The 144,179-nt window shown below is 35.2% G+C and overlaps 3 protein-coding genes, 1 long non-coding RNA gene and 2 pseudogenes across 4 annotated transcripts; 5 read left to right on the forward strand and 1 right to left on the reverse strand.

Annotated features, from left to right (window-relative positions):
- Window positions 1-26,726: 26,726 nt before the first annotated feature.
- Window positions 26,727-27,787, reverse strand: LOC150034148 (uncharacterized; annotated as a pseudogene).
- A 1,952-nt stretch (window positions 27,788-29,739) lies between these two features.
- On the forward strand, window positions 29,740-33,527 carry LOC120085912 ((S)-coclaurine N-methyltransferase-like). Its single transcript, XM_039042224.2, has 8 exons — window positions 29,740-30,324; window positions 30,413-30,521; window positions 31,070-31,294; window positions 31,439-31,538; window positions 31,622-31,732; window positions 31,922-32,005; window positions 32,939-32,997; window positions 33,164-33,527. Exons 1-8 carry the CDS (start codon window positions 30,138-30,140, stop codon window positions 33,354-33,356), a joined length of 1,068 nt encoding a protein of 355 aa, XP_038898152.1. The 5' UTR covers window positions 29,740-30,137; the 3' UTR covers window positions 33,357-33,527.
- An 8,177-nt stretch (window positions 33,528-41,704) lies between these two features.
- Window positions 41,705-45,353, forward strand: LOC120084925 ((S)-coclaurine N-methyltransferase-like). The gene is made up of 8 exons (XM_090317891.1): window positions 41,705-42,014; window positions 42,199-42,307; window positions 42,801-43,025; window positions 43,339-43,436; window positions 43,520-43,632; window positions 43,822-43,905; window positions 44,579-44,637; window positions 45,161-45,353. Exons 1-8 carry the CDS (start codon window positions 41,825-41,827, stop codon window positions 45,351-45,353), a joined length of 1,071 nt encoding a protein of 356 aa, XP_090174017.1. The 5' UTR covers window positions 41,705-41,824.
- A 463-nt stretch (window positions 45,354-45,816) lies between these two features.
- On the forward strand, window positions 45,817-49,320 carry LOC120085913 ((S)-coclaurine N-methyltransferase-like). The gene is made up of 8 exons (XM_039042225.2): window positions 45,817-46,003; window positions 46,092-46,200; window positions 46,749-46,973; window positions 47,118-47,217; window positions 47,301-47,411; window positions 47,601-47,684; window positions 48,618-48,676; window positions 48,843-49,320. The coding sequence occupies exons 1-8, from the start codon at window positions 45,817-45,819 to the stop codon at window positions 49,033-49,035; spliced, it is 1,068 nt and encodes a 355-aa protein (XP_038898153.2). The 3' UTR covers window positions 49,036-49,320.
- A 20,316-nt stretch (window positions 49,321-69,636) lies between these two features.
- Window positions 69,637-70,288, forward strand: LOC150034149 (uncharacterized; annotated as a pseudogene).
- Window positions 70,289-112,996: 42,708 nt separating this feature from the next.
- Window positions 112,997-114,441, forward strand: LOC120086286 (uncharacterized). Its single transcript, XR_005484182.2, has 2 exons — window positions 112,997-114,060; window positions 114,164-114,441. It is a non-coding gene; the product is annotated as an uncharacterized LOC120086286 (long non-coding RNA).
- Window positions 114,442-144,179: the final 29,738 nt, after the last annotated feature.

Here is a 144,179-nt window from a genome sequence, read left to right on the forward strand (position 1 = left end):
ATCGTATAGATATGTGTTTATCGTTTAGAAGAATCTACACGATCGTGTAAGTTTTACTAAGCGACCGTTTAGTAAATGGAGGACGATCGTTTAAAAAACGTGGCACACTATGCGATCGTTTAAGAAAGCTAAGCGATTGTTTAAACGCTGGTGTGCGATCGTTTAGGCGATGAACGACTATCATATAGGCTCTCAAGCTATGTGATCGTAACGTTTTCACACTGATTGCCAATTTTTTCGAACTTTTACAAAATGAAACAAATTTCCATTTTATTCTTTGGTTACAATAACCAATTTCAGATTCTCCCACTAACGCATGTCCGAGAGAAGTTTTAGGCCAATTATCATATAATTAACCAATTTAATAATTAATGAATATAATCATACTATATTCTTACCCTATAGTTTGATATCACATATCTACTATAGTAATTTCTTCTCCATATGATATAAATCATATTTATATCTAATTTCCTCCAAAGTAATGTATCTCATAAATTTAGTCAATTATATCATATATATAATCAACCAATTCAATTATATCATATATAATCGAACTCCCTCTAGTCAATTTGAATATTTCAAATTGACCCAAACATTGATTATCGACTTTATCCAAACTACCTAGGGGACCTAATGGACCTGTGGCTCGAAGCTCCAACGGTCCGTGAATAGCTGACTAAACTCTTTAACCACGAGATCTACCATCCGTTAACTGTCAGACATTTTACTAAAGACCAACAGTTGAACTCTTCTTACCACAGATATATTTCTATGTCTATCGGATATAACCAATCATGAGTATGATGAACTTTCATAGATGTTCGTAAGTACAACTAGGTCAATTTACCATTTTGCCCCTATAGTTATATCTCACTCCTTAAGTACCATTGCTTCCTCTAATGAACAATATAACATAGTTCAACTATGTGTGAACACCTTTCGGGCCAAGAGAAGGTGTGTGACGCCACATTGTTCAAGCTCTGGAATCAGCCCCTAAGGGAGCTATCTATCTACTTGTCCTTACTTCAGGAAAAAAGTGAATTTCATCATGTGTAACTGAGTTCCCAGCTCCCAAATCAGACGAATCCCCAAAATGGTAGGTTTGAATCAGCGACCTAGTTACTTGCACTCATACAAATCAAAGGACCGCCCTCAATGGCAGGAGTTCCCAACTCACTCAGGATTGAGGTCATGTTACCTATGGTCATCCTAGTGAAGTAGAGTCTCTGTCATGAATGGTGTTATATAACGAGACGTTAACACTTCGTGGTCAGGTCTTATACAAACTCTTTGTATAGTACGCCCCCGCTCACATGTCCCCTACACGAATGATCAAGATCAGACCATCTGTGTTAAGTCACAACATTTGTGACCATTCTACAAAGCGGGCCGCATCCGTAGTGTTACCAGGATAAGGTTTCCCTCCTATACCCATATACTACAGACCATTTTAGTTATCACTCAAGATATGATCCACTTGTATGTCACCACATACATGCTTAAGTTACATACAGATAACTAGGGATTTTATGTTTATTGGTTTGTGGTAAAGCAAATAAAACATACAACTGAGTAAAAAACAAGATGTGAAGTAAATATCATATATTATACAATACAAGCGTTCGTACAAACTGTTTACAAACTACAGGGCACGAGACTTTAGGGCATCAACCCCAACATATTCCACTTCCCAAACTAAGCAACATGAGATTCTTAAAATGCCTTTTTTTTTTCTTCATTTCACTTAAAATTTTCACCAACAAACTTTTTTCTTAAATCAATCCAAATGGACCCTAAGTAATTAATAAGTAATTAATTGACAGAAGAATCTTAAAGACTATTGGAAGAAAACTTACCAAGTAAAAGTTGATAGAGATGAAATTCAGAGGTTGAACAGTCATGTTGACTTGGATATTTTGGCAATTTTCATTTGCAAAGATGATTACACTGAAAATGATAAAGATGATGACGATTAACATGATATTGGGGATGATCATCAAATGGTGAATGTTCCAAATGGAAAAAAGTTGAGAAATGATGAGTCTAGAAATGTTAAGAATATGGAAGAATCTTGAAATCTTTTTGGTCGAGGCTATTTAGCAGCCCTGCTAGAGACAATGAGTGTAATATGTTGGAATGCTCGGAGCTTGGGAAATCCTAGAGCATTTAGAACTTTATGCAATTTTGCCCGTGCAAGAAATCCTTTGATTTTTTTCCTACTAGAGACAAAGTGTTCAAAAGAGATGGTGAATAGAGTGAAGCGTTCTTGTAATTTCTATGGATGTTTGATTGTTCGAAGTGTAGGTGCAAAAAGAGGTTTATTGATTCTTGGGTGTAGTAGAATAGAAAGACATGGTGATTCATAGGTGTATACGACTATTTGAAAACTCACTAAGGGGGTTTTTGATACGTAATAAAAAACAGAGAGTTGAGTTGAGTTGAGTTGGTAATTATTATCTGGAGAGTTACATTGTTTGTGTTTGGTGTGCAGAGTTGAGTTGGTAATTATTATATGTATATGGATGCAGAGTTAAGTTGAGTTGAGTTGGGGTATCTGGTGCTGTTTTTTGTAAATGAAATTGATTTTTTTTTTTTTTTTTTGCTATACATTTTAATTTTCAACTATACACATATTTTTCTAACTTTTTTAGGATATAAACAAAAAAACTTCCAATTTTTTTCCGTTCTCAAAACATAATAAATTATCTACAAAGTATTCATATACAGAACACAAAATTTTGAATTCAATTTTTTAAACACTTAAATAGAAGTGATTATTCCATTCAAAAACCACTTAATCATTAATTACGGTAAAAATTAAAAGGAACTGAAATGATTAGTGCCATCAAATGAAACTATTGACGTTGTTTAAATACAATGGATGACACTTAAATGTTAATTTTTTAAAAAAAATCCAAAATCTTACAATTTAAATCATAAAACCAACTAATAGCCTTTTTTTGACCAATTCGTGGAATATGGATTTACCTTTTTCTAAAACTAGAGAAATGGTTTTAGAAATATTGATATCTATTTTTTCTACTATTATGTTGCATCAATGTACAAACTATCGTTTTTTTTTTAAAAAAAACTTAAGCCATAATTTTAAATTCCACTATTTCATTAGAATTATGTAATATTTGAAAACATAAAGGGATAGGTTGTTTAAAACATATCGTTGAACTTTTATTTAGTGAAACAATAATAGGACGTCATATGTAATATTTTTTAGATCTAAGAAAAAAATGAAATAGAAGAAGAATAATTAGATCTTAAAAAACAGCCATAGAAAGAAAATAAAAAAAAAGAAAGGAGGAGTTGAGAAGGAAAAAGGAAAATAAAGCCCATACGAACTAGACGGAGAAAAAAATTTAAAATGTTACCTTCGTTAATTATTTGTCACAAGAAGCTTATTGAAAATGACCAATTATTGATGTGACAAACACTAAAATTTTTAGTTGATGTTTATTTATCTAAAAAATAGAGAAATTATTTCAAATGGTAAAACTGTTGAAAATATTTAAAAAATATAGCAAAATTTTAGAATTATCAATGATAGACGTTGATAGACACTGATAGACTTCTATCAGTGCCTATCAGTGATATTGATAGACACTGATAGAAGTCTATCAATGTTTATTACGTCTATCATTGATAGTTCTAAAATTTTGAACTTGTAAATATTTTAGTTTATTTTTTTTATATTTAAAAGTAGCCCTAAAAAATATGTCAACTTATAAAAATGATTTGAAAAAAAAAAAATTCTGCCACCAAGACATAATAATACCGAAACTTACGTGCAATTTTTGTAGCCACACACGGGCTGTTGTGCCACATTTTATTTTGACTGTTTAAAAAATGTTAAAAAGCGATCTAACATTTTAGAGACCGTTGTTTTTTTTGGAATGTAGATAACTAGAATCTTAGAAATTTGGAATTATATAGATTAGGAATTATAGATTTCCGAAATCTTTATATACCATGTTTGTTTTGTAGGAATATTTTTATATATGAGAATATTTTAATAACTGTTTTTGTTTCGTGAGATTTCTACTTGGAAATGTTTTAAATTTACATAAAGTTCTAAAAAAACCATCACGACTATTTATTATTTTATAATTAATTTGATATAGTTTGAACTTATATAACATATTTATTTTATCAATTTGAATTTCTTTTAAAATTAATACAATTTATATTATTTTTACATGTTAATTTTCTCAACAAAATCATATATCATAATTTAAGATTTTTTATAAAATAAATATTAATTTAAAGTTAAATTTGAATATATGGTGAAAAATAATAACAATTGGGGAAATTCTTATTAATAGAAAAATCCAAAAAATATTTACACTTTATAGCAAAAAAATTTCAAATGTGTTTTACTTTTTACTTTTGAAACTTTTTGTTATAAAGTGTAAATATTTTTAAATATTTTTTTATATTTAAAAAGACCTCTAAGAATTGTGATATAACTAAAAATATATGATATACATGGTTGAGAATATTTATTTTAATTATATAATGCAAGTGAAGATTAATATATATGTAACAACCCCACCTCCTAGGACTACTAAAAAGGGGATCGCTACGCATGCATAAATATTCTCATTAAGGAAAGATAAAATAAATTAAAATAGAATAATCACGATTTTGAACTACTTTAGGTATGTAAGAAAATGTTCTGACATCATCTCAAAATCTCAAATCATTCAACCCGAGCATCCTTTTTAACAATAAACAAATTATATATAAAAAAAATAAATTAAATTATAATAAAACCATGAATGAAATAAAAAAAAAAAAACAAAACGTGCGAAAATATAAAAGGGTCAAATGTGGAAGCGACTTCTGGTTCCTTTGGCACTGTCACGGATTTCTCTTGTCAGTCGCTCGAGTGTCCTTGCCCTTACCTGAAAAAAAAAATAAAGATAAAGGTTGAGTATAAAATACTCAGTAAGTGATCTTACTACCGAGATCAGACTATGCATCCACGAGCAAAGAAAGATAGTATGTGGCTCATACAGCTACATCGATTTTTGATGATGAAAGGAAAACCAAAAGACGTACTATCTTGCATTAACATGCATGTCTAGCGACCCGTAGGCACACCGTCAAACATGATAATAACATGAACATGAACCCGTCGACCCACGCATGTCTAGCGGCCCGTAGGCACACCGTCAAACTTGATAATAACATGAACGTGAACCCATCGACTCACGCATGTCTAGCGGCCTGTAGGCACATCGTCAAGCATGATAATAACATGAACGTAAACCTGTCGGTTCACGCATGTCTAGCGGCCCGTAGGCTCGCCGTCAAAACATGAAACATGAAAATAAAAGTAACATGAACGTAAACCTGTCGGCTCACGCATGTCTAGCGGCCCGTAGGCACACCGTCAAACATGATAATAACATGAACGTAAACCTGTCGGTTCACGCATGTCTAGCGGCTCGTAGGCACACCGTCAAACATAATAATAATATCGTCAAGGCGAGACAATAAACCGCTTTACTGGTCTATTCATGCATCACATACATAATATCAGTACTGATTAGAAATTTTAACATGCTCATAATACTTGTAACTGCTATGCAACTAGCAAAACATAATGACAAACAAAATCATGCTCCAGAGTTCACCAAGTAACTTTATAGGTCTAATCTAGGTCACCTGGCATGAAGGCACCGATAATAATATCACTTACCTCAACTTGGTCTCAAAAGTCTGCACAAATAACTCCTTTATAGCCATTGGATAAAACTCAAATCAACCCTAAGACATTAACTACAAGTTTAGTTTAGCAAAAAGTGAGTAAAAAATTAAGTAAATCCTCGGAGTCCAAGTCCGAAGGATAACCAACCAACTTACACAAAACTTACTTAAACTAAAACGCTATGATGAAAAGAATGGTCTCTTCTTTGATAGCAATGCCCCAGAATCTTCAAAAAAAAAAAAAAAAATCCAAATCCTGAAAGTCGACACAATGGGTAATAACTAAAATTGTTTCCAACACCAAGTTACACTCCAAAAAGACTCAAACACCAACCCTTGCCCAAAATAATCCAACTCTTATGCAATCTAAAAAAGGCAGTGGCGGGCGAACGACGTCGACTTGGCTGGGCACGGCGGCAGAAGCAAAACTGGACGGAGGGGCTGACGTCGGCGAGGCGAGCGGCGGACTACTGGCGCGGCGGTGAAACAGCGGTGCTGGCGCTGGCGGCGCTGCTTGCGGCGGCTAGGGTTGGAAAGAACGGAAGAAGAAGAAGGAGAGAAAAGGGAGGGTTGCGTGCGTGGGGAGAGAGAAAGAAAAAAGAAAACTTACTTTTTTTTTTCTTTTTCCTTTTCTCTTTTCTTTAACCTTTCCATAAATATATATAATAAAACTAAACTCCTTCCTTTTCCCTTTTAAAAACAAATTCCTTAATAAATTCCCAATATATATATATATATATATATATTCTTTTAGAAACCAATAAACACATTTAATTATCTCCATAGATAATCAAATCTCCCAAATACAAGCCAAAATAAAACTCAATTAATTCCAAATAATCAAATCATATTTTAGCTTAGCCAAAAACATAAATCTCATATAATTTATCCAAGTAGCCAACATAAAAAAAAAACTTAATTACAAAATAAATCAGGATATTACATTCTACCCCCTTAAGAAACTTTCGTCCTCGAAAGTTCTAACCCTGAAAAAGCTCGGGATAATGCATCCTCATGTCGTCCTCGCGCTCCCACGTTGCTTCCTCAAACTGGTGATTCTGCCAAACAACCTTTACTAAAGCTATCTCCTTGTGACGCAAAACTTTCACTCCCCTGGCGAGGATTTGAATGGGCTCTTCTTTGTAGCTCAGGTTATCATTTAAATGCAAAGACTCATAATCCACAACATGAGATGAGTCTACCACGTATTTCCTCAACGTGGAAACATGAAAAACATTGTGAACTGCAGAAAGAGATGGGGGCAAGGCCAGCCGGTAGGCTACAGGGCCAACCCGCTCCAAGATCTCAAATGGCCCGATGAAACGAGGGTTCAACTTACCCCTCTTTCCAAACCTCAACACTCCCTTCATAGGTGCCACTTTCAGAAACACCTTTCCACCTACCTCAAACTCCAGATCCTTACATTTAACATCAGCGTAACTCTTCTGCCTACTTTGAGCCGTCAACATTCGGGCCCTAATCTTCTGTATTGCCTCGTTCGTAGTTTGTAGTCCTAGTAATTTCCGCTCACCAACCTCATCCCAGCATAAAGGTGACCTACAAATCTTCCCATGAAGGGCCTTAAACGGTGACATGCCAATGGTTACCTGATAACTATTATTATAGGCAAACTCTATCAAATGCAGGTGAGAGTCCCAACTCCCTGTAAACTCTAGCGCACAAGCATGTAACATATCCTCCAGTATCTGGTTTAAACATTCAGTTTGACTGTCAGTTTGTGGGTGAAAAGCCGTACTGAAATCCAAACGTGTACCTAATGCTTCCTGAAGGCTCTTCCAAAAGCTGGAGGTAAATCGAGGGTCCCTATCAGACACGATGGACACTGGTACCCCGTGCAATCTTACCACTTCTTTCATATACAACTGGGCCCACCTACTCACTGAATATGTAGACTTCCCTGGAATAAAATGTGCCAGCTTGGTAAGTCTGTCCACTATAACCCAAATCACTGTAAAACCCTTCGCAATTCGCGACAAACCTACAATGAAGTCCATCGAGAAATGCTCCCGCTTCCATTCTGGTATGCTCAAAGGTTGCAACTGTTGGATTTTATGTTCTAAAACTCGTAGTTCGTAAATTAATAAACATATTCTGTTTTGTTTTTCGATAAAGTTGTTATTGAAATAGTAATCTTGAATCCAATAAACTAAGGTCCTGAGGCTATTTAATGTAGTTTGAACTTTATGTAGTGACATAAATGTGGATCAAGTTCAAATATATAGCCAAAATGGTCTATAGTATATGAATAAGGTTTGGCGCCTTATTCTGGGGACACTATGGATGCGGCCCACTTTGTAGTTAGTACAAACGATGTGATCCTGAATCGTTCATATAGAGATATGTGAGTGGAGGCATCCTATGCAATGAGTTTGCATAAGACTGAACTATGAAATAATCACTTTTTACGTTCTAAATGCCGTTTTATGTATAAAACTGACTATTTCGTTAATTGATGACCTAGGTAACTTAATCTTAATCCTGAGCTAACTATGAACTCCTGTTCACTCGAATTATCCTTAGATCTGCATAGGTGAGGGCAGCTCATCATCGCTGGCCCAATAAGCCTCCCATTTCAGGGGTAAGATCGGGTGGATAGCTGGGAACATAGGGTGCAAGACGGAATTCACTCCTACCCATTATAACGATAGTAGATAGGTTGTTTCCTTTAGTACTGAATTCAGGTCTTGAACAAGAGGCCCCACCCTCTCCTTGGCCCGAGAGGGTTCGGTTTATAGGTTGGACCTTAAACCAATTTTTCATTAGAGGATCAGTGGAACTTAAGGAACAAGATGTAGTCTTGGGGATAAAACGGTTTTTATGACCCAGCCGAGATTACGAACAACTTGTGAAAGATTAGCTTACTGATCATGGTTATATCAAATGGATAGAAATATATCTACAGTGAGGGGAGTGCAACTACGGGACTTTAGTGGAATGACCCGTTAGTTAACAAATGTTGATTAATTAGGTTAAAGAGTTTTACCGGTTAATATTGGATTGTTGGAGCCCATGATCTGTAGGTCCATTAGGTTCCTCTACTAGCTCATTTGGAATAAACTTAGAACAATATGGTAGAATAATTCGAATTGTTCGAATTAGGTGAAAAGAGAGAAATCGACAAGTATATGTGATATAGTGGTCGGGTTTTTCAGTTTAGAGATATAGCTTTAATATTTAAATGTGATATCAAGAATATGAATACGTTCATATTCGGAAGCTCAGAAATAATGGAAATGGTCAAAGATGTAAAAAGTCAAAGAGTTGATTTTTGACTTTGAAAAGTCAAACTTTGACCGACCTGATATTCAAATGTGATTTAAATTTCGAGAAAATGAATGCGGATTCATGCTCGGGAGGTCAAAATTAGTCAACACTGAAAAATCATAAAATGTCAAAATGTTGACTTTTTGGTCAAAGTTTGACTTTGACCAAATGACTATTTTGCCCTTTAACTATAGTTAGTGGGAAAATCCAAACTTTTATTGGATAATTCCACTAACAAAATAGTGGGCTAGGTGTTGGCTTATAGTGGAGACATTAAGCCTACTAAGATAGTGGATTATAGGTGTTGGGTTTTTATGGATTTGGTTCATGCAATTGTTACATCGCTTTTTTCTATAAATTGGGTTTTTCAATTTGGTTGAAAAGGTTTTGCCAATTTTGCCAAATTGTTTTCTAAAATTGGGTTGAAAGAAAAAACCCAAACCCTACCCAAATTCCATCTTCTTTTCCATCTCTTTCTCTTTCTCGTTTTCTTCATCGACTGGGTCCCGCAATCCGGTTCTGAGTCCAGAGGATAGTAGGTCAACTCTAGTGGTGGTCCAGAAGAGTTGGGGTCGAGATTCAGCGAGAAAAAGCAGTTTTCGGGAGCTACAAAGGTTGTATCTTATCCTATTAATTTACTGTTTTTCCCTTGTTTTGCATGCTAGTTTCCTTTTAATTAAAAGCAATTAGAGTGTAATTAGATCCTAATTCCGTTGCATATGTCTCGTGTTCCATCATGTGGTATCAGAGCATGCTTTAATTACGCACAATTGCTTTTGGTGAGTGTTTTTTTCTTTACTATTCAAGTGTTGAATGAAATATGGACTAAAGTGGATTTATTATGAATTTGGCATTGTTTTTCTTTAAATTTCTTGGTGAAATGTTTAATAGCTCACATGTTTAAGAGCATTAATGTGTGAAAAAGGGTCTGTAAATTTGGAGTCATTAGAGTTGAAATTAGGCTGTAATTGCTTGATTCCGGGAGAGAGAACAACAGCAAAAATGAAGGAAAATTGCTCACAGACCCAGATTTAGCCTCCAGACTCGATCCCAGACCCGAGATCCGACTTGGTTCAGAGTAGTCCCGCGCGCACCAGTCGTCGATGAAGTGTCCGGCCTGTTCCACGACCCTACCCGGTTTCGCCGCCCGCTTCGTCCGACTCGGTTCGTAGTTGCCTCAGGTGTTTGTCCGCTGCTCGCGACCCGCCTCGCGGCTGTTCGTGACCTGCGCGTTTCGTGGATCTGACCCGCCGTCTGTGCGCCTCCCGCCTGCTCGTGACCCGCGTTTTCCATTCGCCCGACCCGTTCGCACTTCCGTTGACCGCGCCAGCGAATGTTGATGAGCCAGTCCAGACGGTCTAGACTGGTCTGTTTGACCTGGATGAGCCGGTTTGACCGGTTCGACTTGGTTTTTGGTGTTTTTGGGCTGGTTTGAGTGGTTTCTGAGCGGTTCCAAATGGTTCAAAGTGTTTGAAGCCTGTTCCGGGAAGCTGGTTGCTATTTTTTGTAATAAATTAGTTATTTGTTTATTTTTAATGCCAAAATCGGTCCACTTTAATGTTGTTTACCTATTATGCATGTGATGTATAATGTTGTTTGATTATGTGTACATATAGTATGCCATATAGTTTTAAAACCTATCATAGGAAAAGCATGTGACATGCTTTGTTATATCTTATAAGTAATATAAAATATATACTATGCATGCTTAGTTTTAATATAAGTGTTATATTAAAGCATGTTTGATTGAAGGAAGCTTGTTATAGATGGATGCTCTAGGGTTATAATTGTTATAAAATAACCTAGACTTTTAAAATCTATAACAAAGATAAGATGCATGCTCATTTAGGGTTAACCATCGAGCAATCCCAATTTTCATAGAAAATAGGTCGATATCTTGTAAAACTGAAGTTATAAGAAAGCTCACCAGGCAAGATCTTGGCAAAAATTCAGATAAGATGACTAAGGTTAAAGGTTTTTAAGTTGACGGTTCACGGAACACCTACTACCTGGAGATCGAGTCGGCGTCTGAGTTAGATTAAACCAATTTTATGAGCATGCGTGAGCAGTGTGACGTAATAAAATTTGTTTATCACCTAGACATCGTAGGTTAAAAATCCAGTATAAACGTTCTATTCGGTTGAATCACCTAGACTTAGGATATGTTTAGTTAGCCAAAATGTATCACTAAGTATTTTATTCCCTAACCGTCTAGAACACTTTAGCTGAAGAGAAGTAATGTACTTTCAGCTCTAGCGTCCCTAAGAGTTCACACCGTGAGATTCATGCTTGGCTTTGGGCCGCCCTGGGAGCGGATCCATTCGAAGAGTGTTTGCATGAGTCAATACCAAGGTGAATAGGGGAAGTTGTTTATAGTAAGTGGGAGAAGAAAGTGTGTCAACACATCCTACGGTTTCTTCCATTAGGTCGCACCATGAGATTTCTATAATGCGCCTGCATGTCTGCCCTGGAGCGACCTTACCAATCGGAGGGCTGTATTATAGGATTCGGAACTCCGCGAACTCTAGAAATTGATAGGGTCTCTCAGGTCCGTTTTCATTTTTGTCTTTCCAACTTCGGGAGAATAATGATTCTGATCTTTGAGTTCTGAAAATGGAGGGTCACACTTACAAGAATTACTAAGTGTTAGTAAATTCTTGACCAAAGTAGCGATAACTGAGTTACTATAGGAATAAGAGTTATTCTGGTGATAGTATCTAGTCAAGATAGTCTTGGTTCAACAGAGGAATAGTCGATCACCCCTCGGTGGATGTTATTCTAAACCGTTGAAATATCGTTGCAAAATATAATAATGATGGGTACATTATTAGATTTTTTGCTAAACTTTATTGGATCTAAAAGATTAATGTTTTTACTAAAAAGGATATGTTTTTCTTTTCAGCATGACTAGCTCTTTAGATCTACTCTTAGCTTCCGAGAAACTAAACGGCGATAATTACTCAACATGGAAAAACAATCTGAATTCAACACTAGTAATAGATGACCTGAGATTTGTCTTAACTGAGGAATGTCCTCAGGCCCCTGCCTCGAAAGAAGCACAAGGTAAATATTATTTACTAGGTATTGAAACATGTTTAGTGGAGTATGATACCTCAACCTGGATATTGGATTCAGGAGCCACTAATCATATTTGCTTCTCTTTTCAGGAAACTAGTTCCTGGAAAAAGTTTGAAGAAGGCGAGATCACCCTCAAGGTTGGAACAGGAGAGGTTGTCTCGGTCAAAGCAGTGGGAGACTTGAAGTTATTTTTCGAAGATAGATATCTAGTACTTAAAAATGTTTTGTATGCACCTCTTATGAAGAGGAATTTAATATCTATCGCTTGTATTATGGAACAAATGTATAAAATATCTTTTGAAGTTAATGAAGCGTTCATTTCCAGAAAATGTATTCAAATTTGATCTGCTATACTTGAAAACAACTTATATAAGTTAAGACCAATGAAAGCAAAATTTGTCTTAAATACTGAGATGTTTAGAACAACCGAAACTCAGAATAAAAGACAAAAAGCTTTTTTTAATGCCTATCTATGGCACCTAAGAATTGGCCACATAAATCTCAAAAGGATTGAGAGATTGGTTAAGAATGGACTCCTAAATCAGTTAGAAGACAATTCTTTACCTCCATGTGAATCTTGTCTTGAAGGAAAAATGACTAAGAGATCTTTTACTGGAAAAGGTTTCAGAGCCACAATACCCTTAGAGCTCGTACATTCGGACCTTTGTGGACCGATGAATGTCAAAGCTTGAGGTGGGCATGAATATTTCATCAGTTTTATTGATGATTATTCAAAGTATGGTCATATTTATCTAATGGATCACAAGTCTGATTCTTTTGAAAAGTTTAAAGAATATAAGGTTGAGGTTGAGAACCAGTTAGGTAAAACAATTAAGACACTACGATCAGATCGAGGTAGAGAGTACATGGACTTAAGATTCCAAGACTATATGATTGAACACGGAATCAAGTCACAACTCTTTGCACCTAATATGCCTCAGCAGAACGATATATCTGAAAGAAGAAACAGAACCTTGTTGGACATGGTTCGCTCAATGATGAGCTTTACTGAGTTACCTGATTCCTTTTGGGGACATGCATTAGAGACTGTTGTCTATATTTTGAATAACGTTCCCTCTAAAAGTGTTTCAGAAACACCTTATGAGCTATGAAAAGGGCGTAAAGGCAGTTTACGTCACTTTAGAATTTGAAGATGCCCGACACACGTGTTGGTGCAAAATCCTAAAAAATTAGAACGTCGTTTAAAACTATGCCTATTTGTAGGTTATCCAAAAGAAACAAATGGTGGTCGATTTTATGATCCTCAAGAGAATAAGGTATTTATATCGACAAATGCCACATTCTTAGAAAAAGACCACATAAGAAGTCATCAACCTCGCAGTAGACTAGTATTGAATGAAATTTCCAAAGACGCTACAGATAGAACTAGTTCATCTACTAGAGTAGTAGATAAAACTAGTACATCTGGTCAGTCACATCCTTCTCAAAAGTTGAGAATGCCTCGATGTAGTGGGAGGGTTGTTCATCAGCTCGATCGTTACTTAGGTTTAACAGAAACACAAGTCATCATACCTGATGACGACATAGAGGATCCATTGACCTATAAACAGGCGATAAAAGATGTGGATCATGATCAGTGGGTCAAAGCCATGGACCTCGAAATGGAGTCTATATACTTCAATTCTGTCTGGAAACTTGTAGATCAACCAAATGATGTAAAACCAATTGGTTGTAAGTGGATCTACAAGAGAAAACGAGACCAAGCCAGTAAAGTACAGACTTTTAAGGCTCGACTTGTGACAAAAGGTTATACCTAGAGAGAGGGAGTGGACTATGAAGAAACTTTCTCTCCCGTTGCCATGCTTAAGTCGATTAGAATACTCTTATCTATTGCCACCTTTTATGACTATGAAATTTGGCAGATGGATGTCAAGATAGCCTTTTAAACGGCAGTCTTGAGGAAAGTATCTATATGACTCAACCAGAGGGATTTGTTGCATAGGATCAAGAAAAAAAGGTTTGTAAGCTTCAAAAATCCATTTATGGGTTGAAACAACAAGCTTCTAGATCTTGAAATATAAGATTTGATACTGCGATCAATTCTTATGGCTTTGAACAGAATGTTGTCGAGCCTTGTGTTTACAAGAAGATCGTCAATTCTACTATAGCATTCTTAATTTTATATGTTGACGATATTCTACTCATTGGGAATGAAGTAGGTTACCTAACTGACATCAAGAAATGGCTAGTAATGCAGTTTCAAATGAAAGATTTAAGAAATGTGCAGTATGTTCTCGGGATTCAGATTATTCGGAACCGTAAGAATAGAACACTAGCCATGTCTCAAGCAACTTATATAGACAAAATGTTGTCTAGGTATAAGATACAGAATTCCAAAAGAGGTCTGTTACCTTACAGATATGGAATTCATTTGTCAAAGGATCAATGTCCTAAGACACCTCAAGAGGTTGAGGATATGAGACGCATTCCCTATGCTTCCACAGTAGGGAGCCTGATGTATGCAATGTTATGTACTAGACCTGACATATGCTACGCAGTAGAGATAGTCAGTAGGTATCAACCCAATCCTAGATATGATCATTGGACTGTCGTTAAGAATATCCTCAAGTATCTTAGGAGAACAAGGAACTACATGCTCGTGTATGGTACTAAGGATTTGATCCTTACTGGATACATCGACTCTGATTTTTAAACTGATAAGGATGCAAGAAAATCTACATCGAGATCAGTGTTCATTCTGAATGGAGGAGCAGTAATGTGGAGAAGTGTGAAGCAAAACTGTATTGCGGACTCCACAATGGAATCTGAATACGTAGCTGCTTGCGAAACAGCAAAGGAAGCAGTATGGTTGAGGAAATTCTTGACAGATTTGAAAGTCATTCCAAATATGCTTTTGCCTATCACCCTATATTGTGATAATAATGGTGCAGCTGCAAATTCAAGAGAACCAAGAAGCCACAAGCGCGACAAGCATATTGAGCGCAAATACCATCTGATCCGAGAGATTGTACATCGTGGAGACGTTGTAGTAACCCAGATATCTTCTGAGTAAAACATTGCTGATCCTTTTACAAAGGCCCTCACGGATAAAGTGTGTGAAGGTCACCTACAGAGTCTAAGTCTACGAAGTTTGTAAACTAGGACAAGTGGGAGAACTTTTGGGTATATACCCTAGTTTATTGTATTCATATGTTTATTGTACTCATATGTTTCTCACTTAAATTCAACATTGTGATACTCCACAAGGAGTTTTAGTAAGACCATTATCTGCTGACAAGGAGAACTTACCACCCCGTCCTGTCTTCACCTATTGTGTTACTTCAACTAAGTAAGGATCACTGTGTTGAGCAACAATGATCCTCTGCCTTAAACTTGTTGTATCGACAATTGTGTTATCTGCGCAGAGACCTCTCCTACCACCACTGCTATCTCGGCCCACTCAAGGTCCTTACATAAACGACTCTGTCTGGTGATAAGGGCTGCTGAATGGGCTACCTTTCTACTTAGAGCATCTGCCGCTACATTTTCCTTTCCTGGGTGGTATAGAATATCGCAATCATAATCTTTCACTAGCTCCAACTACCTACGCTGCCTCATGTTTAACTCCTTCTGAGTGAAGAAGTATTTTAAACTATTGTGGTCGATGAAAATCTGTAACTTCTCGCCATACAAGTAGTGCCTCCAGATTTTTAAAGCAAAAACAACAGCTGCCAACTCCAAATCATGTGTGGGATAGTTCAGTTCATGGTTCTTTAGCTGGCGAGAGGCATAAGCAACTACCTTACCTTGCTACATTAACACGCACCCCAACCCTCTCTTGGAGGGGTCACTGTAAATAACAAAACCACCCGTTCCATCTGGTACGGTGAGAACTGGAGCAGTAATCAACCTTTTCTTGAGATCTTGGAAATTATCCTCACAAGCCTTACTCTAAATAAAGGAAGCTTCTTTTCTGGTCAATTGGGTCAGAGGGGTGGCTATACGGGAAAAGTCCTTCACAAAACGACGATAATAGCCCGCCAACCCCAAGAAACTACGTACCTCTCCGACTGTGGTAGGACGAGACCAACTCATGACTGTCTTGATCTTTACAGGATCAACAGATATACCTTCCTTGGACACCACATGCCCTAGAAAGGACACCTGCTTTAACCAGAACTCGCACTTGGAAAACTTAGCATATAATTGTTGCGCCTTCAAGGTCTCTAGAATCTTTTGTAAATGTTCCTCGTGCTCCGCCTCTGTCTTGGAGTAAACCAAAATGTCATCTATGAAGACTATCACGAAGGTGTCAAGAAATTCCTTAAACACCCTATTCATCAGGTCCATGAATACTGCAGAAGCATTCGTCAACCCAAATGACATCACGACGAACTCATAATGCCCATACCTCGAACGAAAAGCTGTCTTGGGAATATCACTGTCCTTTATCCTCAACTGATGATACCCCGACCGAAGATCAATCTTAGAAAACAATGTAGCTCCCTACAACTGGTCAAACAAGTCATCAATCCTGGGAAGCGGATACTTGTTTTTTATAGTCACTTTGTTTAGTCCCCTATAGTCAATGTAGAGTCGTAATGACCCATCTTTCTTTTTCACAAACAGCACTGGTGCACCCCAAGGGGACACACTAGGACGTATGAAACCCTTATCCAACAACTCTTGCAACTGAACCTTAAGTTCCTTAAGTTCTGCTGGGGCCATTCTGTACGGAGCTTTCGAGATAGGAGTTGTGCCTGGCTCCAACTTGATAGCAAAGTCTATCTTCCGATGCAGCAGCAGACCTGGGAGTTCCTCTGGAAAGACATCTGGGTAGTCATGTACCACTAGCTCTGAAGTCAAGGAGACCTCAGGCTCTCTAGTGTCGACGACACTAGTCAAGATACTCTAGGTACCTTGGTTAAGTAACCTCTGGGCTTTCATGGCAGAAATCACTTTGGGCAGGACCACGGTCCCCACCCCTTTAAATTTAAAGCTGGCTCCCGTAGGAGGGTTAAAGATCACCTCCTTGCGAGAGCAGTCTATACTAGCATGGTTAGTAGTTAGCAAATCCATGCCCAAAATCACATCAAAATCCTGCATGTTCAAGACTATTAAAGTCACATCGAGGGTATGACTCGCTACTTCAATCTGACATGCTTTTATCTTCTCCTTTGCTAACATAATTTCTCCAGACGGAGTAAAAACCGACAACACATAGTGCAAAGGCTCTAGTTCTAACATGGCATGCTTAACAAACAACAATGATATAAACGAATGGGATGAACCTGAATCAAACAATACTAGCGCAAAGTGTCCCAAGATTAGGAGCATACCTGTCACAACAGTGCCTGTTTTCTCGGTCTCCTAACGGATGGTAGAGTAAATACAACCTTGCTGATGCTGAGGCCTACCAAACTTCTCTATTCATGGCCTATAAACTGGTTCCCGTAACCGAACGTGCTTCTAGCAAGACATCTATTTATCAAGTGCCCCTCCTGCTTGCAATGAAAACAAACACCGGTGCCTGCCAAACATCGACCCCAGTGACGTCTTCCACACAAGTTACACACCGGTCGCATTCTTTTCACCATACCTGCCTCGACATCCTGGTGCCTAAAATGTCGAGGTGGTCTGTCTAAACCTTAAACCTTCTAATGGGGGTGAGGCTCGAAAACCTTCTGATCTGCCTTCCTCTTTTAACCTGAGGAAGGTCCCGCCTCAAATGCTCGTGAAAACTCATATCCTGACTGTGGGTCCACCTCGGCTGCCAAGCGAAGTGCCTCAGCATGAGTGGTTGCTTTGAATGCTCGCACGATACCTCGTATATTGTCTTTTCGGCCTTGAACGAACCTTTCTGCCCTCATAGCATCTGTGGTGACCAACTCCGGGGCAAAACGGGATGAGGTGTGAAACTTGTAGTCATACTCCTCTACTGACCTGTGTCCCTGCCTCATCTTCAAGAACTACCTCTACTTATTGTACCTCAGGTTGGCAGAGAAGTACTTCGTGTAAAAGCACTCCTTGAACTACTCCCATGTCACTGGATCCCCTCTTACACCCAACATCCTTTCTGCCGACTGCCACCAGATCTGAGATTTATCGGTAAGCATAAAAACGACACACTGCACCTTCTGATCTTTTGGCATTTCATATAACGAAAGATCGTTTCAATCGTGGATATCCATAATTCAGCATTGGTAGGGTCCTTTAGTGACCCATTGAAGGTGCTGGGGTTGTACTTCCTGAAATCTCGCAAATGCTTGGCCTCCACCAAAAGGCCTAACAAGCTTTGGTTCTGAATCATGTTCTGAGTCTAGACTTGCGGCCCCTGATCCTGTGGTGGTGGTGTCTGATGGAACTGGGCAAACTGGGCCAGTCGTTCATCCAACATGTCCTTCACCTTACCCAACACAGTTGATGTAACTGCTTTTCCAATAGTGGCTGCCCAATCGGTAACCTCTACTGGAGCGACGGGGGTTGTCTACGTCTGTGGTGGCGTGGCCATATGCTAGGCTCTACTTCGTGTCTGGGTTCGCTGCCACCCTGACCCTGAGGGGTCCCTAGGCGGCAAGAAATCCTCTGGTACCGGAGGGTCCTGAACTTGTGCATCTTGAACTTGTGGATCCTCATCATGAGGATCTTGATCCTGAACTGACGGATTTTGCACTTCAAGAACACGCCCCTTCCGGTAACCCTAAGACTGCCTTTTCCCCTAACACGAACCATTTTCCTGACAGTTATTCGCAACCACCCCTTAGCTACTTTTCTTACTAGCATAAAGTACATCAACTGCAATCATAAATGCTACTAACTCGGGTGCATATTATTCTAAATACTTTTCATAAAGAACATACCTGGCGACGACGAAGAATCCGTTTTGCCAAAGGAACAACCTGGACTTACATAATAAGTCAGTCTACAAAATCCTAAAACACGCGTTTTGATACCAACTGTAACAACCCCACCTCCAAGGACTACTAAAAAGGGGATCGCTACTGCATGCATGCATAAATATTCTCATTGAGGAAAGATAAAATAAATTAAAATAGAATAATCACGATTTTGAACTGCTTTAGGTATGTAAGAAAATGCTCTGACATCATCTCAAAATCTCAAATCGTTCAACCCGGGCGTCCTTTTAACAAGAAATAAATTATATAAATAAATAAATAAATTATAATAAAACCATGAATGAAATAAAAAAAACAAAACATGCGAAAATATAAAGGGTCAAATGCGGAAGAGAATTCTGGTTCCTTTGGCACTTTTATGGATTCCTCTTATCAGTCGCCCGAGTGTCCTTGCCCTTACCTGAAAAAAAAATAAAGATAAAGGTTGAGTATAAAATACTCAGTAAGTGATCCCACTATCGGGATCAGACTATGCATCCACGAGCAAAGAAAGATAGCCTGTGGCTCATACAGCTACATCGGTTTTTGATGATGAAATGAAAACCAAAAGACGTACTATCTTGCCTTGAAATGCATGTCTAGCGGCCCGTAGGCACACCGTCAAACATGATAATAACATGAATGCGAACCCGTCGACCCACGCATGTCTAGCAGCCCGTAGGCACACCGTCAAACATGATAATAACATGAACGTAAACCTGTCGATTCACGCATATCTAACGGCCCGTAGGCTCGCCGCCAAAACATGAAACATGAAAATAAAAGTAACATGAACGTAAACCTGTCGGCTCACATATGTCTAGCAGCCCGTAGGCACACCGTCAAACATGATAATAACATGAACGTAAACCTGTTGATTCACGCATGTCTAGCGGCCCATAGGCATACTGTCAAACATAATAATAACATGCGTCAAAGCGAGACAATAATCCGCTCTACTGGTCTATTCATGCATCACATACATAATATCAGTACTGATTAGAAATTTTAACATGCTCATAATACTTGTAACTGCTATGCAACTAGCAAAACATAATGACAAACAAAATCATGGTCCAGAGTTCACCAAGTAACTTTATAGGTCTAATCTCGGTCGCCTGGCACGAAGGCACCGGTAATAGTATCACTTACCTCAACTTGGTCTCAAAAGTCTGCACAAATAACTCCTTAATAGCCCTTGGATAAAACTCAAATCAACCTTAAGACATTAACCACAAGTTTAGTTTAGCAACTATGGCCTAGGAAGTGAGTCAAAAATTAAGTAAATCCTCGGGATCCAAGTCCGAAGGATAACCAACCAACTTACACAAAACTTACCCAAACTAAAACTCTCCAATGAAAAGAATAGTCTCTTCTTTGATAGCAATGCCCCAGAATCTTCAAAAAAAAAAAAAAAAAAATCTAAATCCTGAAAGTCAACACAATGGGTAATAAATAAAATTGTTTCTAACACCAAGTGACACATCAAAAAGACTCAAACACCAACCATTGCCCAAAATAATCCAAATCTTACCCAATCTCAAAAAGGCAGAAGCGAAACTGGACGGCGGGGCTGACATCGACGAGGCGAGTGGTGGACGACTGGCGCGGCAGCGAGGCAGCGGTGCTGGCGCTGGCGCGTTGCTTGCAGCAGCGACGGAACGGCGAGGCGCTGACGGCGCTGCTTGCGGTGGCTAGGGTTGGAAGGAACAGAAGAAGAAGAATGAGAGAAAATGGGGGGTTGCGTGTGTGGGGAGAGAGAGAAAAAAGAAAACTTACTTTTTTTTTCTTTTTCCTTTTCTCTTTTCTTTAACTTTCCATAAATATATATAACAAAACTAAACTCCTTCCTTTTCCCTTTTAAAAACAAATTCCTTAATAAATTCCCAATATATATATATATATATATACTTATATATATTTTCTTTTAAAAAACCAATAAACACATTTAATTATCTCCATAGATAATCAAATTTCCCAAATACAAGCCAAAATAAAACTCAATTAATTCCAAATAATTAAATCATATTTTAGCTTAGCCAAAAACATAAATCTCATATAATTTATCCAAGTAGCCAACATAAAAAAAAACTTAATTACAAAATAAATCAGGATGTTGCAATATATATGTAAAATAAAAAAAAAAGAGAAAGGATAAAAAAGTAAGATGGGGATGCCCTCAACTCGGGAATCTAAAAAATCCATGTTTTAGGAGGGCATTCAAAACTCTCAAGATGCCCTCCGTCTAGGCATCGTAGGATATCCGAAAATCTTCATATGTCAGGATATCTCACAATACCGCAAAACAAACACGATAATCCAGATGTCCACTCCATGTGAATCTAGAATGCCCATAAAACAAACAACCTCTTATAGAATTTAGGTCTTGGTAATGGATCATTCCTTGTAATTTGAAATGTGTAAAAATTTAGTTAATAAAATATCTCTTTGAAAAATGGTCAATTTTTATTATGTAAACCATTTATTTTTATAAAATTATAAAATTATATGTATACAAAATCTCATTAAATCTTTATAATATTTAGTTTTCAAATAAAGAAAAATGAGTCGACTTATTTATAAATATAACAATATTTTACTATGATAAATCTCACAGGCTATTATGGTCTATCACCGATAGACAATGACATTTTACTATGAAAATATTTTCAACAATTTTACCATTTAAAATAATTATCCTATTTTTTTTTTAATATCGTTACAATGTGTAAACAATTAATTTGTTACTTATTAAAGTTTAAAATAGAGATGTCCATTTAACTCGGGCCTCAACCCCAAATAGTGTGGGGAATCATGGGGGAGGGAGTGAAGAGAGTCTTTTCTAAATGGGGACAGAGACATGAATTACATTTCCCACCCTCAACCCAAATTGAAATTAGAACATGTTATTGTAATATTTAAAAATTATAAAAATTAATTATTTTAATATGTTTTTGTCACGTATGAGTGAGGAATTTAACTATTTGATTAAAACTTTTCCTTATTAAGTCAATTGTTTTTTTAAAAATCAAACGAGGAAAAATTTTCTGCAGAAAACACGATTCGCGCAAATTCCTCATAGAGAATCCTCGTCCCGATTTTGTGGGGGATTTTTGCGAGGTTGAGGAATGAAATGGGGGACGAGGATGGAGATTTAGCCATCCCGGATTCAATCTCACCCCCTAGATATCTCTAGTTTAAAGACTAAGGAGACTTTTGAGGTAAGGAGTTGACTATTATATTCCTAGGTTATTATAGTTGGATTTTAATAGTTTGTGTTTGGGGTGTAGATTATTTTAGATTGAGTTACAATAATATATATTTGAGGTGTAAACTATTTAGTTTGAGAAGGAAAAAATAAATATTGTAGCAAAGAATAAGAAAATGATGACGGTAAAATAATAAAAATTGTCGCAAATAGTAAATACTAGCAAATATGAGTTTTGAAATAGTGTTGACGGTAGCTAATTGAGAACTACAAAATAATATTTATTTTAACAAGAGATGATTATTATAATCTTAGGATGATTTTCGCCTCAAATGCCCCTTAAATTGTTATAGTTTTTAAAAATATTTATAATAAATTATTACAATTTAGAGACTGAAATTGTTTCTTTGCCTAAAAATATTTTCTAACAAAAAAAAAGAAAAAAAAAAGAGAAAGAAAACCTGGGAAAATTAAAAGGATATTGTCATTTTAGAAACTATTTAGGAAAATAAGGTTGTTTTCAAACTATTTGTAAATTTTTTTTTTAATAACTCGAGGGTTCAAACCCTCGACCTTGCCCTTTTTTTTTTCTTTTTTAATTATTATACATTTCACCTTATTCTTTCTTTCTTCCTTTCTTTTTTTTTTTTTTTAAATTTTCCATTTTATAAAAATATTTTATTATTTTATTTAAACTCTAAAAAGAATAAATTAAAAAAAATAATATCTCATAAAAATAAAAAAATGTAAATTAAATATCTCATTTATATAAAAATAATTACAAAAATCAATGTGTCTCACAAGGCGGACGTCGTCGATTTCGAGCTGGTTGTCGTCGTCTACTTCGAACTTGAGGTTGCTCGGGTTATTTTTTATGTTGCTCTGGTACCTCTACAGGCGCTTCATAATATAAATATTCATTATGCTCTCCACGACCCCGACCATGTCCATGAAGTATGTAGAAGAAGGACCAGCATCTGAGTCATAATGTCCTGAACTAAATGCTGGCATCATCATTATCGGACTAACATAATCATTTTGACTCTGTGTCTGCATCATAAGGGGCAACTCTTCCACATTATGTGTAACCTCATCAAACTCATCCTCTTCCCGAACAGGTCCTCTACGTCTAGGAGCTGGTGGAGGAACAATAGGTATATCGTACATATAATGAATTTCCTCCATATAGCTTTGGTTGTCACTACATATAGCAAGAACCTGGTTCAGATCATTCGCAACCTCATGGAGTCTATTGTTGTTCGATCTTTGTGAATTATAATATAATTAGACAATATTTAAAATAAATTTAAATTAAAAATAATTAGATAATATTCATTCATTTACCAGATGACCCACAGCTGCTCCCTGACGAGTGACGTAGCACCTTGTGATATTATTATACCAATGAATATATTCTGGAGTGACATCTGTGTCAAACTGTTCAAGAGAAACCCCCACTGCAATAAACCTTGCACGATAGTGCCATTGCACTACCAAATGTGCAACTTTTTCGGACCAATCTCCAGTCCTTAGGTCAATATCATGCAGTACGGGTTCAGTATTACAAGGCGATGGGACATCCTGCTGAAAACCGAATTGTCTCATCACCCTGTCAGGAAGATGCCACTCACCAATGTGAAAACATATGAGAGGACTCATCGTCCGCCATATGTTTTGACCATTCGTACAAAAATTAGGCAAAGTATGCATAATAATTTTGTATGGCTCCCAAATAACCTGAAACACAAAATATTATATTAGAGAATATTAAAGACAAATACAATAAAAATGTGTATAAAATAATCAATTAGGTTCAGTGTAATGTACCTGTTCAGGTTGAAGCAGATCAAACATGTATCTATACTGGCTGACTACATGTGTGGCTGTCCTAGTCACACAAAATTTGTCTCTCCACCTAAATTTTTAAATTGATAATTTAGAATTTAAATTAACTAGATCAGTGATATAAAAATTAAATTGAATTAAAACAACATACCGAGAACCGTAGGCTCGTCCAACTAACTGAGCGTCATTAACATGATGTAGCTGTGGAGCCATTGTTGGAAATCGCTCCCAAGCCCATAGTTGCAAAAGTATGAGAGGCCCAACTATCTCTCGAACCTCAGGTCTTGTTGCTTTGCATAGTTGTCTATACAACCATGCCAAGCATGCTCCACCCCACGAATACCGCCCCGCATCATGGAGGTTAGCTAACAGTGGCAGGAACATCAAGTGAACAAAATGACTTGATTTATCTGAAAACAGACTTCCACCCATCATTTGTAGTATATATGCTCGCGCATATCTTATGACGGTTTCCTCGTCTGCATCATCTGTGAGCTCACGAAATTGTGTTCCTAACCATATTAAACTTAACCTCGATCCTTTAATCTTGTCGGCAGGTGGGGTCGCACCGAGGCACAGTTGACAAACTTCTAACCAGTCATCGTACATCACTCCGGTGACTGGCTCACCGTCAACAGGTAACCCCAACAACACTTCTATGTCTTGTAGAGTGATAGTGCACTCTCCAACAGACATATGGAATGTATGCATCTCGGGCCTCCATCTCTCACCAAGGCTGTGATCAGATGCCAGTCCAACTAAATAAATCCTAATCTGGCAACCCCATAGAATCCAGATGTGCGCAGTAGCGGTAGTATTCGAGGGTGGAGCGGGATAGTGCGCTGGAGAACTGCCTCTCGACGCTGCAAGATATTTCTCCAGTAGTACGATCTCGCCATACAACAGATGATCGATGAATGGACTGGTCGTACAAAACATCGGGATCAACAGGTCCTGGGTTTAAAGCTATGATCTGAAAAAAAAATATTTATTTCTCAATTAAAAAAATATTTGTTTCTCAATTAGAAGAATAATGTACAACTTAATTAAAAGAATAATGTACAACTTAATTAGAAGAATAATATACAACTTAATTAAAAGAATAATGTACAACTTAATTTAAAGAATAATGTACAAGTTAATTAAAAGAATAATGTACAGCTTTATAATAAAAAAAATTGAATATACAATAAAAGTATCTACACTTAATTAAATAAACATGATAAAAGAAGTATTTATTTCTCAATTAAAAGAATAATGTAAAACTCTATTGATTACAATAAAAAAATTGAATATACAATAAATTATTATAAAAAAATTGAATATACAATAAATTATAATAAAAATAATTGAATATACAATAAATTATAATAAAAAAATTGAATATATAATAAAATGAATATATAATTAAAAAATTATTTATTTTTCAATCTCTAACTATCTGGAGCCCATCTTAGTAGCGAAGTACACTTCCTTCGATTATATCCTAACTGATTACAAAATCCACATCGTTGTCGAGTGGCTGGTTCTGTCCAATCCATCTCGTTGTGATAACGTGAACTTTTCGGTCTACCAGGTTTTCTCAACAACGATGGATCAGGATGTAAGACGGGCATATTAGGGTGCGTGATCCAGTAATCTTCATGCGGTACAGGTTGAAATTGAGGAGAGTAACATTCAGCATATGTTGACAATTTGTAGTAGTCCTCAATAAAATCTTCGTAGTTCATGTTAAAATGTGAGCAAACGGCCATAAAATGCGAGCATGGAATGCCGAATGCTTGCCACTTGTTACATGAACAGTACCACTCGGACCTGTTTAGCCTCAATATTTGAACGTTTTCTCCTTTGGCATTGAGACTATGACGTCCGGTCTTCACATGAAACACACCTTCATACCGATCGTATGATTGTACTTCATGTTTACTAGATCGTGCAGCCCATTTATTTATTTTGTCGTGTGCATACCTGGATTTTTACTCCACTTAGTATTATAAAATATGTTTGAAATAAATTATTAATAATATATATATATATATAAATAATATTACCGGGTGTATTTATCTTGACGCTCCAATGCATCCCTTATTTCTTCTCTTCTTTTCTCGAAATAGTTCACGCATTTGAAGAATGTTATCTGAGCAAGAGCATTTATAGGCAACATTCGAGCTCCTTTGAGGACTCCATTTATGCACTCTGATAGATTTGTCGTCATCCACCCATATCTGAATCCTCCATCATGTGCTTGAGTCCATTGCTCTAAACTAATGTTGTCAAAAAAACTCAGACAGCTCCGATTTATTCCTTTGATATCTTCAATTGCTTTGTTGAACTTTCGAATTTGAAACTGACACCCGGCACAATAAACATAATTTTTCAATGAATTAAATTTATACTTTTTATTGAAGTTGCTGACGATATGTCATAAGTAGAAACGATGGTGACATTTCGGTCCCGTCCAACCATTTGCTAGGTTGTTCACTCTGCAATTATACCAGCATGTCGATCTGAAATTAAACACACCTCTTCGTGTGTTACAATTTCTCTCAGGTGTTTCAGGAACCATCCCCATGAGTCTGTGGACTCTTCATCAGCAACGGCAAACGCAAGTGGAAGTAGATGGTCGTTCGAGTCAACTGATGTAGCAATCAACAGTTTTCCTCTATATTTGCTATACAAGTGTGTACCATCTATCTGAATGATCGGCCGACATTTATTAAAAGCTTCTATACAAGGACCAAATGCCCAAAATACAGAAGTTAGGATAACATGGCCTTCAGTAAGCGTTTCTTTAACTCTCCACTCTACTCGTGTTCCGGGATTGGTCTGCTTAACCATATATAACCACCTAGGCAACAATTTGTAAGACTCATCCCAATCACCGAATACTTTAGCCAACGCTTTTCTTTTTCCCTCCCATACCCTATGGTAAGGAACATGATATCCAAACTTTGATTTAATGTCGGACTGCAGTTGTGCCACACTGATAGATGGTTTTTCTCTTACGGCGTCACAGAACTCCAGTGCAATCATTGATGAATCCAATTGCACGTGACTTTGACTTAGTTCTGAATAAAAACATGTATGCTGCTCATCATACTTAGTGATCTCGAACAAGCCATGCGATTTTTTCTTTATTGCACGAAGTCTCCACTTGCAACCTTCCTCCCACTTCTTACACCGAATTGTCCAAATCATCGGTGTAGATTCAACAACCTCGTATGGTGCGTGACACTTATATAGCAAAACATTTGACCACGTGTTGTAGCATTTCCTTGTCTTGACAAATCATTCCTTTATACAATTGCATATTGTCAACGTCCACAGGAGCTACAATTGGGTCATGTTCCCGAATGCTATCCAATACATTCATATCCAAATCATTGAATGTATCTGAAAGCATCTCATGTTCACGACCATCGAAATCTAACTCTTCAAATTCGTCATCCGTTTCTGTTCTGAAGTCTCTGTACAGGTTGTTAGCCGCCATATCTTCATTATCACATGGCGATGCAACTGACTCCGGATCAGGATCGATACATTGAGTTGGATCTTCAAACTGGTTAAATGATGTATCAGGATCCACCCCTATCATATTTACATTTACATACAAATGCACTACATTTGGCACTGGCATTGCCATTGAGAACATCAAGTTCATAGCTTGTGCATTCGAAATAGGGAATGACATATATCTTATTGATCCTGATGGTTCTAGATTAGGATGTCTATATATTATTTCTATCTGATTTGCTCCCATATCTACACTAAGTAACATCCCAATCATTTGAATGAATTGTTTAAATACAATTCCACTGTTCACATTTATGGTAAAACTCCCACTTGGTGGTTGGTCATACTCAACTCCATCAATACCATCAATCATATTACCATTTGTAAACAACAAAAATCCCAAGCATTTGCCTGCCATTTTCTAAAAAAAAAAAAAAAAAGACAAACATCAATTTTTTGTATTATACTTTTTATAAGAAGTATATTAAAAAATATTAAATTTTTTAGTTTATAAACATAAACTTTTTAAGTTTTATGAACATCAACTTTTTAAACATAACAATAAATTAAACTTTTTATAACTATTTTTAAACATAGCAATAAATTAAACTTTTTATAACTATTTTTAAAAATAACAACAAATTAAACTTTTCAAATTAAAATGAGGTAAACTTTTTAAAACTATTTTTTCAAATTTAATACAAAATAAAAAATTAAATTAAATTAAACTTTTTCAAACTATTTTAAACTATATTTTCAAAGTTAATACTAGAAAATATCAACTTATCACAATAAACATAACAACAATAATTTTCATATGAATAAACTAAAATTTTCAAACTATATTAAACTTTTGAAACTATACTAAACTTGTTAACTATCACAATAATTTTGTATTAAACTATAAATATCAACTTCTTAAACATAACAATAAACTAAACATTTTAACACTATAAACATCAAAGTTAATACTAAATAAATCAAATATCATAAGAATAAACTAAACTTTTCAAATATCATAAGTTCAACTCACAGATTCGACGGTAGTTCTTTTTTTTCCTTCAAAGTGACAACGTTCACCATTTTTCCTGTTATTTGTTATCTGACAATAACTACAAAAAATTAAAAAAAAATAGAATCTATAAAAAAATAATAATATAAGAACAAAAATAAAATGTATAATTATTCTTAAAAAATAAAAATTTAGTAGAGTAACGAACCAATATAGTTGTGTGAGAATAATTTGTATTAAACGAAATACAAGAAGAGAAATGGAAAAGGAAATAGGAGGAGAGGAAGATGATTTCAAAGGCTTATTTTCGAAGGCAGTGAGGGGGCAGTGAGCAAATCAAGGGGAGAGGAATGAGCAAAATCAAGGGCAGTGAGCCATCGAGGGAGTGAGTGAGCAAAAATGAAGAGGGAGCAAAAATTATCGAAGGAGTGAGTGAGCAAAATTGAAGAGGATGAGGTTTAAAAGGATGTAGGTCGAGTGTTCAACACTCGACCCACGAGTTTGGGGTGGTTAAAGAAGCATTAAGGCTATGGCAGAAGGGCATGCATGCGTCAATGCATGTAGGGAATCGGAGCAGGGGAATCGGATCAGTGGCGGGCAGAGGGAGCATGCATGCAGTCGGTCAATGCATGTAGAAATCACGCAAGAGAATCGGAGCAGGGGCAACATGGTGATAGGACCTCAAACTGCATGTCGTGAGTGAATTTACCCTCATGAGCGAGATCCACCTCATGAACGAGATCCTCATGAGCGAGATCAAGCATTTCTTTAACAAACTGTCTTCCTAGCAATGCTCACCTTACCAGCGAGATTCAGCCCACATTTCTAGCGAGATTCCCTTCTAGAGCGAGATTCTCATCACAAAATTAGCGGGATTTCCTTCTAGAGCGAGATCCTCATAAAAAAAATTAGCGTTCCTTGTCGAAGGTTAACCCTAAAATAAATATTGTTTCCAAGTTTTTCTTTGTTTGTTGAGTTCTCAACATTCGACCTCTACATTAATCAAATCCTCAACCCTCGACTTCTAGTCTCATCTCCCAAAATAACAATATTTCTCTAATAATTTTAAAAATAACCTTATTTCCCTAATAAGTTTTAAAAACAACCATATTAATATAAAAGGTCCGAGAAAACCCTAGGTATTTGCTTCTGTTTTGCTGGTTTCATAATTATTTACTTTTTCTTTTAACTTCGTAATTTGCGTGAACTGAAACGCCATAACTCGTAACTCAAGAACCGCCTCAGCCCAACAGAAATAGAGATTAACGAACTATAAACTGACGGACGCCGGTGGAACAGACGAAACAACCGGTTAAACGCTGGTAATGACGCCGATGGGATGATGGAGAAGACGCCATGACTGGGATCGTGAAGGTTACGTTTCTGTAAATTCACGAAGTTTCGAGAAAGAAGCAAATCGGTTGATTTTTTTTTTTTGTTAAAAAAATTAAATAAAACGTGGAACAATGTTATTGGCCACGTTGCTGCTTCAAAACAGCCCAGCCTGCCTTAAGTTTTCCTCACACAGGACAAGATAAAACGGTGGTTTATAGAACGGCGAGCAAAGAATTTAAGGGTAGAATTTTTGGCGTAATATTGGAGCCACACAGAAATGGCGGAGCTTATTCAGATGCCCTACGACGTCACTGTCCGTCTTGCATTGGCTTCTCTCGAACGGAATTTGTTGCCGGACGCTGTCGTAAGAAGGTTCACCCGCTTGTTACTCGCCTCTCGTCTTCGCTCCGGTTACAAGCCTTCCTCTCAACTTCAACTCTCCGAATTGCTCCATTTCGTACACTGTGACTCCTCATCTCGTTCTCTCTCTGTAATTTATGTAGAGATACTAATTATGTCGTTCATGGCGATTGATTCTGCCTCGTTCTGCAGCTTTAAAGGAAATGCCCATAGCAATCAAGACTGATAAGCCAAAAGCTCAACACTATGAAGTACCGACCTCCTTCTTCAAGTTGGTTTTGGGTAAAAATCTCAAGTACAGGTAGTGAAATACTTGGAAATTCTTACAAACCTATTAGAATAATCTACTTTCTATTTCACGCCACTGATAGTCTCATACATCTCATACATCTTTTCATTTGATTTAATATGGACATGAATTTTTGAATTAATTATTTGTCTGATGTATAGATGTACTGTAGTTGTAGCGGTACATGTTTATTATGTCATGTATGTCTTACAATAGATGTTATATCGTAGATTGATTTGAAATCTGATCTTGTAGTTATGTATATGAGCAGAGGATGAATGTTATTGTGATTTGTGAAGTCTTGCCCTCTTAAAAGTAGGCATTTAGAGAGCGCCGCCATAGTTGACTTAGCTTGATTGGGGCCTCTTGTAGGCGCTTTCGAATTCTTTAATCTTTTCATTGAAACGCTTGGTTTTTCCATTGGAAAAACCTCTAGTTCATGTTATAGATAGAGCTTTGCAGGTCATTCCAAGCCAGAACTGCAGAGAAACAAGAAAAATAGCTTCAAATTCTCTTAATATAAACAACGTAATAGCCCCTTGCATGATCTATTGCTGCAGTTGTTGCTATTTCAATGACAAGTCAAGTACTTTGGAGGATGCTGAGGATGCAATGCTACAAATGTATTGCGAAAGGTCACAACTGAAGGATGGTCACACAGTTCTTGATGTTGGATGTGGCTGGGGGTCACTCTCATTGTACATTGCCCAAAAGTATAAGAATTGCAGGGTAACAGGAATTTGCAATTCAACCACGCAGAAAGCTTATATTGAGGATCAGTGCCAGTAATTAGCTTTCCTCCATGTGCTTTGAATTTGATTTCAGATTTGTTAATTACTCAACATGAAGTTGGGTACAGTATCTTTTAAGTTCTTTTCCATATTAGATGCAGCATAAATTAACAGCTAATAATTAATATATGGTTTCAGGGATCTTCAACTGCATAATGTCAACATCATAGTTGCAGACATTAGCACATTTGAAATGGAAGCTGAATATGACAGAATATTTTCCATTGAAATGTTTGAAGTAACTAATTTCCTGTAGTAGTTTCATTTTTCTTACCTGAATTGCAACGTAGTATAAAACTTTATCAATTTTTACCCGAGCAGCATATGAAGAACTACAAGGATCTTCTCAAGAAAATATCAGTTTGGATGAAACAGGATAGTCTCCTTTTTGTTCATCATTTTTGCCATAAGGTTTTTGCCTACCACTTTGAGGTAGGCTTGATTCAGCTTTATATGTGTGTGTGTGTATATATATATATATATATGAGGTCTCATATTTCTATATGGCTAGAGTCCTTCATTACTGGCAGGATTCAATGCTGCTCACGTTTTATATGGTAGGCTTCTTGATAAACAGAAAATATTATGTATTGCTAACCATTTTATGGCCCAATTATTCAGGATGTAAATGAAGATGATTGGATTACTAGATACTTCTTCGAAGGTGGTACAATGCCTTCCGCAAATGTACTTCTCTATTTCCAGGTGATAGGCCTCCTTCCATTAGAACTATAATCTCTTATTTACAGTCCCTGTTAGATGAATTTTTTCCCCTCCTCCTCCTGGTGGTGGTTGTTGAAGAAACCACACTTTCATGGATTAAAGTAAAAGAACATAGGTTAAAAAACATTTTTGCTTTCTAAATTTTTATGAAAACAACAATTTAGTCCTTGAACTCTAGTTTTTTACTATTTAGTTCTTGTATTTTCAATTTTGTAATAATTTAGTTCTTGAACTTTAGTATCTAACAATTTAGTCCCCAATATAAAAAATCATCAAAATTAGACGTCAGTTTTTATTGTTTTATGATGTACATTTTGTATTTTGTAAAAATATTGAGTCTCCGTTAGTTTATTAGTTTATTTATGCAATAAATTTCATTAAACTTTAACACTAGTTTCTATAATAAGGACTAAATCATTACAAATTTCAAAGTATAAAGACTAAATTATTATATAATAAAATTTATGAGCTCAATTGTTACAAAATAAAAAATACAGTAATAGAAAAGTCTTTACAAATCAAAGTTATGGAACTTAAAAATGCGCATGTGATGTACCTAAGATGTTGGCAAAGATTGTTGTAGAGAGATTGTGCATGTGGGTCCCATAAAATGAAATAAAGTCTATTTTATGAGAAGTTAATGTAGAACTCTCTCTTTTTAGTGTGTTATACTACAACGCTATTGCTAAGTACTCATACATCTCAAGTTATAACTGCCTAACTATCATGTAAGGATGGCCAAAGTGTACAAATAGATCATCTGTGTAAGAATCTATACTCACTTTTGCTATTATTACTGAGAACTATTTCATCATTTTTTACACTCCAACTTGATGATTATGACCAACTAAGAACTTTATGGTAAAACCACAAGAAACTTGACTTGAGTTGTATAATTTTGCTTGTTACACACAGGATGATGTTTCGATTGTAGACCATTGGCTTGTGAATGGCAAACACTATTCTCAAACAAGGTAATGCTGAACTATTTTAACGATTCTAATGTATGTACTATGTAATCGTGCACACATTTAAAGAACAAAATATCTTTTAAACTAAATGTTGAAGTCTCCATGCCAGATTTGTTTTTATATTTTAGAAATGTGAGATAAAAACAATATTTAACACATTCCGTTGCAGTGAAGAGTGGCTCAAAAGAATGGACAAGAATGCGGATTCAATAAAACCAATCATGGCAGCTACTTATGGCAAGGACTCGGCTGTAAAGTGGACTGTTTATTGGAGAACATTCTTTATTGCAGTGGCTGAGTTGTTTGGGTACAACAATGGAGAAGAATGGATGGTTAGCCATTTCCTGTTCAAGAAGAAATGATAGCAAGCAACAAATAGCTCCTATAATCTAAGCGTCCATAGAAGAAAACTAAATGTATATCACAATAAATGATATGTTTAATTCATTTGACTTTGTTGTTCAAAATGGTTATCGATATTATTGCATACATTGAAGATTCTAAGTTAATTTAGGACCGTTTTGATTTTCTTATTTATTTATTTATTTTTTATTTTTTGAAAACCATACATATAAACACTATTTATCCTTTTATTATCTACTTTTTATCAACTGTTTAAAGAAAAAAAATCAAAATTTGAAAATTAAAAAAATAATTTTTAAAGTCATGTTTTTCGTTGAAATTTGGTTAAGAACTTAATCATTCTACTTAAGCCATGTCCACGTAATTGTAAGAAATGGAGAGGGGGAATAGACTTCATTTTTAAAAGCAAAAAATGAAATAGTTACTAAACGGATCCTTAAGTATTTACATAAAAAGATAAAAATCAAAAGTGAATCATGTTCGTGAAAATGTAGTTTTTTTATCCAAAAAATTTAGTCATATTTAAATTATAATTTTGATCTATATATTCTAGGATAGGTTTTATTTTAGTCTATGCCGTCTTTAGTAATTTAAATGTAGTTATCGTAATTTCAACCATCAATCAAAATTAGTTTTGATTAAAATAGTAATGATGTTTTTCGTGAATAAAAATATTGTGGGTATATTTTTTTTAAATTACTAAGGGAGTGCTTGTAAAAATCTAATTTAGAAAAAACAACTAAGCAAGAGCATCAACTATTTTTAAGATTTATCTAAAGTATGTATTTAAAAGTATAAGGATTAAATTTGAATTTTAACCAAATTTTTAAGAACATGTTTAAAATGTCATTGGAGTACTTATTTTATTATCTTAAATAACTATATGACCTTTTGATTTAGAAGAAATAAGTTTAAAAACAATTTTAGAGAGAATTTATAATTTTTTAAAATTATTTTTACAATTCAAAATATTAAAAAAATAAAAAAATAATTAGGTGCATATGGGGATGTAGTAATTTTTGTGTGTTTCATCAAGATGCTCAATTATAAGTCATCACGTGGTATTTTTTTTTTCTTTTGTGATCGAAGGAGATGCATAGACATTTATGAATGTAGTCTAGGCTACACCTAAGCATTAAAATAAACTACATCAATTATTGAACATATTTTTAAAAAATAAAAGATTAAAAAAGTAAAATTTGAAAATTCAGGACCTATTTGATAATGTTTTCGTTTCCCGTTTCTCATTTTCTGTTTCTAGTTTCTCGTTTTTTATTTTCTAAGAACAAGAAATATGAATATATTTAGCAACTATTTATATTTCTTGTTTCTTGGAAAAAAATAAAATAAAAATAGAAACTTGTTTGACAATCGTTTCTTGTTTTTCGTTACTTATATTTTTTTCAATTACATTTTCTCTTATCTTATAGTTTAAATATTAGTTAAGTAAGTAAAATAAAAGATATATAACATGTATTAAAATATAAAAAAAAATTATTAAATATGTACATTATCAAATATACACAAATCTCAATACAAAATTAATAATAATATTACAACTCTTTTTACGATTCATATGTTGCTAAAATTTAAGTTGCAATGTTATTTGTTACTCAAGTTATTGTTTAAAATGATGTCGACTCAAATCCAACTAAATTATATTCTTATATAACTATCATAATTATAAAATATTAAAGTGAACCTAAATGAATTTTTTACTAAACAAAATTTATATATCATAAAATTCTAAACGGTTTTATATGTACTAAAAATAAAGAGTTTAAGTTTAAAATAATATATAAACAAACATATTGCAAAATTTAAAACTGAAAATTAAAAAATATTTAAATATGCAAACTTTGAATTTTGAAAATCGAAATAGTATATAAATCTATTGGAAAATTCAAAATCAAATTAACATATAAATATAAAAAAATTAATAAAGAAAATAAATAAAAATAAAAGAAAGAAATAAAGAAGAAAATATAGTAAAATTAATATAGATGATAAAGAAATATAAAAACTCAAAAAAAAAAAAAAAAAAAAAAAGAGAGTAAGATCGTTCAGCCTGGGATTTTAACCCAAGATACTGCTGTCATTTGATACTCGGGCGTGTCTACTCACCATCTTACCAAGACTAGTTTTTGAATCATATGAGGTAATAAAATAGAAATAAAACAAGGTTGTAGTTTTTCAAATATTGTCTAATATATTTATAAACGTTTTTCAAATTTTAGAAATAAGAAACAAAAACGGTTATCAAGCAAGTCAATTTCTTAAAAAATGAGAAATATAAATAAGAAACGATAACATTTTCAAACGGGCCCTCAGAGACTAAAGTACACATTCTTAACAACTAAAAAAGTTAAATCTTGAAAACTCATGACCAAATGCACATGTTCATGAAAACTTAAGACTAAAAGATAATTTCTCCATCTTTTTTATTTGATATTTTTTCCTAACAAGTAACAAATACACATGTATAGTTTTGATTTTGATAGACCGAAGAAAATGGGGAAAATTATAAGACCCAGTTGCAACCATGTAAAAAAAGTTACTAAAATTAGGTCCATAGTCTCAATCATATGGATTTTCCAAAAATGACAAAATGTATAAGTCCAACACAATTTCACTAATGGATTAATAAGCAAAAGTCGAAAATACTCCCACGATTGAAAATCTCTTTGCGCCTAGCTTCCTTCGCCCTCACAAAACATTAGGGTTTGCTGTAACCGATTCCTTCTTCTTCAACAGATTCTTCTTCGATTTCTTTTTCGTTCTCCTACGATTACTTCTTCATTCGCCTCCGGTTTCTTCCTCTTCCAATTTTCTTGCTTAGGGTCATTGTTCTTGCTTCAAGTTGCAAAGATGAATGAGGTGCGATTTTTAGATTTTTAAATTTCTACCATAAACTTCATTCTTCTCCTTTCTTACATGCATTTAAATTGTATTAGCTGGAAATGAAATTAAATTAAGATATATGTTTTTTTCCAAATAGTCCTTCGATTTCCTACATGCATTGTCGACAATGAATTGTTTTTCCTTCCTTCGTAGTTATCTTACTTGTAATTGAGTTAATTTAAGATATATATTTGTATTAAGTTTGAATGGAGTTGGATGTGATTATACTATGCGACTGTCTTCTTTTCCCTTAATTATTTTCTTTTCCCTTAATTATTTTTAATCCACAAACTGATGGGACTAAAAATATAGAAAAATAAAATGGTTCAAAGGAAGTTGAAATGATTTTGACTCTAAACAAATATACTCTCCCATTTACATGTATTTATTCTTTGATGAGTGAAACATGAGAATCGGTACCCCATTATATTATTTGATTGTAATGAATTGATGCCTAATTGAATTCATTTTTGTTTATTTTGAACAAACTGGGGTTGAGTTTGAAATAAAGTGAGCAAGTATTGTTGTTTTAGTTTTCCTTGTACATGGTGGAACCAGTGTTATATAGACTCAAATATATATCTAATTTAAATTGTAAATTCTATCTCCATGATTTGGTGAAAGTTAGAAACTAGTCTCTAATTTATAATTAGAATTTAGTACCCATGGTTTGGTAAAATATTAACAAAGGCTTATCTAGAGGAGGCTCATCTTGTTTACCTGTTTTGTGGTTGAATGATGTTGAGTCCCTTGATTGTCTACTGATTGCTTATATATTGTACATGATTTTGCAATCGTGAAAACATTTTTTATTATAGAATCTTTGAATGAAAGCTTTATATTGTTCCAGAGATGTTCCATGCAAATACAACACTGAATCAATGGAAACACATTTAAAACAATTTTCGAAATGCTTATATGCTTATCAAAAACAATAATTAATCTCTCTCGATCTCCGAAAAAAACTTTTAACTTCTCAAAAAACCACATCCAAGAGGCATCATTTTCTGAATCTACTATACTGAAAGCAAGAAATAAAATATTACTATCATCGTCCATCGTTGAGATAGTCAATAACGTTTCGACAAATTAATGTCCCATCAACATAAATATTCGGTCTACAATATTCCAATATTCAACTAATGACCCCATAGCCACGAAGCAATATTTAAAAGGGCCATCTGAATCTAATTCATATTCAGTAAATTACTCTACAAAAGAAAGGAGAAAAAAATAAAGAACTTAGTATTTAGGTGCATGTACAAGTTGTTCACTGATATACTAATTAATAGGTATATCAATAAACTAATACTAACTAGTTGCTATAAAATTGATAAATGACAAAGTAAACAGAAAAAACAAACATGGATTCATTTCTTTTAACCTAAAAAAAAAAAACCTTGGGAATTAAGGCATAAAAATCATCAACATCTTCTTTCAACATCTTCATAATGAATTCTTTTGCCCTCCAAGCTTTATAATAACTAACAACCTCATAATTCATTCGCATTCGGTGTTGAATGATCATAGCTATATCTAAAATTTTCAGCCATATAATGATTAATAAACCGTGAAGATGTCTGCTTGTGAGAAGCACGAACCATCAAAGAGCAATTATGTTAAATAATATACTTTGATTCACTACTTTTTTAACGTGATGCTCTAACAAGTCATTGGCAACCATCTTGAGTACATTTCAACTCAACAGATTTTGAATTTGACCTCAAAGTTCTAAATGCAAAAGTATTCTCTAATGAACTGAAACGACTTCAACAAACAAATCATTCTCATTCAAAAACAAAGCAGAACACATATTGTTAATATGAGAATCTATAAAAACTTCTAATTCACCTTTAAAATCAACCTTAATTGCAAAAGAATGAGAAGCAGCTAAAACCTCTAAAAGTGTATTCACAACATGAGCAACTAAAAGATATTTCATAAATTCATCCTTAATCATAGTAAAAATCCATCATACATCATCATCTTAAAAAATATTAACAACATGTTGAACCCCAACACTACCTAAATTCAATAAAATTGAAAGTTCAATAGATGAATAAAGTTGAAATTCCTTCGGTATGAAGTTAACAAAAGACTAAAAAGGCATCGCTCCCTCAACCAAAACACCAGTTTTGTAGCCTACATATCATTGTCTATCATCCCATTGACCACTATGGAAAACAACTATTGAAAGTTTAACCATAACTACAAAATATTGTAATATATATATATATATATATATATATATATATAACTCAAACTGGTAGTTTGATAGAAATAAGACATCATTCCATTGTATTATTTGATTGCCATCCGAAAGTTAACAAACACAATGATATAACTTACATTGATATATTAGTAAATAACACAAAAGATAGACAATTAGTAAATAGAAATTAGATAAAAAAAACATATGTTAATCCGATAAAAAAACACAAATTATGTATTATCAAATAGAAATTAGATGACAATTAGATAGCAATTATAAAATAAGACACAATATTATTCTTCTCTGTTTGTGAAAAAATAAATCACAAACAGGGAAAACAGTAGACTTATAAGACAGAAATAACTAAGAATCGATCAAACTAAAGGTTGGAATTCATCTAACGAATCTGAGAATTCCAAAAAAAAAAAAAAAGAAAAAAAGAAAAAAAAGAAAAAACAGAATAACAACTAACAGAATATTGCTTGATACAGAAAAGGATAAGAGAGTAAAGAATCCATAAACTTGCATCATAAATATCCATTTGACAAAATCAAAACCGAAACAAGTAGATTTTAGAAAACAACCTATTAGGATGAGAGATGGTGACGACGAACTTCAAAAAATAAAAAAAAAAAAAAAAAAAAAAAAATCAAACAAAAAATTACAACATGAGAAAGTTGAGATATTGTGTAACATTTCGAATTTCAGTAAAATTTAAGTTGATTATCTAAAATTATTGAGTTTAAATTTTCCTTTTATTTGAAAAATTGGAATTTAATTGAAATAATTGAAAAACTTTTATTGGTTAAATTGAATTTAATTGATTAGATATTCGAACTGATTATCTTGAAAATATTTGGAAGGATTTAATTTGGAAATCAAATTGATGGATCTTATACCATTTAATTTTGGTTTTGAAGCTTGAAAAGTTGATTTATTAATTTAATAAAATCTTTGGAGATTTTCGAGATATTATGGTAAAATATTTTATTTATCTTTTCAAAATTTGAAAAATAAAATAAAATAATTGAGATTTTTTCGAAATTAAATGAGGGTAAAAAGAGACAAAAAAAAAAAAGCAATTCGATTTTTCAGCGACAGCTTACACAAAATTATCGATTTTCCGAGTTTGAACCGTTGGATCGTACTCAAATTTGGTCAGTCTGTTCTGTTCGAGACATATTGGACATATAGAGTTTCATTTTGAACGGTTGGATCGTTGTTTATAGCTCTAGTTTGTTCGTAATCACTGCTAAATAAAATCTATAAAGTTAGAAATTCCCCTTCTCTCACTCTCGCAAACCCTCCAAGACTCTCCCTACCAGCCGCTAGTCTAAAGCAACACCCACTACCTATCTATGGTTGCTATCGCCGCTAATGCCATTGTCGTTGATATTTTGGGTAAGTTTTAGAATTCTGAGAGGTTCTTGACCACCCATTAGCTTTTAGCTTAATTTGGTTGATATCCTTTACGTTTCGCTTTTAGATTGAAGTTTGGGAGCGTTTCTGATCACGGTTTAACAAGGGAAACGAGTTTTTGAACATTTACTATTCAAAGTTTGAAGATTAGTGGCGTGCTTTCTAGCAGGGTTTACGATCGTTTGATCCTTTCGTTGGTATTAGTTCAAGTAAATTGTTGGAGTTGGTTGTCGAGATAACTGTCCTTGACTTAATTTGAGGTAAGTGGACCTACGAGTCTAGTTTCATGTTTGACGATGTACCTATGGGCCACTAAACATGCGTGAATCGACAGATTCACGTTCATGTTATTTTTCCAGGTTCACGTTCATGTTATTTTTCCAGGTTTTGATGGTATGCCATCAGGCTACTAGACATGCGAGTCAAGGCAAGACAGTCATTTGGTTTCTTTTCATCATCATAGTTGTTTGAGCCACGGGCCCATAATTCTCTGCTCGTAGATGCATAGTCTGATCCCGGTAATGGGATCACTTATTGAGTATTTTATACTCAACCTTTCTTAATTTATGTTTTTGATAGGAATAGACCAGCGGTGACGAGAGAGACCTATGACCGTGCCATATGAGACATGTAAATCGCTCCCGCTCAGTTTACGTTTTCAAGCTATTTAAAATTTTGATTTGAAACTCGATGTTAGTCAATATTTTATTTAAGTTATTTTTTCTTCATTATTTGAGGGGCCCCGAACAAACGCTTTACTTATTTGTTATTTATTTTGGAAAACTGTCTTTATTATTTTAATGAAATTTATTTTCCTTAATGGTAAAAATGTTTTGAACGTAAATGTGTAATTATGAGTAATGACTCTCATCAGAGTATTCAAAAGGTCAGGTTTGTTTTTAAAAAAAAAACTCCACAAATCGGCTGAGAAATTAGAAATCAAAACCTCAAAATTTTGAAAACAAACTTGAGAAATTCAAAATCAAAACGAGGATTGACTGAGATTCTTAATTGAAACCAATTGTAAACACGGGAGGGAAAGAAATCAAATATTGAGTATGATTCTAGGGCTGGTTGTTGCAGAAAGTTGAATGTTGAGAGAATTCCGCACGTCGAAGATTTCTAAAATACATATTGTGAGTAGAGATGTCCACGGGGCGGGGCTGGGATGCCATTCCCCATCCCCGTCCCTGCTCCCCATTTCATTCCTCATTCTCGTGAAATTTTCCACTAGGATCGAGCCGGGGATTCCGCGCAAAGAATTCGCGGGGATCGGGTTCCCGAATTTTTCCCATTACTTTTTTTTTTCTTTTGTAAAAAACTAATTAATTTAAATCACTAATGTGAACAAATTTTAATTAAATAATTAACTTTATCATTAAATTGTTTATTATGGTTATTTTTATATGACAATTTGAATTTAAAAATAAATTATCCAAATTTTGGCTTAAAAATAATTAATTTTTTTAGTTGAAAAAAAATAAATATAAATCAAATTATTTACATATATAATCTAAATTTAAACATATTCATTATGTTTTCCAATAAATAATCAAATTTGAAATTTAAATATAATATTTATATAATAATAATAATAACATAACATTAGATAGAATATGTAAAAGTTAATCGGGGACGGAGAATGGAGCTGGAACGGGTTGGAATAAGAAAAAAAATTCTAAGAAATACTATATACATATTTATTTAACGGGGCAGGGCCCACGGGGCCGTCCCCGTGGTTGGAATAAGAAAAAAAATTGCTAAGAAATACTATGTACATATTTGTTTATTTAATCATATACGATTCCAGGTATATATTAAAAAAAAAACTACCTGATGCAATTTCTCAAATTATAAATACAAAATGGACAAATTGTTATTTGTTTACCGCCATAATCCGCAGAAGAAGAACCTTGATTTTGATCAGTGAGGAAGATGATAGCAGAGATATTGCGGATGCCCTACAACACCGCCGTGCAGATGGCAATGGCTTCGCTCGAGCGAAATTTGTTGCCGGACGCCGTCATTCGAAGGTTCATCCGCTTGTTAATCGCCAATCGTCTTCGCTCCGGCTACAAGCCTTCCTCTCAACTCCAACTCTCCGATTTGCTCCACTTTGTACTATGTAACGCCTCATATTTTTCTCTTTCTCTGTATTACAGTCGTTTGACGAGGATAAATTATTAAATGAGGGCGTTCGTTCGGAAAATGATCGAGGGACCGTAAATAGCTATGTTCTACTTCAAGTCTCAAAGATTATTGAACTGATCGAGTAAGATAGGAGGAAATAATTGTGCTTTTTTCTGCAGCTTTAAGGGAAATGCCCATAGCTATTAAGACTGATCGGCCAAATGCTCAACATTACGAACTACCAACATCCTTCTTCATGTTGATTTTAGGGAAGCATCTCAAATACAGGTAGTGAAATTCTTAGGAATTCTTACCAAGTGATTATGATACAAAGAAATTACTCTCTTTCTTCACACCACTGATAATTGTATACACGTTTCCATACTATGGATGTGAATTTACAAAGATATGCACACATGATATTTTGATTACTTGTTTCTGCGAGACCGATAAATTTTAGTACCTATTAAAGATGTTTTATGTTCCTCAATGTGAATGTTCTTTCGTAGATTGATACAATAGACGAGCTTGTAGTTATGTATATAAGCTGGATAAATCAGTGTAATTGTGATTTGTGAAGTCAATCCCCATATACAAGTAACAGATAACAAAACAATAGTAGCATCTAGAGTGTATTGTAGAGATTTCTAGGTAAATCCCCGCGAGTATTAGGACAAAAGACAAGAAAAAGAGACCCAAATATGTCTTACGTGATATACCAAGCTTCAAGTTTCCTGAACTTTATCACTTTAATAACCTTTCAAATGATATGCTGTTGCAGCTGTTGCTATTTCAATGACAAGTCAAGTACCTTGGAAGATGCCGAAGAGGCAATGCTACAAATGTATTGCGATAGATCACAACTGAAGGATGGCCACACTGTTCTTGATATTGGATGTGGCTGGGGATCGCTCTTATTGTACGTTGTCCAGAATTATACGAACTGTAGGGTAACAGGAATTTGCAATTCAACCACGCAGAAAGGTTACATTGAGGAGCAGTGCAGGTAATTTAGAGGATATAATATTAAATTACTTTATCAACTTAAGTTTTTGGGCCAATCGGTAATTAATATGGTACTGGAGTCTAGGAGGTTCTTTGTGCAAACATTGTGTTGGGTCTTCTATATATTTCAAGTCCATAAGTGAGGAGATGATATAATATTAAAGTTATCGTCACCCATCAACTTAGTTTTGAGTTACTCGATAATTTGAATTTTCTTTTAAGATTTGTTAATTATTTGACATGATCATTGGGTTTGACATCTTTTGAGTGAGTTATTTTCCATTAACAATCGAAAATTCGAAATGTGGTTTTAGGGATCTTCAACTGCATAATGTCAACATCATAGTTGCAGATATCAGCACATTTGAAATGGAAGCTCAATATGATAGGATATTTTCCGTTGAGATGTTTGAGATGACTGATTTCCCGATATAGTTCCATTTTTCTCATACACATTGTAACGTGGTAAAGAACTTTGTTTATTTTTACCCCAGCAGCATATGAAGAACTACAAGGACCTTCTCAAAAAAATATCAGGATGGATGAAAAAGGATGGTCTCCTCTTTGTTCATTATTTTTGCCATAAAGTTTTTGCCTATCACTTGGAGGTACGTGTTGATTTGGATTTTTATGTGGAAAATTCCATCCTGTTATCACTTCATGGCACGGGCCATTGCTTGATTTTCGGTTGATCCAATGCCTTTCATTCTCAAGTTTATGAGGTAGATTTCTTGATAAACCGATGATATACTGTATATATTGTATTACGGACAATTTTATGGCCCCGTGTTATTTAGGATATAAATGAAGAGGATTGGATTGCTAAATACTTCTTCACGGGCGGTACGATGCTTTCTGCAAATCTACTTCTCTATTTTCAGGTGATAACTGCGATGTGCTTTCCTCTCTAGATTTTTTAAGGCATGGTTTTTTGCCTCTTTGGTTTTAAATTTTTGAAATTTAGGTTTATAGGTCTCATTTCCATTTCCATCTATGATTTTTTTTGTTTTATTAGAATTTTAATGTTGTCTTAAAAAGACGAAGACAATTTAAAAATAGAGTGAAAATAAGCATATGGTTAAAAAAAAGAGGCATTAGTAAAATAATGTCATTTAAAAACTTATTAGAAAAATATAATTGTTCTCAATATATACAAAAGTATGAGATGTTATGTTCAAGAAGTTGTATATCTCAAATAGGCATGTCTAACCTAAGTCAATGTCCCATATAAGAAAACAGGGTATGTTTTGTTACTTTGGCCAAACATGTTTCATACCAACCATATAATTTCAACGTTTCCACTAAATGTATCATACTAACCAAATAATTTCATTGTAAGTCTAAAAACATCCAATACGATCGTGTATAAGAGTTTTAAAACGGATTATTTTTGGTATTCATGTAGACTATTATTCTCTTTGTCAAATACTCCTCAGACAGTGAATTAGTGATTATCAATAACGACTTATTTATTTCTATTTGATTTTAAATCTGAGGATTTTATAGTTATGCCACAAGAATATTAAATTCGAGGCTTTTGCTTTTTCAATATAGGATGATGTGACTGTCATTGATCATTGGCTCTTGAATGGCAAGCACTGTACTCGGACAAGGTAACAGTGAAACTATTGTATTAAAGCCCTCAGTTATGCTAACATTTCACTCTAGAGAACAAAATCTTTCCTAAATTAGGTTAAATTATAAGGAGTATTCCCTTCATCTTTGTCATTTGTTTTTAAAATATCACTGGATTTAAAAAAATTACAATGATCTCCTTGATCTTCTATAACAATTCAAAATTATGAAATTATTAGAACTTTAGATGAAAATTAATATAGTGTGACCGTAATCTAGAACGAAAATTTGGATCACCGTCACATCTTTTAAGGTCCCAATTTTTATCTAATCGATTTCTTTTCTATTCCTAGGTAGAAGTTTTGAAATGTTTATAGAGATTCAAGGGTAATATTGCTACTTTTGAAAATTTAGAGGTACATATGAACTCAACGACGAAGACCAAGTGTAATTTCAATAATTTAGCACCTAAATTAAATGTCAAAGGCTCAATGCTAGATTTGCTTTTAGTTTCTTTGGAAAGTGTGACAGACATATGCATTGAATACATCATGTGCGCAGTGAGGAGTGGCTCAAAAGAATGGACAATAATATAGTTTCAATAAAGCCAATAATGGAGACTACTTATGGGAAGGATTCAGCTATGAAGTGGACTGTTTATTGGAGAACATTCTTTATTGCAGTTGCTGAATTATTTGGTTACAACCATGGAGAAGAATGGATGGTTAGCCATTTCCTATTCAAGAAGAAATGAAGCAAGCAAAGCTCTAATCATCGAGGCAACAAATTAATAGGTTTAAGCTGCAACTTTTCTTCCTAAATATTAAATAAAATCCGTCAATAAATAATAAAATCCAAATATACATACTAAAAAATATATGGGTTTGACTGTTAAAAGAATTAGGCATGGTTAGACCAGGAAACATACTTTTATTATGCTATCATAAATATACCAAATTTAAATATTAAATATTATTAAATGTTTGAAATATCACAATGAAAATATCAAACCTTAATTTTACAGAAATTTCGATGGAAATAACGATAAACTATTGATTTCAATGGACATTTCTTTGCTCGCCGTTCAAACCTTGGAATCGCCGTTCTATAAGGCTTAAGTTTTCCTCACACAGGACAAGATAAAACGGTGGTTTATAGAACGGCGAGCAAAGAATTTAAGGGTAGAATTTTTGGCGTAATATTGGAGCCACACAGAAATGGCGGAGCTTATTCAGATGCCCTACGACGTCACTGTCCGTCTTGCATTGGCTTCTCTCGAACGGAATTTGTTGCCGGACGCTGTCGTAAGAAGGTTCACCCGCTTGTTACTCGCCTCTCGTCTTCGCTCCGGTTACAAGCCTTCCTCTCAACTTCAACTCTCCGAATTGCTCCATTTCGTACACTGTGACTCCTCATCTCGTTCTCTCTCTGTAATTTATGTAGAGATACTAATTATGTCGTTCATGGCGATTGATTCTGCCTCGTTCTGCAGCTTTAAAGGAAATGCCCATAGCAATCAAGACTGATAAGCCAAAAGCTCAACACTATGAAGTACCGACCTCCTTCTTCAAGTTGGTTTTGGGTAAAAATCTCAAGTACAGGTAGTGAAATACTTGGAAATTCTTACAAACCTATTAGAATAATCTACTTTCTATTTCACGCCACTGATAGTCTCATACATCTCATACATCTTTTCATTTGATTTAATATGGACATGAATTTTTGAATTAATTATTTGTCTGATGTATAGATGTACTGTAGTTGTAGCGGTACATGTTTATTATGTCATGTATGTCTTACAATAGATGTTATATCGTAGATTGATTTGAAATCTGATCTTGTAGTTATGTATATGAGCAGAGGATGAATGTTATTGTGATTTGTGAAGTCTTGCCCTCTTAAAAGTAGGCATTTAGAGAGCGCCGCCATAGTTGACTTAGCTTGATTGGGGCCTCTTGTAGGCGCTTTCGAATTCTTTAATCTTTTCATTGAAACGCTTGGTTTTTCCATTGGAAAAACCTCTAGTTCATGTTATAGATAGAGCTTTGCAGGTCATTCCAAGCCAGAACTGCAGAGAAACAAGAAAAATAGCTTCAAATTCTCTTAATATAAACAACGTAATAGCCCCTTGCATGATCTATTGCTGCAGTTGTTGCTATTTCAATGACAAGTCAAGTACTTTGGAGGATGCTGAGGATGCAATGCTACAAATGTATTGCGAAAGGTCACAACTGAAGGATGGTCACACAGTTCTTGATGTTGGATGTGGCTGGGGGTCACTCTCATTGTACATTGCCCAAAAGTATAAGAATTGCAGGGTAACAGGAATTTGCAATTCAACCACGCAGAAAGCTTATATTGAGGATCAGTGCCAGTAATTAGCTTTCCTCCATGTGCTTTGAATTTGATTTCAGATTTGTTAATTACTCAACATGAAGTTGGGTACAGTATCTTTTAAGTTCTTTTCCATATTAGATGCAGCATAAATTAACAGCTAATAATTAATATATGGTTTCAGGGATCTTCAACTGCATAATGTCAACATCATAGTTGCAGACATTAGCACATTTGAAATGGAAGCTGAATATGACAGAATATTTTCCATTGAAATGTTTGAAGTAACTAATTTCCTGTAGTAGTTTCATTTTTCTTACCTGAATTGCAACGTAGTATAAAACTTTATCAATTTTTACCCGAGCAGCATATGAAGAACTACAAGGATCTTCTCAAGAAAATATCAGTTTGGATGAAACAGGATAGTCTCCTTTTTGTTCATCATTTTTGCCATAAGGTTTTTGCCTACCACTTTGAGGTAGGCTTGATTCAGCTTTATATGTGTGTGTGTGTATATATATATATATATATGAGGTCTCATATTTCTATATGGCTAGAGTCCTTCATTACTGGCAGGATTCAATGCTGCTCACGTTTTATATGGTAGGCTTCTTGATAAACAGAAAATATTATGTATTGCTAACCATTTTATGGCCCAATTATTCAGGATGTAAATGAAGATGATTGGATTACTAGATACTTCTTCGAAGGTGGTACAATGCCTTCCGCAAATGTACTTCTCTATTTCCAGGTGATAGGCCTCCTTCCATTAGAACTATAATCTCTTATTTACAGTCCCTGTTAGATGAATTTTTTCCCCTCCTCCTCCTGGTGGTGGTTGTTGAAGAAACCACACTTTCATGGATTAAAGTAAAAGAACATAGGTTAAAAAACATTTTTGCTTTCTAAATTTTTATGAAAACAACAATTTAGTCCTTGAACTCTAGTTTTTTACTATTTAGTTCTTGTATTTTCAATTTTGTAATAATTTAGTTCTTGAACTTTAGTATCTAACAATTTAGTCCCCAATATAAAAAATCATCAAAATTAGACGTCAGTTTTTATTGTTTTATGATGTACATTTTGTATTTTGTAAAAATATTGAGTCTCCGTTAGTTTATTAGTTTATTTATGCAATAAATTTCATTAAACTTTAACACTAGTTTCTATAATAAGGACTAAATCATTACAAATTTCAAAGTATAAAGACTAAATTATTATATAATAAAATTTATGAGCTCAATTGTTACAAAATAAAAAATACAGTAATAGAAAAGTCTTTACAAATCAAAGTTATGGAACTTAAAAATGCGCATGTGATGTACCTAAGATGTTGGCAAAGATTGTTGTAGAGAGATTGTGCATGTGGGTCCCATAAAATGAAATAAAGTCTATTTTATGAGAAGTTAATGTAGAACTCTCTCTTTTTAGTGTGTTATACTACAACGCTATTGCTAAGTACTCATACATCTCAAGTTATAACTGCCTAACTATCATGTAAGGATGGCCAAAGTGTACAAATAGATCATCTGTGTAAGAATCTATACTCACTTTTGCTATTATTACTGAGAACTATTTCATCATTTTTTACACTCCAACTTGATGATTATGACCAACTAAGAACTTTATGGTAAAACCACAAGAAACTTGACTTGAGTTGTATAATTTTGCTTGTTACACACAGGATGATGTTTCGATTGTAGACCATTGGCTTGTGAATGGCAAACACTATTCTCAAACAAGGTAATGCTGAACTATTTTAACGATTCTAATGTATGTACTATGTAATCGTGCACACATTTAAAGAACAAAATATCTTTTAAACTAAATGTTGAAGTCTCCATGCCAGATTTGTTTTTATATTTTAGAAATGTGAGATAAAAACAATATTTAACACATTCCGTTGCAGTGAAGAGTGGCTCAAAAGAATGGACAAGAATGCGGATTCAATAAAACCAATCATGGCAGCTACTTATGGCAAGGACTCGGCTGTAAAGTGGACTGTTTATTGGAGAACATTCTTTATTGCAGTGGCTGAGTTGTTTGGGTACAACAATGGAGAAGAATGGATGGTTAGCCATTTCCTGTTCAAGAAGAAATGATAGCAAGCAACAAATAGCTCCTATAATCTAAGCGTCCATAGAAGAAGGTGCGATTTTTATGGTTTTGGATTTTATTTCTTCCTTGAACTATTAATTTGGTGAAGCGATATGATCCAATATTTCCTGTTTATTACAATATTTATATTAGCGCAGTGTATGGATGATGATATTTGTTACGTTAGTCAGATTGTTGGGACCACGTGGCATTTTACCAAAACTTTGTAGGTAATTTGGTGATGAATTGTTTGCACTAATTTCAATTCAATAGAGTTGTTTGTGCAAAAACAATTGTATACATCTTTTACTACTATTATTTTCTCTTTTGATGTTAGTAGCAAAGGGAATCAAAACATCAACTCGAGTATCGAGTGTAGCTTAACTAGCTTTGACATTTGAACTTTGAAGGATAAATCTCACTCCACTCTCACGTGATAACAAATAGAGAGAAGTATATTTTTATTTCATAAGTTTTAGATCTAGTTTTTATTTAGTTCTTATGTTTCAAATTGGAATTACAATTTATCTTTGAGTTTTGAATTTTACTTCAGTTTTTAGGTTTAAATTTGATTTTTTTCTTTTTACTAAATACTTACTTTTAGTCTTTATTATTAACTATCGTTATTAATTTAAATGAATTTTAAAAAATCACAATAATTAGTTAAGCATCACCATGTTTTCTTATTACTTCTAGAATAATTTAAAAATTTTATTTCATAATTATTTTAAATTAATTAACTAAATAATTTTATATAATTTAATAATATTCTATTTAAGGGAAATACACCTTGACAATGAATTTATTTGAAGGAAAAAGTTGTGCGATTTGTAGAAGAGGAAACATATGCGCTGTTGTAAGTTAGGAAATGAAGAGTATGGAACCTAGTGTGTTTGAGAGTATGTATGGTTCAAGTTATCCCATATGCAACTGTAATGATATATTTTTTAGAGTGGTCTACTTTTTCTCCTATTCCTTCTTCGAGTACAATTATCTGATAACGCAGTTGTGAATTTTTAGGGCTCACGATTTAAGTAGATAAGATATAAAATTGATGTTTTACAGTAATGCGACCTACAACCTCTTTGGGCTAAACAAGGAGTAGAGTTCACAATTCGTAATTTTCAACTTCTTGGGCGAAAGAGTGTGTTTGGGGCGTGGCTTTATGCAAAAGTTGTGTTTGTTGCCCTTTGGTTTTGTAAGGGTGATAATCGGTTCGGTTTTGTTGGTTTTATGGTCAACCAAGAATCAACCGAACCAATTAATTTAATAAGGAAGAGATACAAATCGATGTCTAGTAAATAACCAAATTAATGGATTGGTTTTTATTTGGTTCAGTCTATTGTCGGTTTGATTTTTAGTTTTTGACGATTTTAATTTTAATTTTTAAATTGGTGTTGAGTTGGTCATTTTTGCTAATTTTGAATTAAAATTGGGTCCATTTCTTTCTTGGAGAATTGGATTGTATGGCAGAATTTGATGTTTCATTCTGAAAAATGACAAAACTGCCTGAGAGCAAGTTCTTTTTTAGGCCTTCTACATGTCACACTTGTTGAATCACGTGAACTGTATTATCATGGAACTTCAACTTGATAGTCCAATATCAACAATCTTCAAGGCATGATAATTATAGCTAGACACAAATCCTCTAGAGGTAGGTTCAGAAAACTATGGCAACTCATATGGATGCCACATGACCACAAATTTTTAAATCCCTGATTTGCCTTTGCCTTGTAGATGTTATTGTCGATGAAACTACAAATACTAGGTAATTCCAAAATAGAAAACAAGGTTATATGTACCGGGTAATTTTTTATATTTGTCAATGACAACCGTCCTCTTAATTTTGAAATAATTTATATATTTTATTATTATTTTAGATTCTATTTAACTACATTTCGAATTTATCTCAATATCCAGATTTTTCTATCAAATTTATATTTGAAATATCCATATATTATTAAAAACTTCTTTTATCTATATATTTTTATTAAAATCTCTATATTGTTTTTGCTTTCATCGATTTAGGTTTTTTTGTGGTTTCTTTAACAAACTACTGTTTTTACTATAACTTTACAATTAGGATTTGATTTAAAATAAACCAATCTCTTCCTCATTTTTCTCTCTTTTGAAATTGAAATTTATTTTTAATATAAAAAGTAGATTTTGATAACCACTTCACGAATTGATTTAAAATAAATCAATCTCTTCCACATTTTTCTCTATCATCTTATTATATTATTATATCATTAATTTATCTTTTTGAAAAACAAATAAGTATTCACTCTTGCAATCTTGCTAGTTTTGTTGTGCCTAATTAGATTTTTTCATAGGTTTTTGTGGTTGATGGAGTTATAAATATAATGTTATTGTTGAAACTTATGAAAATGGAATTATGAATAGAGTGTAATTGTAAATAAACGGAACTCCCTTCCTAATTTTTCTCCCGAGTTATATTTGAATTTATAATTTATTATCAAATTAGATTTTATCTAACTACTTATTGGATTTTTTATTAATCCAAATAAATAAAAACTTATTGTTTTTTCTCTCCAATTTATATTTGAATTTATTTTTTATTATCAAATTTGATTTTATCCAACTAACTTTTGATTTGTTTATATGTTTGTTACAAATTCAATTGTATCTAAATATATATGTATATTTATATTATTTTATACATATTGTTATAAATTAATTTGGTCTCTTTTTTTCTTTATATTTTCGATGTTTTCAATTTTTCATATATAAACATGTAAAAATGACTTGTTGAATCTAAAAAGAAACATATAAATGAGAATTAAATTTTAAATGTTTGAAACACAAACATATGAGTGTGTATATATATATTTTTCAGTTTATTACTAATATTAATATTAGTATTCTTATTCTTATTATTATCATCATAATAATTATTATTTATTAAAAGAAGATAACAAAAAACCCTAAATCTCATCTTCCTCATCTTCTTCAATTAGCCACCCCAAAATCTCATTTTCTCCTTTGCAATCACATGTTTGGATTCCATTATCTTGGCTAAGCTTTTAACGACCACCCTCACCAGGTTGCCGACTTTTTTTAATTCTTCACATATTCAATTGCCAAAACAACTCTACTGGTAAAATCAACTTTGCTCTGGAGAAAGTCCATTGTTGTATACATCCATAAGTTTCTAATGACCCCTATATAGGGTGATTTTTAATTTTGTTTCTGGAATGTTTAGATACTTTTAGAATGTCTAGGCAAAATGTATTTGTGATATTCATGTTGTTTTTTAAGCAGTGTATCTCTACATTTTCATTTGTACTTAATTTTGTTGTTTTTAGGGTAATGTTGTCATTTACTAATTAGTATTTTTTATTATATAAATTCGTTTTGCTATTTTTATAATTTTGAATTTTTTTTGCCATTTTTCCAAATGAAACTTTAAAATTTGCTGTTTCTCTTGTCAGTCCTTCTTTCTTTATAGATTGAAATTGGATACTTTTTTTTTAAAAAAATTTTCTAAGTACTTTCTAAGTAAAAAAACATGAGCTCTATGATAATTGGTCTTTATTTTAAACATTTAATATATATCCACCATAATAATAAGGTGTTAGAGTTTATTTTTAAAGGATTTTGAAAGGTATATATACCCTCGATTCGGCTCGGTTCTGATTGATTTTTTCAAACAAAATCTGATTTGAACTAATACTTTTTAGTTTTCTTTAAATACAAATCAATATGTCCAATTTTGTACTAATAAGTTAAACCAAACCAATGGATTGGTTTGTATTAATTTGGTTTTTCGATCTTTTGTTGTACTGCTATGGTTTTATCTCAACTTTGGTTTGGTTTCTTTTCTTTTCTTATTTTTTATATTTATTTTGTTGGTTCAAAATTATCCATAACATTAATGTTGATCTTCTTGGATGATCGGCCTTTAGGCTTGATGATCTTGTTGGAGGATCGACTTTTGGACTTGTTAATCTTTTTAGATGATCAACTTTTGGGATTGTTGATCTTTGGGTCAAGACTCTGGTTTGTTAATTGGTTTGGATCAGCTCTGGTTTGTTGATCGGTTTGGATCGTCCTCTAGCTTGTTGATCTATTGATTTTGATTTGAGAGCTAGTAAGCATGAATTAGGGAGATCAATTTTTAATTTGTAGATGATGAAAAGATGATTAATTTGATGAAGAAGTCATTGGAGAAGAGATACTCAAATTGTTGAAGAAGAGACGGTCTATTCGTTAGAGAAGAGATGCTCAATTTATTGAAAAAGAGACCATCTATTCATTAGAGAAGATATGCTCAATTTGTTGAAGAAGAGGTAATTTATTAGTTGGAGGAGAGATGCTTAATTTGCTGAAGAAGAGATGATCTATTCGTTGAAGAAGAGATCCTCAATTTATTGAAGAAGAGGCGATCTATTCATTGAAGAAGAAATGCTCAATTTGTTGAAGAAGAGGCGATCTATTCATTGGAGAAGAGATGCTCAATTTGTTGAAGAAGAGGCGATCTATTGGTTGGAGAAGAGATGCTCAATTTGAAGATGTAGCATTCAACTTTAAGCGATTGATGTCTCGAGCTTGAAGGAGACGACATTCATTTGAAGCTTATTTCTTTAAGTGAATGTAGAGAAGTTCAAGTTTTTTGGGAAAGTCTTTTTGTGTGCGTACAACTTGTATAGTCCCGTGCAAAGTAGCGTGCGCCTTCAATTTAATACGTCACCTTCTTACTAGGAATGGATATCTTCAATTGCTTTTGTGCTACCTCCAATTTGTTGTGTTGTCCCAGTAGGAATGAGGATGTTCAATTTGTGGTGTTGCCCCCGATTGGGGTGAACATTTTTAGCTTATTATATTTTTCCTTTAGTAAAAATGATCATTTTAAATTTGGAGTGTCATTCTATAATAGAGATGAGCAATAACAATTTTGTAGTGTTACATTTAGGTAGTTGTGGTACCCTTTCTTTTAAACTTTTTTTTAATGGATTGAATTTAAATTTCTTTAAGTTGCCTACATACCCTTGAAGAAAGGGATCAAGTTATGTCGTAGTTCAACTTTTTTTTTTTTTTTTTTCATCATTCACCTTTTAAGTTCATATTAGCTAGGAGTATCATGTAGTTTAGGCTTTTAAGGTAAGGAGCATTTTTATTGCATTTCAGAAGCTTTTATTTTCATTATAACGTTGATTATCACATTTGTTTGTAGGATTGGTCAATATGATGAGTTTTGGATTCACTGCCAAGGAACCTTCTGTATTTATAACAACAGACAATTTTCTCTTCATGCGTGAATAAACAAGACTATGAATCTTCTCGTCATTGTTTGCTTCACCAAATAATTTTACCTTCAAGGTCTCTTCTTTATTTTATGTTGATCACATGTCACTTTGAGACAATCAAAAGCAGATATTGATGGCCAATTTTTCTTTGATGTGGAAATGGATGTTAAACATTTGTCTTCTTCTTCTATCGTGGCCATACTCAATCCCTGAAAAATTGATGATTGAGTAGTTGAAGGCTTAATACAATCAAAGAGGAAAGACATTTGCTTGATTTCTTTTGAACTGTTGGCTTCTTCAACATTAATATGAAATAAACTTGCAAAGTTTATTTGGTTGCATCTATTTGTTATTACTGCAATATGATTTGATTGAACTACTTCATCAAGGTCTAGCTCAATCTTCTTTTCTTTAGATAATGTTAAAAGTAGCTCTTTTAGGTTGAAGCATTTCCCATCGGATGATTGATAATTTGGTGATACTTACAATAGTTGGGATCATCAACTTTTTTCATATCTTCCGAAAGTTTCCACTCAGGGAGTTTGATCAATTTCATCTTTAGAAGTTGTTCCAGCATATCAGGGATGTCAGAATCTAGACAAGGATAGATTTTTTCTTGTCTTTCCTTCAAAGTTTTGTGAAGCTTTGTATTTTCTATATGCTTCTTAGTTTTCTTGCATTTCCCTTTTGAGAAATGCTTATGAAAAGTAGCATTAACGACAAAAGATTTTTTATGAGTATCAAAATCGTCATTTCTTCATTTATGCCAAAGACTAAAAATTCTATATCTCCTTGATTAGCAATACTCAACTCCATATTATAGGCTCGAGTTGCCAACTCCTTGAATGTACGAGGTTTTATTCCTTGAAGAATGTAAAGAAATCCTCAATGCATATTTTGATAGCAGACACTTCAGTGAGTCGATCCTTGCTGTTGAAGTTTAGAGCTCTCCGACGATTGGTATAGTCGATAACTGGTTCACCTTTTTGCTGCTTGATGATACGCCTTATGTTATAAAAGCGATTGAAAAATTCTCTTTCAAGTTGCTCCATTGTCGATAGTCCCATGCTTGAGATCTGTATACCCATCAAAGGTATTCCTTTTAGCATTCAAACAAATTACTTGATTATAAATCTCCTCTAGCGCTCGCATTGTCACAAGTTTTGATGAAATGAGCTATATATTGTTTGGGATTACCCTTCCCGTTAAATTGTTGAAACTTTGGTGGTTGATAGCCATTCGGCATCTTGAGATTTTCAGTTCTCTTAGTATAGGGCTGAGGATATAAAAGGATATAGAAAGAGAGTTTTGAGCAAGTCCACCATATTGAGTGGAGTTTACAATCGTATCCTAAAGCTGCTGGCCAGATGGCAGATAATAAAGCAATTGAAGCTGAATGCTACGACTAGCCTTCTTGCACAAAGACCTTTCCTTTGTCTTTCATGGTAGGAGTTTGGCTTGATTAAGTGGCATCATGATTTTCTATTTGATTCTTTTAGAGAAGCAATCTCCTGATCTTTTTCTTCCATTGTTCTTAAAAGTATGTCAATCTTCCTTTCTACTTCAACCATTCTTTCCTCGCTAATGTTTACATCAATCATCATGACAGACTCACGTAAGAATTGGATGTTAAGAGCAAGTTTTCCGAACACAAGATCTTCTGCAGTGGCGATATCAACCCGAGCAGAATTTGTCATGCATCTCATCATCTTGTTTGCATTAACACGTGTTTGACTCATTGTGTTATGAAATCAGCAATTAAAGAATACAAAAGAATGTAAAAGAATAGAGAATCAACACACAAATTTACGTGGTTTACTAACAGTGTGTTAGCTACGTCCACGAAATAGAGGGAGAACAATATTATTAGAGAGTGTTTTCTAAATACAAAACGGTGCATTAAGAGAGTTTAGATAGTGCCATTCTCTAAACCCTAGGGTCATAATCATAAAAAATCATAAAAATTAAATATGTTAAATTTGAATTATGAATAGGTTTTCCAACAAATTGTGTGTTGGACTTCTTTGGATGTCATTGTTTCTTAGAGGGAAAATGATGAGAGGTAGAAACCGTCTCGCCTGGCCTGCCAATTTGTTCACACGAGATTTTAACAAAGAAAATTTAATTCATGCAAATGAACTTGATTTTATTGATTTGTAGCATAAATGCTACAATCTCTAATTTTATCCTTTGATTTTTCGCTCGAATGTATAAACTTTAATCCTTAGGCTTGTTGATCTTTTTGGATGACCGACCTTTAGGCTTGTTGATCTTTGGATCGACATCTGGCGGCTTCTGGGTTTTTGGTCTGTTGATTTTGATCTGAGGGCTGGTGAGCTTGTTCTCAAATTGGGGAGATCAATCTTTAATTTGCAGATGACGAAGAGATGATCAATTTGGTGAAGAAGTGACAATAAATTAATTGGAGAAGAGATGCTCCATTTGTTGGAGAAGTGACGATCTATTCGTTGAGGCAGAGATGCTTAATTTGTTGAAGAAAAGACGGTTTATTCGTTGGAAGAGAGATGCTCAATTTGTTGAAGAAGAGAAGGTCTATTCGTTGGAGAAGAGATGCTCAATTTTTTGAAGAAGAGGCGACATGTTCGTGGGAGAAAATATGCTCAATTTGTTGAAGAAGAGACGATCTGTTTGTTGGAGAAATAATCACCGTTACGTATTAACACCGTTTACTGTTAATACTAATTAATTTCACTTATTGATGACCTAGATAACTTGATCTGAATCCTGAGCTATCTATGAACTTTTGTTTATTCGCGATTGTCCCTTGATTTGCATAGATGAGACTAAGCTTAACATCGTTGCTCAATATGCCTCTACATGAACGAACTGATCATATCGTTTATGACACTTTACAACATTTGTAACAATCATAAAGCGGGTCGTATTCAATAATATCTTTAGAAATAGGTACCCAATCTAATCCAAGTACTATAGATGGTTTAGGCTATTTTACTTGAACTTGATCTAGTTTATGTCTACACATAAAGTCCAAGTATTCATTACAATAGCCAAGAGTTTAAAGTTTATTGGATTTAGAGTTATTAAACAATCAACAACATTTGTCTGCATAAACTTCATATATGTTTATTGTTTACAAACTATGAATTTTAGGATATACAACCCAACAAACTTCCACTTGGACTAAAACTCATAGTGGGTTACAACAAAGTTGAGTGCTGTGAGAGAAAACAAAATACAATAAAATAGGGTATCCCATACCCACAATTTTGATGCTCAATTTTTTGAAGAAGAGACAATCTGTTCGTTGGAGAACATATGCTCAATTTGTGAACAAAAGATAATATATTAGTTGGAGAAGTGATGCTTAATTTGTTGAAGACGATCAAATTATTGAAGTCTTATGGTTTTTGAATCTTCTGAATTCTGAATGGTCAAATTCTCTTAATTCTCTGACTTACGAGTTTCTGACTACCTTAATCTTTGACTGAATCCCTCAATGAATCCATGAAATAAAGGATGACCTCTCTATTTTTATAGAGTTTTGGGAGGCTCTATATGGGCTTAGATCTGATTGACATTAGGCACAACTTTTGGGCTTAGACTTAGATTAATCTATTTATAAATAGATTTTTATTTAAGTTTGACCAAATTTATTTTTGGGCTAACGAGAGAAATAGAAAATTTTAAATTTTTATTTAGAAAAATGGAAAAAAGGTTTCAAAATTATAAAAATAGAAAAATGGATTTTTATAATAGAAAATACTAATTAGTAAATGTCAAAACTAAACTAAAACAACAAAATTAAGTTTAAACGAGAATGCAAAGATACACTGCTTCAAAAATAACTCGAATAATACAAATACACTCTACCTAAACATTTTAGAACCACAAATATACCGTATCTAAATATTCTAGAAACAAAATGCTTCCAACTGCCTATAGAACGCACGTATGCTGAGAAAATGATGACCAGGCGGTGGGGGTCGTTAGAAACTTATGGATATCTACAACGATGGATTTCCTCCAAGGTGAGAAAGAACAAAATTGTTTATATTAGTGAAGTTGTTGTTGCCAAAGGAGTATTTGAAGGAATTACAACTCCATGACGATGTGACTGCTGAAAATATGATTACATTTGATACCAAACCAGTTGTAGGGAGTTTCATCGTATTCATTCCATGTGACCATTTTGCTTATAGGATCTTGAAAGCCAACTTTAAATACTATCAATCCCAGAACATCATTGTTGAAAATGATATTCAAAGTAAAAACAAAAAGCAGGAAACATGTGTGAGCGAAAAAGGTCGGCGACCTAACGAGGGTGGTTGTCAAAAGCTAACTATGACGATGGAATTCAAGAAAGAGTTACTGAACCAATGATCGGAGACATGAGATTGAGAAGGAGAAAAATAGATTTTGGAGGACGGCTAAATGAAGAAGATGAGATTTAGGTTTTTTTTTTTTTTTTTTTTTTTTTTTTGCTATCTAATAATAATAATAATAATAAACTGAACAACAAACATAAAAAAAAAATTGAAAACACTTAAATTTTAATTCCTATTTGTATGTTTCTTTTTAAGTACAACAAACCATTTTTACGTGTTTCTATATGAAAAATTGAAAACATAAAAAATATGAAAAAAATCAAATTAATTTGATAAAAATGTACAGAGATTAAATTAATTTGATAACAATATGTATAAAATAATGAAAAAAAATATTTAGATACAATTAAATTTATAACAAACATTTAAACAAATCGAAAGGTAGTTAGATAAAATCAAATTTGGTAATAAAAGATAAATTCAAATATAAATTGAAGAGAAAAATTAGGAAGTTTTTGTTGATTGTGATTAATTTGATAAGTAATTAGATAAATCTAATTTGATAATAAAATATAAGTTCGAATATATTCGGAGGAGAAAAATCAGGAAGGGAGCTCGTTTATCTACAATTACACTATATTCATAATTCTATTTTTATTTAAGCTTCAACAATTACATTGTATTTATAACTCTATCAACCACAAAACCTATGAAAGAAGCCTAAGAGACATAGTAAAAACAAAGTGAACACTTATTTGTTTGTCAAAAGATAAATTAATGGTATAATAATATAATAAGATGATAATGAATAAAAGGTGATTAAAAAAATATAGAAAATGATAAAATTCAAATGAAACATAGTTTGTTTGATGATAATATGTATAAGGTATTAAGTAAAATCCTAATCAGGATAAAAAAATTTTAATCCGAATTTAAAATAATAAAAAATGAATAATATAATGTAAATCTAAAGATATATTATAAATTAAAATCAAAATGATGATAAATAAATTAAAGATTGATTAATTCTGAATATTTTCGAGGAGTGGTTAAATCAAAACAGATATTAACCGCCAATTCAAATTTCAAAATGGGAGAAAAATCCGGCACCTTTATCTCTTGAATCCGTTAGGTTAAAGTCTCATAATCAACGATTCCATTTATATTATATCTTTATTGAGCATTGATACACGTTCTCATAATAGACGATTCCATTTACACAATAATGATTCCATTTACATAGTATTTCTATTGAGAATTTATACACCATATAATAATTACACAGTACTAAAAAAATGTTAATCGATCATATCAAGGGCAATTTGGAAACTAAAAAATATATGTTATGTGCGCGGTAAGCTTTTGCCAAAAATCTTAATATTTTCATTTTTTTGACAAAAATAAAAGAGTACCACCTAATTTTGCTATTTTCTCCAATTTTCCTTCATTTTAATAAACCTCCGGCTGACCTAGTTCTGGGCCTAATTGCCACCTAGCATAATTTGATTGGACGAGCTAACGTGGCTCGATGGATCAATGTTTAGACAAGTGGTGTCATTTAATTTGCCAATTTTCATATTTTTAATTTTAACTTGGGGACACATAAATTTATAATTGGTCTAAAATTTATTAATTATTAATTTAAATTAATGATGTAGTAATTTGTAATTAGCCAAAATTTCTGAATCTAACACTACCTTTATAATCAAAATATGGTTTTGAGATCGATAACTTTTTTTATTATTTTATTATTTTTTATGTTTTCAATTCTAGTGAAAGATGTCCTAATATGACATTTTCGATACATGAAGGTTACCGTCTACCTCTTTAGTTTACCTTACTCGTTTACTTATATTTTCTCGGACAAATTTTCTAATTTTAAAATTCTAAAACCAACTTTAGAATATAATATATAGTTTATGATTTACTAAAAGTTGCATAACCCTACTATTAGAATTATAATTTAAAGTAATTCATTAATGTTTTCATCTTCCTCACTTACTATTATTACATTTTATTGATTTAAATATCTATTCATATTCAGAATTTTATTTTACTTTTTGAAAATACTGTTCAATTTTAGTTTTATTTCTTTATTTGTTAATTTTATTCAAAATTCCTCAGTTGCAACAGGTTGTAAAATATCTAGTTATAATAAAGAAGAAGAAACTGTGCCAATCATTTTGGATTAAGCTTAAGCACTGAAGTGACGACGGAGCTTATACCGATGGCAGCCCACGCCGCCGCCGTCCGTCTTGCATTGGCTTCTCTCAAATGGAATTTGCTGCCGCACTGTAATTCCTCATCTCTCTGTCTCTCTCTGTAATTTATTAAAGGAGATTTAAGTAGTAATCAAGTTTAGATTGAAGAGATGCGTTTAATTTTGCCTCTTTCTACAGCTTTAAAGGAAATGCCAATAGCAATTAAGACTGATATTCCAAAAGCTCAAAATGGGAAAGAATCTCAATTATAGGTAGTGAAAATATTATTTTATGAAATTATAAATAAAAGTGATTGGAAGATTTTTTTTTTCCTTTTAGATTTGAAACGTTTCATGTTGGATTAGAGAAAAAATTTTAGGCCCTTTAGTAACTATTAAGTTTTTTTGTTTTTGAAAATTATGTTTATTTCATCCCCATTTCTTATAGTGATTTACATCTTTTCTAAGTACAATGGTTGAATTCTTAACAAAATTTCAAAAACAAAAACGACTTTTTTAAAGTACTTTTTTAGTTGGCTTGATTTTTTAAACAATTAGTGAAAAGTAGATAGCAAAGAAGAAATTTGGAGGTGAAAGTAATATCCATAGCTTAATTTTAATAAACAAAAACAAAAAAACAAAAATTATTAGTTTTTTTTAAAGTATATATATCCCTTAAAATATATGGGATTAAAAATAAAAAAATTTATAAATCTATTGAACGTTGTTAAAGTTCTAAGATTTTACTAAATATAAAACTTAAAAGTTCATAGATCTATAGGAATCTGTTAGATATTAAATTTATCTTCATCCATCAGTCTTTTGGATTAATTGGTGATTTAAAATGGTATCAAAGTTTCTTCTCAAGGTCTTCTGTTCAAAAACTCTTGCAAAGTTGAATTTTACATCTGACAAAAGATTCAATTCTTTTTATATTTATTGAATATGCAAAGGCTTATTTGGATATAAAATTGAGATTTAAATACTATATTAGTCTCTGTTTTTGTTTATTTTAGTCCTTACACTTTCAAATTGTTCATTTTGGTTCATATATTTTCAACTTTGGTTCATTTCGGTTCCTATACTTTAAAAATGCTCATTTTAGTCCTTGTACTTTTAATTTTTGTTCATTTTGGTCGTTATACTACTTAAAAAATTGTCATTTTAGTCCCTTCGTTTTCATATTTAAAGGATAAAACTTTTTTTTTTTTTTTTTTTAAGTGCAATGACCAAAATAAACATTTTAAAAGTATATGGACCAAAATGAAGTTGAAAATATAGAGACCAAAATGAACAAAAACCAAAAGTACAATTATCAAATTAGTATTTAAACTTAAAATTGAAATCTTAAAATTATATTAGACGTAATTTTAGAAATTTAGAGATCTATTAGATACATACGTGTATAGATGCAAACATACAATTTCATGACTAATATTTTAAGCTTGTATATATATCATTATTACAATTATGGTTTTATTGGCAGCTAAAAAAGATATTTATAATGACAAGTTTTCCTGTCCATAAATATCTTTTACTTGTCATTTATTGACCGTCAACTAATTTAAAAACCAAACTCTAGATGGAAACATTCGAGTTTTTGTGTCAATAAAAGGATGAGTGTTTACAGTTTATTGCGTCAACTTAAGTATAAACATTGATTTTTCTCACAAAACATTTATTTAACGTTTTATAAGTGTCGATGTATGTATCTTTTAGTTGATAATAATTAATTCTAAAATGTAAATAAAAGTTTTACTAATGGTTTTAAATTTTTATGAGGGCCATCTAAACAAAAAAAAAAAAAAAATATATATATATATATGCATTGATAAAGCTCAAATTTATAGTGGTGTAGATATGAATTTGTGCCCCTATCATGAAGATTTGTTCCGACATGAATCTGTTGTTACAGTTGTTATTTCAATGACAAGTTAAGTAGCTTGGAGGACGCTGAAGAGGCAATGCTACAAATGTACTGTGAAAGGTCAGAACAGAAGGATGGTCAACACCGTTCTTGATGTTGGATGTGGCTGGGGTTCGCTCTCATTGTATATTGCCCAAAATTATAAGAATTGCAAGCTAACAGGAATTTGCCATTCAACCATACAGAAACATTACATTGAAGAGCAGTGCCGGTAATTACTCTTGTTTTGACTAAGAATTTCTCTCAGCATCATTACGGTCCACTGTCTCGTCGTCGGTAACCTACACAATCTGTGCGGTCGTTAGTACACTGATGGTACTGGTAAGTCGCTCACACCTATCAAGCTTAACAAGTAATAACTCATGACATGCCAAATTCAAACCTCCATTCTTTAAGTCATGCAAAGCAAAGATCGTGTAACATGAACTAAAAATTTAGAAGTACTTTCTAAAGCAAATTAAAACAACCATGAATACTTATAGGGCTAATTGCATAAATAGAATTCAAGCCCAAAATAATAAAATATGTAGTACAAGAATAAAATAATTGCATATATAAATAAAAATGGTAAAAGACTAAAAAAACTCATGCCTAGCCATCATTTTGCTCGCTTCTTCCCAATTTTTTCAAATTAAAAGAGATATCAGTGATAGCCATTGATAGCTGCTATCAGCTGCTGGCTATCACTGATAGCTTCTATCAATTGCTATCGATGATAGTTGCTATCAGCGATAGCTTTCAATTTGAGAAAAACTAATACAATCTTGAAATATTTGCTTTTAATTTACTATTAATTATCAGTAGCTATCATTGATTCACTTTCATCAATTGGAATCAACCTTGAAATATCAATTGTAAGGCTATCAATGGCTATCAATGACAGATTTATAAATAATGATCAACTTTGAAAGAAGACCAACAACTTTGAAAGAAGACCAACAACTGTGATTACCATAGTACTACCACTAATAATCTTTTATCATGACTTTTACTAATAGCAACTATTAGTCGCTACTGATAGACTTTCATCAATTAGACTCAACCTTGAAATATTAACACTTAAGGCTATCAATGATAGACTTCTATAATCGGTTATCATCTTTGAAAGAAACTCGATATATAGATATTACCTAAGTTCTATCACTGATATCACTAATATCACTCATGTTGTGGTTATTAGTGATAGCTTCTTTCATTGATAAGATTCTATCAATGATCTCACCGATATCATGCTATCAGTGATAGTTCTCTATCATTGATAACGTGCTATCAGTGGTAGCTTCTATCATGATAACGTGCTATCAGGTAGCTTCTATCATTGATAACATGCTATTAGTATTAGCTTCTATCACTGGTAACATGCTATCAGTAGTAGCTTCTGTCAATCATAGCCACTGAACATCTTTTTGCTCCTTGTCCTTCCCAAACATTTATAAGTCACTTTTCTTTTTGATGATAGCTTCTATCACTGATAAACATGCTATTAGTGATAAATTCTAGGCATTCTACTTACATTTTAGTTCGAGATTCAACTTTATTAATTAAATTCACTAAGTTGGCTATCAATGATAGATTTCTATAAGTAACTATATATATGAAAATATAATAAAAGATTAAGCTATAAATGATAGAAAATATTAGTGGCTTTCACTGATAGACTTTCATTTGCTATTTATATTTATTATTTGTTACTATAATCAAACTTGATGATTGGCTTGCTGGTGCTAAGTCACTTATGAATTGAGTACTTTCAAGTCTTAAGTATGAAACTCAGCCTCATAATTCTTGTGAAAAAAAGGGAAGAAGCAAACATCGGAGAAGTTGGGAAACAAGATAAGACAAGGGAGAAGTTGTCAATTTGGACTCCTAATTGAGTATGGACTTAATGGGTAGAAGCTCATTTCTAGTTAAGTAGGGTTTAATGGAAATCCTAATTGAACTAGTATATAAAGAGAACTTAGGCTATGGTTTCCAATATATCAAAACAATAAGCAATCAATTTTCTTTGAATCCCATCTAGAGAAAGATCTCACTTAGGGAATTCAGAGTTTTAGTCGAGGAAGACAATAGCCATTTAGAGCCATTATCAATTCAGAGTCAATTTGGAGTCATTATCAATTCGTCAATGGAATATGATACGTATATATTCTTGATAATTTGGCACGAATGATCCTAGGGTTTATCTATTCAATATATATATAAAGTAATTATGCTAACAAGTGGTATCATAGCATGAATTTAATGTTGGATTGTTAATTTTATGCATTTTCCATTAGTATTGTTGATTAAATTTTGGTTTCAGTAAAGAATAAAAAAAAACGGCCGACTTACTATAGCAACGTTGTAAATCTCACTGGCGGTAGGTTGGAAACCTCTGAAGTCATTTTTTTCTTCGACGATATGTGTTCTTGCAACCCGTGTTTTTGTCGGTGATATTTGGCATAACCCATCACCGATTATGAATGATGTGTTAGTGATGGATTAAAGTGATTTTTTTTTTTGTTGATTATTTTGATTGAACGTGGTTTCCTAAAGTTTTTTTTTTATTATAGAAAAAAACCTTAGTTCTATTATTGTCAAAATTGAGGAGGTTCAGTTCAACATTCTTGACAAAAGTCCACCAATGTGATGAAATCCACTGGAAAAGGTTAAAGACCGACTGAAGGAGTTGGGTCTCTTACCGCTGCAAGTTTTGCCTATCATGAAATTTGGTCAATGACCGACTGGAGTTGTCGTCGGACGAAGGTATCAGTCAATTACCGATTAAAGTCTTGCCGGTGGTTCTTGGTTTTAGTTATCAGTTTTTTTTATTCTTTAATTCTTAATGGATGACTTTATAAATTCGGTTTTAAATTTGATTAATAATGGAAATGTTAATATTGTCACTGCTTTTTTTTTTTTTTTTTTAACTGAAAAGTTATGTTAGATAATTTTGGACACCGATGATTTTTTTTAAAAAAAAAAATTGATTGAATTCAGTGAACTTATTTTTAATAGTTTGATAATATTGAATTTGTCAACTATTTGGATTAATTGCTGATTGAATTTCTTGCCCGCGTTTCTAAGTTTTCTTGATTAATAATTTGGTGAAATTCTTGAAAGGGTTTCTTAGTTCTTGATTGATAAGTTTGTAAATTAAAATCTACAATTTAATTGTTTTGGTGATATTCACATGTTTATGTTGCTTTAATTGTATTATGTGTATGCAATTATTAAGTGAATTTTGGTAAAGACTATTTGGTGTTCTTCCTCCTTTATTTTTGTACAATAATATTATAATATTATTGTCTTATATTTTAGATTAAATTGTTAAAAAATAATATGTTACCAAAGTAGCCTCTATTATCTAGATCGGTTATGAAATATAAGATATGAATATTAAAAAATTTATGCAGATAATTATCGACTTAAAGGAAAATAATTATTTGGCCAAATTGTGGGTATGCATGTGGTAATGAATATGTGGCAATTATAAGAATTGCTCATGTGAAAAATAGTTGGTCCAAAGAAAGGTTATTTTTTTACAGAGTTTATTGTCAATACTTTGATTACTACATTGAAAGTACCATTTACAGTTAATGTTTTTGCCCAAAGGCTAGACATCACTGTTGTGCTAGGTATCTTGTTAAAGGGGCCCACTACATATGTGAAATTATTTTGTTGTACTTTAATTGTGAGCAAATGTTTTGTTGTTTATTGTTTTCGTTGGTCTTACTCTAATATCTAGAAATCTAAGCTCAATCCCTAAGTTGAATGGATCGAACTTCAAGATTTGGAAGGAAAGCCTAGAGATACTTCTCGGGTGTATAGATTTGGACTATGCATTAAGAACCGATAAACCTACTTCTACTGAGGAACAACTGAATACGGCTTATATAGAGAAGTGGGAACGATCAAATCGCATGTGTCTGATGATCATTAGACACTCCATTCTGGAGTCCTTTCGGGGCTCTATCACGAAAAGTGAAAATACCAATAAGTTCCTAGCTTAAATTGAGAAATATTTTGCTAAAAATGAAAAGGAGGAAGCAAGTAGTGTTTTTACTTTTTTAACTTCCATGAGGTATAAGGGCAATGAGAACATAAGGGAGTATATTATGGAAATGTTCAATCTTGTAGGTAAATTAAAGGCATTTGATATCGAGATAAATTTATGTACCAACAGATGCTCAGACATCTTATAACTAATACATACAGGCATTTGTGGTTCATTCCCTATGACTTCTTGGAATGGACACAATATTTTATAACGTTCATAGATGACTATTCAAAATATGGGTAACAATCTTTGGACGTTTTCAAATATTTCAAAACTGAAATTGAACTTCAACTTGGAAAGAAAATTAAGGCTGTCAAATATGATATGGTGGTGAATACTATGATAAATATGACAGATCAGGTGAACAACGTCCTAAGCTCTTTGCCCAATTACCTAGAGAAATGTGGAATTGTCCCACAATACACTATACGGGGCAAACCCAACATGAATGGTGTGGCAGAAAGACAAAATAGAACACTTAAGAATATGGTAAGAAGTCTGATTAGCCATTCTTCTTTATCAAAATCTCTCTAGGGTGAGACACTAAAGGCTGCAACATATATCCTCAATAGGGTACCTAGTAAAGCAATAGTTAAAAGCCCTTACGAACCATGGACACAAAAGAAGCCTCATCTTCACATATGGGGTTGTTCAATTGAGGCTAGGCCTTACAGATCTAATGACAAAAAATTGGATTCAAGAACTATTAGCTATTTTGTTGGGTACTCTAAGCGCTCTCAGGGTTTCAAATTTTATGATTCCACTTCTAGATCATTGTTTGAGACATAAAATGCTAGATTCCTTAAGGATGTTGAGTTTAGGGGAAGGTAACATAAGGAAAGTTGTCTTTGAAGAGGAATTAGTTTCTTTTCCTAATGTGGTTTTAGATGATGTTCAAGTTCCAATTCCTAACATCACTATCGAATCAATTATAGATCAAGACAACATTGAAGTCGCCATTGTTGAAACATAAGAAAAGTTGTCTTTGAAGAGGAATTAATTTCTTTTCATAATGTGGTTATAGATGATGTTCAGGCTCCAATTCCTGACATCACTATCGAACCAATTATAGATTAAGACAACATTGAAGTCTTCATTGTTGAACCTGGGATTCAAACTCAACAACCTCAAAAAGTGCCATTAAGGAAATCTACTAGAGAGAGAAGAAGTGCAATTCCAGATGATTATATTGTGTTTCTTCAAGAACAGCAGGATGATGTGGGCATAATGGAAGATGATTGTTAGGTTTTTAAAGGATGTATATTTTTTATGTTATTTTCCCCCAAAATTATGTTGATTATTTACTTTAATTGCTAATTTTGTAGGACTAAACGATCCCTAAAGCATTTTGGAGTCATTACAAGAAAATTGTGTCAAAAAGATAAAAATGATCAACAAAATCAACAAATTGAAGAGAATCGAGTAAACACTTAGGAGAGCATCGAGTAAGGCTGTTGGATCATCAACCATCGAGTATTTAGCAGAATACTGTCAAATAGCATCAAGTAAAGACTATCGAGTATTCAACCATCTTCCATCGAGTCATCGAGTTTCGTTTGATTCATCTTCCATCGAGTTAAGGCAATCGAGTAAAGAGCATCTCGAGCGTCGAGGATCGTGTATTGACCATCGAATGTCGAGGAGCAAGTATTAAACAGAAAAACTTGACGCGCTTGTTCTTTTTTCTGGATTTACCGTGATCCATCTGCACACTTTGCGATGATTTCCTGTTGGTATAAATGAGTTCAGATCTTCAGAAGATGCGAGGAGAGATATCATTTTTTTTTAGAAAATCCATCATTCTCTAGAGAGAAAAACTTAGAAGAAGAAAAAACCATTTTTTTAGAGAGAGATTCCGATTTCCAAGTACGATTCTTGTAATTTTCTGTGAGATTGAGTCGATTTGTACTCAGACTTGTATCAACATGCAACTATCAATGGAATGCTTAAAGAACTTCAATCTCCATGAGTAGGTAAATCTTTTTCTTGGGGTACTATGTAATTAGGCATTTTCTTGAGACTTTTCTTGAATTTTCTTTCATATAGTTACTTTCTTTTGAATGTTCTTGCTGAGATTTAGAATAAACTTGATTAAGATTGAATTGAAGAATCAAGATTAATCAATTTTTGTATGCAAAAATTACATGGTTCTATAACAAAATTGTAATTGTAGTTGCAAGAATTAGTAGTCTTAATAGAAAATGTGGACTTCTTTTCCTCTTTTCTTTAAAAATTTATTAATTCAGAACATTCATGTAATCAATCTTGAATTTTTCAATCTTTTGATTTCAAGATTGGAATAGTTAAGAAAACCCATGAGTTCAATACAATTTAGGGATTAGTTGTGAAATGTCTTTAGGAAACAATTAAGACCTAGTTTAGGGTTAATTGTGAAATTAGCCAACTAAGGCCTTAGGAATTTATTCTTAATAGTCAATTTTTAGGCCAATTATTTGCAGTTCTCTTAGGATTGACCTCTTACTTCCACTAATACTATGTGTTAGTCCTAGTTGTAGTAGAGTTTAAATAAATTTCATTTATTTTGGGTAGATAGAATTAACGACACCTACTTTATACCGAACAAATTGACACTATTGCCGGGGAACCGTGTAATTGGCCTTTTAGAATTTTGAATTCCTTCTAAGAAGAAAAATAAAATAACAATAATAAAAAAAATCATTAAAAAATAGTTAGTTCATTTTAAGCTTTTCTTTTGTGTATGACCCGCTCCTCTCGGAGTTTGCTTTGTGATTTGATTTTAGATATTGACCGTGAGGAAAGAAGATTACTAAGGGAAAGAACTAGAAGAGAGAAAGAAGAATTTGAAGAGTTTGATCAAGAAGAAGAACAACCACAACCAACCACCATGGGCGAAGCAAGAGAACAAACTTTGTCTGAGCTAGTGGAATCGGATTATAATCAACAACTTCTTTGCATTGTATACTTAGAGACAACTGTCCCATTTAAACTCAAACCGGGACTAGTACATTTACTTCCAACTTTCAGAGGGCAACCCAGTGAAGATCCTCACAAGCACATAAAAGAGTTTCACCTTGTTTGTGATGGGATGCGTCCTCATGGAGTGACACGAGAGGCAGCTCAACCTTAGAGCCTTCCCCTTCTCCTTGAAGGATGTGGCTAAGGATTGGCTATACTACCTACCAATGGGTTCTATTACTACGTGGAGTGGGTTGAAAAAGAAATTTTTAGAAAAATTCTTTCCGGCATCTAAATCTCATAACATAAGAAAAGAGATTTATGGAATTAAACAAAGTGTAGGAGAATCTTTGTATGAATATTGGAAAAGATACAAACAGTTATGCGCATCTTTTCCACACCATCAAATTTCTGAGCAATATCTAATTCAATACTTCTATTCAGGTTTAATCCCGTCTGAGAGAAACAATATAGATGCAGCCGCCGGTGGAGCTCTAGTAGACAAAACAACTGATCGAAGCAAGCCAACTCATATCAACCATGGCGGAGAACTCTCAGAATTTTGGGACAAGGACTCTTGATAACTTTGTTGTTCCATCTAGTGAGGTAAGTGAGCTTAGATCACAATATCTAATCTAGTGTCTCTTTTTATTCAGGTAGCCCAATGAGGCCTTCCTCAAGTCAAACCATGTGGAGCATGTGGATTAGTTGGTCACAATTCTGAGGCTTGCCTACAAGCCTAAGTCAATGCCATTGGTGGATTTCAGAGAAAATACGACCCCCATGGACAAACATATAACCAAGGATGGAGAGATCATTCCAATTTCAAGTGGGGATCTCAAGGGCCATATGAGAACTGTAACCCACCATCTTCCTCAAGCTCCACAGGTATGTCTTTAGAAGACGTAGTAAAAACTCTTGCTAACCACTCATTAAAGTTTCAACAGGACATTCAAAATTTGCAAAAGGATAACATTTAACTTCATCAAGAAACCAAGCAACTTCAACAAGACACTAAATCCTTTTAATAAGAGACTAGACAAGGCTTAACAAACTTGTTTACTTAAATCACACAACTTGCAACTGTGGTAAGCAAGCTTGAGAGTAAATCTTCTGAAAAGCTTCCCGCTCAACCGGAGCATGCAAACGTAAGTGCGATCACTCTAAGAAGTGGTAAGAAAATCCCCTCTTCATCTCAAGATGCAACCCCAGTTCAATCTTCTCCCAAGAGGCAAGAAAATGTAATGAAAGAATAAAAGAGTAAGGTAAGTGAGCCAAAAGAGACTCCTATTTTTCCTAAGGTATGTGGTTATTCTCCCCTAAGATAGAGCCGTATGTACCGAAGGCACCATTCCCTAGTAGACTAGCGAGACCTAAGGTAGAAGATGTTGACCATAAGCTAATTGAGATGTTAAAAAAGGTACAAATTAATATCCCTTTGCTTAATGCAATTCAACAAATACCTAGGTATGCTAAATTTCTAAAAGACCTATGTACTAAGAAAAGAAAAGGGAAGGAAGAGGAGAGAATAACTGTTAGCAAGATCTACTTTGCTTAAAAAAGATATGCCTAAAAAATGTAGAGATCTGGAAATGTTTACCTTACCATGCAAAATAGGAGATTGGATAATCACTCATGCCATGCTAGACTTAGGTGCATCAATGCCCTTTCATGTTTATGAAGATCTAAAATTGAATGGCCTATAACAAATGAATGTTTGCATACAACTAGCGGATAAGTTATATATTCAACCCTCAAGCATTGTTGAAGATGTTTTATTGAGAGTTGGAGAATTAATCTTTTTTTGTAGATTTTTACATTCTAAAAATGGATGAACCTTACTCTACTTCCTCTTCTAATAATCTACTTGGAAGACCTTTCATGAAAACTGCAAAAACAAGAATAGACGTAGATAAAGGGTCTTTATCAGTAGAATTTGATGAAGAGGTAAAATCTTTTAATATATATGATGCAATGAAATTTTCAGAGGAATACTTGTCCCTTTGCTCTATAGACACATGTGATATTTTTGATGAATTGTTATTGAATATAGATGAAAATTTGGATTGTTTGGTTAGCCCCTCTATTGATCTTGATGACGATGACTCTTTGATTGATTATTTTTTTACTTCTAATGAATTGGATTTGAATGATAAATCTTCTAATAATGATGTCGTTGAATCTCAGGTAGAAGGATCAAGCTTAAGGCTTTCCTTTCACACCTCAAATATGTCTTTCTTAGAGATGAAAAAGCCTTTTCAGTGATCATATCTAGAGAACTCACATCTTCTCAAGAATGCACATTGGTGGAAATCTTGAAGATCTACAAAAAAGCAATTGGTTGGACTTTGGATGATATCAAAGGGATAAACCCATCCCTTTGCATGCACAAAATAGTTCAACCTCAAAGAAGGCTAAATTCAACCATGAAGGAAATTGTTCACAAAGAAATTCTTAAACTTCTTGAAACCGGTATAATCTACCTAGTTCTAGATAGCCAATGGGTAAGCCCCATACATGTGGTACCAAAGAAGACCGACCTGATTATTGTGAAGAATGAAAAAGGTGAGATGATTCCAATGAGAGTGCAAAATGGTTGGAGAATGTGCATAGATTTCAGAAAACTAAACGAGGTAACAAAAAAGGATCACTTTCCTATTCCTTTTATTGATCAAATGGTTGAACGGTTAGCTGGGAAGCCATATTTTTGTTTTCTTGACGGTTTTCTGGATTCTATCAAATACCTATAGCACAGAAGAACTAAGAAAAGACTACCTTTACTTGCACATATTGTACTTATGCATTTAGAAGAATGCCATTCGAGCTATGTAACGCCCCAGGTACGTTTCAAAGATGTATGATGAGCATATTCTCTTATTATGTTGAAAAATGCATAGAAATTTTCATGGATGATTTCACTGTGTATGGTAGTTCTTTTGAAGATTATTTGCACAATTTGAGTTTGATTTTGAAAAGATGCATAGAAACAAATTTAATTTTGAATTATGAAAAATGTCAGTTTATAGCTTCTCATGGAATAGTATTAGGAAAACTTGTATCATCTAAAGGCATAAAAGTTAATAAGGCTAAGATGAATGTCATAACTAACCTTTCCTATCCTGAAAATATTAGGGAAGTCCACTCTTTTCTTGGTAGTGCAGGATTCTACATGAGGTTCATTAAAGACTTTTCCAAAATTGCACTGCCTCTATCTAGCCTTCTTCAGAAAGATATCGTATTCAATTTCAACAAAGAATGCAAGGAAGCTTTTGACACACTTAAGGAGAAGTTGACATCAACTCTAACCCTTCAACCACCTCGATGAGACTTACCATTTGAAATCATGTGTGATGCTAGTGTTGGGGTTGATGCTCTAAAATCTCATGTCCTATAGTTTGTATAAACGCTTGTGTTGTTAATATATGATATTTACTTCACATCTTGTATTTTTGCTCAGTCACTTGTTTTATTTGTTTACCACAAACCAATAAACATAAAATCCCTGGTTATTTGTATGTGACTCAAGCATGTATGTGGTGACATACAAGTAGATCATGTCTTGAGTGATAACCAAAATGGTCTATAGTATATGGATATAGGAGGGAAACCTTATCCTGGTAACGCTATGGATGCGGCCCGCTTTGTGGAATGGTTACACTTGTCACAGATGGTCTAATCCTGATCATTCGTGTTGGGGACATGCACGAGGGGGGGGGGGGGGGGAGGAAGGGGGCGTCCTATACAAAGAGTTTGTATAAGACTTGGCCACGAAGTGTAAACGTCTCGTTATATAACGCTGTTCATGACAGAGACTTCACTTCACTAGGATGACCATAGGTAACATGACCTCAATCCTGAGTGAGTTAGGAACTCCTGCCATTGAGGATGTTCTTTGATTTGTATGGGTGCGAGTGGCCAGGTCGCCGATTCAAACCTACCATTTTGGGGATTCTTCTTATTTGGGAGCTGAGAACTCAGTTACACAAGATGAAATTCACTCCTTCACCGAGGTAGGGGTAAATAGATAGATGGCTCCCTTAAAGGCTGATTCCGGGGCTTGAACGATGTGGCACCACACACCTTCTCTTGGCCCGTAGGTGATCACACATAGTTGGACTATGTTGTATTGTTCATTAGAGAAATCAGTGGTACTTAAGGAGTGAGATGTAACTATAGGGGCAAAATGGTAATTTGGCCCAACTTTACTTATGAGCATTTGTGAAGGGTCATCGTACTCATGATTGGTTATATCCGGTGGACACAGAAATATATCTGTAGTAAGAAGAGTTCAGCTGTTGGTCTTTAGTGGAATACCTGATAGTTAACGGATGGTGGATCTCGTGGCTAAAGAGTTTAGTCAGCTATTCACGTACCATTGAAGCTTCGAGCCACAGGTCCATTAGATCCCCTGGATAGCTTGGATAAAGTTGATAACTAGTATTTGGGTTAATTTGAAATGTTCAAATTGACAAGAGGAAGTTCGATTATATATGATAAATTTGGATTGGTTAATTATATTTGATATAATTGGCTAAATGTATGAGATACATTATTTTGGAGGAAATTAGATATAAATATGATTTATATCAAGTAGAGGAGAAAATACTATAGTAGATATGTGATATCAAACTATAGGATATAAATATAATATGATTATATTTATTAATTAATTAATTGGTTAATTATATGATAATTAATCCAAAATTCACGTTCGAACGTGGGTTAGTGGGCAACGTCGATTATGGTAACCGATGAGTTAAAATGAAAAAGTTTTTCATTTTTGAATCATTCAATCGATCATCCGTCAATTCGCCCAAAAAGAATTTGGAAGCGCGCGTTAGTGAAAGTAAACGATCGCTCGAGAGCCTATACGATAGTTGCTCTTTGTCTAGACGATCGTCTACCTTGAGCTAAACGATCGCACGCTATTTCCTACACGATCGGATAACTTCTCTAAACTATCGTATAGTGTGTCGGTTTTACTAAACGATCGTGTTTCCTAAATGATCGTTCAGTAAATTCTACACGATTGTATAGCTCCTCCTAAACGATAAGCACTTCTGCTATGCGAAATCATTATTTTCCCTCCAACTTGCTTATTGCCTACACGATTTTTGTTTCCTGCTTCCTCTACCAAATTCACAAAAGCCCATCCTTTGGGTTTTTCACTCCAAGAATACCTGGGGCTCTTTAATGGTGATGTCATCCTCATTGCGATCGTGAGTTCGCGTTGTTCGTTCTGCTGCAGTCGACGTTTCCGCCAGGGGTTGGTAGATCGCATGAAGGGTTTCCACTGCATTGGAGTTCCAGAGTGTGAAGATTGTCTTCAACTGGTATAGAACTCTGTCCCTTTGTTATTTTGTTGTCCGTAGCATGCCGTTAATTAGAGTTTATTTGCATAACTATATGTGTTGAATGTATAATGTTATATTTCAGTCACGGTGAGATCGGAGCAATCCGAACGCGCTCATGAAACTCTTAGATATGAGATCCTTCAATTGGTATCAGAGCTAGGTTCTGATACTCCGATTTTATCTGTTGCAACGAAATAATATTTACATTCATGGTGGGTGCATTTCTATGTTGTTTAATTGTTAAATATGCTGTGGATGTGTGGGATTAATGGAGTTTTCAGGATGATAAGCCTCGGTTTGATTTAAATCCTTTTACATTTGCGATTGTTTGTAAAGGCCCCTGCATTTTTGGGCATTAATAATCGTTATCAAGTATGTATTCAAAGTTTGTTTTAAGTTTTGAGTCGTTCGTCAAAGTTCTGGGCAAGCGTTGCGACTCTTCGAGGAAGGAGATGATCTAGGGTTGATCGCATCGTGCAGAAGATGTTCTACGCGATCGCTGTGGATCGCATCGTAAAGATGAAGGAGTACGCGATCGCTATTAAACGCATCGGTTAAACGATGGGGTATGCGATCAAGAGTTGATCGTATCGTATTGATGATCGGGTACGCTATCACTGAGTATCATTTAAAGTGCGCGCGCTAGACGACCGTTTAAGTCAGCAAGCTTCATCGCTTAGTAACTGACTAAACGATCGCTTAGTAACGCGAGGTAAATCATTTACCTGTCGTTACGTTACACGATCACATAGACGATTAGGCTTCGCAGCCTCGTCGTCTACGCGATCGTTTACTAATGCTTTTATCGTTTAGTGCGCGCTGAACGATTGTCTACCTACTAGAGTTTGCTACATGATGAAGACCTCCTGGCGGTTCAATACCTGGTTTGCCTGTGAACCGGTTTGCTCGATGAAAAATGTAATAGATAGGATTTTTTCATTCTGAATTTTTTAAAGGCTCATCCTAATCCATTAATCCTTTGATTATTACATGCGATGTATGTCTTTATATGTCATATGGTATGCACATATAGTAAATCCCACCTTAGCTTATGCAATGGTCATGCATCATCTCTTTATTATAATTGTTATAATTTAGATAAGCATGATTTTAATTATGTAAGAGCATGCTCATGCATCATATAATATAAGAGTTATATTTATGCATGCATTAAAAGTATTGACATGCATCATCTTTATATTATAATTGTTATAGTATAAGGGTGAATGATAGCATGTTTTCTTGGATTTTACGCGTTATATAAAAGTTATATATAGTAATGACCGGACATTGCATGAAGCATGACACATAGGTTACTTTATAAATGTTATAAATGCCTCGTTGTGCGAAATGGTTTTAGTTGTTTATTTTTAAAAGTTAAAGAGAAATTAGAACTAAAAGAAAAAAAAAAAGACATGCATGCTCACTTAGGTTTAATTCATGGTTTTAAAGTGTTTAGAACTTGGATCACATAAACCTAAGATCACGGTTCTAATACGATTAGCAACCTTAAGGCTTTAATCTTTTAATCAGTTTAATAGGATTAAATTGACTAATAAAAGGTTAAAGTGTAGTAAATCTATCTATAAAGGACCTTTTGTCTAAGGCGGGTTTTGTCTAGGCTGGGGTATTTAAGTTGACAGAAACGTAACACCCCTACCTAGGAACTTACCTAGAAAGGTGAATTAGATAGATTTGATGCATGCATACAAGTAAAGGACAATCCATTAAAGTGTTTAAATGTGACTACTTGAACTTGTTCATGTTTCATAGACAAACGTTGTTTATGAGTAGAGTTTAAAAAGACGACTTAGACTAAAATCAGTAGCCGGATTGTCTAGGTTAATGGATCCTTAGGTAGAACATTCAGTGGGAGGTACTTGGGGCATAAGATGCTTCACTTAAACCTTTCACGTTTCTCCTAAATAGTCCACACCGTGAGATCTATCCTCGGCCTCATGGCACCTTTGGCGTGTCCCCCCAACGGATGGTGTTCGAGTAGGTCAATATCAAGGTGGATGGAGAGAGTGTTCATAGTAAGTGGGAGCGGGAAGTGAGACAGCATATCCCTCGATCTCCCTCGTTAGGTTGAATAAAGTTACTGCGCATCGCCTCGAGGCACCCTGGGAGTGTCCCCCTAAAGGATGACAGTTTTGCGCGTTTCCTTATTTGATCTCCTGTAAGAGGATAAGGTAACTTAGTCTCTTGTCTTAATCTGCTTCTTCCCTATAGTGGGCTCATTAGGGTGAGACTCTGACACCGAAAGCGAGGGGTTACACTAACGCGGAATAGTTAAAGGTTAACAATTCTAGACCGAAAAATGATGGATGTTAGGTTCAGTTTCAAGAGTATGTTTTGCCTAATGGTTGAGAATTTCTCATCCCAGTGAAGGGGCAACTCCCCATCGGTGGCGTTTGTCCTCCCTCACTGGGGCATCATTGCAAAATAGAAGTCTATAATTTTGGATACTTGAAACTGTTTTGCAAAATTGATTGGTTTAAAAGTGGTTTAGCAAAATCTAATAAAGTTTTGTTCATATTTTCAGCAACATTTTCAAAATGGCAATAGCCACGTTAGCATTGCTAAGTGTTGAAAAATTTACTGACGATAATTTCGCAATATGGAAACATATGATCACGACGATCCTAATCATCGAGGATCTTATGTTCGCTCTCACGGAGGCTTTTCCTCCTGTTTCAGTTCCAAATATCGCTTGAAATGTTCGGGAGGCATACGAGCGATGGACAAGGGCGAATGAGAAGGCCCGAGCCTACATCTTGGCAAGTCTTTCTAAATTCTTGGCCAAGAAACATGTTTTGACAACCGTCTGAACAACATGAGGCTCTTAAATACATATTCAACTCCAAAATGCAAGATGGCACCTCTGTTCATGAACATGGGCTAAACATGATGGTCCACTTTAATGTGGCGAAGTTGAATGGGTTTACCATCGATGAGGGCAGCCAGGTTAGCATAATCCTGCATTCTTTGCCGGAGAGCTTCCTGCACTTTTTTAGTAATGTGATTATTAACAAAGTGAAATATAACCTTACAACTCTCCTCAACGAGTTTCAGACATACCAATCTTTACTGAAAAGTAAGGAGAGGCAGAAGGGTGAGGCAAATGTTGCTTCATCCTCTAGGACGTTCCATAGAGGTTCGACCTCAGGAACGAAGTCTGCACCTTCTACTTTTAACTCTGCAAAGGGGAAGAAGAAGAAGGGTGGTAAGGGTAAAAGGAACCTGCTAACCTACAGCCTGTCGCCCCAAGGAGGCGTCCACAAGTTGCAAGGGAAAGTGTTTCCACTACAACCAAGATGGACACTGGAAGAGGAACTGTCCTCGGTATCTGAAAGAGAAGAAAGCAGCCAAGGCTAAGGCCAAGGTGGATAAAGGTAAATGTGATTTACTTGTGCTTGAAACTTGTTTAGTGGAGAATGATGATTCTTCCTGGATAATTGATTCAGGTGCCACCAACCATGTTTGTTCTTCTTTTCAGGGGATTAAATCTTGGCGACAGCTGGAGGCTGGTGAGATGACGATGCGAGTAGGCACCAGGCACGTCATCTCATCTGTGGCAATGGGAGGACTCAAGTTAGCTTTACAAAATAGGTTTCTTGTTTTAAATAATGTATATATTGTTCCTGAACTAAAAAAGAACCTTATTTATGTAAAGTGTTTATTGTAATGTAAATATACTGTCTTTTTTAATGTGAATAAAGTGTTTATTCATAAAGATGGTGTTTTTATTGGCAAAGCAAATCTGGAATCGAATTTATATGTGCTAAGGTCGTTAGCCATTAATTCCCTCCATAATACTGAAATGTTCAGAACTGCCGTAACTCAATCAAAACGTCGACTAATTTCTCCAAAAGAAAATGCCCAACTTTGGCATTTACGTTTAGGCCACATCAATCTCAATAGGATTGAGAGATTGGTGAAGAATGTACTTCTAAGTGAGTTAGAAGAAAATTCTTTACCTATGTGCGAATCTTTCGTTGAGGGTGGATGACTAAACGACCTTTTACTGGAAAAGGTTATAAAGTCAAGGAGCCTTTTGGGTTAGTACATTCTGACCTTTGTGGTTCTATGAATGTGCGAGCCCGAGGTGGCTATGAGTATTTTATCAGTTTTCTGATGATTACTCCAGGAACGGGTATGTTTATCTTATGCAACGGAAGTCTGAATCATTTGAAAAGTTCAAAGAGTTCAAGGCTGAAGTTGAAAATGCATTAGAGAGACGGATTAAAATACTTTGATCGGATCGAGGTGGAGAGTTTTTGGACTCGACATTCCAGGACTATTTGATAGAACATGGAATCATTTCTCAACTCTCAGCACCGGGTACACCTCAGCAGAATGGTGTAGCGGAGAGGAGAAATAGGACCTTATTAGACATGGTTTGCTCGATGATGAGTTACACTTCCTTACCAGACTCGTTTTGGGGTTTCGTAGTGGAGACTGCGGTGTACATACACAATTGTGTTCCCTCCAAGAGTATTGCCAGAACACCTCTGGAGTTGTGGAACGGGCGTAAAGCTATTTTACGTCACTTCCGCATTTGGGGTTGCCCTACACATGTGCTTGAGGCTAATCCCAAGAAGTTGGAACCACGGTTGAGGTTATGCCTCTTTATAGGCTACCCCAAAGGTACACGAGGGGGTTATTTTTATGATTCAATGGAAAATAGGGTGTTTGTTTCAACAAACGCTACTTTCCTGGAGGAGGATCATATAAGGGAGCACAGTCCACGAAGCAAAGTCGTGTTGCGTGAGCTTTCCAATGAAACTACTGAAACTTCAACAAGAGTTGTTGAAGAGCCTACTACATCAACAAGGGTTGTTGATGGGAGTTCATCCAGTAGGTCGGTTCCACCTCAAAAGTTAAGGGAACCTCGACGTAGTGAGAGGGTTGCGAACCCACCCGTTTGCTATCTAGGTTTCACGAAAATCCTAACTATGATAGCAGAAGGTGACGTTGAGGATCCGTTGTCTTATAAGAAGGTAATGGTGGATGTAGATCTGGATGCAAATGTAGATAAACCTTGTGTCTACAAGAAGATTATCCACGCTTCAGTAGTTTTCTTAGTGTTGTACATAGATTATATCCTACTCATTGGGAATAATGTAGGTTTACTGACTATAGTTAAAAACTGACTAGCGACCCAATTCCAAATGAAAGATTTGGGAGAGGCTCAGTTTGTTCTAGGTATACAGATCTTCTGGGATCGTAAGAACAAAGTGCTAGCACTGTCTCAGGCATAGTACATTGACAAGATGTTACTCAAATACTCGATGCAGGACTCTAGGAGGGGCCTACTGCCATTCAGGCATGGAGTCCTACGACACCTCAAGAGATTGAGGAGATGAGATGGATCAGTCTAACCCAGGCCATTTTAATATTGTTGACCCGTTTACGAAGGCTCTCACGGCTATAGTGTTTGAAGGTCGCCTACGGAGCATGGTTCTACAAGATAACCCGCGACTGGACTAGGGCAAGTGGGAGATTTTGTTGTACTGGGATTTTATGCCCTAGTTTATTGTACATCCCATATCGCTTTAGGACAAGTGGGATATTATTGGGGTTGATGCCCAAAAGTTTTGTGTCCTGTAGTTTGTAAACAGTTTGTACGAACGCTTATATTGTTTATATATGATATTTACTTCACATCTTGTATTTTTGCTCAGTTACTTGTTTTATTTTCTTTACCGCAAACCAATAAACATAAAATCCCTGGTTATTTGTATGTGACTCAAGCATGTATGTAGTGACATACAAGTGGATCATGTCTTGAGTGATAACCAAAATGGTCTGTAGTATATGGATATAGGAAGGGAAACCTTATCCTGGTAACGCTATGGATGCGGCCCACTTTGTGGAATGGTCACAAATGTTTTGACTTGTCATAGATGGTCTGATCCTGATTATTCGTGTTAGGGACATGTAAGCAGGGGGCGTCCTATACAAAGAGTTTGTATAAGACCTGACCACGAAGTGTAAACGTCTCGTTATATAACACCGTTCATGCTAGAGACTTCACTTCACTAGGATGACCATAGGTAACATGACCTCAATCCTGAGTGAGTTAAGAACTCCTGCCATTGAGGCGGTTCTTTGATTTGTATGGGTGTGAGTGGCCAGGTCGCCGATTCAAACCTACCATTTTGGGGATTCGTCTGATTTAGGAGCTGGGAACTCAGCTACATAAGATAGAATTCACTCATTCCCCGAAGTAAGGGCAAGTAAATAGATAGCTCCCTTAAGGGCTGATTCCTGGGTTTGAATGATGTGGCACCACACACATTCTCTTAGCCCGAGAGGTGTTCACATATAGTTGGACTATGTTGTATTGTTCATTAGAGGAATCAGTGGTACTTAAAAAGTGAGATGTAACTACAGGGGAAAACGGTAAATTGGCCTAGCTGTACTTACGAGCATCTGTGAAGGTTCATCATACTCATGATTGGTTATATTTGATAGACACAGAAATATATCTGTGGTAAGAAGAGTTCAGCTGTTGGTCTTTAGTGGAATGTTTGACAGTTAACGGATGGTGGATCTCGTGGCTAAAGAGTTTAGTCCATTATTCACGGACCGTTAGAGCTTCGAGTCACAGGTCCATTAGGTCTCCTGGGTAGCTTGATTAAAGTCGATAACTAGTATTTGGGTTAATTTGAAATGTTCAAATTGACAAGAGGAAGTTCGATTATATATGATATAATTGGATTGGTTAATTATATTTGATATAATTGGCTAAATGTATGAGATACATTATTTTGGAGGAAATTAGATATAAATATGATTTATATCAAGTAGAGGAGAAAATACTATAGTAGATATGTGATATCAAACTATAGGATATAGATATAATATGATCATATTAATTAATTAATTAATTAATTGGTTAATTATATGATAATTAATCCAAAATTCACGTTCGGACGTGGGTTAGTGGGCAACGCCGATTATGGTAAACGATGAGTTAAAATGAAAAAGATTTTTATTTTTGAATCGTTCAATCGATCGTACGTCAATTCGCCCAAAAAGAATTCGAAAGCGCGTGTTGGTGAAAGTAAACGATCGCTCGAGAGCCTATACGATAGTCACTCTTCGTCTAGACGATCGTCTACCTCGCGCTAAACGATCGCACGCTATTTCCTACATGATCGGATAGCTTCTCTAAACGATCGTATAGTGAGCCGATTTTACTAAAGGATCGTGTACTTTTCCTAAACGATCGTTCAATAAATCCTACACGATCGTGTAACTCCTCCTAAACGATAAGCACTTCTGCTATGCGATAGCGTTGTTTTCCCTCCCACTTGCTTATCGCCTACACGATTAGTGTTTCCTCCTTCCTCTACCAAATTCATTAAAGCCCACCCTTTGGGTTTTTCATTCTAAGAATACCCGTGGCTCTTTAGTGGTGGTGTCGTCCCCGTTGCGGTCGTGAGTTCGCGTTGTTCATGTTGCTGTAGTCGACATTGCCGCCGGGCATTAGTAGATTGCGTGGAGGGTTTCCGCTACGTTTGAGTTCCGGAGTGTGAAGATTGTCTTCAACTGGTATCGAACTCTATCCTTTTATTATTTTGTTGTTTGTATCATGCCGTTAATTAGAGTTTATTTGCATAACTATATGTGTTGAATGTATAATGTTATATTTCCATCACGGTGAAATCTGAGCGATTTGAACGCACTCATGGAACTCTTAGATATGAGATCCTTCAGCTAGCAACCTAGCAGTGGGGGCAGTATTAGGACAAAGAGTTGACAAGAAATGCCATGTGATTTGTTTGGCATCAAGGGCTCTCAACTCATCTCAAATTAACTATTCCATAATAGAAAAATTATTTCTTTCCATTATTTTTGCTTTAGATAAATTTAAATATTACATTCTTTGTCTTCCAATTATTGTTTACACTGACCACCCCACTCTTAGGTACTTAATGACGAAGAAAGAATCCTAGCCCAGACTTGTGAGATGGATCCTTCTCTTTCAAGAATTCAACATAACCATCAAAGATAGAAAAGGATCTGAGAATTCTGTAGCCAACCACCTAAGCCGAATCGTGCAAGAAGAAGAATTAGTTCCAATTAGAGAAAACTTCCTAGACGAACATCTTTTCAAGGTGTCTTCCTTCTTACCATGATACGCCGACATGGTAAACTACCTTGTCAAAGGTAAGTTTCCTCTTAACATGTTTTGGTCTAGAAAGTCTAAACTAAAAAGCGAGTCTAAATACTATTTATGGGATCCTCCTTACCTATGAAAATTCTGTTATGACCAAATAATTAGGAGATGTGTCCCTGATGAAGAATTTGAGTCTATTTTGTCTTTTTGCCATGAACAAGCATGCAGAGGTCATTTCAGTCCAAAAAGAACTGCTGGAAAAATCTTAGATTCAGAACTATTCAGGGATTCTCTTTTTGCTGATTCATATGAGCATTGCAAATCATGTGAAAAATGTAAAAAATCTGGTTCTTTATCTAAAAGAAATGAAATGCCACTTAATTCCATTCTTGTATGTGAAATATTTGAAATTTGGGGCTTAGATTTTATGGGTCCATTACCTTCTTCGTTTGGATACTTGTTAGTTTACTTGCAGTTGATTATGTTTCCAAGTGGGTCGAAGCAATCCCCACTAGAACGAATGATTCATCTATAGTTTCAAAATTTCTTAAAAATAACATCTTCTCTAGATTTGGAATTCTGAGAGCTATTATAAGCGATCAAGACACATTTTTATAATAGGACCATAGAAGCATTGTTGAGGAAATACGGAGTTTACCACCATGTCGCAACCCCGTATCATCCCAAACAAATGGCCAAGCGGAAATCTCAAATAGAGAAGTGGAAAATATTTTAGAAAAGACGAACTTGAAAAGAAAAGATTGGAGTTCAAAATTAAATGATGCACTTTGGGCTTATAGAACCACTTATAAAATGTCTATAGGTACAATCCCGTTAGAATTGTATATGGCAAAGCATGCCATCTCCCAGTAGAGGTTGAACACAAAGCCTATTGGGCAGTTAAACAATGTAATTTGAACTTAGCCCAATCTAGAGAAGAAAGACTCTTAGAACTATAACAATTAGAAGAACTAAGAAGAAATGCTTAGAAAACTAAAAAATTTACACAGAGAAAACCAAAATCATTCATGACAAGGTTTGATAAGAAAGGACTTCAAAATAGGACAAAAAGTTTTACTTTACAATTCTAGATTACAATTGATACAAGGAAAACTTAAGTCCAAATGGTTAGGTCTTTTTGAAATTACTAACGTTTTCTCTTATGGTGCAGTAGAAATCAAAAGTCTTGAAACATAAAATATCTTTAAGGTGAATGGGCATGGACTTAAAATCTAAAATGAAGGGTATGTAAACCAAGTCGAATTGGAATTGCATTTAGCTAATCCCTCATACACATGATACTCCTATTCACCAACGTTGAGCAAACGACGATAAAAATTTGCAAAAATAGGACAAATTTTATTTTCCTTTTCTTTCTTTTCATTTTTTTTTTAATTTTCTTCTCATTCCTTTTCTCTTTCTTATTTTTAGCATAAATAGGATAATTGATTCTTTTCTTTTTCTTTATAGGTCAACCACAAAAAAAAAGTAATAAACAAAAGCAAGAAAATTCTCTCTCAAGCAAATAAATGATCAACAACAAAACCAGTGAAGTTTCTTTCTACATCCCTTCTTTTTGCTTTCTTGAATTCATTTGCTTGTTCTGAACATTGTGTTTCGTCTTTAAGTTGGGGGTGGGTAAACATTGCACGTTTTTGTTATTCTTGTGATTATTCTTTGGTGACCTTAGAAATAGGCCCCCTAAAATTTTTGCATAACTTGAACCTTCGGCCATCTAAGCTCAGGATTAATAAATTGTTGATTACTTAGATTTTGCTATATATGAATAGATTTGAGGCTCTGATTCATCTTGAAGATATAATTTTATTCTTTGATAACAATGTCTATTGATTTCTATTAATCTTCAAAAGACTATTTTTGCCTTGAATTCAATAAATTCATAATTGATAAATTCATATTTGCACGTTCATGATTCTCATTTATTTGATTCTATGCATCTTTTGTTTTTACTCAATCTCTTGATTCTTATCAATGAAATTTTGATGACACACTATTTCTACTAAGGATACAAACAAAATTTTAGATTTTTTAAGTTTTTCAACCAAAAATTTGAAACTCATTTTTCAAAAGAAACTTTCTTTTCCTTTTAACTTCATTAAAAAATTGAATACTTAGTCCTTAGATTTATTTAGAACCTTTAATCTCTTAGAAATATCATATCTACTTAATTTTCTTTGTTACCCCGATAGGAAAAACTTTAGTCTAAGAACAACCATCTTGTTTATAGAGGAATAAAAAGGGTCTTGTGTATAAAAATTGCTAGCACAAAAAAAAAAAAAAAAAGCAAGCTTGCGAATTGACATAATAAAATAACATAACCTTCACTAACATGTGCGTGTGTGCATAGGTAGAGGTGAAAAGAGCTACCTTCATCGTGTTTCTGTTAGGGCCCACGAGAAAAGAGTGATTGGTTCCCGGTGGTGTAAGTGTGAAAGCTATCTCTATAAGTAAAAGAAATGTCAATTACTTTTGGTGTGTGTGAGTTTATAAAAGCCTTGTATTAGAATTGCCTCTATCAATGCAAGTTAGGTACATCATAGACCGATAACCGGGCCAATGTAGGGCGAAGATGAAGGAACTTTTAACAAAGAGACCCGTGAGTGGAAGAGAGATCGTTCCAAACCCCATTGTGATAGAACAAACACATTTACAATCAAACAATGATAATTATGCAAAACTCTAAATTATAACATGCTGCAAAAGGGAAATACAAAGGTTCAAGTGAACTTACTCTTGAAGAACTATTCTTCTCATTCCCTCGAACTTTTCTGCACAATCATTCACCAAACACGAACGTTGGGCTTCAGCAATCTCCTCAAACAAACACCAACAACACTTGTCCCTTGAACAGTAAACATAATCCATTAGTAGGTTACCTCGGTATTCTCGATGTGAGAATCCAGGAGTTGTGGACTCTGTAGGATTTGGTAAAGAGTAGGAGGATTTTTCAGATCGTGTAGACAATCGAGTAAGTGGGAGATGGTTTTAGTCCATCATATAGACAATATACTCGATCGTTTAGAAGACGAGTTACTATCGTATAGAAAACTCTTACATGATCGTGTATGCTCTCAAGCTATCGTATAGTTAAAGATTTTGATCGCACGATTCACTAATTCGTAATGATCGCTTAGTGTAAAAATGAAAACGATTTTCATTTTAACCATCAGTTATCATGACTTATCACAAGTTGGTTATGGGAGAAAAAATCGTAACCAATTATCATATAATTGATTTAATTGCAAATATAAATAATATATTTATAACCTATAGTTTTAGTATCACATCTCATGCAATATATCCATAGTTCTTTTTCTCTCTTATATCATTAAATAATAATTCCTCAAATCAATGTATCTAATACATTAAGTCAATTATATCTCATATAATTGATACAATTTAATTATATCATATATAATAAAATTTCCTGTTATTAATTTGAACATTTCAAACTAACCCAAAAACTGATTCTTAACATGAATCCATTGAGCTACCAAGGAGACCTTACGGACCTGTAGCTTGAAGCTTCAATGGTACGTGAATAACTGATTAAACTCTTTAAACACGACATCCACCATCCGTTAACTGTTGGGCATTCCACTAAAGACCGGTAGATGGACTTTTCGCGCTACAGATATATTTCTGTGTCCATTGGATATAACCAATCAACACTACGATGACTCTTTAAAAATTGCTTGTAAGTACAGCCAGCCCAATTTATCGTTTTGCCCCTATAATTACATCTAACTCCTTAAATACCATTGATTCTTCTAATGAACAATACATCATAGTCCTACTATGAGTAAATTCTTCTCGGGCCAAGAGATGGTGTGGCGTCACATTGTTCAAGTCCCAGAATCAGCTCTTAAGAGAGAAATTTATCTACTAACCTCTAAATCGGGGAAGAACTGAATTCCATCTGGTGTAGCTGAGTTCCCAGCTCCCCAATTAGATGAATCCCCAAAGTAGTAGGTTTGAGTCGGCGATCTGGCCACTCGTACACATACAAATCAAAGGACTAGCCTCATAGGCAGGAGTTCTCAACTCACTCAGGATTAAGGTCATGTTACCTATGGTCATCGTAGTGAAATGAAAGTATCAGTTATGAACGATGTTATATAACGAGACTAAACATTTCGTGGTCTGATCTAATACAAACTCTTTTATATAGAGCATCCCTACTCACATATCTAATATATGAATGGTCAGGATCAGACCATTTGTAATGCATTACAACACTTGTAACATCTACAAAGCAGGCCACACTCATAGTGTCAATAGGATAAGGCTTCCCTCCTTTATCCATCTAATGCAGACCATTTAGGTTATCATTTAAAGCACAATCCACTTGTATGTCATTACATACATTCTTAAGTTACAACGATAACTAGGGATCTTAGTTTATTGGTTTGTAGTTAATGCAACAAAATATCTCATATAGCAAAGACTGTAGTGAAGAAAATATCTCATATTATTACATCACAACATGTTTGTTCAAATACATATTTACAAACTATTAGACCCAACGAGATTTAGGGCATCAACCCCAACAATCTCCCACTTGTCCTAAAGCTAGTAGGGTGTACAAGAAAAATATAAGTACAAATCAATAAACTAGGGTACAAACGCCCAGTACAATAATACTCCCACTTTCCCTAGTCCAACCTCGGACGGTCTCGTAGACCCATGTTCTGAAGGTGACCCTCAAACACTGTACCCGTGAGAGCTTTGTAAACGGGCTAGCAACATTGTGTTCTGAAGCTATCTTCGTGACTATCACGTCTTCTTGATGCACAATCTCTCTGATAAGATGGTATTTCTGCTCGATATGTTTGCCACGCTTGTGACTCTTAGGCTCTCTGGAATTCGCCACAACACCACTGTTATCACAGTAAAGAGTGATGGGCCTAGACATGTCTGGAACAACTTTTAGATCAGTCAAGAACTTCCTGAGCCAAATGGCCTCCTTAGCAGCTTCATAAGCCGCTACATACTCGGCCTCCATAGTGGAGTTAGTGATGCACCCCTGCTTAGTGCTTCTTCATACTACAACTCATCCATTAAGAGTGAACACTGACCGTGAAGTGGATTTTTGAGAATCCTTATCAGTCTGAAAGTCAGAATCCATGTATCCAGTAAGGACCAAATCCTTAGATCCATACACAAGCATGTAGTCCCTCATTCTTCGAAGATACTTGAGGATGTTCTTGACAGCAGTCCAGTGACCCTGTCCTGGATTAAACTGATATCTACTAACTATCCTCACAGTGTAGCTGATGTCATGTCGAGTACATAACATTGAATACATCAAACTGCCAATGGAAGATGCATAGGGGGTCCGTCTCATGTCTGCAACCTCTTAAGGTGTCTTAGGACATTGCTCCTTAGACAATGTAACTCCATGATGAAAAGGTAACATGCCCCTCTTGGAGTTCTGCATCGAGTACTTGATCAACATCTTGTCAATGTACGATGTCTAAGACAATGCTAGTATTTTGTTCTTTCAATCCCGAAAGATCTGAATCCCAAGAACAAATTGAGCCTCTCCCAAATCTTTCATTTGGAATTAGATCACTAGCCAGTTTTTAACTGAAGTCAGTAAACCTACATCATTCCCAATGAGTAGGATATCATCTACATATAACATTAGGAATACTACTGAACTGTTGATGATTTTCTTATGGACACAAGGCTCATAAACGTTTTGGTCAAAGCCATAAGATTTGATCACAGTATCAAACCTTATGTTCCAAGATCGAGATGCCTATTTCAACCCATAAATGGATCGATCCAGTTTGTAAACCTTTTGCTCCTGACTTTGGGCTATGAATCCCTCGGGTTACACCATATAAATGGTCTCCTCAAGATTACCATTCAAAAAAGGCAGTCTTGACATCCATTTGTCATATCTCATAGTCATAATATGAGGCAATGGTCAGGAGGATGCAGATATACTTAAGCATGGCAACAGGTGAGAAAGTCTTCTCATAGTCAACTCTTTCTACCTGGGTATAACCCTTTGCCACAAGTCTAGCCTTGAAGGTTTGCACCTTCTCATCAGCACCTCGTTTCCTCTTGTAGATCCATTTATAACCTATAGGTTTAACCTCATCAGGTTGATCTACAAGATCCCATACTGTGTTGAAGTACATAGACTCCATCTCAAGATCTATGGCTTTGACTCATTCATCTCTGTCAACATCCTCCATTGCCTTCTTATAAGACAACGGATCCTCACCTCACCATCAGCTACCATAGCGAGGATTTCAGTTAAACCCATATAGCAAATAAGTGGGTTCGTAACCCTCCCACTATATCGAGGTTCCCTCAACTATTGAAGTGGATTTGATCTACTAGATGAACTTCCATTAACAACTCTCGTTGATGTAGCAGGCTCTTTAACAACTCTTGTTGAAGTTTAAGTAGTGTCTTTGGAAAGTTCACTCAACACTATTTTACTTCGCGGTCTGTGCTCCCTTATATGATCCTCCTCAAGGAAGGTAGCATTTGTCAACACAAACATCATGTTTTCTTGATGACTATAAAAGTAACCCCCTCATGTCCCTTTGGGGTAGCCTACAAATAGGTACAACCTCGATCTTGGTTCCAATTTCTTAGGATTAGCCTCAAGCACATGGGCATGGGCTGGGAAACCCTAGATGTCGAAGTGACGTAAACTAGCTTTACGCCTGTTCCACAACTCCAAAGGTGTTCTAGCAACACTCTTGGAAGGAACATAGTTGAGGATATAGGTCATAGTCTCTACTGCAAAACCCCAAAACGAGTCCGATAAGGAAGCATAACTCATCATCAACCAAACCATGTCTAACAGGTTTTTGTTTCTCCTCTCCGATACACCATTCTGCTGAGGTGTACTAGGTGCTGAGAGTTGGGAAACGATTCCATGTTCTATCAAATAGTTTTGGAACTCAGAATCCAAAGACTCTCCACCCTGATCAGATCGAAGTGTCTTAATCCATTTATCTAATGCGTTTTCAACCTCAGCCTTGAACTCTTTGAATTTTTCAAAGGATTCTGACTTATTTTGCATCAAATAAACATACCCATACCTCGAGTAATCATCAGTAAAAGTGAAATACTCATAACCTCCCTTGGCTCGCATATTTATCGGACCACAAAGGTTTAAATGTACTAACTCTAGAGGCACTTCAACTCAATAACCTTTTCCAGTAAATGGTCTTTTAGTCATCTTGCCTTCAAGGCATGACTCGCACACAGGTAAAAAATTTTCCATTCTTCACCAATCTTTCAATCCTATTGAGATTAATGTGCCTTAATTGAAGGTGCCAAAATTGGACATTTTCTTTAGATGAAAGTTTAAGTAATTTATTTTGAGTTATGGAAAATTTAAACATCTCTATGTTATGGAGGGAATTTGTTGCTAACGGTCTTAGCACATACAAATTATTTTCCAGTAAAGCTGAACATATCTCAACACCACCTTTAAGAATACGCACTTTATTCATTGAAAAGTTAAGGGTGCATTTACATTCAAGCAGACACTTTACAGAAATTAAGTTCCTCTTAAGTTCAGAAACAACATATACATCATGTAATATGAGAAACCTATTTTGTAAAGTTAACTGGAGGCCTCCCACTACCACAATTGAGATGACGTGCCTAGTGCCTACTCGTATCATCATCTCTTCAGCCTCAAGCTATCGCCAAGATCTAATCCCCTAAAAAAAAGAACAAACATGATTAGTGGCCCCAGAGACTATGATCCAGGCAGAATCATCATTCTCTACTAAACAAGTTTCCAGAACTAGTAAATCACATTTACCTTATCTGCTCTTGGTCTTAGCCTTCTTCCTCTCCTTGAGCCAACGAGGGAAGTTCTACTTCCGGTGCCCGTCCTGGTTGCAATGGAAACATTTTCCTTTTTCAACCGGTACTGGTTGCCTACCCCGCTGAGCTACAGGTTGTGGGTTAGCTGGTGTTTTCCCCTTACTACCCTTTTTCTTCTTCCACTTGTTAATGTTGGATGAAGAAGGTGCAAATTTAGTTCCTGAGGTCGAACCTCGGTGGTACTTCTTGAAGGAAATCATACATGAGGATTTCCATGAGCAACATAATGGTCGTTCCAAATTCAATTCAATATTGAACATATACAATTACAATACAAGAAACGGAAACTAACAGGTCATTCAACAATATAAATTTACAGCATGCTTACAAAATATCAAGGGATAGATTATGCATGTAAAACCCGAACCCTAATTATTTTAAGTAAGAGTAAGTAATGTGATGTCTTCTAATGAGTTAAATGAAGCCATGTTTTAGCAGGGATAGAAGATGGAAGCAAGAAGAAATAAGCTCTTATGTAACTAAGTGTAAACCCCGAATTCTAAGTTTCCTGAACAAGCATGTTTAGCCAAAGAAATGATATATTAAATATCTAATAAGTGAAAGTCCATGTTGTTTATAGGAGTTGTTGAGAAAGGAAAAGAAAAAAATATTAAATAAGGAAACTCATTTATTGGCTTGGGCTGGAGGCACTAAATATGGGGTGACATGGCAGTTGATCCTTGAATTCAGGAGGCGGCAGGAAGATTAAAAGGAAGAGGAATTTTAAAAGCTTGGTTTCGGCAATCTACATGAGCAAATTTAGTGAAATTGGTGTCATTTGAAAGCTAGAAGAATCTAGTTTTTGAGGTTAGATTGTCAGAAAAAGATTGTAGGAGAAGAAGAACAAAAGTGAGGAATTTGCAGAGGAGGCAGAATCTCAGATTAATCAGAGCCCAAGGTGAAGATTGGAAGCTTCAAGGCAAAATATAAGGAATTTTTTACTGAAATTTTAAGGTAAGAAAGGTTACATCAATTCTAAACATGTTTGTAGAAGGAAGTTTCTTCAAAAGAGGTCTGGCTTTTGAGTTATGAATTTTTGAAGTTGTAACAGAGAATCTATGCATAAGCAGACAGCTGCTTGGGAAGAATAAGCATATAGCTCACCATGGAGAGTTATAGCGAGATATGGTGAATCAGGATCTTGCTAATGAAGGAAATCTCACTAATTTTATGCTGAGGATCTCGCTCTAGAAGGAAATCTCGCTAGAAATTGGGTTGAATGTTTCTGGTAAAGTGAGTATCGCTAGGATGGAAGTTTTGTTAAGGAAAAGCTTGATCTCACTCATAATGAGGATCTCCTCATAATGAGGATCTCGCTCATGATGAGGATCTCGCCCATGAGGATCTCGCTCATGATGAGTATCTCGTTAGTAAAACTGTCTTTGACGATGAAAGTTGCATTAGTAAATGAACTATTTGAGGTATTTTGCTAAGAATTCTAAGTAGTTTAATTGGGAATTATGTCCTTTCATGCCAAGAAGAGCTAGGAGAGGTGTATAACCCGTTAAGAGCCCCGACGAGCTGTGAGTGACTATGTGATGATTTAATTTTTTAATGATTTAGAAACCATGATTTCCTTGAAGTTATTTCTCATGCTAAGTGTTATATGAAGTGCCAAGCAACATATGTTTGAAAGCTATTTCACATGCTAAGTAAAGCATGTTTTCCATGGAAATTGACATGATTTAAATATGTTATCTTGTCCCAATACTTTCAGAATGTTTTAGTAACTCCATTTTCATGACGTTTACTAATGTATGGGTTTTCCAAGTATGTTTTCCATGTCTAACGCATGCTAGTGGTTTTTACAAGCTAGTTTAATATGTTTTAAGCCAACTTATTTCATAAAGTATGAAGCATGCGTTAGGGTTAAAGATAAGGTGAATGAAGCTTGATGTACTATGTTTTAAATACCTTAGTTTTTCAAAGTACATGCATTGGTATTCTTAAACATAATGAAAAGGGATACTGAAGGTAGGGAAGATATCCTAAAAAGTTTTCTATGCTATATTTGAAAGCTATTCTTTTAGTGCTTTTCGAGGACTTGATAGCTTAAATGAGCCAGATACTGAAGGTAAGGAAGGTATCTAAATAAATGTACCTAAGGTGTTGACGGTACATAGAAAAGTCCATGTGCACGTAGGTAGTTATTAATGAGAGGCCGAAGTATGGGTCTCCTAGATCATATACCAACAAAGGAAGGCCGAAGTATGGGTCTCCTAGGCTATATACCAGCAAAGGGAGGCCGAAGTATGAGTTTCTTGGCCGGTAACAGACGTTGGGAGCTAGAGTGATGTATGCTCGTTCTCAACTAAGGAATAATGATGCTTAATGGTGGTTTTAAAGGTTTTATGTACACATTTACTTGGTATATTTTAGTTTCAGTATTATATTTTCAAGCTTTCAGTTTAAAGCATGAGATTTATGTTTTTATTAAGTCACTCACTGGGCTTCTAGCTCATATTTTCAAATGTTTTCCTTTTCAGGTAGCGATCAGTTCCCAAAAGACTTTTCTGCTGCTGCTCTACCACACAAAGAAACAGGTTGAAGGAAATGTAATTGAAGACCTGTATTAGTTGGTACACATGTGTCTGTCTAGTGACTAGTATTCTAGATGGGGCTCACTGGTTGTAATATTCATGTATGAATAATGTTGCAAAACCCTGTAATGTAAATGTGTTAAGTTCTGAGTTAATAGTTGGTATATTGATGATATGTATGTATTCAGGGTTTCAGTAAAATTTAATAGGTTAGATAGGCAGTAAGTGCCAGTAAAAGGGTTGGTAACTGCTGCGGTCACCATTCCATTCAGGTTAAGAGGGTAATCTGGAGTGGGGTGTGACAATACATACCTTTGAAGACTCATTCTTCAAACTCCCTCGATCACTCCAATGTATCCAAGAACAACACCTCAACCCTCGAACACAACGACTAGAATAATAGCACGATCACAACATGAACACATCGAACTCAACGATCATGAATCCAACGAACAGCCTCCAAAACCTTGATATCAATTGAGTTAAGTGAGGACACCACCACAATGGTTACCTTGGTATTCTCGGTGTGAGAATCTAGGAGTTGTGGGCTCTGTATGATCTTGGTTAGAGGAAGAGACTAGAGGAACAACAATTGGGTAGACGATTGAGCAAGTGGGAGATGACACAATCTATCGTATAGACGATGTGCTCAATCTTGTAGAAGATGGTAACCTATCATATAGACAATGTCACACGATCGTTTAGCTACGACCAGCTGAGTGAACTATCGTATAGTGACACTCCATGATCGTTTAGTCTCTCTATGAGCTATCGCTTAGTGAAACAAATTCACTTGATCCTATTTCAGTGAGTTTCTTTCCGAATCAAGCAACTCATTGAAATTAAGAAAACATTTTTTCTTTTATCTCACGGTTACCATAAAACCACCAATAACCTCCCACTCAATTGGTTATTAAAGAAAAATAGATAATTATCAAATAATTAATATTATTATAAATAAATATGATAACCAACTTACAGTATTATATTTATAACCTATAGTTTTAATATTTCATCTCATGAAACATATAAACCATAGTTCTTTTTCTATTTTATAGTACTTAATGTAAATCATATTTACATTAATCCTCCACTTGATGTATCTCATACATCACACTAATTATATCACATATAATTGATTTTTTTCTTGTCAATTTGAACATTTCAAATCAACCCCAAGAACTTATTCTCAACTTGAATCCATTGAGCTACCAAGGGGACCTTATGAACCTGTAGCTTGATGCTCCAATGGTACGTGAATAATTGACTAAACTCTTTAGTCACGGGATCCACCATCTGTTAACTGTTGGGCACTCCTCTAAAGACTGACAGTTGTACTATCCTCACTACAGATATATTTTGTGTCCATATCAACCAATTAACAGTGCGATAACCCTTCACAGGTCGCTCGTAAGTACAACTGGGCCAATTTACCGTTTTGCCCTTGTAGTTACATCTAACTCCTTAAGTACCACTGATTCCTCTAATGAACATAAGTCATAGTCCTACTATGACTGAGTCCTCTCTTCCAAAGAGAGGTTGTGGTCACTATGTTCAAGACCCAGAATTAGCCCTTAAGGGAGCAATCTATCTACTTGCCCCTACTTCGAGGAATGAGTGAATTCCATCTTGTGTAATTGAGTCCGCAGCTCTCTAGTCAGACAAATCCCCAAAAAGGTAGGCTCACTCTCACCCATACTAATCAAAGGACTGCATTCAAAGGCAGAAGTTCCCAAAACATTCAGGATTAAGGTCATGTCACCTATGGCCGTTTAGGTGAGATGTAAGTCTCAAGTATCAACGGCATTATATAAAGAGACGAATCATCTCGTGGTCCGGTCTTATACAAACTCTTTGTATAGGATACCTCCACTCGCATGTCTCCACATGAATGGTCAGGATCAACCATTTGTAGTAGTTCACAATACTTGTAACCCTTTACAAAGCGAATCGTATCGTAGTGTCACCAGGATCAGGTATCCCTCCTTAATTTTTATACTACAGACCATTTTATGTTATCACTTAAGGCATGATCCGCTTGTATATCTTATATACATGCTTAAGTTTACATACAATAACCATAGAGCTTTATTTATTGGATATGAGTAAATGCAAAATAAAATAACTCTTATTCCATTCATAACAATGTGTACAATGTTTACAAACTATGAAACTCCGGGAGAATTATGACACCAATCCCAACACTTCTTAGATGATGAAACAGCATTTGCTTCACCAACTGTCTTCTCTTTGGTTTTCAACAAGGATTGAAACGTCTACAATTCGTTGAGGAGAGCTGTAAGGGTGTAATCAACTCTGTTCAAAACAACGTTTCTTACAAAGTGCAGGAAGCTTTCTGGCAACGTTTGCAGAATTATGCTAACCTGGTTGCCCTCATCGATACGAGCCTCATTCATCTCTGCCAAGTTAAAGTGGACCATCATGTTCAGAACATATTCTCGAACAAATGTACCCTCCTTCATTTTGGAGTTGAAGATGCTTTTTAGAGCTTCATGCTTTATTTGTCCAAAACAGTTGTCCGAACATTTCCTTCAGGGACTCCATGATCTCACGTGAAGTAACCATGGGCTGATGCTTCTTGGCCAAGACATCATTTATGTTGGCCAAGATGTATTCGATGATTAATATGGTAAGTAATGAGTTTTCCCAACTAGTGTAATTGTCGCCATTTACTTTTTCGGCGGCTAACAACTAAAGCCATGGTTGCCATAATTAAAACAAACATGAACAAATTTAATAAGTCCCTTAGGATCCTTTTTTGATTTATGATGCATTTACTCTATATAATTGGGGGGGGGGAAGGGTAGATAGGAGTTAATCCATAATGGAAGATATCAATTTGCATTACCACTTTTAACACCAATTTTAGGTTTTAGCAAAATAGTTCTAATGTACCCTAAGTGAAAAACATCTATTTTGCAATGATTCCCCAACGAGGCAAGATAAAAGTCATCGGTAGGGTGATCAAATGCCCTTTCACTAGGATGAGACATTCTCAACCATTAGACAAAAACAACTCTTGTAACTGAACCTAACAGTCACCATTTTTCGGTCTAGAATATGTTAACCTTTAACAATTCCGATAAGTGTAACCCCTCATTTTAGGCCCTAGAGTCCCGCCCCAATGCGCCCACCTTAGGGAAAAAGCATATTAGGATAAGGGACTAAAGCGATCTTATCCTATACAGGAGATCAGATAAAGAGTCGTGCAAAGTTGCCATCCTTTAGGGGGATACTCCCATGGTGCCTCGAGGCAATGCACAAAATTTTATCCAACCTAATGAGAGAGACCGGGGGATATGTTGTCACATGTCCCGCTCTTACTTACTATGAACATTCTCTTCGTTCACCTTGGTATTGACCTATCCAAACATCTTTCTTTAGGAGGATACTCCCAGGGTGCCACGAGGCCGAGGATTGATCTTACGGTGTGAATTTTAAGGAGAAACGTATAGAGGTTTAAGTGAAGTATCATATACCCCAAGTACCTCCCACTAAATGTTCTCCCTAAGGATTCAACTTAGACAATCTAACTACTGATTTTATCTAAGTATGAGTTTAATTTGCTAAAAAACAACATTTGCTTTTGATAATTAAACAAGTTTGAATCAAGTCCCATTAAACACTTTAACAGACTATCATCGAATTTGCATACATGCATCAAATCTATCTAATTCACCTTTCCAAGTACATTCCCAGGTAAGGGTATTTCGTTTTCGTTACCATAAATACCCCAGCCTAGACAGAACTTGCATTAGACAAAAGGTCCGTTATAGATAGATTTGCTACATATTTAATCTTGTATTAGTCAATTTAATCTTATTAAACCGATTAAAAGATTAAACTTATGTTTCTAATCTCATTAGAAACGTGATCTTAGATCTATCTCCATCAAATTTTAAAACTTTTTTAAAACCTGATTAAATCTAAGTTTGCATGCATGTCTTTCTTATTGATTTTAGTTCCAAGTTCTAATATAACTCTTATAAAAGAAACAACTAAAATCATTCACATTCCTAAGCTAGACTAGGTGCTTATAACTTTTATAAAGTAACCTATGTGTCATGCTTCATGCAATGTTCATTCATTACTATATATAACTCTTATATAAACATGTAATGAACCAAGCATACATGTTTTCATACAGCCTTATACTATAACACTTATAATATAAAGATGAGCATGAATATGCTTAATGCATGCATAAATATAACTCACATTTTATGATGTATGAGCATGCTTTAAAGTAATTTAGTCATGCAAGCTACTATATCATAATTCTTACAATATAGAGATGATGCATGACAAATGCATAACCTATGGTGAGCTTTGAAATCTATATGGCATACTTTATGACATATAAAGAATAAACATACATCACATGTACATTCATCAAGAATCAATGGACTGGAATGATTAGCCTCAAAAACCAAAAAAAAAATAAAGCTAACTTTTATGAAACCAATGAGCCAACCGATTCAAACAGGAAAACCGAGTCTTGAACCACCTAGGTGAAGCATCGTTCCAATGATCGTATAACAGCTCCGTGTGATTGTTTGGTGACGCCGAACGAGAGTAAACGATCGTATAACATGGATCGCGTGCCTATGACTATGTGATGAAGCATGAAGGCCACACGATCGTGCAGCGCACATCTTGTAACACACGCCTAAACGATCCTATAGACGACAACGAAGTGGTGAAACATGATCATCTAAATGATTGCGGAGCAAGCATCAAGTATCGTATACCAAATGATCGAGTAGCCAGGGACTATGCGAAGAAGCATGTTGGCTAACTCAATCGTTTAGTGTGCGCGCCTACCATCCTCATCGTCTACACGATTGGGTAACCAATGTAACATGACCGAGTAAACACTTTACCCGATCATTCAACATCAGCCATGTGATCGTTTAGCAAATACTACACGATCGGGTAGAACTTTTCAACACGATCATGTAGTTAAATCTAAACGATCATTTAGCTCGGGCTACACGACGCGACCAACTCTTTGTCTTTTTCCACGATGAGAACAACATCTTCATGCGCTGAAACTTCTTCATGAATGACTCTTACAAATTCAAACACTTTAAATACAGACTCGATAGCATTGCATTATGCCCAAAAACACAGGGGCCCTTACAAATGAACTTGAAAAGTAAAGAAAGCTTTAAATAATAGAGGCAACCATCCTGAAACATCCATCGATTCAAAACTACAACTACATCTAACATTTAAATGTATTGCAGACTACATAAAACCCACCAAGACCGTAAATGTAACTAGATGCATCAATGGATTTTGGACTATCAGAACAACTTGGCTTTGATACCAATTGAAGGAACACTTAACAAAGAGACCCGTGAGCGAAAGCGAGATCGTTACAAACCCTATTGTGATAGAACACACACATTTACAATCAAACAATAATAGTTATACAAAACTCTAAATTACAGCATGCTGCAAAAGGGAAATACAAAGGTTCAAGTGAACTTACCCTTAAAAAACTATTTTTCTTATTCCCTCGAACTTTGTTGCACGATCATTCACCAAACACGAACATCAACTTCAACAATCTCCTCGAATAAACACCAACAACACTCATGCCTCAAATAGTAAACAGACACCATCAGCAGGTTACCTCGGTATTCTTAGTGTGAGAATCCAGGAGATGTGGACTTTGTAGGATTTGGCAGAGGGTAGGAGGATTTTTCAGATCATGTAGACAATCGAGTAAGTGGGAGATGGTTTAGTCTATCGTATAGACAATACTCGATAGCTTAGAAGACGAGTTACTATCGTATAAAAAACTCTTACACGATCGTGTATGCTCTCAAGCTATCGTATAGCTAAAGATTTTGATCGCATGATTCACTAATTCGTGATGATCGCTTAGTGTGAAAATGAAAATGATTTTCATTTTCACCATCAGTTACCATAACTCATCACAACTTTCCACTAAGTTGGTTATGGGAGAAAAAAAAACGTAACCAATTATCATATAATTGAATTAATTATAAATATAAATAATATATTCATAACCTATAGTTTTAATATCATATCTCATGCAATATATAAACCATAGTTCTTTTTCTCCCTTATAGCATTAAATAATAATTCCTCCAATCAATGTATCTAATACATTAAATCAATTATATCTCATATAATTGATACAATTTAATTATATCATATATAATAAAATTTCCTGTTATTAATTTGAACATTTCAAACTAACTCAAAAACTGATTCTCAACATGAATCCATTGAGCTACTAAGGGGACCTTATGGACCTGTAGCTTGAAGCTCCAACGGTACGTGAATAATTGACTAAACTCTTTAATCACGATATCCACCATCCATTAACTGCCAGACATTCCACTAAAGACCGATAGCTGCACTCTTCACGCTACAGATATATTTATGTGTCCATTAGATATAACCAATCAACAGTATGATGACCCTTCAAAAATCGCACATAAGTACAGCCAGACCAATTTACCATTTTGCCCCTGTAATTATATCTAACTCATTAAGTACCACCAATTCCTCTAATGAACAATACATTATAGTCCTACTATGAGCAAATTCTTTTCGAGCCAAGAGAAGGTGTGGCACCACATTGTTCAAGTCCCGAAATCAGCCCTTAAGAGAGCAATTTATCTACTAACCTCTAAATCGGGGAAGACGTGAATTTCGTCTTGTGTAACTGAGTTCCCAGCTCCCCAATCAGAGGAATCCCCAAAGTGGTAGGTTTGAGTCGGCGATCTGGCCACTCGCACACATATAGATCAAAGAACCACCTTCATAGGCGGGAGTTCCCAACTCACTCATGATTAAGGTCATGTTACCTATGGTCATCCTAGTGAAATAAAAGTCTCAGTCATGAACGATGTTATATAACGAGATTAAACATTTCGTGGTCCGGTCTGATACAAACTCTTTTGTATAGAGTATCCCCGCTCGCATGTTTAATACATGACTGGTCAGGATCAGACCATTTGTAGTATATTACAACACTTGTAACGTCTACAAAGCAGGCCACACTCACAGTGCAATAGGATAAGGTTTCCCTCCTTTATCCATTTACTACATACCATTTAGGTTATCACTTAAAGCACGATCCATTTGTATGTCCTTACATACATGTTTAAGTTACAACGATAACCAAGGATCTTACTTTATTGGTTTGTGGTTAATGCAACAAAATATCTCATATAACAAAGACTGTAGTGAAGAAAATATCTCATATTATTACATCACAAAATGTTTGTTCAAATACATGTTTACAAATTGTTGGACCCAACAAGATTTAGGACATCAACCCCAACAGAAGAAAATTAAAGGTTGGATATTTTCTTTCTATTAGTTTAGGCTATTAAGTAAACTAAAACTAGGTAGTCTTTTCTTTTATGATTTTGCACAAAAAAAATGATATTTTCTTTTCAAAATAAGCTTCAACCTTTTGTTAGAAAAACTTTGAATTTCTAAATGTTTGCTTATATCCTTATTTCCTTGATTGTTGAGAAAAGAGATGAGAATCAATTCATTTGTGCAAAACACTTGAATGTATAGATCATTTGGATGTGAAAATGAAAGTGTACCAACTTGAATATGTCAATTTTGAATGAAACTTTGAATAAACAACAAAAAAATTCATGTTTTTTCTTGAATGTATGCATATTTCTAGCTTAGGCTTGCTCGGGACGACCAAGAGTTAAGTTGGGGGTGTTTTGTTAGGTTTTTAAAGGATGTATATTTTCTATATTAATTCCCCCCAAAATTATGTTGATTATTTGCTTTAATTGCTAATTTTTTAGGACTAAGAAAATTGTGCCAAAAAAATAAAAATGACAAAGAAAATCAACAAATTGAAGAGAATTGAATAAACACTCAGGAGAGCATCAAGTAAGGTTATTGGATCATTAACCATCGAGTATTTAACAGAACACTGTCAAATAGCATCAAGTATAGACTATCGAGTATTCAACCATCTTCCATCGAGTCATCGAGTTTCATTTGATTCATCTTCTATCAAGTTAAGACAATCGAGTAAAGAGCATTCCGAGTGTCAAGGATCGAGTATTGACTGCTGAGTGTCGAGGAGCGAGTATTAAACAAAAAAAACTCGAGGCGTTCGTTTTTCTTTCCAGATTTTGATGCAATCCATCCGCGCGCTTTGTGATGATTTCCTGTTGGTATAAATGAGTTCAGTTCTTCAGAAGATGCGAGGAGAGATATCATTTTTTTTTTAGAAAATCCATCATTCTCTAGAGAGAAAAACTTAGAAGAAGAAAAACCCATGTTTTTTAGAGAGATTTCGATTTCCAAGAATGATTCTTGTAATTTTTTGTGAGATTGAGTCAATTTGTACTCAGACTTGTATCTTGGGCTACTATGTAATTAGACATTTTCTTGAGACTTTTATTGAATTTTCTTTCATGTAATTACTTTCTTTTGAATGTTCTTGTTGAGATTTAGAATAAAATTGATTAAGATTGAATTGATGAATCAAAATTAATCAATTTTTGTATGCAAAAATTACATAATTCTATAACAAAATTGTAATTGTAGTTGCAAGAATTAGTAGTCTTGATAGAAAATGTGGACTTCTTTTCCTATTTTCTTTAAAGAATTTATTAATTCAGAACATTCATATAATCAATTTCGAATTTTTTAGTTTTTTTAGTTCAAGATTGGAATAATTAAGAAAACCCATGAGTTCAATGCAATTTAGGGATTAGTTGTGAAATCTCTTTAGGAAGCAATTAAGACCTAATTTAGGGTTAATTGTGAAATTAGCTAATTAGAGCATTAGGAATTTATTCTTAATGAGCTATTGAATAATTTAATTGTATGATTTCTTATTAAGTCAATGATAGTATGCCTAGTTATATAAAAGTCCCCAAGATTTCATTTCCATTGAATTTTATCTCACAATTTCTTTCTTATTTCTCTCATCAATAAATTTTCTATATCAATTCTTGTCTTTTGCTTAATTAATTTCTATTAGTTCTTAAAACAAACAATCCCCCCCCCCCCCCCCCCTATTTAATCTTTTGCATTCAGGAATTCAAATAGTCAATTTTTAGGCCAATTATTTATGGTTCTCTTGGGATCGACCTCTTACTTCCACTAATACTACGTGTTAGTTCTAGTTGTAGAGTTTAAATAAATTTGATTTGTTTTGGGTAGATAGAATTAACAACGCCTACTTTACACCAAACAATGATCCAATCAACTTCCAACAAACTCTATAAAGTTCTAACTCTCAAAAGTTGATAAATGCTATAGAAGAGGAAATAAAATCCATGAAAGACAATTGCCATCGAGAGTGAAATTCATAGGTTATAAATGGATATTTAACATCAAAAGGTATTCACATGACAATATCAAAAGATATAAGGTTTGTCTTGTTGCAAAGGGGTTTACTCAAATGGAAGGCATTGATTACAAAGAGAACTTCTCTCCGATTTCATTGAAAGACTCTTTCAAGGTAATCATGGCATTGGTAGCTCATTTTGATTTAGAGCTATACTAGATGGATGTAAAAACTACATTTCTCAATGAAAATATTGATGAGACGATTTATATGGTGCAACCAGAAAATTTTGTGTCTGGTAATTCAAAGTCTATGGTGTACAAATTGAAGAAATCTATCTACAGTCTCAAGCAAGCCTCTCGTCAAAGGTATAAAAAATTCCATAAAATCATAACCTCCTTTGGTTTTGACGTGAATATAGTGGAAGATTGTGTATATCACAAGTTCAGTGGGAGTAAATCAATCTTTCTGGTATTATATGTTTATGACATAATAATAGCAAGTAATGGTGTAGGTTTATTGCATGACACTAAGAGATTTCTCAAAAAGAAATTTTGAGATAAAGGATCTTGGTGATGTTTCTTTTGTATTAGGAATTGAAATACTGTGAGAACGTTCTCAAGGTATTTTGAGATTGTCACAAAAGAATTACATTGAAAAGATTTTGAGTAGATTTGACATGAAAGATTGTGCACCAGAAGATACCTCGGTCGCTAAAGGTGATAAATTTCATTTAGGTCAATTCCCCAAGAACACACTCGAGACTAAGGAGATGCAGAAGGTTCCCTATTCATCAGTTTTTGGAAGTCTAATGTACATTCAAATGTGTACGCGTCTAGATATTGCTTTATAATTTGAGTGTTAGGCAGATATTTGAGCAACCCGGGGATGGATCATTGGAAAGCAGCCAAATAGGTTTTGAGGTATTTACAAAGAATAAAAGATTATATGCTCACTTATTGAAGATCAGAAGTATTGGAGATCATTGGTGAAGGAAAAGTCGGCATGCGCAGTGAAAATAAGAATCGATTTTACTCTAATTGTCCAAATTAAACGTGCAATCCTAAATGAATTAATTAGGGTTATTTTGAAATAATACCTTTGAAGCTCCCGAAACTCCTCTATCACCGCTCGAACACGAACCAGACAACCACTAGAGCTGACCTACTATCCTCTGGACTCAGAACCGAGTTGTGGGATCCGATGGATGAAGAACCCGAGAGAGAGAAAATATGGAAATAGAAGAAGGGATTTTGGATTGGGTTTGGGTTTTTCTTTTTAGCCCAATTTTAGAAAACTATTTTGGCAAAAATTTCAAAAGTTTTTAATCTAAAATGACAAGCCCATATTTATAGAAAAGAACCATGCAAAATTGCATGAAATAACTTTATAAAAACCCAACACCTAGAATCCACTCACTAAGTGGGTTTAATGTCTCCACTATAAGCCAACATCTAGCCCACTATTTAGTTAGTGGAATTATCCAACAAAAGTTTGGATTTTCCCACTAACTTTAGTCAAAGGGCAAAATAGTCATTTGGTCAAAGTCAAACTTTGACCAAAAAGTCAACATTTTAACTGTTTATGATTTTTTCCATGTTGACTAATTTTGACCTCCCGAGCATGAATCCGCATTCATTTTCTCAAAATTCAAATCAAATTTGAATATAAGATCGGTCAAAGTTTGACTTTTCAAAGTCAAAAGTCAATTCTTTGACTTTTTACATCTTTGAGCATTTCCATTATTTTCGAGCTTCCGAACGTATTCTTATTCTTGATATTTAAATCACATTTAAATATTAAAGTTGTATCTCTAAACTAAAAAACCAACCACTATATCACATATACTTGTCAGTTTCTCTCTCTTCACCTAATTCGAACAATTCGAATTATTCTATCATACTGTTCTACGTTTATTCCATATGAGCTAGTACGGGAACCTAATGGACCTATAGATCATGGGCTCCAACGATCCGAGATTAGCTAGCTAAACTCTTTAGATGGAGCTAATCAACATTCATTAACTCACGGGTCATTCCACTATAGTCCCGTAATTGCACTCCCCTCACTATAGATATATTTGTGTCCATATGATATAACCATGATTAGTAAGCTAATCCTTCACAAGTTGTTCGTAATCTCGGCTGGGTCATAAAAACCGTTTTATCCCCCAAACTATATCTTATTCCTTAAGTTCCACTGATCCTCTAATGAACAATTGGTTTAAGGTCCAACCTATAAACCGAACCCTCTCGGGCCAATGAGAGGGTGGGGCCCCTTGTTCAAGACCTAGATTCAGTACTAAAGGGAACAACCTATCTACTATCCCTATAACGGGTAGGAGTGAATTTCGTCTTACACCCTATGTTCCCAGCTATCCACCTGATCTTACCCTTGAAATGGGAGGCTTATTGGGCCAGCGATAATGAGCTGCCCTCACCTATGTAGATCTAAGGATAATTCCGAGTGTACAGGAGTTCATAGTTAGCTCGGGATTAAGATTAAGTTACCTAGGTCATCAATTAACGAAATAGTCAGTTTTATACATTAAACTACATTTAGAACGTAAAAAAGTGACTATTTCATGGTTCAATCTTATGTAAACTCTTTACATAGGATGCCCTTATTTTCATGTCTCCACATGAACGGTTTAGGACACATCGTTTGTACTAACTACAAAAATGGGCCGCATCCATAGTGTCCCCAAAATAAGGGCCCAACCTTATTCATATACTATAGACCATTTTGGCTATATATATTTGAACTTGATCCACATTTATGTCACTACATAAAGTTCAAACTTAAACTTAATAGCCTCGGGACCTTAGTTTATTAGATTCATGAATATAGAATTTAAATTTACTAAAGATTTTCAATAACAGCTTTATTGAACAAGAATATGATTTTATAAACTACGAGTTTTAGGACATAAAATCCAATAATTGGGTATTCTGATTTCGATTATGTAGGATGCCAAGACACTTTGTGAACCACTTCAGGCTATATCTTCATGTTGGCTGGAGGAGATTTATCTTGGAAAAGTGTTAAACAAACACTTATGGCTTCTTATACCATGGTTGTGGAGTTTATAGCATGTTATGTGGCATCCAATCATGGAATATGGTTGCAAAATTTTGTCACTAGGCTATGGATAGTGGTTGGCATAGAAAGATCACTAAAATTATTTTGTGATAATAAGTCAGCAAAAATGTATTCCAACAACAACAAAAACAATATAAAGTCAAAGTATGTAGACGTAAAGTTTCTGGTTGTTAAAGAAAGAGTTTAGAATGATCAAATTTTGATAGAACATATAGGAACAAACTCTATGGTGGTAGATCCATTGACAAAAAGGTTTACCACCTAATGTTTTTCATGAGCATGTTTCTCGCATGGGTGTTAGTCACTATTCTAATTTCATGGTTTAGTGGGAGTTTGTTATTAAGGATGTTATTTAACCTTAATTTGTTTATTTTCTATATAAAATAAAGTTGATGGTTTAAGTTTTATTATGTGAACTTGTTTATCATGCATGTGGTTTTGCAAATGAGGTTTAGCATAAAGTTTTAAGAATGATCTCACTAAGGAATTTGGATCAATTGAAAACAGGCATGATCTTGATCACTTTGCATGTAGTTTCTATGCGATCCATCCATACTTCATCTACGTCATTGAATGTATTGTAATTGGTGATGAAGGAAGATTTAGTTACGAGGGTAGTGACAAAAGCCACCTTGATTCTGTGCTAATACAGAAGATGGACCAGATTTAACTAAAGGAGAATTCTATTATTGAAATAACCTATTTATACGTGCTTAAAGTTTATATGATTTAATTATATCAGGCACACAGACATAGCCCAAGTGGGAGATTGTTAGATATATTTAAATAATATATGTTTAATTAAAGTATGAGTTATGTGTGTGGATTAATAATTTATCACATTGGGTTATTTTATTAGATTGGACCATATTATATGATCTAATTAATTAAGGCCCTAGATTCCTAATTGAGTATGGACTTAATGAATAGAAGCTCATTCCTAGTTAATTAGAGTTTAATGGGAATCCTAATTAAACTTGCATATAAAGAGACCTTAGGCTATGGTCTCCAATATACCAAAACAATAAGTGATCAATCTTTCTTGAATCTCATCTAGAGAAAGATCCCACTTAGAGCATTCAGAGTTTTGTTTCAGGAAGACAATAGCCATTTAGAGTCATTATCAATTCGGAGTCAATTTGGAGTCATTATCAATTCGTCAATGGAATCTGGTACGTATATATTCTTGACAATTTGGCATGAATGATCCTAAGATTTATCTATTCAATATAGATATAAAGTAATTATGCTAACATCCCACTCAACCCAACCTTAGTAGGTCTAAGGTGATATCAACTCTTATTCACATGTTATCTCATGACATATAAGCACTCAACAAACAACATCAAAGAATATCAAACAACATTGATTATCATATACTCACATCCTAACATACAAATGAACAAGCCCAAATCATCAAAACTTAAGAACCGATATTCTTTGACCAACGACAATGAGTCCACTAGGCTGCAACCTAGTGAATTCACAACTATGATAATACCCTCTATACAGTCATGAGTTCCACATGGTATACACAGGGTACTTAGTCAATTAGAATTAGCATCCTATTCAATCCAACCTTAGTAGAGCCCCACCACTAAGGTGATATCGATTTTTCATCTGTATGGGAGTCCATGTTATATGGATAATCAATTAACGCACAAATAAAACACACATCGATATGTTATAAGTCGTCTTATAATGGCAAGCATCAAGTACACCATAACTCATATCCAAATCTAGTATGCTTCAATATACTAATTTCAAGATCCACCATAAATGCTCCAACATACTACAGTTTAAATATACTCATCTCAACATGCTCCAACATGCCATAATAAAATTTACATCAACCAAATACAAACAAGAACCAAATCAAACAATACCATAAGCATTTAATCCAGCAATATCAACATATCCTGCATAAACCTTTGAGATTCTCTTAAGGTAGAATTCTACTTATAAAGCAACAATAAACGAAAACATAAATTGATCATGTGATAAACACGTTCTCTTTTAAGTGGAAAACTATTTATAAGTAACGTAAGGCAACCATCAATATTCTCTTTAGAGGGAAGACTACTTACTTGATTAGCTTAACCCAAAATAACCATTTAGTCTTCAAGAAATGTTGGCTAAAAAATTCGGAGTTAATCATTCTAAGCACTAGGAGGGACTTTTCTCTCTAATTGGTCTCCCTTTAGAATGAATGTAATGATTGTATTTATAAAGAGTATAAATAATCTTAATCCTAAATTATTTTAGATCCCATAGTTAAAAGTAGTATAAATTAGATTTTCTTTTTTAATATGCCATTTTATTCAATTAGGAAATACATATATTAATTAATTAAAAATCCATATTTAAAATAGAATATAGATTTTAAATATGAGATTTTATCTAATTAGAAAATTTATATATTAATTAATTAGAAAAAATATATATTTGGAAGGAGATAGATTTGATTAACTTTTCTTTTAATTATGGCATGATCTAATTAAGAAATCTAATTTTAATTAATTAGAAAATCCATAATCTAATTAATTTAAGAAACTATATTCTAATTAAATTTGAAATCTTGTAATCCAATTACATTAGAAATTCCCTAATCCAATTAATATAGAAATACATATTCTAAATAAATTAGAAAATCCAAAATAGATCATATTTTACATCATCAAACATTTATCAAACAGAGTTGAAGTTTTAAAGATGGTAAAAATAGAGAGATTGTGTGAAATAAAGTCTCCTTAATAAGGGTGTATAACTTGATCATCTATTTAAAAATTTATACTCATTGTTGCTATTATTGCTATCAAGATGTGTTTGATTTAATTCATAAGTATTTAATTTTGAAATAAGTCATTTTGAAAAAAATTAAATTCAAATTAACTTTTGAAACATTTTAAAAATATATTTTAAATCAATTTTATTTTAAATAAAAATAATGTTTGGAAATCAAAAGAGTTTTAATAAAAACAATTTTTTTTTTCCAAACATGCCCATAATATACTAAAAATCATAAGAAGCTTATAACTTGTATCATTTTGCTTCTTCCATACAGGATGACGTGTCAATCGTAGACCATTGGCTGGTGAATGGCAAGCACTATTCTCAAACAAGGTAGCGCCAAACTATTTTAATGATTCTCATATACTATGATAATTGTGCGCACATTCCAGAAAAAACTCTTTCTAAATTAAGTGTATATTTAATAGTGATCCTAAAATAATTAAAACCTTTCTTCAAATATATTTTTAATTATTCAAAATTAATTATAATATATTAAAAATATATTTAAAAATATTAATTAAATATTAATTTTTTAAAATATGATAAAAGTGATGGTTTTTAATCATTTCAAAGTCCCTTTCAAATAGAATATATGCAATATTTACTTTTATATAATTCAAAATTTTGATAAAAAGAATAATATTTTACACATCCTTTTGCAGTGAAGAGTGGCTCAAAAGAATGGACAAGAATATAGCTTCAATAAAACAAATACTGGAGTCTACTTATGGCAAGGATTCAGCTGTAAAGTGGATTGTTTATTGGAGAACATTCTTTATTGCAGTGGCCGAGTTATTTGGGTACAATGGGGAAGAATGGATGGTTAGTCATTTCCTATCCAAGAAGAAATGATGCGAGAAGCAAAAGAATCCAAAATATATATATATATATATATATATATATATATACACATATAAACTGAAAGTTAAACATATTTTAATCGAAGATTAATTATATATAAAACCTAAGTTATACATGAATCAAGAAATTTGAGAGTTGAGTATATTAATGGATGAGAGTTGGTAAACTCATGTATTGGAGAATGAGATGTACTTATGATTTTAAGTATAGGATTTTATATGACATATCCCTTCTCAGATTACCTTCTTGATCTAAGAAGGAATGTATAGCCAACCCTTATATGGCTATTACCATCCATCTGGAACCGATAATTTGTTTCCTGTGCACCTGCTAATTCTTTAAATAGTACAACATTGAAGTAAGATATTCCATTACCATGTACATGAATACATAAACTGGAGTTGATATTTACAGTCTCAGATTCAAGTCTCTACCCTCACTTCCCAAAATATGTATAGACACAATCAGGGTTAACTAAACTTAGTGGACCACCTAGACTTGAGTTCTTTAGAGAATCCTTATGAAGTGACTGACTAGCAAATCTACTCGACTCCGAATGTCGATCGCTACCTAGGGAGAAAAACATTTCACAACATGAGCTCAGATGCTCAGTCAATGACTATTAAGAGAAAACATACTTTTCATTCATTTAACAAGTAAATAAGCTTTCAAACAGAAAAGAAATATAATATGCTTTCCATTTAAACATACATGTACATGATCAGGGTTTTATTGAAATTGGAAGCATAAAATGCATCAAGTGAAAACCTCGAAAGAAATCTCTTCATCAACATACGGTAAAATAATGCCACTACTCCATTATCTGAAAACCTAGGGAGAGCCTTTTTGCTTAATCCCTAAACATAAGCCTGGGCTAGGGTGAGAACCCTTTTGTTCAATCACCTGACAATCAATGAACTGGTCATACGTACACGTAGAACTAAACTGGATCCTGCTCACCTTATACCTTCGGTGTCAAGGATCATAGGAGTAGGGTTTTTACAAGGCACAAATCATTTAAAACATATAAACATGGTTTCCACTAAAACATCATAAACATAGTTTTCATTATACATTGCATAGTGCCTTGTAAACCGTAAATTATGTTTATTAAATCATTTGAAAATATCATCATTTATAAACATAGCATAGGTTTATGGAAAGCGCATATTGAAACCATAAATAACATTATCATTTTTTAAGAACATAGCATAAGTTATGCGTTGAACATTTGTGAAGTTAACATAAGAAAACATTAATAAAAACTTGTCACTCACAATATTTAAATCACTTCTCCAAAGGGTCATAGGCCTCCCCTATATGCATTTGTCCTGTGGAAAACACAAGAACCTTGAGTTAATGTCTTAGCTCTCTTTTGATCTTAACTTAAACACATACGCATAAACTAAACCCAATCTTAAACCATTGCATTTCCCTCATCTTAACTAAGTCATTATCATCGCATCCCATACTTAACCAAAGCATCACCATCGCATAGGTACTTATCACATCCTATAACGCACCACTTTTTACCTTGTTGCCGGCTAATGAGTGGTAACACACATATATAAATGCATAATGGCGTTGGGATATACCTAAGTTTCCTATGTGATGTTCCTACTGCCGCATCTTTCAGTACATCATCAGCGTCGCACACCTTCCCCGCACCTGCTTTCCTAGCGCCTATCCTTGCCTATGCATGCACGATCTCTTGAGGTAGCCTCGGCCAGCCAGTTGCCCGCTCATTCGTGGTTTGTAACTACTTTCTTGTTTAAACAATCAAATTTCCAGATTTTACTTTCAGCAAAAATAACTTAAATTCTAGACTTAATTCTTCAAAACTTCCTTCTAAGAACTTTTTCCTAAAGGCTTGAAATCTGGGTCTTCACAGATTGCTCGAGTGATCTTAAGAGCCTTGAACACTTGTGTAATTTCTTCAATTTTTGGGCCAAATCCTTGGGGTCTTCTTCCAGTAGTCCTGATTTAGTTTTAACACAGCTTGAACCTCCTTTGGCTTCAACTTCCCTCTCTTAGCATACAAAAATTGCTCAAACCGAGCTTTTTTACTTAGCTTCCTTTTTATTCTCAAAGGTTGCATGTTTAGCTAGCCTACTAAATTTAGATCGCTTTAAAATGTCTGATTAAGACACTTAGTCCACTAACCAAGTGATTAAGTTGAGGCTTAAGTTTCCATCAACGCATACATGAGGTTCAAGCCAAACTCTTCTTCAGCTCACGCACACTGTATACTACCACTACATCCCTGTCCATCGTACCCTTAGACAGCATGCACTCTGGCCTATCTTCAACGCTTGCATTTAGCGTGTTGCACACCAACGTCCAGAATAAAAACCACTAAACACACCTCGGTTGCCTTGCTAGCGCATGGCCCTCGATAGCCCCCTTATCATCGCACAACCCTTAGTAAATCACCTAGTCTAACCTCCAAGTTATGCGGCACCTACAACCTCATGGCAACCATAGTCTTCCTTGGCTGCCTACCCTTGAGCACTTGGACGTATAGAGCATCAAGCTCCAATGCATCCGACCCTCCAATTTCACTAAGTGTTACACTCCTGTGACACCCGAGAGCACAACAATCAACACTTAGTACATTTTTCAGCCTCCAAATGTACCTGAGAGCTATTTCTTCCATACTTTGTAAATTTCTTTTTCCAAAACATTACTTCTTTTTCCACAACATCCCTTACATGCCCTTCATACATCACCCTAGCACAAGCATATAAAAGCACTTACTTACAAGAGCATTATTGACATGAGTAGGAAAACTTAAACACGATTAAGTAGTAAAACAGGCTTAGGGGTTTACATTATATGTTTCTTGTATTTAATTAAGGTGAAAATTGTGGATCGAGAATTGTAGATGACAATTCTATAAATAGGACTGGGCTTTGTTTTTTTTAATCTAAGTATGTGAAAAGGAAACACAAAGAAAGTTCAAATAAAAGGTGTGAGAAATATAAGTGATTTTGTGATATGGATTGAGACCTATGAGTTGCATTAGTAAATTTTAGTATTATTTTTAATTAATTTTCAGAATTTTAATTTCAGATAATTAATTTCTAATTTTTAAGTGTTAAATTTTATGACTAATCAAAGATGAAGGTTGTCATTAATGATGTTACATTAAAAATAGTGGTTGGATGATGGAGGATGGGAAAGAATTTAGTGTTTTATTTTGACTTTTATTTATTTGTATTAAATAGATTAGAATCTCTACAAGGCTATATAAAGCCTTTTATCCTTCATTTGTAATCAGAATTAGAATTTTATGAATTAAAAATTGAAATCTCATATTTAAGACTTTTTTCTATCTTTTACACATTCTTGTTTTTAGATTTGCATGATAGAAATATTCAAGATTGATTGGTCATCAAACTTTTGGAGTGTTTCTTCCTTGAAGTGAATGGGCTTGTGAATAGTGCTTAGGCATTCAAGTTGTCTTGCTTCTTGGTTTGACCATCTATCTTTCTCGTTTTTTATTTCTCATCATTTGCTATCAAAGCTTTAAGTTCTGGATCAGGTATATGTTTCTGTTATTGTTGTTCATTTCTTATATTTCATTCTGAAAATTTCTTGTTCATCTGGTTCTTCTCGTGTCATTATGTCCAAAAACATAAATTAACAAAAAAAAAATGTCCTTTACGTTATCTTTTCGTTTTGTTGTCTTCTTCATTATTGTAGAACACATTCTTATCTACAATTTTTCCTTCTATAATATCTTCTAATTCGATCTACTTCGTTGGAAAAAAATCTTCTTTTTGTTAATAAATTCTAGCAAAACTGGAAAAAAATTGTCATTTACATTGTTTTTTTTTCTTTGTTATTATCTTTTAATTTCACCTTGATCTCAAGAGCATGTTTTTTAAGGGCAGAATCATCATGATACCTACAATGGTGATTCCCAATTTTGGAAAACTTTACGGGATGATCTGGCTAAGATACATCAATCTGTTAATTACATGTATGTATTGAATTAAGAAATGAAGTTTCAATAGCAAGCCAAGAAGAATCAAGCGAGACAATCTGTTTAAGAGGATGGTTGTCCCAAGCATAAAGATTATGTTTCAAAAGACGTCATCACTAACTCTTCTCGCAATAGTTTAACTGAGTTAAATCAATCCATTGATTTCTTATCTAAATTGACTTGAGAGATGAAGTTTCATGGGCAATCCATGACGATTCAAGCAACACGATCTATTCAAGAGGATGGTTGTCCCAAGCCTAAAGATGATGATTCAAAAGACGTCATTATTGTCGATGTGTCAACCAACAAAGAAGATGTTGACGTATATGTTGATAAAAGTCAAGTCAAGACACAGTATGAAAAAATGTACTTAAGTGAGAAAAATTAAGAGAGTGAGATTTTTATTCCAACTAACATTTAATATTATTTTTCTTTTGTTCTCATTGGATCTTTAAAGACACGACAAAAGGAGCGTATCATTCTGCGCATGAAGTTCATACTTAATTCAAGTGAAGATGTTTCAATCCAAGTGTTTAATCAAGCTCGAGCGAATGACTAAAAGATTACTTTTCAAGGCGAGGGAGATGTGAATTACTTTTTCAATGCTGCTGAATTTCTTCCATTTAATGTAGGATACTTTCAGATTCAATGACGAATCCTTTTGAAGAGGGGGAAAACAATATGGATTGAGACCTATAAGTTGCATTAGTAAACTTTAATATTGTTTTTAATTAATTTCTAGCATTTAAATTTTAGAGTTTAGGTGTCTTTAATTAATCTCTAGCTAAGTGTTAAATTTTATGAGTAGTCAAATATAGAGGCTACCATTGGTGATGTTACATTAAAGATGGTGATTGGAAGATGGAGGGTAGGAAGGAATTTAATGCTTTATTTTGACTTTTGTTTATTTATATTAAATAGATTAGAATCTCTACAAGGCTATATAAAATCTTCTATCCTTCATTTGTAATTAGAATTAGAATTTTATGAATGAAAAATTTAAATCTCATATTTGAGACTTTTTCTTAGCTTTTGCATGTTCTTGTTTTTAGAGGTTGATTGGTGTAAGCCCTGAAACTCTTCCCTTAGAAGTTTTTCCAAGTTAGATTTCTTGTGAGTAGTTTGGATTAAGATACTTGGTAAGAATTAAGCTTGTAGGTGTTGGATTTGAAAATAGAGGAAAGGCGAGGTGTGTTGTGCATTGAGGAAAATGCACCAAAGTTGTTGTGGAGTTAAAGCTTTTAAGTGTTGAAGGAAGTAGGCTTTGTATTGGATTTGAGTGATGCGATGAAGAGAGGATTTACCTAAGGAGGTGAGCTATGTGTTAGCCATAGATGATCAAGGTGGGAATTGGTTAGACCTAAAAAGAGTTGTAGGTGAGCTTTGGTTAGGAGGTCTATGCATTGGTAAGAGCTTAAGAGAAATGTGCATAGGAGGGAAGGAGTGTGAGGTTGAGCTTAACTTGGTGAGCCATGCGAGGAAAGGAATGGGGCAAGGGCTTAGCATGGAGAAGTTGGACAAGCTAGGCATTGACATTAAGGAGTCATGCGTTGGGGAGTTGTGTTGGTCATGCATTGAAGGAAAGAGAAGTGAGGCTTTGGCTATGCGTTGGTTAGAAGGGAGGATGCGTTGAAGAGAAGTCTTGTCCATGTGTTGATGAAGGTGGTGATCGAGAGAAGGACATTGGCTTGGTAATTATCTTTTAGTCAGGATTTATTTGTAGGGTAAATAGATAAAGGAGAAGCTAAAAAAGTGCGATGAGGTGCCAAGTAAAGATAAGAACTGTCAAGTTTTTAGCCAAGAAGGTCATGTAACCGAGAGTATAAATAAGGGGGAGAAAGAGGGAATCAGTTTGCCTAAACCATTTGAGAAAAAAATGAGAATTTCTTCAGCAAAAATTTAGAGGAACCAGTGGAGACCATGATTGAGGATTGCTATGTGAAGATTCGGCAAACAAGATGCTGAAACTGAAGGAAACTCAAGGTTGGTTTGAGTTTTGGAGCAATCGGAGAAAACTTAGGATTTTGGGAGATTTTGAGCATTTGGAGAAGAGTTAGAAGCACAAATTTGAAGAGCGATGGAAAACAGAAAGGCTTGAAGAAGGATTGTCGGTTGGAGGTTTAAAAAGGTAGGTGGAGAGACTAGCCTATCAGTGGGCATTAATGTTGCAGGCATCAGGCGTCTTGCACACGCTAGCCTCACAATCATCGATCGTCTTGTGCGCCCAAGTGCTAGTCTATCGTGCAGTAGTGCATCCCTGATGTCCAACCTCGCACTAATTCAACGCACATCTGTGCAAGGACTGTCACAACACGTATGACTGACGCCTGCACCCAGTTTTGTTGCACGTCCAACACCAAGTACCCATTAGGTTGGCCTTGTGTGTGTATCATGTAGGGATTTGGAATTCCCACAACGGAATTGTACGAACACCTTCGTGCCTTAGAATTTAATTTGGAACTCTTTAAAACAGAGAATAACGAAAATAGAGGATAAATATTCATACGCCCTTAAGCATGCTTTTCTACATAATAAAATACAAAGAAGAAATGGTAAGAAAGAACACTTACCCCTAAAAAACCCAATCATCTCGTGTTCTTCTCCAGTGACCACGAACAATGAGATTCCTCCTCGAACAATTTTCACACGAACGGACATAACAACACAGTACTCCTTGGACACTACCACAAAAGCTACCTTGCTATTCTCAAGGTGAGAATCACAACAGAGTAGTGGGCTTGCTTTTTATTTTGGTAAAGGGAGAAAAGATATTCTTGAGAGGGAGTTTGAAAAAGGAAGAAGGAGATGAAATAGTGTGATTTTTTGCAGATTCAATTTTCACGTAAAACTAAACTCTAATTCTCTAATTCCTCTGTAATGTGCTTCCTATATGAGAAACAAAACTCCCTCTCAATAATAACTCTCTTGGAGTTATTTATGATATTAATTATGTTATATTAACATAATTAAATACAACTATATAATATATAACCTATAGTTTATATTATATCATATATAATATAACCTATTATTTGTGTTCTCTCATATAACCTATATCATTAATATAAATCATATTCATATTAATATTAACTTATAGTTTTAATATGAATTATATTTATATTGAAATTTATTCTATAGTTTTATATGAATCATATTCATATAGTTAATATTTAAATCATATTCAAATAACAACCTCTCTCATCGAACTATATAGTTTTAATATGAGTTATATTCATATTAATTTTAACATATAGTTTTTATATGAATCTCATTCATGTAATTAATATTTGAATCATATTCAAATAATTATCTCTCTCATTAAATATTATATTATAATGTATCAACATACATTATATTAATTGTATCTCATACAATTAATTCCCTTTAATTAATTTGAACAATTAAAATTAATCCAAAATTAATTGATTCTCATTAATCCTTATTGAGCTAGCAAGTGAACCTTGTTGACCTATAGATTAAAAGCTTCAATAATACAAGATTAATTTATTAAACGTTTTAATTAAATTAAACCTCATTAATTATCGGTCACTCCACTAAAGATCGACAACTGCACTCTTTACACTGTAGATATATTTTTGTGTCCATTGAATATAACTAATCAACAGTGCATTAACCCTTCACAAATTGCTCATAACTACAATTGGGTCAAAATTATTGTTTTACCCCTATAGTTACATCTAACTTTTTATGTACCACTGATCCCTTTAATGAAAAATTAGTCATAGTCCCACTATGACTAGACCCCTCTTTGGTCAATGAGAGGGTGAAGGCCCTCATTGTTCAAAACCTGGAATCAATCCTTAAGAGAGCAATTCATCTACTTACCCTAACAATAGGAAAGAGTGAATTTCATCATGTATAGTCGAGTTCCCAGCTCCCCACTCAAAATAATCCCCAAAATGGTAGGAAAATTTGTACAAATGACCCATTTTAGGGGGCCTAACTGAAAAAGGCCCACGTTGGAGAAATCACTAAAATTTGGCCTTTTGTTTACATCATCCACCTGTGAAATTACCTAACTGCCCCTAATGATGCGCTCAATGGGCCCCCAACATCCCAACCTCATTTTTCGATCTTGTTCCCCATTCATGTTTCCTGTTTCTCGATCTTGATCAGCGGTCCAACCCCACGCTTCCAAATCTTATTCCTGTTCCTTGAACCTAATCCACGTTAGACTACATGATTCCTGATCTCATTCCAGTTCTCCTTTCCCGATACTCCTTCCTGATCACGATCCTTGCCAGCAAACCCAACCATTTTAAATAAATGAAAAGTGATAGTATATATACTGAAAGTCGTATTTCTGAAGCTTCACACTCTTAACTTATTATCATCCTTAGATGATTCTCCTAGAGTCACTTCTCTGGACCAACGTTCCCATGATCCTTGCACGTCTAACGACTTAAAAAATCTCATATTTTGTTCATCGCATTGTTCAACTCAGAAGATAAAATATTTGTTTATCATTTTCGTTTCCTTATTTCGTTGTTTTGCATGCGCTACTGTGGGTTAGGGTTTTTGTGCATGTGGTTCTTTCATTTGGTTAGTTGTTATGGTTAGAGTTTAGGTTTAGGAATTTGACTGTAGGGATGTTATCTAGTAGATGTAGGATTTTCAAGGAGAGGATGTTGAGAACTGAGGATGCAGATCGAGCATGAGAATCATTTGAGAGAAACCTTAGTGAAAATCAAGCAGGACGATCGACTACGAGGACTGATACCGAGTAAGAGAATCAAACACTAGGATCAAGTACGAGGACAGAGATCAAGTAAGAGAATCGAGAGAGCGAATCGAGAAAATTATAGAGTGCTTTCTCTTAGCTAGCTGTGTTAATTTTATTTTCCTATTATATGAATCTGTTGTTTACTTGCAGTATTTGATGGCTAGGTTCAAGATTGATGTTGAAGACCATTTTCCTGGCCAAGCTACAAGCTTATCATCTCATATTGGAGTTATCAACTGAACAATCAAGGAGAAGCTTACTTATGCACAGCTTCACTTGTTTAGGAGGATGGTTTTTGGAAGGTCCGTGGATATAGATATAGTCTTTAATAGCCCGTTAGTCCACCATATTCTATTGAGGAAGGTGGATGAGAACAGGGGTGATGAGCCCATGAGTTTTATATTGCATGGATACATTGTTAATTTTTGGAAGGATGAAGTCTTATTGGCTACAGAACTGTGGCGATCACCTGTGTAAGTTAAGGAGAATGTTGAAGTGATGGAGTCATTGCATATGAAGTACTTTCAAAATCTTTAAGCGACGAAAATCCATCTGACCACCTTTGAAAATCTCTACAAGGAGATTTTGTAAATGACTTAGATCAGGTGAAGGTCAGTCTTGTATATATGTTTGAGATGGGTTTGTCGGTCAAGTAAAAGACGAAGATTAGCATTGACAAGTCCTTGCTCTATAGGGTGCAAAACTTGTCATACTTCAACAGTCAAGATTAAGGAATGATTTTATGGGAGAGGACCATTGGTGGCCTTCAGAGAGCCTTGAGGGAAAAGGTTGGTGCATACAAGCATAAGGCACGATTGGATAAGAATTATATATTCAAGTATAATCTTCCTCGCTTTCCTCACGCGTTCCAAGTAACTAAAAAACTTATGTTACATACACGATCTATAAAATTGTGTTAACTTATAATGATAAATAACTAAAACTCTCTGTTAGGCATGGGCATACGAGACAATATCCATAATAGCTGGAACAACTACAATTCGATTGATCGATAGTGCGGTGCCTCGATTCCTGCATTGGACCTGTTCATACTCGTTGTCGAACAGAATATTACAGAGAGTTGTATTCAACTCTTCTACTGTGAATATCCAATAACTCTTGCTATCTATTTTATTATTATATTGTATTACTTTGCTCAATAAGTCAGTGCATAATGTAGACATTTATCACCACGACTCTTCACTTGTCCGATGATGAGATATGGTATAGAAATACTCGAGTGAAGGATAAGGTTGTGTATGTGGAGCTTACAAAGGAGGAAAGAATGTCATTCGAGTCAGATTCAAGCCTCCCCGATCCTGAGCATATGGATGATGAGGATCAGGATCATTTGGATGCTAATACTATTGAGCAAGATACATATAATCCAGATGTGTTGGAGATAGAAGAACCTTGTTCAATCGATGCCGAGGATCATAAGGTAGACCCCAGTTTGTTAACGAGAAAGGTACAACCTGTTGAGGATCATGAGGTAGACCCCAATCTATCACTAGATGAACGAGTTGCTAGAGTCGAGACTACCTTGAAGGAGATGAAGTTCGACATACACGATGTGAAATCGCATTTACAAACCTTGTTGATCTTCTACGATCATTCTTCTAGGTATGCATACAATATTTTTCATCAATTGATTAACCTAATGGATTTTGTTATTCAATTATTTTCAATCAACTTATTAACCTAAATTTTTGCAAGATCGATCCTTCAATATCAGCACCACCACTACCACTACCCCTATCCCCGCCATAGACCCCGACACCCCCTATCACCACTACCTATACCCCATCATTGACCCCGATACCACCACTACTACTACTACCCCTACCTCCAACATGGACCCTGACACCACCACTACTCATACCCCTACCATTGACCCCAACACCACCACTACCCATACCCCCGTTATTGCCCCCATACCACCACTACTACCACTACCCCTACCTCTGACATGGACCCTGACACCACCACTACCCATACCCCTGCCATTGACCCCGACACCACCACCACTACCGCTACTCCTACCCCTACCATCAACCCCGACACCACCGCTACCATTACCACTATCAAGCCTGACACCACCACCATTACCACTACCACTACTATTGAGCCCAATACCACAACCACCACCATCTCCATCAAGCCTGACACCACCACCACTACCATCACCATCGACCCCGACACCACCATTGACTCGAACACCACTACCACTTCCATAGGGATTCCTCTTATCACCATCATCGACCTGAAGGTGGAGACGCTTTCGAATGCTCCTACAAAGGAAGTTCATATAGTTTCTACATAGGAAGTTCATATAGCGACCGGGGATATGTATACATAGATTCACCATTTTTCCAGCTGCATACACTGTATGTATAATCTAACTATCACACGACGTATTTATATATGAATACTATTTTTATAAAATTTTATCATGCACACAACATCACCTAAATTTCTACACCAGCGATAGTTTGTACGAAGCTATATTTAAGAGGAGTTCGGTGGAAGCGCTGAGGTATGGGGACGTGAGGAGTCACTGACGGACATGGTATTAGGTAAAACTGAAGGATTGCTTGCATAGGCGGATATCGACTTTGTATACACAATGTACAATTTTTTTGAACACTGGCTATTGGTGGTGATAGACGTGAACATCAAATAGTTAATATTGTATGACTTATTACCATCGTACATATCACAAGTCGATCTTCAGCTCGTCTTTATGCTAGTACCCACACATTGCCATCCCTATGTAATTATTGTAGGCTTTTTGAAAAGAAACCTAGTCTACAACCTGGTTCATGGATGATGTATCAAGCAGACACTGGACACATCCAAGGAAAATGTATGTTAAACTGGCATCTTCTATCTGAAGTTCTTTGAGTACTTAGTCATGGGGACCTCGACCAAAGACTCACTTGTACAGTCGAAGATCGCAGACTTTCGACTCCAATATGGACACCAGTTGTGGGCTGATAGATTCTTTTTTAGTCCTTTGTATAATGTATGTGATGTTCATTGTATAATATATCTCTCTTATTCTACCATACACACACAATCACGTGTAATATAATTATTATAATATTGTCTATTTGAAATTAAATATTAGTGATTTCGTCATTTTGAAGAAAAAGATAAACAAGAAAGGAAATGACCTTTAAGAATATAGTATCCAAATTTGGAATTTAAAAAGAATCGGTGAAACGTATTAATTTACAAAGAAAAAGTCCATGGTCGGGATCTAACATCACAATCGAGAATCGAGAACGAGCGCAATCATCAAGGATCGAGAACGAACATAATTATCTTGGATTGGGAACAAGAAACACCATTGAGCATTGGGAACGAGTACCTTCATCGAGGACGAGGAACGAGTAACTCCATCAAGGACCAGGAACGAAAATGTTGGAGAAGGATCCAGAATATTACAGAAGCAAAATAATTCGTATAACTCATAGATTTTTTTTTTCTAAAGTAATAAAAAATTCATTGAGTATTTGCCTGTTCCGTCACTACATTGCAATTCATGATAATTAATGGTTCATTAAAAGCTTTTTGGTTATGCCTCGTGCTACCATAAGATTGGCATTTCCTGATGGACAGTATTCTTCAATAGATGGAATTCGTTGCACCCAACGGCAGCCCACCCTAACAACCCGTTTGGTGGAAGAATCTTAATCTTTGAATAATCTGTCGGTTTCTTCCATTTAGACTCATGGCCAAGCGGAGTTATTGATTCTTTGTATACAAGTACAAGAGACTCGGCGCTATAAAGTCGGCTATAAAGAGCGAATGGATTGATGTTTCGCTCTTTAGCTGTAGTAATAGCATGTGAACACGGAATTTTTAGACAATCAAACTGTCTACAGCTACATTCCAACGTGTTGAGATTAATAATACCATCCAACCCATCGTCCTTCACATGGAACTGATAAAAATCAATTGGATTTACCTTGTACCATCTCGCTTTTTCATTCTCAAGTGACATTATCTTCACCACATAATTTGAGTGTGTCGATGTACTGGCCGATCAGTGGTTCCGTTGATCGTAAAACCAATCTTGGATAAATCCTCTAATGAATTCAAACAAAGAAACAATCGACGACTTCCTTCCTTCGACAGTAAGTGCATTGAAACATTCGGCAACATTGCTAGTCATGTTATCATATCGGCTCCCATATCGATAACATTGATTCCATTGTTCAGTGCCAACTTCTTCCAAATATCGTCCAAGCCTACCATCTTTGTAATCCATTATTTGGTCCAATATCTTTTGAATTCAGACTCCTGAAATGCTCTAGCCACTTTATTAAACAAGTTACACACCGTTGCATCTTTGAAATTCGTCTTGACATTCCTCTTGAGATGGAAAGTATATAACTCATGAAATGCGTTTGGGAATACAACATCAACAACATGAGTTATAGTCGGGTGACAATCTGAAACGAATACTAAATCGAGACAATCTCCAAGTGCATTTTTCAATTTCATCATAAACCACTTCCATGATTGGTTAGTCTCATCATCTACAACTGCATAAGCCAAAAGGTATAGTTGAATATTGTCGTCCATAGCAACACCAGCCAACATCGTACCTTTATACTTACCCTTCAAATGTGTGCCATCTACAACTATCACTTGACGACAATTCTTAAATCCATATAAGCATGGTTCTAGTGCCATGAACATGTACTTGAAGTACGAGCCATCTTCAAGCTCAATTTCGAAAAGAGTCCTGGGATTTTCTATCTTTAATGTTTCCCCTTAAGAATGCAACAAAGCGTACGATTCCTCAGAAGTCCTCCTCATAAGACTGAAGGCAATTTCCCTCACACGCCACGCTTTATCTTAACTTATATTTGTTGGGTTAAAATCCCAAGCGCGACGGAAAAAATTATAGATCATTCTCTGATTTTAATATCAAATTAACATAGGAAATAAAAATCTAGGAACTATTACTCATGTTAATAACTCTGGAGGACTTCACCAACTTTTTGGATCCACGATCTTGATTCCTCTGCTGCAAATCACGTGAATACCACCAAAATGGTTTCACTAGTAATCTCCTTAGGCTAGTGGATAAAATGAGGTGGGATCCTTGGAGGGGATTTTTCTACAGAGAAAAATCTCAAAAGACCAGAAGAAGATAAGAAAACAAAAATCTTCGTATTTTTTTCTTCTGTGATGCTAAGAGAACTACCTGGAGAGAGGGGAGAATGTTTTTTTATAAGATCTCTCTCTCATTCTTGTATAACTCTCTCACTCCTATATAACTCCCCACGTTGGGGGGTTTGTTATAATTAATATATTTTATTTATTTATTTATTTTAATTAATTAATTAAATTAAACTTAATTTATTTCATTAAATAATATAAATTCATTTAATTTAAAAAATAAATTAAATCAAAATTTAATTATTAACATAAATCAAATCATTTTTAATTAATAATAATTAATTATCATATTTAATTAAATCTATATTAGAATCATATTCTAATACATTCATCTCTCATACCTATAGTTTTAATTCAATTAATTTAATTAAGTTACATTAAATTAATTCTTCAATTAATTAATTATTAAATTAAACATCACATATTTAATTTAACCTTATAATTGAATCACATTCAATTATTTTTCTCTCATATTACCTATAGTTTTAATGTGCATCTAATGCGCATTAATTTTAACCTATAGTTTTAATATGAATTCTATTCATATTAAATTTAATACTTAAACTCCTTCAAATATTCTCCCATAAATTAATTTTGAATCAAATTAAAAAAAAAATTATATTATAAAGTTTAATTAAAATATAAACTTTATATTATAATGTATAACCATACATTATATTCTTTCCCTTAGTAAATTTGAACATTTCAAATTATTTTAATTGCCTCAATACCCTTTATGAACTATTAGTGGGACCTAATTGACCTATAGATCAGAAGCTCCAACGATATGAGATTAATTGGCTAACTCATTAACCAATTTAATCAATGTTCGTTAACCGTGGGTACACTCCACTACAGACCCATAGTTGCACTCTTCTCACTGCAGATATATTTATGTGTTCACAGATATTGACTAATAACAACAAGTTAGTCCTTTACGAGTGTTTGTAACACCAGTTGGATCAAATTATTGTTTTACCCCTAGGTTACCTCTACATCTTTAAGTACCAGTGGCCCTTTAATGAATACCCTGTTTGTGGTCTAACCATCAAACAGAAACCCTTCTCAGGCTAATGAGAGGGGTGAGGCCCTTTGCTCAAGACCCAGAGATACCACTTATGGGAACATTTATCTACTTACCCTAAGATTAGGTAAGAGTGAATTCCATCTTGTGTAATTACGTTCTCAGCATCCCACTCGATTTTGTCCCCAAAATGATAGGCTTATTAAGTCGATGAACTAGCCAATCTCACCCATACAAATCAAAGGACAATCCCTCGTGAATAGAGTCCACAATCCACTCAGGATTGAGACTAAGTTGCCTAGGTCATCATGCTAAAATAGAAGCCTAACTAATTAACAACGTTACATCTATCGGTTACTATTTCGTGGTCCAGTCTTATACAAACTCATTGCATAGGATACCTCTACTCGCATGTCCTTTACACAAACGCGTTGGATCATTATGTTTGTATCAAATATAGAGTGGGTTGTATCCATAGTGTCACAAGGATAAAGTACCCAACCTTGTTCTTATACTATAAACCCTTTAAGCTGTTTCTTGAACATTGATCCCTCTATGTCTCCATATACAGTTCAAGACTCATACAATAGCCTAGGATGTTAGTTTATTGCATTAGGGTTATTTAGGCAAGATAAAACGATAACGATTTATTGAAATAAATATCAATAACACTTTATTAATAATTGGTCAAGTGTTACATTTACTATCTACGAGTTTTAGTGTATAAAACCCAAATATTCACCCCGTACTCCTCTCGTATGTCCTCAATTATATTATGTAGTTTCTCAGCACGACCAACCCCAAACTTGTTCCTTAATTAATTGGCCTACAACAAATGCACTAGCCTGTTGATGGTCATGATTCAAAATTTCAATAGAACATGTGTGCACAACCATAACTTTCGTAATCTTGAATATATCACATCCCTCCATCTTCACTGCATGGATTGCATACTTACATGTATCGTGAATACTTTGAATAGAATATAGTTTTTTATTTAATTTTAGAACACACATCTCAAAATTCTCCTTGATGGCCAGCATTGACAACTGCATCTTCACATCATTCTTGGAGAAGAATATTTGCCCTACCTCTACGTTTATACCATACAAAGACGATGTCTACATGACAAGGTCACTCCTAACATTGCTCTCAGATGGTCCTCTTATTGAAGAGTCACACTTAGCTACTGTATCAGGCCTTCGAGGCATATTGCCAACATAGTGACCAAAATCATTACAAAGTATTGGATTTTCTTCTTGTATACCCAAATTAGCAAGATGGCTTAGAGTACGATGTGGTTCACTTGCCGCATTGTCTCCACACTGATTAATAACATTTTCGGTCCCATTTTCATCCCCAAAATCATTATGAAGGATTAGAGAGTCAGGTACCCAAATTAGCAGGCTGGCTCAGAGTTCGATACGGTTCACTTTCCGTATCGTCCCTACACTAATTAACAACCTTTTCGATCCCAATGTCATTACCAAAATCCCCACTGACGTCATTTTCCATAACTACGTCAAACACATCATTACGAACCCACTTTTCGCCAACATACTGGGATGTCATTTGTGAATCCCATGGGTTGATGTCGTCATTTCCCATAGATACAACAGATGGAAATATTTCAGGCTCAAACAAAGGTTCATATTCTATCTCAAAGTCATCTGCATTTTTGTCTTCATATATTTTCTTAACACCGACAAATATTTGAGGACTATTACGATCAAGCTCAAGAAGCAGACACTTAACATCGTCATCATCCATTAGACATAACGTATGACCATTTAAGTCGAACTTATACCGAATCCTCATTACAATGTTGAACTTTGAAGAATTGACTCTTTCAATTTCATAAACTCAATTCCTCAATTCAACGTACCTCAATGCCCTTGACACCATGATGTCTTTCAAACGACCTCCCTCATAGCATTGTTTATTGTTGTTCCATTTTCCACTGTGTCAAATGAATAATTGTTTCTCACCCATCCTTCAAAATAATACAAAAAACATACCATTAAAACCAATTTGATTATGTCATTTTTTCGTCCATTTATCTCACTCTCATTCCTCGCTCCCCTTCCCCATTCCTGTTTCTCGGTCGTGTTCCCCATTCCCATCACTCGATCCTGGTCACTGTTCCCATCCCTCATCTATTCCTCACCCATTTCCATAATCTTGTTAGTGGTTGTCTATCTTGTTACATTTCCTCGACACTCATTCATTTTCATTAATAGCCACGTACACCGTTTACGTCTTATAAAACGTGATATGTCTTATATTTGAAAAAGAAATTAACTACAAAATAAAAGGTATGAAGTTCTGTGTTTACTTACTTGTGTGCAACAACTTATATTTGGTGATTTAATGTAATTTTGATTGGTTCTCTATTCATTGAGGATGCTAAGCATCATTTGGTCGAACGTATGGGTTCTTAACAAAATTTGGACGTAATGCTTATTTATTACAATTGGATATCAAACAAAAATATATGTTCTCTGAATTTCGAACAAAACTTCTTAAGAAAGCTTCATTAAATTGATTTGATACGTGTTTTTTCAATTTCATACACCGCAATAATTTCCATCGAGAATCAGGATCAGCATCATGATCAAGAAGGAGTATCGAAAATAGGGAACTAGAATGGAATCAAGAAGCGTGCAGTCTGACGTGGATCGGGATTGGGGAAAGAGAAACAAGAATGGGAAATGGGATCTGAAAATGTGAAATCGGACCACTGAACTGGATCAGGAAATTGGAAACTTGAATGGGGAATGGGATCAAGAAATGAGGCTAAAACATTGGGGCCAATCGAGCATATCATCGAGGGAAATTGGGTAATTTCACGGGTGACTGATGTAAGCAAAAGGCCAAATTTCAATGATTTCTCCAATGTGAGCTATTTTTTAGTTGGGCCCCCCAAAATGGGTCATCCGTACAAATTTTTCAAAATGATAGGCATATTAAGTCGGCGAATTTGGCCACTCTCACCTATGTAGATCAAAGGACCGCTTTCATAGGCAGTACTTCACAACTCACTCAGGATTGAGGTCAAGTCACCTATGGTCATCCTAGTGAAATGTAAGTCTCTTCAAGTAACGGTGTTATAAAGAGAGACTAAACATTTTGTGGTCCGGTCTTATGCAAACTCATTGTATATGATACTCTCACTCACATGTCTCCACGTGAATGATCAGGATCAGATCATTTGTAACACTTTATAATAATTGTAACAATTATAAAGAGGATTGTATCCGTAGTGTCACTATGATAAGCTACCCAACTTTATCCATTTACTACAAACCAATTAGGTTATTACTTAAGCATGATCTACCCGTATATCAACATGATCTACCTATATGTCAACTACATACATGTTTAAGTACATAAAATAACCTTGGATCTTTCTTTAATAGATTATTGCATATATAACACAATCAAGCATCGATTCAAATAACATATAACTACGAGGCTTTAGGGCAAACATCCCAACATGTCAGCGCATAGGTAGCATACGACTAAATGGCTTGCATACCCGATGTTATGTCTAAGTGAAGGCCATTTGGAGCTAGTTGGTCTTGAAGTGGGAAGTTGGTGAATTTAGAGGATCAAAAGAGCTGGAATTACTGTGAGTGGTTTTATTTTCAAATGTTTTAAATTATAAATATATGTTTAGGTATTGTATACTATAATAAGTAAGCTTTATGAATGAATCCAAGCATTGAATTTTGAAAACATGAATTAGATAAACATGTTTTATCTAAAGTTTACGAAGGAATTTGATGTATGATTATTTATGATTTCGTTGTGAATTTGAGGAAAGTAGATTTCAAACCACTGGATTAGGTTCCGGGAATGTTAACATACTTTGTGGAAGTCTGGTGGAAATTGTCAACATACTTGAGTATGTCTGGTGAGAATTTTTGGCATGTGCACATAGGACGAGATAAATTGGGTACAAAGTTTGATGTGTTTTCCTGGATTTTATTGGAATTTATATGGATTTATTCTCTGGTCTAGTTGAGAAAAAGTATGATCATGCTATTTTATTGGCTTGCATATGTTCCCAATGATTCTATGATTTGATCTGATGGGTTTAAAAAGGATTATTTGACAAAGTATGTTTAAAAGTTATTAATTACCTTAAAATTTGATTACTAAATTAGTCTTGCTCATAAATGTTTTCCCAAAATAATTTCTAAAGCAAAACATATGTTCGTATAAATGTACCACTCACTGGGCTTCCGAGCTCATGTTTTCTTTGTTTTGTTCCCCCCTCCCCTAGGTAATAGGAGAGTTCCAAGGTTTCAGGGTGCCTTGCCTACGAGAGTCAAGTTTGTCACTGCATCAGAGATCATTTAGGCCAAGTATTTAATGTCTTTGTTTGTATTAAGTTTGTTCTGTATTTACATCAATAGATGTGGTATCAGGATTTTGGTTTGTAATCTAAGTTGCATTAAGGGTTATGTCATAAGTTGAATGTTGGTTTATTTACTTTATGGTTGAATGCATTTCTCATATTGTAGTTAAAGCAAAATGGGTCAAGTTGGATAATAGATGTCATAAGAGGGTTGGCATTTGTAGTCCTCACATTTCCTCTTAAGGGTGGCCATTGAAATCGCAAAAATCGAAGCATTTCAAAAACAGACCGAACCAAACCATATTTGGGGCAAAATTGAACCGCATTTTATTTTTTAATTTAAAAAATAATGAAACTAATTTTTTTGATTTGGTTTGATTTGAATTCCAAAATTGCAAAATCGAATCGAACCATTTTAAATAATAAATAAATAAGTAGATATATATATATATATGTTGGGATTGGTGTCCTAATTCTCCCAGAGTCTCGTAGTTTGTAAACACTGTACACATTGTTATAAATAAAATAAGAGTTATTTTATTTTGCATTTCATATCCATAAACAAAGATCCATGGTTATTGTATGAAAACTTAAGTATGTATATGAGATATACAAGTGGATCATGCCTTAAGTAATAACCTAAAAAGATTTGTAGTATGAGGATTAAAAGAGGGATACCTTATCCTGGTGACACTACGGATATGACTCGCTTTGTAGTGGTTTACAAGTGTTGTGAAGTACTACATATGATCTGATCCTGACCATTCATGTGGAGACATGCAAGCGGGGGTGTCCTATACAAAGAGTTTGTATAAGACCAGACCATGAGATGATTCGTCTCTTTATATAACGCCATTGATACTTGAGACTTACATCTCACCTAAACAACCATAGATGACATGACCTTAATCTTAAGTGTTTTGGGAACTCCTGCCTTTGAGGGCGGTCCTTTGATTAGTATGAGTGAAAGTGGCTAGATTGCCAACTCAACAAGCCTCTTTTGGGGATTTATCTAATTGGGGAGCTGGGAACTCAGTCATACAAGATGGAATTTACTCATTTCCCAAAGCAGAGGTAAGTAGATGGATTGCTCCCTTAAGGGCCAATTTCGGGTCTTGAACATAGTGGCCACAGCCTCTCTTTGGAAGAGAGGACTCAGTCATAGTAAAACTATGACTTATGTTCATTAGAAGGATTCGTGGTACTTAAGGAGTTAGATGTAACTACAGGGACAAGACAGTAAATTGGCCCAACTATACTTACGAGCGATCTATGAAGGGTTATCATATTATTGATTGGTTGATATGGACACAAAATATATCTGTAGTAAGGAGAGTACAACTGTCGGTCTTTAGTGGAGTGCCTGGTGTCACAATCGCTCTTTCGGAAGCTTCTCTTAGCGATTGTGCGGCACTTGTTCCCACTCGCGAACAAGCCAGCCAACTCGAATACGGACTGCCGATGGCACACTGAGTGCCTCTTGCAACCTCCAACCCCGTTTTAGGGAAAATGGTTTTAGAAAACGGGTTTAGAGAAAAGGTTTTCGTAAGAAGATTTGAGAGTGTGTATAAAGAAAGAAAGATTGTAGTAGACTAGAAAGCAATAAGCAACAACAACGGCTTTATAGAGTACTACTCCGGGTATGAGGAAGTGATGGTTAGTCTTATCCCCATGTAGTGCATTCTGAACAAAAAGCCAACTGGCGCCCTTGCATATGCAAAAGGGCGAGTGGTCACTTACAATGAAAATGTAAAGAAAGCAAGCTAACTAAACTAATACAATACAGGATATGAAAGTAAGCTAGAAGGGGGTTGGATTGGGCATGCGGCCATAGGCAACAGGCCCTGGACAAGCATGACCGTTACATTCTCCCCCACTTAATTGGTTGACGTCCCCGTCAACCGACCTTGTTCAAAATCTGCGATGGCTGGAGCTGCACTCTTCAAGTCTTCGGCCCGCTCCCAACTGATCTCTTCGTCGGGGAGATCCTTCCATTTCACTAAGAACTCTGTCAGTTCTCGTCTGGGTCTTCCAATACGGCGCGTACGTTTATCCAGGATTTGTGCAACTTCTTTCTCAGCAGAACTCTTCATCGTGACCGGTGGGCGCCTTAGCATGTTTCGCTGTTCATCCTCGGGATCGGGATGATAGGGCTTCAGGATACTCACATGGATGACAGGATGAATCTTCATCCATGAGGGTAACTGAACCCTATATGAGGTTCTCCCGACCTTCTCATTACCTCCACTGGACCTTCATATTTCCTTACTAGCCGTTGGTCTCTCTGGCCTCGAAAACGAAACTGTTCCGATCGTAGCTTGATCAGGACCTTGTCCCCAGCTTGAAACTCAAGGGCCCTCCGCTTCTTATCAGCCCACTTCTTCATCCTCTTCGATGCTCTTTCTAGGTAGGCGCGAGTGATCTCAGAGGTTTTGCTCCACTCTTTAGTGAAGTTATGTGCCTGAGGACTTTTGCCTGCATAAGGGTGGTCCACCAAGTGTGGCATGAGTGGCTGTCTGCCGCACACCACTTCGAAGGGCGTTTTTCCGGTCGTGGAACTCTGTTGGCTATTGAAGCTGAACTGAGCCACATCTAACAACTGGACCCAGTTCTTCTGTCTAGCGTCGATAAAGTGACGCAGATATTCCTCGAGCATACTGTTGAAGCGTTCCGTCTGACCGTCAGTTTGGGGATGATAGCTAGAGGAGATATTCAGTGATGATCCCAATATTCTGAACAATTCTGTCCAGAATGTCCTAGTGAATCTTTCGTCCCGATCGCTAACAATGCTCATGGGGACACCCCATAATTTCACAATATGTTTGAAGAACAGCTGAGCAGTCATCACGGCTGTGCACATTTTCGGCGTTGGGACGAACGTGGCATATTTCGAGAACCGGTCGATGATAACAAGGATCGATTCAAACTCTCCCACCTTGGGCAAATGGGTGATGAAGTCGAGAGACACACTCTTCCACGGTCTAGAGGGCACAGGTAGAGGTTCCAGCAGACCCGCTAATTTCGCCCTTTCAACCTTATCTTGTTGGCAGACAAGGCAAGTCTTGGTAAATTGCATGACATCGTCTCAAAGACTTGGCCAATAGTAGCCTTGCTTCAGAAGGGCATAAGTCCTCTGCCAACCATTATGTCCTGCCCACGGTGTGTCGTGACACTCCTTCATCAGCGACCTTCGTAACTCCCCGGATCTGGGGATGTAGAGGCGATTGCCTTTGGTGTATAGTAGATCATCTTCCACCCAGAACTGGCGTGTCTTCCCCTCTCTGGCCAACTGTAAGATGGCCTGCGTCGCTGTGTCATTTGTCAAGTGAGTTTTGACAGTTTCTCGTACTGTTGCACTCAACGTACTTGCTTGTAGGCGGGCGAACATGCACAGGGCCGCATGTTCGCTCTTTCGGCTAAGAGCATCAGCCGCTTGGTTGCTTTTCCCCGATCTATGTTCGAACTGGAAGTCGAACTCCGCAAGACATTCCTGCCACCGTGCCTGTTTCGACGACAACTTCGGTTGGTTGAAGAAGTGACAAATGGAGTTGTTGTCGGTCTTGACCACGAACTTGGCCCCCAAGAGATACTGTCTCCAGGCCTTCAAGCAGTGAACTACTGCTAACATCTCTTTTTTGGAGGCAGCATACCTCCGTTCGGCATCATTTAGTTTTCTACTCTCATACGCGATGGGGTGTCCGTCTTGGAGGAGAACACCGCCCAACGCGAAGTCAGAAGCATCAGTCTCTACTTCAAATGGCTTGGTCACGTCGGCAATTCCGAGGACCGGCCCCTCAATCATCACTTTCTTCAGGCCCTCAAAGGCGGCCTGACATTCAGGAGTCCAGCTCCATTGGCTATCCTTCTTCAACAGTTCGGTTAATGGCCCTGTTCTTCTCGAGAATCCTTCTACGAACCGCCTATAATAGTTGGCTAGTCCGAGGAAGGATCGTAGTTCGGTCACGGATGATGGTACCCTCCAGTCTCTAATTGCAGCCACCTTGCCCTCTTCCATACCAATCCGACCACACTCAATCATGTGGCCGAGGAAATTTATGCGCTCTTGGGCAAATGAGCACTTCTCTCTCTTTACATACAACTGATTTCTCCTCAGCTTTTCAAAGACTAGTTGGAGGTGATGTCGATGGTCCTCCAGCGAGGCACTATAGACCACAATGTCATCAAGATACACTACGACGAATTTGTCGAGGTATTCGTGAAACACTTGGTTCATTAGGGTACAGAACGTTGCTGGAGCATTGGTGAGGCCAAAGGGCATCACGAGGAATTCGAAGGCTCCGTATCTCGTGACACAGGTCGTCTTAGGTTCGTCTCCTTCAGCAATTCGAACCTGATAATATCCAGACCGTAGGTCCAGCTTCGAGAAATACTTAGCACCGTGAAGCTGATCAAATAAGTCAGTGATGATAGGAAGGGGATATTTGTTGCGGACTGTGAGCTTATTCAAGGCCCGATAGTCGATGCATAACCGGAGGCTCCCATCCTTCTTCTTCTGAAACAGTACTGGGGCTCCATAAGGAGCCTTCGCCGGTCTAATAAATCCTGCCTCTAACAACTCGTCTAACTGTTTCCGAAGCTCAGCCAATTCTGGCGGGGCCATCCGATATGCATTCTTGGCAGGCGGCTTTGCCCCTGGCAACAACTCAATCTCATGGTCAATCCCCCTTCGTGGGGGTAAGGACTTGGGCAAGCTTTTCGGCATGACGTCCCGATACTCTTCCAAGACAAATAGAACGTCTTGGGGGATCTCCTCTTCAGTGGACTCAACTGACTCTATCGGGATGGCCATGAACGTGGGTTCGTCGTGGGCCAGGCCCCTCTTCAATTGGAGGGTTGAGATCATTCTCACCCCATTTGGCTGCTTGATACTGGCTTGGACTACGGTCGGTGAAGATCCGGTAATGACCAAGCATTTGGCGAGGGGCATTGGTATGACTTTATGTTCAAGCAGAAATTCCATCCCCAGTACCATGTCGAAATCATCCATCTTGACAATTACGAAGTCAACGAAGCCCTTCCAGTCTTCTAACTTCACCGGAGTTCTCTTCGCTATCCCCGTAATTGGTAGGGCCGCGGAATTCACAGCTTTCATCTTCCCTGCATCTCTTTCCCAATTCAAGTTCAGGCGGCGAGCTTCCGTTTCAGCCATGAAGTTATGGGAAGCCCCAGAGTCAACCATAGTGGTTTTGGCCGATCTTTGGTTGACCCAAGTGTCTACATACATGAGACCTTTCTCTAGTGGCTCCGTCGCCTTTCCCATATTCTTCTGGAGTGCAGATAGGAATTTCAATGCCCCCATCCTGGGATTCTCAATTTCAGCCGCTGGCTCGGTTGTCGTCTCCTCCAGTTCAGCCTTGTCTTCGGAGGTAGAGGCTAATGTGGCTTGAAAAGCATTGAACGCAGTTCGATTTGGACATTCGCCCGCCCTGTGTGGCCCTCTACATATGAAACAAGACAGGGGCCGATTGTAATTGTTATGCTGTTGTGGTGGCCCCCGCCAATTGTTTCCTGATCTCGATTGGGACGATTTACGGTCCCCCCCTGTGTTCTTGTCTCCTCCCCCAGGTCTGGGAGGACTGGAACGACTATTTCTGTTTCCCCCATTGGAGGAAGTTGATTGTTTCCTCACATCTTGTGAGTCAGTGCTAAGGTCGTATAGCCGTTCAGCTGCCGCGTAGGCAGAGGGGAGATCCTGTACTCTCTGTTCCATATAGTTTTGATTTCGCCCACGGTTTCAGCCCTTCCACAAAGCAAAAGACCTTGTCCTTTTCAGACATATCTCGTATGTCCAACATGAGTCCTGCAAACTGTTTTACATAGTCCCTGATGTTACCTGTTTGCTTTAGCTCTCGGAGTTTTCGTCGAGCCAAGATCTCGATATTTTCAGGGAAGAACTGCGAACGAAGTTCTTGTTTCAATCTATCCCAAGTATCAATAGTGCAGCGTCCTTCCTGTATGTCTGTAAACCGTGATCTCCACCACAGTTTCGCATCTTCAACTAGATGCATCGTTGCTATTGTGACTTTCGACTCTTCAGTCACTGTGTTCGTCGCCTTGAAGTATTGCTCAAGGTCGAAGATAAAATTTTCCAGGGCTTTCGCTTCTCGCACCCCACAGAAGGGTTTCGGTTCTGGGATTTTTATTCGGCTCACTGCCATTGCTCCCCCAGGTGGGGCTTGGTTCCCTACCGCTCGGATGGTGAGATTCACCCTAGCACTCACATCCGCTATCTCGGCTCTGACGACATCCAGGGCCGATCGAAAGTCTTCAGATAAATCGGTTACCATCTGAAGTATTGCTTTTTGGGAGCTGTCCAGCTCTTCGACACGCTCCTCTATGTGGGCAACAGAGCCCGAGGAGCTATCGCCTCGTTCAAAGCTGCCGGACCGTACTGTTTTAGTCTCGAGGGTCTCTACCCTCATCATCAATTCTCTGACGGGTAATCCGTCTAGGCGGCCTACCACCGCATCAATTCCATCGGCTTTCTCGGCAACTTCTTGTAGCCGAGTCTCAAGGAAACGAACATTATCTGGGACCTCTCTCAGGTAGAGCATTTGTTCTTCCATCTCTACCAATCTGTCCACATGGGACTTGTTCAGGTTCTTCGTCGCCGACATGATCACTGATCTTCCCTCTATAAGCCAATTTGGCTCTGATACCAACTGTCACAATCGCTCTTTCGGAAGCTTCTCTTAGCGATTGTGCGGCACTTGTTCCCGCTCGCGAACAAGCCAGCCAACTCGAATACGGACTGCCGATGGCACACCGAGTGCCTCTTGCAACCTCCAACCCCGTTTTAGGGAAAATGGTTTTAGAAAACGGGTTTAGAGAAAAGGTTTTCGTAAGAAGATTTGAGAGTGTGTATAAAGAAAGAAAGATTGTAGTAGACTAGAAAGCAATAAGCAACAACAACGGCTTTATAGAGTACTACTCCGGGTATGAGGAAGTGATGGTTAGTCTTATCCCCATGTAGTGCATTCTGAACAAAAAGCCAACTGGCGCCCTTGCATATGCAAAAAGGCGAGTGGTCACTTACAATGAAAATGTAAAGAAAGCAAGCTAACTAAACTAATACAATACAGGATATGAAAGTAAGCTAGAAGGGGGTTGGATTGGGCATGCGGCCATGGGCAACAGGCCCTGGACAAGCATGACCGTTACACCTGGCAGTTAACAGATGGTGGATCCTGTGACTAATGAGTTTAGTCAGTTATTCACAGACCGTTAGAGCTTCAAGCTACAAGTTCATAAGGTCCCCTTGGTAGCTCAATAGATTCAAGTTGAGAATTAGTTCTTAGGGTTGATTTGAAATGTTCAAATTGACAAGAGGAATTTCAATTATATATGATATAATTGGTGTGATGTATGAGATACATCAAGTGGAGGATTAATGTAAATATGATTTACATTAAGTACCATAAAATAGAAAAAGAACTATAGTTTATATGTTTCATGAGATAAAATATTAAAATTATAGGTTATAAATATAACGTGGTAAGTTGGTTATCATTTTTATTTATAATAATATTAATTATTTGATACTGGTCTCTTTTTCTCTGATAACCAATTGAGTGGAAGGTTATTGGTGGTTTTATGATGACCATGAGATAAAAGGAAAAATATTTTCCTAATTTTAGAGTGTTACTCAATTCGGAAATAACTCATGGAGAATGCTATCAAGTGAAATAGTTTCACTAAGCGATAGCTCATAAAGAGACTAAATGATCGTGGACATTATCTATACGATAGTTCATCAGCTGGTTGTAGCAAAACGATCGTGTGACATTGTCTATACCATAGGTTGTCATCTTCTATACGATTGAACACATCGTCTGCACGATTGTTGTTCCTCCAGCCTTTTCCTCTAACCAAGTCCATACAGAGCCCACAACTCCTGGATTCTCACACCGAGGATACCAAGATAACCATGGTGGTGTCCTCAATCAACTCGATTGATTCGAGGTTCTGGAGGTCATTCATTGTGTTCGAGATCGTTGTGTTCATGTTGTGTATCGGTTGTTGCGTTCGAGGGCCGTGTTGCTATTCTTGGACGAGTGGAGATTGATCGAGGGAGTTTGAAGAATGAGTCTTCAAAGGTACGCATACTCTATCCCTTGATTATCTTGGAAGCATGTTGTAATTTCTAGTTATTGCATGACCTGTTAGTTTCCGTTTCTTGTACTGTAATTGCGTATGTTCAATATCGAATGGAATTTGGAACGATCCTTCCGCTACTCATGGAAATCCATATGTCAGATTTCCTTCAATATATATATTAGTTAGATTTTAACTTTAGGGTTTTTCAGTTGATCACACCTCCCACTCCCACCAGGCTTCAACTCCACCTTCACGCACGTGATCACACCTTACACTCGGCCACTTTTGAACAGTTGACTCATGTCGGCTACTACAGCGATTCGATGTTCTTCCTCTCATCGCTCTCGATCACGCCTCCTCTCTCAACGTCGGCCAGCACAGCAGTCTGACGTTCTTTCTCTCTAACGCAGCAGTCTGACACTTTTCATCTCTACTCATGCTCAGTCTCTACCTCTCTTTGTCTCTCTCTCATGTTGTCGTCTCCGCCTCTCATCTCTCTAATCTATAGTCTCTGGTTCATTCTTATCTCTCTAATCTTTTCTAAGTGTGGATTTGTCTTGATTTCTTCATGTTTGTTTTGTAGATTTGGACATCTTATGGTTGAATCTTCTAATTAGCCGGTGTTCATTTTGGTAGATTTGGACATTTTATGATAGGTTTCTTCATGTTTTTGGTAGTTTGGACATTTTACGGTAGATTTCTTCATGTTTTTGGTAGATTTGGACATTTTATGATAGATTTCTTCATGTTTTTAGTGTAGATGTACTCGTTTTACAGTGAAAAACATCTTTCGCACAATTAGTCTCTGTTATCATTGATCCTGACATTTTTTTTTAGCCAAATTACAAAAGTTTAGAGGCAACAAAATTTAGAAAAAAAAAAATCAGTGCTTATTAGTTTTAATTGATTATAATATTGATCATTTTATTAGGCAATTTTGTGCATGCTATATCTTAATTTAAGAAGTATACTTTTCATTCGCTTTTAATATAACCAAACCTATGTTTTATATATTATAGGCAACATCAACATTGTTGGGGTTGATGCCCTAAATCTTGTAGGGTTCTATAGTTTGTAAACACTTGTATGAACAAACATTATGTGATTTATAATATATGAAATTTTATTCACATTTCTATGAAATATATGATATTTTAGTTGCATTAACCACAAACAAATAAACTAAGATCCATCGTTGTCATTGTAACTTAAACATATATGTGGAGACATACAAGTGGATCGTGTTTAAGTGATAACCTAAATGGTCTGTAATATATGGATAAGGCTAGATACCTTATCCTTGTGATACTACGATATGACCCGCTTTGTAGGTGTTATAATTGTTGTAAAGTGCTACAAATGATATGATCCTGATCATTCATGTATTAGACATGCAAGCGGGGATATTCTATATAAAGGAGTTTGTATAAGACCGACCGTGAAATGTTTAGTCTCGTTATATAACGCCATTCATAATAGAGACTTTCATTTCATTAGAATGACCATAGGTAACATGACCTTAATCCTGAGTGAGTTGTGAATTCCTGCTGATGAGGGCAGTCATTTGATTTGTATGGGTGAGAGTGGCTAGATCGTCGACTCAACAAGCTTACCATTTTGGGGATTCGTCTGATTAAGGAGCTGGGAACTCAGCTACACAAGATGGAATTTACTCCTTCCTCGAAGCAGGGGTAAGTAGATAAATTACCCCCTTAAGAGCTGATTTCGGGTCTTGAACAATGTAGTGTCACACCCTCTCTTGGCCCAAGATGTGTTTAGTCATAGTGGGACTATGATCTATTGTTTATTAGAGGGATTAGTGGTACTTAAGAAGTTAGATGTAATTACATGGGCAAAATGGTAATTTAGCTCAGTTGTACTTACAAGCGATTTGTGAAGGGTCATCGTACTGTTGATTGGCTATATCCAATGGATACAGAAATATATCTGTAGTGCGAAGAGTGCAACTGTCGGTCTTTAGTGGAGTGCCGGCAGTTAACGGATAGTGGATAATGTAATTAAAGAGTTTAATCAGTTATTCACGTTCCGTTGGAGCTTCAAGCTACAGGTCCATAAGTTCCCCTTGGTAGCTCAATGGATTTAAGTTGAGAATCAATTTTTGGGTTAATTTGAAATGTTCAAATTAATAAGAGGGAATTTGATTATATATGATATAATTGATATAATGTATTTGATACATTACTGTTTGATTAGAGGAACAAATATTTGAATATGATTCAAATATATTTTCTATAAATAAGATCCATAGTTATTAAATTTAATATAAATATGATTTATATTAAATGCCACAAAATAAAGAAAAAGACCTATGGTTTATACATTATATATGATACAATATTAAAACTATAGGTTATAAATATAATATGATAAGCTAGCTATCATAATTATTTATAATTATTAATTATTTGATAATTAAATCATTTTTCTCCATAACCACCTTTAGTGGGTAATTATTGGCAAAAGTGGGATAAATGAAAATTGATTTTTATTATTTCAGATGAGACAAGCATTCACAATTGAGTATCCACATGATTACTTGAGAGATTATACGGTAGCCTCATTATCTACACGGTTGAGAGACTTGTCTATGGGATAGACTTGTTCATTTACACAATAGTGTTGTTTGTCTACTCGATCGTCTTCCTTCTCCACACCAAACTTCTAACCAAAATTAGCCAAAGTCCACCAATCCTGGATTATCACACCAAGAATACCAAGGTCACCAAGTGATAGTGTCCTATTAGTTCGAGGATCAAGTTGTTGCTTTCTACTTGTTCGATGAGTGTTCGGGTTGTTCGACGCGTTCGTGAACGAGTACGATCGAGGGATTACTTGAAGAAGAGTTTTTCAAAGGTATAGTCTCTTGATCCTTTGTTTTTATTTCAAAGCATACTGTAATTTAAGATTTATGCATAATTTGTTCTTGTATGACTGTAAACATATGCGTTCATTCACAATGGGATTTGGACGATCTACTTCCGCTTAAAGGTTCTCTATAAACGGAGTTTCTTCAATTGGTATTAGAGCCAAGTTGTGTTTTGATTTCCAAATTTCATTTGCTGTATTGAATTTCGTTTACAGTTTGGTGGGTTTTAAGTTTCTACAATGCGTTTAAGTGTTAAATGTTTGTGGATGTTGTTGATAGATATTTACGGGATAGTTGTCTCTGTTTAATGCTTTCGTTTTAAGTTTACAAAAGTTAATTTGTAAGGGGCCCTTGCGTTTTTGGGCATAATTTCTTGGAATCAAGTCCGTATTCTTTAAAGTTTTTTAGTCGTTCGTGAAGAAGTTTCAGATGCAAAGAGTTGCAATTCATTTCGATGGAGAAGACAAAACGGTGGTCGAATCATGTAGCTTAAGCTAGACGATTGTTTAGATTTGGCTATGCGTTCGTGTAGAATTGTTTTACTCGATCATGTAGTATTTGCTAAACGATCATATAGCTAATGTTATATGATCGTGCAAAAGAGTTTGCTCGATTGTGTTGCGTTGCTACATGATCACGTAGACGATCAAGGGTAAATGATCGCACGGTATTTGATACTCGATGCAAGGCCTGTGCTCTAAACAATTGTGTAGGCTATCATGCTCATCGTATAGTCGTTAGTTACACGATCGTATGGTATACGATATTCGGCTCTTGCTACTCAATCGTGTAGACTATCATGCTCATCGCATAGGTATTAGCTACACGATCGCATGGCATGCGTTACTCGAAGCGCGTTGCACGATCGCATGGACTTTCATGCTCATCGCATAGTCCTAAGCCACGTGATCATTGCTACACGATCGTTTACACTTGACGTGCGTTACTTAACAATCAAAGGATTTGCTACACGATCAAGTGACGAGGCTTCAAGGTGGGCAGTTCAAGATCCGGTTCACCTGTTCGAACCGGTTGACTTCAACTTTTGTAATAGTTTAGCATTTGCTTTCCGGTTTTTTTTAGATACACTATCCTGGTCCATCAATTTTTATTAAATGTGCATGTGATGTATGTTTATATTATATGTCATAATGTATCTCATATAGTTTTAAAAACCCATCATAGGTTATGCATTTTTCTTGCATCATTTTTATATTATAAGTGTAATAATACATTCGTAGGCATGATTAAATTCTTAAAGCATGCTCATGCATTATATAATATAAGAGTTATAATATATGCATGCATTAAAGGATATCCATACATCATCTATATTATAAATGTTATAATATAAGGTTGTATGTTAGCATGGAATGTATGCTTAGTTCATTACTTGGGTTATATAAAAGTTATATATATTAGTAATGAATAAACTTTGCATGAAGTATGACACTTAGGTTTATTTATAAATGTTATAAATACCTTATGTATGTCTAGCTAGAAATGTGAAATGGTTTTAATTGTTTCATTTTTTTATAAGAGTTATAATTAGAATTAAAATCAATAATAAAGAGTTGCATGCACACCTTAGGCTTTAATCATTTTTTAAAAGAGTTTTAAAATTTGATTGAGATAGACCTAAGATCACGTTTCTAATAAGATTAGAAACCTAAGTTTAATCTTTTAATTCGGTTTAATAGGATTAAATTGACTAATAAAAGATTAAATATATAACAAATATATTTATAAGGGATCTTTTGGCTAAGGCTGGTTCAAACTAGGCTAGGGTACTTAAGTCGACGGACACGTCGCACCCCTACCTAGGAACCTACCTGGAAAGGTGAATTAGATAGATTTGTTGCATGCATGCATATTTGATGAAAGTCTGTTAAAGTGTTTAATAAGACTTGAATCAAACTTGTTTAATCATCAAAAGCAAGTGTTGTTTTTTGAGCAAATTAAAAAAAACTACTTAGTTACAATCAGTAGCCAAATTTTCTAAGTTAATGAATCCCTAGGTAGAACATTCAGTAGGAGGTAATTGGGGTATATGATACTTCACTTTACCTCTACACGTTTCTCCCTAAAAAGTTCACACCATGAGATCTATCATCTGCCTTGAGGCACCACTGAAGTGTCCCCCTACGAATGACATTTGGGTAGGTTAATAACAAGGTGAATGGAGAGAATGTTCATAGTAAGTGGGAGCGGGACGTGTGACAACATATTTCTTGATTTCTCTCATTAGGTTGGATAAAGTTTTAGTGCATCACCTCGTGGCACCCTGGGAGTGCCCACTTAAAGGATGGCAGTTTTGCACAACTCTTTATTTGATCTCCAGCAATGGATAGCGTTGCTTAGTTTCTTGTCCTAATCGACTTTTTCCTAAGGTTGGCTCATTAGGGCGGGACTCTAGGACCTAACATGAGGGGTTACACTTACACAGAATTGTTAAGAATGTTAATAAATTCTAGATCGAACAATGGTGACTGTTAGATTCAGTTACAAGGAGTTGTTTTTGTCTAATAGTTGAGATTGTCTCATTCCAGTGAAGGGGTACTTGATCACCCTACAGTGACTTTAGTCCCGCCTCACTAGAGCATCATTGCAAAATAGATGTCACTTAGGGTACATGATAACTTATAGAAATACAAGTTATTTATATCGTTTTATTTAGATTATGCGGCAAAAAGAAGGAAAAGTTGTGTCGACCGTATAGAAATTGGCTTAGAATCGCAAAAATTGTAAAGTGTCAAAAGCACACCCACTAATACCATTGCGATAGCAAAATGGAATGTCCAATTCTTTGTTTTGAAGGAAACAGGTCATCGCATGCGACAACCACTCGAGAACAAAGAATCAACAACACATTCACATTGCATGCGGCAATCGATTAAGAACGAAAAAGAACAACGCAATTACAGCGCATGCGACGATCAATCATGGACGCAAACGATCAACGCATTTGTACAACATGCGGCAATCGATAAAAAGATCAAAGCAATTACACCGCATGCGACGATCGATCGTATATGTAAAGAGCGATGCATTCGCAAGGATTTCTGACATTGTACAGCTTTTCTATTTTACGATTTTGATAAATTGAACACAGAGCAGAGCGGACGTTTCTACCAAGCCATGGTAGGAATTATCAGCTTTTCAGAGCAGGATCACTGATGCAGAAGAAGCCAAGGTCTATAAATAGCTTCATCAAATTCAAAGAATGGAGGCTGGTCTGAAGAGACAATTTATAGAAATCTGGAGAGAAAGACGAGACAAGACCGAGAGGTAAGTCTCTGGAGAAAGCAATTATTTCCATTCCCAAAGAAGAAGCTCTGTGCAAAAGATCACTTCTACCTGGAAAACAAGTCTGAGAGAGAAACTTCCACGCCATTCCTACTACACGCTGGCAAGCAAATCGTCTCTGATCAGGATCCGTGTCCAGACATTGACACGCTTTCTATATTTTTTATTCATCTACTGTGTTCATCTATAATCTTTCATTCACTATCTGTAACAAATGCTTATCTCTAGATTTTAATATCATTATCGTATTCATCGTCATTTCTCTGTACTTCTTCATACATTCATCATCCATTTTCTTCATCATGTGTAACTAATCCCCAAGGTAAAGGGAACGATTAAGCGTGTAAGCTAATCTTTGTTGAAGAGATCGGTTGAGTTTAACTAAAGCATGCTCGATGGCATCTTCATCTGTGAGAGCAGAAGTGAAGATGTTATTCTACCTCTCGAAAGAAGGTTGGAAGAATGCGTTAACTAAAGCGAGAAGTATTTCCAGAGATGAAAACAACCTTGCATTCATCACGTTCATCCCTGTTTCACCATAGACTATGGAACGTGGCCGATCACCGAAAGGTGTAAGCCAAGGGAAAGCGGAACCTTAGTTGCGTCCTCAACAGGATTGATGAACTTACAATGTCCTTTCCCTCAACCCATTCTCTTTATGACTCATTTCACAAGACTTGCCACCGCATTCATCAGATACTTTTGCACATCTTCACAGTCAGTCCTCAACTTGTATATTTAGTTGTTTATTCATTTATTTTATCACCACAATTTATTTTACTACACTTTACTTATCACCGCAATTTATTTATCATCGCTTTACTTTTATTATCGC

Source organism: Benincasa hispida, chromosome 9, assembly GCF_027475165.1.
Source record: "Benincasa hispida cultivar pf3 chromosome 9, pf3_genome.v1.1, whole genome shotgun sequence".
Classification (NCBI taxonomy): Eukaryota; Viridiplantae; Streptophyta; class Magnoliopsida; order Cucurbitales; family Cucurbitaceae; genus Benincasa; species Benincasa hispida.

Bases quoted from the DNA above. Each gene is read 5' to 3' on its own strand.
- LOC120085912 (XM_039042224.2), top strand. From the start codon at position 30,138: ATGGCGGAGCTTATTCAGATGCCCTACGACGTCACTGTCCGTCTTGCA. The intron at 30,325-30,412 runs GTGACTCCTCAT...CTCGTTCTGCAG, and splicing joins ATTGCTCCATTTCGTACACT to CTTTAAAGGAAATGCCCATA. The intron at 32,006-32,938 runs GTGATAGGCCTC...TGTTACACACAG, and splicing joins ATGTACTTCTCTATTTCCAG to GATGATGTTTCGATTGTAGA.
- LOC120084925 (XM_090317891.1), top strand. From the start codon at position 41,825: ATGATAGCAGAGATATTGCGGATGCCCTACAACACCGCCGTGCAGATG. The intron at 42,015-42,198 runs GTAACGCCTCAT...TTTTTTCTGCAG, and splicing joins TTTGCTCCACTTTGTACTAT to CTTTAAGGGAAATGCCCATA. The intron at 43,906-44,578 runs GTGATAACTGCG...TTTTCAATATAG, and splicing joins ATCTACTTCTCTATTTTCAG to GATGATGTGACTGTCATTGA.
- LOC120085913 (XM_039042225.2), top strand. From the start codon at position 45,817: ATGGCGGAGCTTATTCAGATGCCCTACGACGTCACTGTCCGTCTTGCA. The intron at 47,412-47,600 runs GTAGGCTTGATT...CCAATTATTCAG, and splicing joins TTTTTGCCTACCACTTTGAG to GATGTAAATGAAGATGATTG. The intron at 47,685-48,617 runs GTGATAGGCCTC...TGTTACACACAG, and splicing joins ATGTACTTCTCTATTTCCAG to GATGATGTTTCGATTGTAGA.